The sequence below is a fragment of the Cavia porcellus genome, unplaced genomic scaffold (assembly GCF_034190915.1).
Source record: "Cavia porcellus strain 051 isolate PalLab524CR breed Dunkin Hartley unplaced genomic scaffold, mCavPor4.1 scaffold_18, whole genome shotgun sequence".
Lineage (NCBI taxonomy): Eukaryota > Metazoa > Chordata > Mammalia > Rodentia > Caviidae > Cavia > Cavia porcellus.
The window spans coordinates 36,678,145-36,822,323 of record NW_026947501.1 but is presented as its reverse complement, the minus strand read 5'-3'; the positions used below and the strand labels follow the sequence as shown (position 1 = coordinate 36,822,323).

The following is a 144,179-nucleotide window of genomic DNA, read 5'->3' as shown; positions in this document are numbered from 1 at the left end:
TCCATTAATTTTGGATAGAGCTTCAGAAGGTCTAGGATCTGAGCTGGACAATCCTCATTTATCAGTAGTTCTCACTGAGAACTGTGCTGTACTCTACTATACCCCAGGAAGTGAGTTCCTTGGTACTGGGGTTAATTTTTCCTCTAATGAAATCTTACTTGAGGATTTTAAAAATATATTGATTGTCACAGGAAATTGCCATATGATTGCCTTTATGAATTTGATTTAAAATTAAAAGTGGTTATGCTACTCTTTGCACTGTGTGTAAATAACTTTAGCATTGCTTCCTAAATCACAGCCATTATCAAGGGAAAGAAGTGGCTTAGCCTAAGAGATTGTTTCCAAATCATGCTGGTTTCTGAAAGAAACTTGTGCAACAACCTAAACAAGGTCTTAGAAACATTACATTAGTACCTAAAATACCCCTCCATTAGCTACCTTGTTGTTTGTGTAAACAGTGTAGACCTTGCTCTTACACAAGTGGAGTAACACAAAGCCAAGTTTTTTACTCAGTTTTCTCCTCAGGTCTTCTATTCAAAGCCCTGGAGTTCATATGAACCCTTTTATGTAATGTCTTGTAATTTTGTCCTAACACTCTATGAAAGACAATCAAGGATTTTAATCTTTCTTTTGTAATCCTTACTTCCTGCAGGAGCCACAGACCTATCTTAGGGGGTAAAATACAGCATAGATTAAAAAAAAAATCAAATCCATTCTATTGAAAAAAAACATAAGAAGTGGAGAGGAGCACCACAGAAATTATATATAGACAGAGTCAGTTTTGAGCTATACTCTGAGAATAAAAACCATTTTTGTATGAGACATGGTATTTCAGGGAAGCCACTCTACTCACAAACTGACTCTTGGGAAAAGTCAGTTTTACTGAAATTAACTCCTCCAAAGCCTAAAACATAACTTAACAAAGCCTGACCACATGGGAGTATACAAATAAGATCAAAGCAAATTCTGCAAGGAAGAAATTATGATGGGAGAATCATTATTTCAAAAACAAATTCTTTCAATTAACCTAAAGCAAAACAAACAACTGAAAACATTTTGTACATCATCATAGAAATTAAATTGCCTAATATGAAATATAAATTGCCTAATATGAAAAGAATATGTGTCCCTATATATAAACCCTATGGAATCATGCCAAAGTTTTGTTCAGAAAAATATTTATCACTTTGAATTCATCTACTAGAAAAGAAGAAAAATTAAAAATCAATGAGCTAAGATTTTAAATTGAATAGCTAAAATGGGATAGCAAAATGCACCAAAAGAATGTAGAGGGAAAGTATTGATATAGACATAAACTAAAGCAAATTAATAGGACTACATGCAGAAATCAGTAAGACAGAAAATGAAAAGTAGAGATGCTTAGTCAAAATACAAGTATTTTCTTAGAAATAATCAATAAAAGGATGAAAACCTTATAATGTGATCAAGGCAAAGAGTAAAAAAATTAATGTTAAAATTAAGAACAAAAATGTGGATTTATCTAAGTAAGACACTATAGACATATGAGAAGTTTGGCCTTTGGAATGCAACATGAGTCTTTCCACAGATCCTTTCCCTAATGAAATAAGCAAAGCTGGGGACAATTATATAAAAATTTAAAGTCATTGTAACTAATCCTGTGCATAGGAGCAAATGAAGAAAGATTTCATTCAAGACAATCTAGTGAGGCTTACTAAGTAAGCCTAATGAGAATCTGTGGCCCTTTTGTTACTGACCGCTGCCTCGGGTCATCGTTGCCAAATGACTATGCCCAAAATACAGGGCTTCCTTTTCTCTCAGCTCCTAACATAAGCTTGCCTGTCCCACCAAGAAAGACAGGCCACCAACATTTCTCATTGCCTCCCTGTTCAAATTGAAGAGATTAAAATTATTGGTGAGTGTGAATAAGGGGTCAGAGGTCCCTTTTTCTCGGCACCTTACCTACTGGATATACGCTCTAGGCCAGGAACGGTAGCCAGAGGAGGTGGAGGCCATGAATGCCCTTCCCACAGCACACTCATAGGGTTCCACAGCGAGTGAGACAAGCTTAGCAGAATGGAAGGCCCAGCAGCGGGAGTATTGGCTCATGTTTTCCTGGGAGCAGATGCATCCCACACCACTAGAGAGCTCCAAAGCTCTTCCCCAAAGAGCTTGAACTGACTTCATTTGCATGGATGTGGAGATGTTTAACTCTATGAGTGCTCTCAATAATAATAGCTCCTGTTATTAAAGAATAACATACTGAAATACAGCTCAGGTTCTTCACTGGAAAGAAACAGGAAAAGAGAGAGGCCATATGAACCCACTGATAGAGCAAACCTAAAAGACTGTCTTCAAAGACTCTCTTCTCATTTAATTGAGCTAGATTGTAATACTCAGGGAACTGTCAAAAATAATAGAGCAGTCTTCCCCAAGAAGCTTAAATCATGATACTGCAGCAACACATGCATACTGCTGTTTATAGCAGTGCAACTCATAATAGCTAAATCCTAGAAGGACCATCAAGAGATGCCTGGATATAGAAAGCGTGGTATCTATATATAATGGAATACTGCTTGTTTATAAAGAGGCCGTATTTGAGACAGTATTGGAAAATGGATAGGACGAAAATGTTCAAACTGGGAGGGAAACAAGAGAGAAGGGAGAGGGAAAGGAAAGAAGGGAAAAGAAAAAAAGAGAAAAAATTAGGAAAAAGGATGCAGCTGGAAAATACAATAGTGAGTGAAATAAATCAGACGCACAGCTTAAATACTGTGTGGCATTTCTCATCTGAGGGAGGCAAGGCACAAACAAAGACAATGATATAGGATGGATAGAAAGTGACCCTCTGCAGTAAGGAAATGATCCCAGGGAACCAGAGAAAGGGGTGAGGAGGAGGGAAGGGAAAATAAGAAGAAAAAAGATATGCCATGTACAGGGGTCTAATAACCCAGTTAATGTAGAATTATTTGTCATACATGAGCTCAGATAAATCACACCAAAAGAATGAAAAATGGGCCAGAGGAACTGGAGGCGGGAAGAGGGAGGAAGAGGGAAGGGGATTTAAAAAAGACAGAAACACGCTGTGTAACGTGTATATGTAACCATTCCCCAAGGTGATTGTAAACTACATGAACTGCAAACATAAAAATAAAATGAACAATTAAAAAAAACTGATAGAATAATGAGCTGCTATTTAGCAGAATCTAACAAGGTGGATGTACTACCAAATGAAGACACGACTTGAAAAGCTGATCATGGAAAAACATGGTTTAAGAGACTCTAGGGGAGGCCCTTCTTATCTCAGGCTGACCACCTGCCCTCTATAGAGAAGCACTAGAGCCTTCACCCTGTGGAGGGAATAGATTTCCCTAACAGTCTGTCACGGTAAACAAACAGATAAACAAACAAGAAGCAATGCATTAAAAATACAAAACAAAAAAATGCCTTGAAGTGAGGACAGGGATCAGCAACTAGAATTATTAAAATATATCCCTTAAAAGTCTACTACAACAAAATTATAACATATACAGTGTGATCCATACACAGGAAAAATAAAACAGGTAATGAAAATTACCTGTGGGAGGAACCAGGTATTAAATTTTATAAAAATTTCAAAGTAGGAGTATGAATCAAACTCACACTTATAAATATTGTATTGTCTCCCTAGTGTAAAAAATAATAAAAATAAAAAACGGAAAGAGTAATAAGAGCCAAAATGTACAATAGACATTGTAATAAAGAAAGGGAAATAAAATACTCAAAAGGAAAGAACAACTGGGTAGGGGAAGGAAGAAAAGGAGCAGAGGAAAAGATTATATGTATATCGGTAAACATATATGAATGTATGTATGTATGTTTATGTATGCAAGATAGATAACCATGCTACTAATCTCTGTTAGTTCATCAAAAAGAACAGTTTGTGCTGTCATTGTTTAATTGTGTGATCATTTTTTATGCCTAGATCTTGTAACCTGAACAACTACTTCTAAGATAAAAATATGCAATATATTAACTAGTGTTAATTTCCTACTATTTTTTGAAATTCGGTATCATTTCTATCCTTTTATTCTGTTTTGCTTTTTAAAATAAAAATATTAAAAAATTTCAAAGTAACCTTTATAAATATATTCATCGAACTAGAAGAGATCATGCTTAGAGCAATGAAAGAGGTTGTGGAATCAATTCTCAGCAAGGGAGAATACCAAAAAGATATAAAGATGATAAAAAGAATAAAATTAATGTAGTGGAATAAAATAAAGCATTTGAAATAAACAAAGTGCATATAATTTGCCTTAGTTGCTTTTCTCTTGTTGCTGAGACAAAATATCCAACATCCAAAGTTAAAAAAATGCTGAAAGGTTTATTTAGCTCATTTTGTAGAGATTCCAGCCCATAAATGGTTGGGTCCAAGGCAAAACAGCACATGGCAGAGGGGCAACGATTCATAGCAGTGGAAGACAGGAAAAGCAACAAGATAAAAAAGGAAAGACAGCCTCTTTCTGTCCCTTACATTGAATTCAGTCTACCAGAATTAAGGTGGCACCAACCCAACCAGGGAACTGATCAGAAATCACCCACTTTTAATCCCAACATCCTTAATCCTTGGGTTGCACTAGGAATCAATCACGTAGTCTAGATTCTGCCACCTCCCAAAAAACTCTATGACTGCATGAAGCTTTGGGGGGTGGGTATCTAGAAATAAACCATAACATTCTGCCTCTGGTCCCCAAAGACTCATGCACATCTCTTTATGAAAAATGTGTTTAGTTCATCTCCAAGAGTTGCTAAAGTCCTAAAAGTTTCAGCATTTCTGGAAAGTCCAAGTCAAAAGCCTCCTTTAAGATTTAAGGCAAACTCTTAGCTATGAGCTTCTGTACAAATGAAAAGAAAATTAAATGCTTCAAACATTCAATGGCACAAGATAGATATTTCCATTCCAAAAGTTACAAACAGGAAGATGCAAAGGAATGGGACCAGAGCAAGACCAGAATCCACCAGGGCAAACATTAAGTCCTGTAGTTCCAAGTGTAGCATCTAAGGCATCTGTGGGCAGGATGTGAACTCCATATAGTTTGAGTGGCTTGAATTCTTTGGCACTTCTGGTGGTTATGGCTCCCATAGCTTCTCTCTTGGCTGGTTCTGCTCCCTCTTTGCAGCTTTCCTCAGATGACCCACACTCCTGGCTTCTCCAAATTTCTGGGATTTCTACTGCACCTTCAGCTTCACACTCCCAGCTTCATCCACTGCCCTCTCAGGGGTACACTGCCTGGCCTCCCAGGCCTTCTTCTGAAATCTGAGAAGAAGTCTTCCTCACTCCTTAACTCTTGCATTCTGCAGAAACATATAACAAGTGCTATGTGGATAATGCCAAGTTCTGCTAGCCAGAGCAATAGCCAGGGTTCCCTCTCTCTTGGCTTTAGGGGTCTTGCCTGGATTGTTAAGCACTCTGAATCAAATTCTCGGGATTAAATTCTCCAGGATGCTGCCATTCTAGAACATGAGGCTCTGTGGCTTTCTTTTCCAAGCAGTCTTACACATTTGCAATTTAGTTGTTGCTGCTTCCTGTAATGCCCACAAACAAGTTTTTTCTATTCTCTTGTTCCTTATCAGCAATGTAGATCTCCTCTACTTTTTACAGTCTACACTTTTACCGAATCACCCTTCCTAGACAAACTCACAACATTTCAAATCATTCTGCTTGACTCTTTGTTTTTAATTCTCAACATAAATCTGGCTACCCTCCCAATAGTAGCCATACTATTGCTTCAATATTAAACTGTTTTAAAATACATTCTGCTAGATAAATTAGTCTGATGCCCTTAATTGTAGTCTTAGGCAAAATTTATGGACATGATCAAAATGCAGACAAACTTTCTGTCAACATATAACACACAACATCTGGAGTCCAACAGCCAATGCAGTCCTTTTTCCCAGAAGAAATCTCCTGAACCTTTTCTTTGCCAGCAGGGTTTCTATTGGCCTTCTGGTCTTCTGACATCTAACCAGAATCTCTCATACAGTACAGCCTCAGGCATTTCGGCTTTATTTTTTTGGATGACATCTCCAAACCTTTCCAAACTCTTCCCACAAGCTGTTCCCAAAGGCTCCTAAACCACATGGTCAGGTGGAGTCACAGCAATGACCCCCACTTCCCTGGTACCAAATTCTGTCTTACAGCAAAATCAACAAAAGAGAGAACAAGACAAAACCTTTCTGTCCCTTATACAGCATCCAGTCTACCAGGATTAGGGTGGTGTCAATCCAGTCAGTGGACTGATACAGCAATCACCTGCTCTTAATCCCAGCACTCTAAAACCTAGCATTCCACCACCAACTAATCACACACTCTAGATTAGCCACCCCCCTCAAAGCCCATGACTACATGTAGTTGAGTGGGGAAGTCTAGACACAAACCATAACATAACTATATTGTCGAATATAACCCATTGTCCAAATAATATAATTTATTGGGCAATACCAGCAGAATAGAGTAAGTACATTTGAGTAAAGCAGTAACTCCAGATGGTAGTGCAAACCTGCAGAAACAAACTTATAGAATGAGAATTGTTAAATAATGGTATTTTTGAGAAATGGTACAGAATGTAAAAAAGTAAGTATAGTAAACTCAATAATTATATACTTTTACTCTTTTATTTTCTCAGCTTCTTTAATAGATACAAAGAAATAACTCTAACAATGCATTATTGGGTCATTAACATCTTTAGGTGTAACATGTATAATAATCATAGAACAAAAAAGGATGAAGGGACTATAGCTACATAAGATTAACATTTCTATATTTCATTTGAGTTAAATTAGTGTAAGTCTGAAGTAGATTCTTGAAATGTAGAATGTATATGATAGGCCCTCGAGCAACCACTAACAACATGAATAAAGAAATAATTAAAAAAAAACTCTTCAGAGAATTAAAATGTTCCACTAGAAAATATTCATTTAATGAAAAAGAAATCACTGAGACACTGAGAACAAAAAAGATGTGAGACAAGTGGAAAACAAAAAGCAAAACTGCAAATGTAATTCATCAATCGCAATATGAAATTTGAATAAATTAAAGAATATGAAGAAAACACAGAATTGTCAGAATGGGTAAGCAAGCATGATCTAACTATATTATGTGTGTGAGAGAAACACTTCATATTCAGAGGTGGGTGGGAGAAAACATAACCTGCAAGCTGAAAAAGATCTGTGAAGTATGAATGGAGGTATTAGTATTAGACACAATGGACTTTGTTATGCCTTGTGTCTAGATGTCCCCCAAAGTCTCATGTAGTCATGGAGCTTTTTAAAGACGTGGTTGGAGTGTGTTACTGATTCATAGTGCAAAGCTGGGATATAGGTTACTGGATTAAGGGAGGGTGATTGTTGAATGAGCCCACTGATTGGACTGGCATTTCCCTGGTCCTTGGAGAATGGATACAATATGATAGACAAAAAGAGACTCTCTTTCACCTTTGTTGCTTTGCTACCTTCTGTCCACTATAAATGTTTCTCCTCTTCAATGCCTGTCTGCCACACCACACTGCCTTGGAGTCAGCCAATTATGGACTGAAACCTCTACACACTGTAAGCTGAAATGAACTTTTTCTCCTTTGAGGATTGAATATTTTGTCTCAGCAATGAGTCAAAAGTAACTAAGACAAATTTCAAGGCAAAAAATGTTAATACACACAAAAAGAGATATTTTATTATAAAAAGATCTATCAGAAAGATGAAATAATTAAAAATTTTTATGTATCTAAAACAGAGCTTCAAACTACATGAAATGAACCTGACATAATCAAGAGGAGAAATATTTAACAATAATAACTGGATGGAGACTTCAGTGCTCCACTTTTACAAACTGATAGAGCAATTAAGGAGAAGATCAACGAGGAAATAAATGCTAGTATTTGAATATGTTCCCTCCATAATTTATGTGTTGAAATTTAGTGGCTAATGGGAGCATTTTGAAGAAGTGACGAGGCTTTGACGACTCATCCTATGAGAGGAATAAGGCCCCTAACAAAGCAGCTTCATGCACTGGTCTGCTCTCTTGCCCTTTCCTCTTTCTATTACAACATTCCTTCCTATTAGAGCATTTCATCTCGGCAACTTGAAAGCAGAGATTGATCCTTACTAGATCATGGCTCTAAACTGCCTTGATCTTAGACTTCCCAGTCTTCAAAACTGTGAGAAATATATTTGTTCTTTATAAATCATCTAGTCTCAGATATTTTATTATAGCAACATGTTGTGGTATGCATTTTGGTTGCCTCCCAAAAGGTTTGTGTGTTAGAGGCCTGGTCCTCAGTGTAGTGGCACTGAGAGGTGGTGGAACCTTTAGGAGGTGGGACCTGGTGTGATTGGCTGGTTGGGAGGGGACTGTGGGTAGCACCATTGGAAAGGACTGATGCCCTTCACACAAGAGTGGATTAGGTCATATGAGACTGGATGGGCTACTATTAAGCAGGTTGTTAGAAAATGAGTTTGGCTTTCTCAGTTTACTCTCTTGTTTCCTCTCTTACCATGTAACTCTCTCTCTCTCTCTCTCTCTGTCTCTGTCTCTCTTTCTCTCTCTCTCTCTGTCACAATGCCACTGTATGGTGCTATTACCTGTGAGGACCTCACCACAATCCAATGCTGGCACCATGTTCTTGGACTTCCAGAATGGTGCTCTAAACAAGTCTACTTTTAAGAGTAAGGTTCATGTTATGATTTAGATCTAAAATGGCCCCCAAAGCCTCAGATGTTTGGAGATGACTGGATGACAGGACGTTAGAGCTGACTTGCTGTTATGAAGTAGGGCCCTGTTGGAAGACACAGGATCCTGGAGATGTGACCCGGCAGGGTGTATCTCCCTTTACTCTCAGCTGCCTGGCTGCCATGAAGTGAAGCATTCACCTTTCCTCCGCCCTGGTCCTTCCATTATGCTGCTTTTGCCTGCCAGTGGCTAAACATTGCAAGGACTAAAAGTTCTATGAACTTTTCTTACCTTAATGTGCTGAGGTCGAATATTTTGTCCCAACAACAAGAAAATGACTAAGACAGTAATCATTTTCAGATATTTCATTATAGAACCATAAAACAGACTAAGACAAAGACATGAAAAACCTCATAAGACAAATATACTTCCATCATGCAACACCAGAATATGTGATATGAGACATATATCTTGAGACATTCTGTAGAGAAACTGCTACAAGTTCTTATTTTCTATTACCAAGCACCTTCCTCCATGATCTGGTTTTGTTTCACTGTGGCAAGGGGATGCTGGTGTCATTCACCATTGGATTCAGACCCCCTGTAAATCATTGTTAATTGTGTGCATTGCACAAGTGACTTAATCTCTTTTTTATGCTCATGAATAAAATAAGATTAATCATATACCTGAAACATAAAACATGTAAAACTCCTAGCAAAATGCTTGGTAGCTAGTAATATCCATTATCAAATGATAGTGTAGTAGTTTTTTCCATTCATTATGGTATCAGTAAGAGAGGAGACTTTTCTCAGAGCTTGCTGTTTTGACCTTGAAGGATAGGAAACTTTTCTAGCTCTTGGGTATATGATGTTTAATTTATTTCCTACCAAGAATAGGGAAATTCTCTGTGGACTGAGGCAGTGCCACTAGGATCCTTCTCTGTCCTCTGGATAAGCAGAATTCTCTGCAGCAGGCCCCTCTTGTTGGTTTCAACCAGAGACATAGAACCTGCTGCATCTGTTTGATTTGAGAACACCAGCTGTCAGCTGTGACCAAGGTTCTTGTGGTCACTGCTCAGTCTCAGCTGTCCTTGCACCACTGGGGACAGCTGCTGAGTGGCTGCTCCTTGTGTAGGTAGGTTGGCTTCCATGTGTCCCGTCTGGGTCATGTCCTCCTGTACAATTGCACCCCTACTGAGCAACACTGGTCACCCCAAATCAGGAAACACACCTGTCCGCAGTTGTATGAGTTCTGAGACCCAGGACCTTTTTCTCCCTATTATGAAGTGGGAAATTATTGTGAAAATTACTCTTTTAAACTGGTCTCTGTTTATATAAAGTTGCTGGTTCTCATGAAGATTTCTTCCTGAAGAGTTCACATATGGGTAGTGAATTATTAAATCTCACTCACTCTGTAGCTGACCTTATTCAGGAATTTGAGGGTGGTCTAGAAGACAGTAAGAAAGGACCTCTTTCTGACAAGTGATTACAGAGGAGATCCTGCTTCACTAACCCTCAGTTGCTTATGTGTATTCAGAATGGGTCATTAAAATTAGAATTTTTTAAAGCGATAAAGTGCTTTTCCAGCTTTATCAAACTGGTAGCATAAAATGCTACCCTCCAGGCCAGAGATCAAGTAAGATTCAACATTTCCAGCAATCTGGACCAGCATTTGACTAAATATACGTATGGGTATCTTCTGGCTTTTGTTCTACCCCATCTATAAATTAGAGTACTTCGGTGTCCTAAAGGCAGGGCTGACTAGTTGCCTTCCCAGTTTGGGCACATCGTAAGTAAATTCATTTATCCATCGTTAATAAGTTTTACTCATACTCTGGTGTTTGAAGACTAATGAATCAGGTTCTGCACTTTAACCACGCCCCCAGTAAAAGCAGGACCCAATAGAAATTCTGCCTCCATGGAGATCCTTTCTGAAGTCAAGGAAATGAATTTGATGTTTCTTTTCTGTGCTACTACCCCGCCGGTTAACTTAAACTAAATAAATGTCACTATAGAATTCATAGCTTATTCTGTTACTATTCATTTTCATATGATTTTTCTTCCAGTAGATTGTGAGCTATTCAAGGTCAAGAACTATACTCTGCATCCTCAGAAAGTGCATCACATAAATACAACACCTTTCTGCCAGGAACCATTTTGCATCAATATGATGCCGGTACTAGGATTTTCTTGCTGTATTGAATCTGTTCTCGTGAGATCTATGCTGTCTGAAAATGCCTCAGAGCCATTATTCTGAACCTTACTTCTCCATGTTTGGGACTTAGGAGGGAGTTGGGCAGCTATAAGCAGGTTTGGCAAAGAGAAGGCTGGAGCAAGTACTGCCATCCTGTGCCAGGGCTACCATCAATATTTCATCGCGACACACTCTCCCGCTGAGCATGGACAAAGCCTCTGCATTCTTCTTGAGGGCATGCTCCAGGCAGCCGCTACCTGAAGTTGGGAAGTGGCAGGTGAGATGAAGTCCTGTTGCCCTCCTGGGTACACTGAGCCACACATGTCCTCTAAATCTCTCCTTTTGATTAACCTCTTAATAGTCACTTAAATTTTTGTGATAAACTCCTTTATCCTTAAAAGAGGAGGACTTCAGCAAATGTGAGCACAGTCAGCAGAATCTCTTCCTTCACATGCATTAAAATGTTAATATTGACTCAATGATTATTCAGTGATTTAACTTTGTATTAGGTGAGTTCAATAATCTTGTCTCTGGAAGTATACAAAATTCATTTTCTTTCTTCCAAGCACATCCTGCTGGACTTGCCCATCTCTGGGAGACACTGGCTTTCTGTTGGGAAATCTTATTTTTCCCCCAACTATCTATAAACTCCATGCTTACATCCCAAGCAGGTCCAGGATCTGCTCTTGTACTTTGATTTTGCTCACTGCCCCAGCTCTTCCAGTTCTGAAGGAAGCCTGCTGGCCACGGCTCATTTGACCCCTTGGAGTGCTATGGCTTGTATCTGGATGTTCCCCACTGCCTCTTGTGGTAATAGGTGGGGATTTTTAGAGGTACTTGGATCTAGAATGTGTGATGCTGAGTTTAAGGTTGCAGTGCTGATAGGTAGGGTACAATGCTGGGATTAAGAGTGCCCCATCCTGGGGGCCTCTACCTGGTGGGTAGCCTGGGTGAAATGTAAGGGACAGAAAGAAGACTTGCTGCTTCCTGCAGCCACACTAGGGATTGTTTTTTCTCTGCAAAACTCTTTACCTTGCCACCCTGCCTTGGAGACAGCCAACTATGCACTGAAACCTCTATAAACTGTGAGTTGAAAGAAAACTTTCTTCCTTTAACTTTGGGTGTTGGGTAGTTTGTCTCAGCAATGAGGACAAGTAACTAAGAGAGAAAGTTCCTAGGTTTTTAAAATCTTCTTATTCCCAGTTGTGCTGGGGGTTGTAGTCAGCATTTAGTGGGCTTCCAATTATTGCCTGTGGAATGCAGGCACATGTGCAGAAATTTTCAGCGTGTGAGACTGTCTTTCACATACATTATGTCCCCACAAATCCTCTGAATATTCTTCTAAAGGTCAGCATTTTTCCTACAAGAGGACTCTGAATCTATGAAGGATTAGGTAACTATTTTAGGATGCACATCAAATTAGAGATAGAGCTGCTGTCCCTTGATGGAGGGGAAGGTGGGGATCCTTTCCAGGTTCTAGGTGTCCTGAACAAAGAAATAGACCAGGAACAACAGAAAAGGTAGGGAAGGTGTACGTTTATTAAAGGCAGAAAGGAAGTACTCTCTACAGAGCAAGACTGGTTTGGCGAATAGACTTATAGTGTCCTGTGAATAAGGGAAAAGGATCTTTTATCCAAAATTCTTGGAATTACTCATGCAAGTAAGGCATCAAGACAGTTTTTATAAAAAACTCACTTGTCCTGGTACCAGATTTAAACTGTGCTAGCCAAACACTGGCTTGGGCTCCCACCAGATATAAATAAAGGGATTGAAAAATAGCATTTTTTCCTGATTAGTCCTGCAAACAGGACTAGATTCAAATGAGGGACTGAAAATGCTGCTTTCTGATTGGTTCTGTGCACAATGCTATTGAGCCATGGAGCCATTCTAGGTCCTGTGTTTCGTGCCTGTCCTCTGGGTTTTTATGGTCACTGACACACTCTGTTCAGTTGTCTGAGTTGCCCGAGCCCTAATATCCTACATCATTTGTTCTAGTCCTGATCTTCTACCTCACTGGGATACAAACGTTATTCCTCTAACCCTAAACTATCATTTCTTTCTCCTTTTACCTTAATGCTTTCACAGGACAGGGGCAGAGGTGGTACTCCAACCTGGAGATGAGGAATTTGGACTCACCTCATCTGTGGGGCAGGTTATAGTTTGTGACTCAACACAGAAAAAGAAGTTTTAGGACAAGTCAGTGAGAGGAATAAAGAGGTTTATTAGGCAGAACTAAAGATATACACTCAAAGAAAACAGTGTCAGCCCTCAAGAGAGGTACATTATGGTTTGGAGCTAGGAATATTTATATGGTTTTGGTGATAAAATTGGTTAATCTATAGAAAGTTTGGGCTTGATTTACTATGGGAGAAAAACAATAGGCTGCCCACAAGTATAAAGATTTTATAGGTGAAAAAGTGGCACATTTTATAGGAGAAAGGCACGGTTCCAGTCTATTGTATTTTTTCCTTAAAGAAGGATGTTCTGTTTTACCCCTAAACATTCTTTGAAACCTTGAATCTGTTTCTCTTAAGGTCAGATTTTTGCCCTTTACCTTATTAACTAAGCTAATTAGTAGATTTTCTAATTGCAACCTCTTTAGGGGATGTTGGGTATGATAATCCTGTAAGAAAAGAAGCATAAATAAGCTTAAGGAGTACAAGTATGGTTAACCTTGGGTAACTTTGCATCCTGAATTTGTAGTCTTCTTAAAAGTATTATTTTTAAATTAGGGTTTTACTTTTCTCCTTCCTTCGTACCTTTGTTTTTTCTACCTTACCTCAGTGCTTCATGATGAGAAGCTATTAATGCTTCACTCATAATAATGTTCTGGATTGAGTATTTGTTAACTGGATTATAAACTCCCCAAGATTGGGGTAGATATGTTGCTTTTCTTTATGTGCACCTCTTCTCTCATTACTGTAACAGGTTAACAGCTCTAAAAGTGTGTATTCTGTATTGTCTGACCACTGAACCTCACAAATCAAAATTTAATGTGAGATAAAAAAATTTTTTTACTCCTGCTTTGCCAAAAAACTGATTTGTCTAATGAGGTCATTAAAAAGAAACATGAAATATATTCAATGGAGTCTGGAATTTTCTGCTGTGATAGCAGTATCTGAGCTGCCCGAGCGCATATAAAAAACCATTAAAGAAGCTAGTGTGCTTATTAAATCTTACAAAACTTTTTTCTTTTAGTCATTGTAATTGAAAAGACTTCAGTATAACACTTGCCTGCCAAGAATCACAGATGATCTAGTGGTGGTGCTGAATCTGGCAATAAATCCTGGCATTCAGAGATAGTTCCTGGTTCTGTGAGGGTCTCTTTTCCTCTTCTCTGAATAGGAATTTTTATGCAAAAGAACAGTGGTGGTGTCAGTCAAGTGGGTCTGCTTGAACTGATCTCCATCCTCTGTATTGAAATGAAGCCAGTGAAACCTTTTGGATTACATGACGATTCCCAAGATACCTAATGGTCAACTAATGGTCAACTGGTAACACCCAGATGAATTGAATTAGTGTAGATCTGGGTGTGAAAGGTCCACCTGAGGATTGTTGCCAACAACATAAAGAAGAACTAGAGGGAAGGAAGGTGTGCTGTTGATTCTCCTGGAGAAGCTTGTCGTGCTGGCTTTCCTGATACGAACTCAGCTGTTCTTATCATTGGAGGAGTTTCAGTCCTCACTGTCACTGAGGATGGCTGTGGTTCTTTTTGGTTTGAGCTTCACTGCTTCCTGGCTCCAGTGCAGATCCCTCAGCCTGCTGGCTCAGATCCCTCATTCTGATGGCGCAGAATTTCTAGATTCCACCTCTGACCTTTAGGCCTTTCCAGTGCAGATACTTGATACAGACTTGCATGAGACATTGTCATGGCTCTAGGCCTCCAGTTGGACTCATGGAGGACATTACTGTGGGATTCAGTCCCTCAGTTGGGTTTTGGCTTGATAATATGTAGACAGATCTCCTACATTCTTTTGCATTTGACTCTTTGGGTGAACATTATATAATAATCCTATAAATTATGTGTCCTGTATTAAAGACATTCCCTTGTAAATCCTGACTACAATACCTGATGTCACTGGTTAGTTGGGTTTGGTTGTGATACTGCATTGTTTTGTTCTCCAAACATACAGTTAGAATCACATTCTCATTCAGTGGGAGCTGAAGGCAAAGCCAACCAATGTTTAAGTTTTATAAAATCTTATGCTCACCCAAGATATCCTTTCCTATAACTGCCTTTTTTTAGATTTAGGATTTTTTTATTGATACACAAAAATTATATACATTACGAGATACAATGTGATTATCTGGGTACATAAATACATTGTGTAATGTTCATATCAGGGAATACATATCTGTCTCCTCAAACATTTATCATTTTTGTGGAGAAAACATTTAAAATCTTTTTCCTAGCTTTTTGAAATGTATAGTACATCACCATTATTTATGGTCACCTGGCTGTGCAGTAGGACATGAGAACTTATTTCTCTTATCTAACTGCAACTTAATATTCATTGATCTGCCTTTCTGCATTTCTCTCTCTCCCATCCCTATTCACCATGGCCTCTGGTTAGCATTATTCTACTAAGTCTGCATTTGTCCTTTGAAGAAAGTTAAAGAAGTTTACTTGATGCTATGTTTTATTAACTTTAGTTGAATTAGGTAAGTTTTCATGATCACTTATGATGTAGAAGGTATTAGGCTAGTGATATATTTTCAAGAAGCTTATAATTAAATATGGAGTTAAAAATTATATGCTAAGGTAAATTCTTCCAAAGTTACTAAGTCACAGGGCTACTGAAGTGGAGGGAGAGATAATAGCCAGCTTAGACTACCATAACAGGCTTCTAGAAAATACAGGATTCTGGATTTTGAGTGCAAAGAGTACATCATTAGAGAGGCTAGTAATTAGGGAACAGTGGAGAACAGTTCTCCTGAATCTTTGGGTATGGGCAGAGGAGTAATGAGAAATAATAAAACTGGAAATGTACATGAGGTCATGATCAGTGAAGATGCTGAGACACCTTACATAAGCTGTAGAATTTTGTCCTGGAAGATTTTTAACTAAGGTACTTCTGTTGTTAAGATTCTGGGTGAGATCCTAGATGCTGCTCATAAAGTTGCAACCAGAGACCTACGTCTGAGTAAATTGTGATATGATAAAATAGATTTCATAAACTGAAATACAGGTTTCATTTGTAGGCAACAAATAACTTCAGATTCTATGCTGTAGATTTTCTGTTGGTATCCAGACTCAGCTTCCACCATGTCCATCTTCCTTTGGACCCCAGAAACTGAAGAGTCCTCTGGTCAGAGGGTCAGTCCTCCAGTACACCTAGAGAGGGGTGTGGGAGCGTGGGATAAAGAAGGAAAGACGAACAGACACACTTGCAAAGTTCATGGAGGGCTGAATTGGAGGGAGTATTGGATGACTCAGAGGTGATCTTATGCTGATAAGGTGAGGATCGTGGAAAGAGACAGCAGGTTAATGAAGAATCTGTCCATTTCCCCAGAGGAAACCCTTCTTTTCTTTTTTTTTTTTTTCTTTTTTTAATCGGTACCCGGGATCGAACTCACGACCGCCTGCTTGCAAGGCAGGTGCTTATGCCACTGAGCCCCAAGGAAACCTTTCTTTAATTACTATTTAGTTTTCAAGGAATCAGGATGTCTTCAGCTGATGCAGCTTGCGCTGGAGTCTTGCGGCATCATGGAACCACTGAGGTCTCAGCTGTGACCGCACATAGAGTTGTTTCTGTATACTGTATCTGGCTTACAGCAAGATATTAGGCCTCAGATGAGCCCTACCCACAATTTAATTATGAAATGAGCCCCCTCCCCCAATTACATAAAACAGCTCTTGATATTCTTGTTTTTTTGTTTCTGCTTTGATCAGTGATGGCGCTATCCGGTGCTCTGTATTGTGAGCTAACATTTACTTCCCTGGCTCCCTATATCTTAGGGAATGGCGGAGACTGGCAGTGTCTGGTTCCTGAGCTGCAGGACTTCTGGAATTATGGTGGACTCTTTTCCCTCTGCCCCTTCAGGTCTAGGGTGTAGCCTTGAGAGTGCTACAATTCCCTAATTATTCCTGTAAACTCGTCCTTTAACCCCTGCTTATTCACCCCTTCTGTGTGTTCTAGCTGTAGCTTGGGGCTCTTGTTTTTAACAATAGTTTTTAAGTTGTTATTAAAATGAAAGATTAGAATTGCATATAGGACTCCCAAAGTGATCTAAGCAATCCAGGGAATGGGATTTCACTCTTGTTAGCCTTTAAGCTGGACTTCTATTAATGCATAACTAAGTTTTCTTAGAGGAGATTTTTTTTTTTTGCATAATGCATAATGAATAAAGTGTTATGTCTATAGTTAGCAAACACTGGCTTATAAAAACAGCTTCATTGGCAAAAATTTTTGCAATATAGTTTATTACGATGTTTTCACCAATTTACTACAAAGTCAAGTCTGCCTTGAAAAATTCAAACCGAACACGAATATGTGCTGCGCATGCAAAATACAGTTATTTTACCAAGAGACTCAGGTTGATGGGGCAAGATAGCCAGAGACCCTCGGGATATGGTAATGTGGAGTTTATAGAAGAGTTTGCCTTCATTGTCACCTTTAATTTTTCACATTTATAGAAAAAATGTTTTTTCACCTGCATTGTTTAACTTATATCTTCCTACCTGTATAGACAGAGTGGGGTGTTTTCACTTGAGATTTAAGCTTTGTGTTTCTTTTTTCTCTCTCAATCTTGCCTTTTAAACTCCAAATGAAAGCTCTTCTACTCTCATTAAGGAGAAGTTGAAAACTTTCTTCTTGTATCTGAGGGCAAGAAATATGTCTTACGGTCCTTTTGAAGTCTCCTTTTACTTAGGATGGAATAGAGCATCAGCTGTTACTTCTGGACTGGTGAAAGGATCCCAAAGCAATTTCTTGGTTAAAAACATCTTGTAAATAAGAACTCACATATATATTGAACAGAAATGAAGAATTGCAAGTACTATTTTTTCTAAGATTGGAAATATTTCTGTATGACATTTATTCCATTGCTCATCATTCAGAAAACATTTTAAGACCAAGCCTGGCCTTTATAAATATCACATGCTTACTTCTTCCTTAGCATATTTGAATCTTCTTCATTACAAGTCTTTGTACTTCGTTAAAAGACTTTGTACTGCTGTATTGCCTGATTAGCTCCCATTTCTCTCCCTTTGTATTATGAAGCTTTTAGGAACAGGAATCTTCATGCTTTAACCCTATACCTTCAGTGCTTACATAGATCCTGGCACACAGTAGGTACATGTTTAGAAGCAGTAATAAAGTGAACATGTGCTTCTCTATTTCAGAATTTGAGTTTCCATACATATAAGAATAATTGGAGGAACCTGCAAAATAAATTCAGATTCCTCTGTTTTTCTCTGCTGTGTCCATTCTTCCTAGGAGATTCTGATTGAAGGGTGTAAATGGAATTATGAATTATGTCAGAGGTCAAGGGTAAGAGTCTGTGATTGTTAATCCTGACATGCCAACTTCACTGGACTAAAGAATTTCTAGAAGATTGATAAACACTGCCCTGGCTGCGTCTGTGTGATTCATAATGGGTAGATGTTGGTGGGCTGTGTGTCCCCTAACCTTCTTTTTAGCTTTGCTCCTGGGCGGCCATGAATTAAGTGTCTTTGTTCCACGATGCCCTTCTGGTGTGATGTTCTTTCCTTGAAACCAGCTAACCATGAATTGAATCCTCCCAACCCAAGGTAGATTAAACCTTTCCTCCTTCTAATTTGTGAGTGTCAGGTATTGTATCCAGCAATAGGAAAGCTGACTAATACAGAGTCATTAATCTAATTTCTCCTAGGAGCAGAATGGATAACAATGCATTTTGCCTCTGAGTTCATACACAGCTGCAGTAAATTCTGAGGCTCTCTAGAGGATTTGCCTCATGCTGTTTGGTTCTGTGTCAGTGTTTTGAGACATTTACCCTTCTCAATTTGAAAGCAATTATTTTATGATGACTTGCAGTATAAGTTGCTTGAATGGTTTTTGTATTCAAACACATTTTTAAAAAACTGAAAAGAGATTTTTTTAAAAGAAACTCAAAATTCTTAAAAACTATGGAGACCATCAGAAACTAATAGGTCAGGATCTTTTATTTTTCTGGGCATAGATTAAATTTCTTTCCTTAACTGATTGCTAAGGGATTTGTTTCTGCAAAGACTCCTCTCCTTGCATGGTTGTTATTAATTTTTAAATTTTCTGTTGTTCATTTCAACAGTAAAGATTCTAAAATAACATTTTACATTTTTTAAGTTATAGCCTTCACTTTACCTCCAGATAATTCCTTGTTTTTCTACTTTCCTTTATAGCCAGACTCAGTGACAGCAACACGAACAGAATCTCAGCGTCCATTTGCCCTGGGAGGCAGAAATTGCAGGAAGGAGTTCAGTGTTAAAGCCGGAAATAGAAAAAGCTGAGTTTTGGAAAGGGCTTAAAGAGAGGATGTGTGATTTGCATGGGAGAGCAGAGTAACTGTTCAAAAATACAAATTGGGTATACACAGTGACTGTGAGATGAGAAAGGAGAAGAGTTCTGTTGTTAGATGAGTGTTTTAGTCCATTTTCTGTTGTTAGAATACTCTAGCCTGGGTAATTTACAAAGAAAATAGGTTTATTGTGGTTCACTACTGGCAACTGGGAAGTCCAATAGCATGGTGCTGGGCAAGATGAGGCCCTTGAGCTGCTTCCAGAATGGAAGAAAAGTGGAAGGCTTGGGGGCACATACCGCATCTCAACAATCTAATCCCCTTTAGGGCCTCACCTCCCGATATCACTACAATGACAGTCAAATTTTAGTGGGAGGCTTGTTGGAGACCAATCACATTCAAAGTATTGCAGAGTGAAGAGTACAGGAGAAAAGGGGAAGAAAAACAGTAATCCTGGCTATTTTCCTAGCGTCTTGCCTATGAAAGTAAGGAAAGTGATAGAAACATGCTTGGAGGGATTGGCAGATCTTTTGAAAAATATAAGGGATTGGCTTAGAAAAAGGTTGGAAAATTGGATCATTTGTTGAAAAAGGATGAAGTTAATTAAAGTTAGTTTGTTTGACTGTATGAACTGTATTCTTGTTTTGTATTCATCATACTGGCTTTGTGAGCTGGGGAAGGGGTTACATATATTCCAGATACTTTCTATTTTCCTGTTCCTACAATAACATACAACACCACTAAATACCATGATGCTGTCAAGTTCAGATGGATCATCATGTGAGGCTCTGAGTAAACTGGCTAATTGTCATGATTGATGCAGGGATGTTAGAGACAGGCAATCTTTAAAGTTCAGTGCCACTTGTGGTGCTTAATTGTGATATGCCAACTTGACAGAGGAAGGAATGCCTAAGAGATTAATAAAGCACAGCTCTGGGTATGTTTGTGATTTTTTTCTCAGAGATGATTGGCAGGTAGGCCAGCAAATTGAGGGGCAAAGACTCATCCTGCTTGTGGGCGGTACCAACCAATCCATTTATAGTATGTATGGAATAATAGAGGAAAAGGGGGAAATGTATCCATTTTTGAAGAACTGTCCTTTGCTTGAGTAGGTATGTGCTTTGCTACCTTTGCCTTGGGATCTCAGTTTTCAGTTTCTTCAGCTTTCCAGGGCAGACTCACCCCAGTAACTCTTCAGCGAGCTTGCAGGTCTTCAACCTTGCACTAGTGCTGCACCCTTAATCTCTCTTATTCTGTGACTTCCACCTTGGTGGGCTGAGCAGCTACTGGATCCTCTAGCTCTCCAGTGCATGGGTGGGCTCTGTGGATTCTTCAGCCTCTGATCCTGTAAGCCTGCATAATAAATCCCCTTACCTAATAATACACACCTAATTCTGTTGTTTCTGCTCCTCCAGAGAACCCTAACCAGTTCTGTACCCTATGTGTTCCTCTAACAGCGTGACTGCAGTACAGGACATCTTCCCACTAGAGTGGATGTAATGATGTAGAATGCTTAGTTTTCTATCTTAGTTTTGCAGGATTTTACTTTCATCCTTTTCGTAACCCTGGCTGTGAGAGTCCCACAATTCAGTGCTTAACAGAGTAGCCATAGTGGGTACTCAGTCTGCAGTTCTTGACTATGTAATATCTTTTGGCAATCCTCCTACTCTTAAGTTACGGTTACCTCAGAGAAATGTGAAAAATTTGTAGATTTGATTTTTGGCTTTACCTCTTACTCATTGTTATTGTTACCATACTGACTCTGAGGTTGTTTTCTGTGAAGTGGATTTATTGATCATAATATTTATTTCAGGACATATATATATATATATATATATATATATATATATATTTGCATACTCATTACAGTTCTATGGCTATCTTCTCTGTCACTCTAGAGGAAAAACCACACTTTAGGGATACTTATATGACACTCATGATTCTAAATATTTCCTATAAATTAATTCACTTAAACTTGACAATAATCTCCATGTAGGTAACTATATATCCGAAAAACAGGCACAGAAAAGTTCAGTTTCTTACAAGCTAATAATTGACAAGCTGGACTTTGAAGGCAGGCAGATTTAGTGTAAGTCCATGCTCTCAACCAGTACTTCACTTTGCTAATATAATGAATAAAAGCATATAACATTGTGTCCAGCACAACTTTTCCTTTTTTCAATTGTTACTGTTATTTTAGCCTCAGGTTAAACCTTGTTAAGATTCAAGATTTCCTTAGAAAATTGAAGCAAACAAGACTATCTAAGTTGAGAGTCTGGGTTAGTGTATTACTCATTTTTGTTGCTATAATGTAGTAACTGACACAGGCTAACTTTACACAGGAAATAAATTTATTTACCTTACAGTTTTGAAGGTTCAAAGTACAAGATATGGTAGCTTCATTGCTTTAACCTGTATTGAAGGCCTATTGGGTACATTGCATCACCCAGTGGCAGGCAAGTGGGAAGTGGGAAGATTTTAAGACAGGAAACCAAAAATAAAAAATTAAAAAATGAAAAAGAATAGAGAGCTGGGAATATAGCTCAGTGACACAGCACCTGCCTGGCAAGTGTGAACTCATGAGGTTGATTTTCAGTACCCCCAAGAAAAGAAGAGACAGGACACCAGAGAGCAGCTCAGGGACTGGGTTTGTTCTTACAACAGCTTGTTCTTGTGGAGTTCAGGGCTCCCACTAGAGCGGCCTTAATCTCCTCAGTGTCTCCAGGGTCTACACTTCCCAGCTGGCTCCATCTCTTCAAGAGCACACCACTTGAGTGTAGTCAAACTGAGGACCACACTTTCAACCTGTGAACACTTGGAGGACAAATCACACCGTTGTGTCAGACTTCCCATTGCTGGGATAAAACACCAAACACCTGCAACCCAAAGACGGAGAGGTTTAACTTGACTCATGGTTTCAGGGGTTACAATCTGTAACTGGCTGGATTGAAGGTGGGAGTGTCACGGTGGAGGGGGATGGGGAAGAAAAGCTGCTTGCTTCATGGCACATGTGAAGCAAAGGTGGGGTTTAAGAGCGCTCTAGAGGTACATCCACAGTACCCCAGCTCCACCTTAGTTCCTCCTAGCAGCATATTCAGTTATGAACGTCAGTGGATTAATTCACTGATGAATACAGCACCTCTATGATGCAGTCACCTTTCTGTAAATCTCATAATCCAGCCAAGATGGCAATGAAGCTTGATTGTCACAACATTCAAATCATAGCAAGTAGGGTGATTGTCATTCCAGTGGCACAGGTTGGCAGTAACCTCTGTTTCACTATTACTAAATGTGATTGTGTGGCACACCCCTTAGGGAAAAACCAATTTCCTTGGATTCTTAGTACAGTATTTAGGGTAGCGCATGTGCTTGGCATTTTACTTTCAAAGTGATTATCACACTTGTGTTTATCTGTAAGCCTGCACACAACCCTCAAATCTCACAGAGACTGCACAATGTGGCGAAGGATCAATATCATATTTCACTTTGTCAGCAATGGATGTCTGGATGGCTGAATAGGATGAGAGTGAAATGAGCTATTGGTTTATTGAGCGAGTCCCCTCTGGAGTCATCTGGGGCTTCATCAGATTTTAACTAGAAACTGAATTTTTGTTGACCGTGGACCAAGAATAAGTTGAAAAGTTTCTTGTTTGACAGCTGATAATGTATAGTTTATGGACTTGCTGTAACTAATGAGAAATTTTTGGTTATTATATTTCTCATTTTTGAATTTAAAAATATTTCTCATTTTTTATACTTAAAAAGTTCTTGTTATGGTAATTGGTCAGATGCTTAGAACCTTTTTGTCTTAGTTTTCCACACTTTTCACATGTATTCTGTTTCCTCAAATATTTTTCTCTAGCCTTTTTCTCATTCTTTCCAGCATTTTTGGAAAAAAAATGGTTCTTCATTTTTTGTGCATGGCATTAGAATACAAAGGTCACTTATTCAACAAATATCTACTTTCCACCGGTTTCTGTGGTAGGCAGTGTTGCATGCAACACTGTTTCTATCATCGCAACATTTGCAGAGCAGCAGAAAGAAAAAAACCCTAAATATTCTGGAGCAAACTGTACTCTGGAGAGTGATTGGGTCTTCAGAAGGGGGAGCAAAGAGTGTGGGAGGTTAAGTGGCCCAAATTTAAAATTCATAAGGAAGATATGCAGAGAAGGCATGAGCTGGCCATAAATTGGGTTCCTGTGCTTCCACTATAGCTACTTCTGCTGCTACTGCTGGTGTGTGTGTGCGCGTGTGTGTGTGTGTGTGTGTGTGTGTGTGTGTGTGTGTGTGTGTAATATATAAGGGGAAAACCTGAGGAATTCTTTAAATTAATTAGTATGTCTGAAAACTGAATCATGGTGAAAATTGAGTCTCGGGCAAAGGTTGAGAGGAACTGTTAGGATAACACACATTACATTTCAGTAACAAACACTAACACTAACTCAGGCCTGACCCTAACCCTAACTCTCATGGTTATTTTTCTTGTTCATGTGATTTGTCTTTTGCTTCACATTATCTGTGACCTCTCTGTTCCAGCGTTTCCGGACTTCTGGACCCTTTCTGTTACAGCAGTCACCATCTTGAATGCTACTAGTTTTTGTGTCAATGAGTTTCTTGCACTGGCCATTAAATGCTTAAGATTTACTGACAGGACTGGTTGTGAGCTTAGTGAGTCAAGCTAGTCTGAGAGTTCAATAGCACCACTATAGCACCACTATAGCACCACTCTATATGTCTAAAGATAGAGAGCTGGAGATGTTTGGCATCAGTGACAATTGAAGTCACAAAACTTAAGAGAAAGAAGTTAGATACTAGTGAAAAAGAGTTCAATCTCTTTTCCTGGTGCCAGGAAATAGAAGTGAGCAGTAGCAAAATAAACAGGATATAAAAGCAAGAACTACCAAATTCTAATCTCAAATTGACAGTTTAACCAAAGACAGCACCTTTCTGCTGTGATGATTTGGCCTTGCAGCATGAGACTATCAGCTGAATCTTTGAAAACTGTGAGCCAAAATAACTTCATTTACTTTAGGTTGTAGGTATCAGGTATTTGGCTCTAGGATGGAAAAGCTGACCAATATATTACCTGTATGTATATATAATTATTGTTTATCAATTAAAATAAAATCAGAAAGTGCTCTAAAGAGAACAATGGTATATATAGTGTGTAAGATAGATGACCATATTACTGAATTTCTGTTGGAATACTGAACAGAAGGATTTGCACTGTCAATGTTTGAATGTCTGGCCACTATTTATGATTTGATTTTGTGACTTTGGCAACTGTTTTTTAAGATGACAATGAGTAATGTATCCACTAGTGATTCTATGATGTTAATTTTTTTTGAATTCTGTATTGTTCTACCCTTTTCTTTTCTTCTATTTTCTTCAATTTTATTTTCATTCTTTGAAAGGAAAGAGAACAATATGAAATACAGCAATCATTGTCAAGTTTCTTTCATTCTGTTTTGAAAATCTGTTTTGTTACTGTCTTGAGTTTGTTGTTGTTTATGTCTTTTGCTTTTTGTTTTTCTTTTCTGACTTCTATATTTTTAAAATAAACAAATAAAATCAAACTTTGAAAAGAGGAGAGATGAACATTTGCAACATGTTATGTTTGCTGCCTGCTCTTTGGTGCTTTGACTTTTATCAGAAAGAGATCTATCCTAGACGGACAGAGCCTGGTTCTAGGTCTGGGTGCCTTTTTTGGGTTATAGACTTTCACTGATTTATTACCTCTAGTCCTCTCTTCAAAGTACTGATTTTCAATGTTGAGCTTAATTATGATTCAGTAGGGAAAACTTTGATAAAGCTCCAAGCAAATCACAATCTCTCTGTCTTTTAAATACCTGCATCATTTATTATCTGAAACATTCATCTGGACTGCCTGCTTCTTCTTAGAGATCTTAAAGAAAAGATGAGATTTGGGTTTAGGAAAATTTATTCTGCAAGTGGAATGGAGGCTAATGGTTAGAGATAAGAGCCTTACATTTCTAGATATAGTTAGTTCAGCTATAACGCTTGTTTTGAAAATGCCAATTTGTTCCAAAAAGACTGAAGAATTAAGAAACATTTTGAGCGACTTCCGGGAGAACATGGCGGACAGATAACAGCAACTACCGGAGGCTCTCTGAAAGACTCGGCTCAGAAGCCAGGAATGGTGCGGACTAAGGAGACATAAGCAGGTGGAGATATGCTCTGCTGACTCAGGAACGAACTGGGCTGAGAGAAGCCAACTTGGAATGCAGTCCTGGTGCTAAAACAGGAACAGAAAAGACTCGGTGTGGAGGCTGGACCCCGCACCATTGTAAGCCGTGATTTGGGTTTCCCGCCGCGTGGCGGCTGGCTGCCTCTACAGTGGCTCGGCAAGGAGAGAGACGTGCAGAAGCTCTGAGAACGGCAATCTGCGAACGGCAGGGAGGCGTGCACTGACTTGTGGTGAGGTGAGTGAGAGAAACTGACACTCTACCACAGTTTGACTCCAGCAGAGGACTTTCTGGGCCCGAGCAGTCCTGCGGGAGCAGGGCGCGGTGGCGACTCCAGCCACACATCCCCGGCTCAGGTGGGATTGGTGAAAAGTGCCTGGCCTGTGTGACACTGCCGGCGGACCTGGTAGGCTGTCCCAACCCAGATCCCAGAGCCTGACGGTGGCCGGGAGGGGAGACGCGTAGGCTGCCTGGTCCGTAACTCCCTGGTGCGCAGCGGTGAGCGGGAACACCTAACTGGCGCAATTCGATCAGGCTGTGGCTGACTGGGAGAGAAGCTGGGCCTCTTATATAAGCTTGCATATATAAGGAACAGAGAATAAGAGGCAGCATGGGAAGAGGCAGCAACAAGAAAGGCTCCTTGGCTCCTAATTCTGAGAAACAGGCAATAGCAGACACCGCACCAATACACATAAGGCACCATATAGAGAGCCTCATAGACCAATTCAGGAATGAAGTTATCAACGACCTGAAGCTAGAAGTATGCAGAATAGTTAGAGAAATGCTAAGTATTACCCAAGAAAAAACAGGTGGTGGAATGGAAGAACAGAAAAAAAGGGGAGAATTGTTTGATGGAGAAAACAGAGAAAGCATAGAATACGTGAAGCAGGTTCAAAGGGACTACCAAGATACTAAGAAGTCTATAGAAGACTGGCATAACAGCTTGAAAGAAACTAAGGACAGACTATCTGAACTGGAGGGCAGACTTGTAATATGGGAGAATGAAATGAAAAACTTCTTAAAAATAACAAAGAAACAAACAGCAATAATACAAAGACAAGAAGATGATAAGAGGATCCATAACTTAAGGATTAAGAACATAAAAGAAGAAGTAGGGACACAAACAAGTGAACTACAAAAGCTACTCACAGAAATAATCCAGGAGAATTTTCCTAATTTAGCAAAAGGTAAAGATACTCAGATGTATGAGGCATACAGGACCCCAGCTACCTACAACCCAAACAGAGCAACACCCAGGCATATAATAATAAAAATTCCAGAAATTCAGTACAAGAACAGAATATTAAAAGCTGTAAGAGACAAGAAACAGACCACTTACAAGGGAACACCCATCAGAATTACAGCAGATTTCTCTGCACAAACCATCAAATCACGAAGAGCGTGGGGGGAAATAATTCAAGCTTTGAAAGATAATAATCTCCAGCCAAGATTGAGATATCCTGCACAACTGTCCCTGGAAATTGATGGAAAAACAAGGTGCTTCCAGGATAAAGAGGAACTGGGGGAATTTGCAACCACCAATTCAACTCTACAGAGAGTATTGCAGGATATTCTAAAAAAAGAAAAATACAAAGAATCCAGAAATAATGGCAGAGAGGCCACAACGAATGGAGCAGAGAACAAAATGAAGAAGACAAACTGACAGCTACTGACAGAAAAAGAGCTCAACAGAAATGAGGCAGAGAAGATTGGATGATAGGAACAGCTATTTTGGAGAAAATGACATCTTAATAGGTAATACTGATTTAGTATCATCTTGTTTTGAAGTCTCATCTAGCTTTTGTCCTTCTGTCTCCAATGGTCTAAATAGGCTGTATCTTATTGGATTTTATTATGTACGATAGTATAAGCAAAAACCTTTTAAAGACAAGGAGATTATACAGAAACCATTCTTCATTTTCTGTTAGTCGATTCTAAATACTCTGTAATGCTGTCATTCTCTTGAATGGTTTTACATTGTTTTGATATACTTAATGCTACAGTATACGAAGTTGTACTCAAGGATTTCAAAGAAAGAGACAATATGGTAACTACTTTTAGGTTAGGATTATCTGGTGGTGAAACACTATTCTGCTTAAATGGTTATGTTTTGATCTGCGCTGTTTCGTTGTTATGCCCTCTTTTATCTCAATCTCCACTCCATTATTTACTTTTTTATCTTTATCCTTTTAATTAAAGGGAAAAAATAGCAGGATATATTATAGTAACCCACTTTGACTTTTCATTACCTTGATTTAAAGCCCTGTATTACTCTCACCATCTGGTTTTTAACTGATGTTCCCCTATTCTGTTTTGCTGGATAGTATCAGGTTCGAAAGTTTAGGCATCAGCTGTGAAGATAACGAGACTCATTATGATGCCCATTCTTGTTGACTTTTATCTACTTTTGAAGACCTACAATGTCTCCAATGTTTTGGTTTTGTCGGTTTTATTCTTTACTGTTTTGTTCAATTGTATTATAACTAACGATATAGGCAATTCTATTAGAGATAGCGGGAGGCATTATGGTAACCATTGTTGCTCACCTTATATTATGTTTTTACATTATCTATTATGTCCACCCTTTTGACTTGACCGATTCTGTTCTGTTATGTCACATTTGGTTTTACTCTCTTCCAAAAAAGTAATAAGTACCGTGGGAGCAATGAAACCCAAAATGTGTAATAGTCATGGTACAAAAGAGAGGAAAAGAAAGTGCTCCAAACTATATAACTGCATGTATATTTAAGTGTATAAGATAGAAAATGATATCACAGAGTTTTATTGGATCAATGAACAGAACTGTTTGCAGTATCATTGATGAATGTCCACTTTACAAGCTTTAATTTTGTGACTTGAACAATTATTTCTAAGATGACAATATGTAATCCATTAACTAGTGATTTCCTACTGTTCATTTTTTTTCTGTAAATCTGTATAACTTGTACCCTTTCCCTGCTTTTTTTTTCTTTTCTCCTTAAATAAAATTTTAAAAAAAGGTGAAAAAAAAAAAGAAACATTTTGAGCACAGTGTGAATTTCACATTTGCTTATGAATAACTGGGTCCATAAGAAACACTGAGTGAATGTAGAACCTATCCTCTGCTTCAGTGAGCTGTAGAGAATACACAAAATGAACATATTCATGCCTATCAGCCCCCTCAGTTCACATGCATAGTATGAGCCACATCCACTCTCATCTGGCCTTTCAACATTTGCTTTGACTTCAGGTAACCTCCATCTACCATTTTGTGATGATTTGCAAGCTACACCCCTCCCATCACGCCATGGACACAGGCAGAATCAGGTTGTCATCAAGATAAACAGTCAAAATTACTGCAGTGTTTATGTATTGCTTGGTCATTTAACACATGCAGAAGAGCTTCCATTATTTTATTTTTTTTTATATGTCACTAGCAACCTTCAAAGTTTCGCACCCCTAGAATCACAAATTTGCAGAGCCTGTTGGTTTTGAGAAAAGCGTATACCACAATGTAACAGAGTTGATTGCATTTTTGCAATTTGAGTTTGGGGCTGCCTTAAGATCGCTTAAAAAGAGATGAATGTGGGGCACAACGTTAATTCTGCTCACATCAGCAAAACCAAATTGCATACTAACTAGGAAAGATCTTTATTAAGAAGAGTAAAAGATTTTTTTGGGGAAAAATCAAATCTGTGCATTTGTTCAGTAAATGTATAGAAAGTGATCAATAAATTACATTGTGATATCCACGGTTGCCTTTATAGATATTTTTGTCCTTCTTTCTCATGGCAAGGAGGAGATGACACTCAACTCTCCATATGGCCCCAAATTTCTCTGTGAAGTCTTCTCACCATGAGTTCTGATTATTATTTTTTAATTTATGTCTTTGAGATATAGAATTGAGTTATTTCTTCACACATATTTCATCTACAACAAACTGTAGAATAAGAAATAGTGCTTAGAATCTGACTCTAACATCATAAAGACCATACATGAGAAAGACCATACATGAGAAAGATCTTCTTTAGTTTTGAAATCACACCTAAAATTCACCTTCTACCTTAAATGTTATGACAGGTTAAGTTTAGGTATTAACTTCGTTTTGCATAGCAAATGAAATTGAGTCTGCCTATAAAATAATAGAAAAGTCTAAGAGTAGATGGACTCTGTAAGCCTCAATGAATGTTAAGGCACATAGCAGGTTTCACCTTACATCTGTGTACATTTTGCATGCTATTTCTTTTAATAGACAGGTTCCATTAAAAGGCTTGCAAGCCACATATTTAGCCCATTTCCATGGCTCCAAATGTTTTTAATCTGTTGCTTTTTTGAGAAATAAATTCCTTAATGTGAGAGAACTGAGCTATTTGGCATCCTACCGACTCTGGGTAGAGCACAGTCTTGGCAAATAAGGGGGAGACAGAGTGCTAACCTCTGTTGATTACTCATGATAGACAAGACACTGAACTGTGAATATTTACCATTTTATCTTTTCAATTCATGAAAGTGGCAGTTACCACCCCACTTTATAGTTGAGAAAACTTGAGTTCATTGCTTAACTCCTATGTTTCTAGGTCATATGATTTGACAGTCACTGTGATTTGTTTTTCAAAAGTTTATTTTGACTACTCAAGTTGGAAGAAGCTTCAGGACAAGATCAGCACAGTGCATTGCACTCTGTTGGCTGTCATTAAGCTGAGCTGACGTAGATCAAGACCCACTCACCTCACAGCTGAAGTACATTTGGGTGAGGAGGTCTTAGGATGTTTCCCACTTCTATCACAGACTAATGCAGACTGGGTAATAAACAACACAGGTTTATTTGGCTCATGATTCTGGGATTTTAGCTGGTGAGCCTTCCTGTTGCCTCAGAACACAGCGAAAGACATCATGCAGTAAAAGAAACAGACAAGGGGGAAAGAGCGCAAACTCACTTTTAAAACAAAACTATTGCCAATGTAATCCATTCAAGAAGACAGAGCTGCCTTAGGGATTAAGTTTCCAGCACATGAGTTTTTGGAGCACACCCTTGAACTGGAGATTCTCTATTGAAAAGTCACTTGGCTTTTCAACCTCAAGTCACTGTTTTTCTCACTGTAGTATTATTGCCTCTGGTTTCATCCTCCAGGGGTAACATCTCTGATTACCATTAGTACACATGCTGTTTTTTTTTTTCTTTTCTGAGAGTAGTACCTGACTCACGTTTTCCCTGTGAGTCTGCCTTTAGCTCATATCCATCTACCTAGAGCACTGGGAACTTTCCGTGACTCTCTCTTGCTGGAGACAGAGTATTCAGGGAGCACAGAGAAGCAGGTGTTCAGCTTTAACAAGAGGAGCTGGATTCTGTTTTATGTCTCTACAGTCATTACCTGGAGCATCAGGCTGGGCGCCTATTCACTGAAGTTTCAACTTCAGGGGTTTAGAAAAAAATCATGCTTTATCTATGTATTGGTCAGCTTATTATTGCTGGGAGTAAATATATGACATATGCAACTTAGAGAAGGAAGGGCGTATTTGGTTGGCAGTCTCAGTCTATGGTTGGCTGGCTCCTGGGCAGGACCATTGTGCTGGAAAACTATGGTGGACAGAAGCTACTCGCTTCTCATAGAAAAGCACCAGCAAGAGATGTACCTCCCAGTGACTCCCACCCCTGCCACTAAGAGGACAGTCAGCTTTTCACATCAGTAGACTAGTCTACTGATGAGGTCAGGAACCCTATAATCCAGTCACCTGTCCAATAATCTCTTAATTCACTCAATGTGACAATGAAGACTGACTGGCATAATCTGAAGGTAGGACATTTTGTTATTGTTGTCCTGATAGAATTTGCAAAAATGGTCAAGAAGAAAAATTATCATTTGGCTAAAATTTATACATGCATATGTGTGGAGAGACAGCACGCCTACATGTGTTAGGGGGACCCATGTCTGGAAGTAGGGAGGTGGAGTCACACACATACAGTATGCACTGATTTGCTCATGTCTGGTCAAGAATATTCCCATGAATTATTTGTATAAACTTGCATTTTCTGAAGGGGTTTTATTGGGGGGTATAAAGACTTATGAGAGTAACTGAAGAAGAAATTATTATAGGATAGCAGAACTAAAATGCCCAGTTTAGTTTTTTCTTTCTAATCAGGATCCTGATCATGGGTAAAGGGTAGAGGAAGCTTTTTGTGTGAGTTTTTCCCTTGACTTGAATGTCTGATTATTAGATCCACAAAGCACCATTCATGTTGCCTACTTCATCAGAGCCTTCATGAAGGGCTAACTTCTTTTTCATCTTAATTTTTACAGTTTCATTTTGTGTTAGTCATCTGGGAAGTCATTTGCCATTTCTTCTTATTCGCTAGGAAAATTATTTTCCTATGGTTTTTCTAAATTAGATATATAGCTACCAGTCCACGGGGAATATACACATTGATATAAGTGGAATATTAGACATTAAGAAAGGGGTGACAAATACATGTAGTGCTCACTGGCAAGTACTATTTATTGCAAACTGATTAAGAAACTGCAAGTTGTAAACAGAGTCTCCTTAAAGAAAAACGTCAAAACCTCTCCTTTGTGCCTCTTCTGATACTTTCTTTTGGCTCAAATGTTCTACTATATGAGAGGTAGCTGAATCTGATCAGAATGAAATGCAGGAATCATATTACAGGATGTGTAATCCACCGTATTTTAAAGCACTGTTAGAATCCTTATTTTTCTGTTTCTACGTTGGTCAAAAGCACCATCAGGTCAGTGGATCATCCTAAGATTTCCAGACTAGGCTGTCCTCAGAGTGGCCATGGGTCCTTGTTAGGGGAGACTTCTGGGGAAGTTAACAACAGACATTATTACGGGAAACGACCTCTGGTAAACTCCTAGAGTCATCATTTTCCTAGCTTAAAGAGCTTTCATTGTTTATGAGTCATCTATTCATTTAGAGAACATTTATGAGTGGCTATTTTATGTCAGGAACAGCAGAAAGAAAAGATATCTCAAGGTCTTCACATATATCCAAGCACTATTTACACAGTTACTTTAGAAACTTGAACAGCTGCAGATGAGTTTAAAAAAATGGCTAAATAATAGCAAAACAGGTTACATATTTTAGGGATTGTAAGTGAAAAGATTCATGATGTTACTATGTCTTCCTGCTAGAACCTGAGTAATTGTAACTTCCCAAAATGTATATGTTGAAATCATACCCTCCACCCGCAGTGAATTTAGTTCCAGCGGACTTTGAGAGGGTGGAGCCCTCCTGACCTAAGAAAGGTTCTCTAACAAAGGGAACCTTGGAGATTTTCTTACTCTTCCATCGCTGAAGACAGAGTGGGAAGATGGCTATCCATCTACCAAAAGGAAGCCCTTCCTAGGCACTGAACCTGTTGGCACCTTGGTCTTGGTACTTGTTTGGGTGGACCACAGAAGCATGGCCTTGGGGTCTATGTTTGGTCTTTCATTTTTTCAGCTCTGCCACTCTTGTCCTGCTCTGCTTCTCAGCCTCCATGAACTAAGCAGCTTTGGTCCACTATGCCTTTCTCTCATGATGTGTCTGCCTTGGAACCAGTTAATAATGGACTGAAACAGTAAGCAAATGAAACCCAGTTTTTAAGATGCGGGTGTTTGGTATTGTATCTCAGTGATTAGAAAGCTGACTAAAGAAGGACTTCTAGAATGATCTGAAATGTGTGGAACACTGTACCATTTTCTAGAGTCTGGAGAAGTTGATGAAGCTAATTGTGGAGTTTAGCTAGTCTTAAAGGGGAAAGGAAAGAGGGGCAGGGAAAGAGAGAGAGAGAGAGATAGAGAGAGAGAGAGAGAGAGAGAGAGAGAGAGAGAGAGAGAGAGAGAGCATTATGAGTATACTTAGTGAATTCTATCCTGCTGATAATCCTTAGCATCTCCAATAACTGCAATCTCTAGATTTCTAGATTTTCAAGGAAATCTCTAGATTTCTTTAGATTTTCAAGGAAAGCCTGCTTGGCATGCCAGCAGCAGTCTTGTGGCACTGCATGAGCTTTAGGGGCTGGGAGAGTTTTCCACTAAAGACAGCTGGCTGACAAGAAGCTTGTAAAAGTAGTGGGGTCCTCAGGGAGCTGCCAGCAGTCACTCAGGGTGTTGCTGATGTGTCTGTGCTCCCCACGGCAGGCATTGAGATGACTTTTCTATTTGTCCATAGAGCATAGATATTGCAAGATGCTGAGCTTCTTCCAAATATCACCCAGGACTCCTTAGGAAGGTCCCCAAACTCACCATTTATGTCATTTCCAATAATACTTTCAAGTAACTCTTTAAAAAAATTTATTGGTACATGTTTGCGGTGATGATGTTTACGTTCATTTTTGGGAGGAGGTGCAGGTAGCAAACACAGCTTCTTTTTTAATGTCCTTGGCTTTCCCACTCAAATCCATCCGTGTTTAACTCCCATTTTGCCATTTTCATTGTCATTTTTATTCTTAATTCATATTTTTATGACATATAATGGTTTCATTCACTGTATTTGTTATGGACATGCGCTTTTCGATAACATCTTTGAGTTTGCTGATAGCGGACCAAGACTTGGTTTCTGTAAGTGCCTGGCATATCTAGGATCCACTCAATCCTGGTCACAACCTTGGGTCTCTTTTGGTGCATTATCCTTTGATGGCCTAGAACTTTCTCTTGTGCCTACCCTTTAAATGTTTCTTTCTGCCAAGAGTGCTCTTCCTCTCTGAGCCCAAAGACAGCACTTTTCTGAGAGGTAGGCATGCCCCTGGGTATTCTGGGAGTTGGGGAGCTGTTCTTAAGTGCTCTAGATTCCCTCCTGACCAGGAGGTTTTTCTTACCCTGCCATCCTCTTCTTCCTTTGAGATTTTAATCTTAAGAAAGTGAGGACACCGTTGAATTTCAGCTTTACCCTTGACCTTCTGGATCTGTCTCCTACTTCTCAGTAGTGACACAATCTCCTCTTCCCTGGGCAACTGTGTTTCCAGTCTCCAATCCTTTCTATTCATGGTTCTATTTTTAAATTGAAAGTTTTGCTCTTGACACATAGATGGAAGCTTCTGGAATCTGGAACATTTTTTTTAACCCTCAACACAAGGTTTAGAATCACTGCTTTACTTTAGACTCAAAAAAGCCAATTTGAAACTCATTGTCAAATGGGGATTTCTCTATTTTAGACTATTCCTCCTTCTGATTCAGAGGGTGGTGAGCAATCATAGGGCAATAAAAGTTTAGGGAATGGAGGACATTTTAATTTCATCTCTCAACATGTTATTAGTGAAATTGAATTTATGACATACTTGCATGAAAATTGATTATTTTTCAAATTCCTTAAAGATTTCAAGGATTCTTCTGAACGTTGAGGTATCTGGCTCGTCAAACATGCTAATGCAATATTTCTTAAGCTTGAATAATGTGCCACATGTTTCTGTTACTGTGTTTCCTAAATAGCTACACGTGGATACTGTACTCTTAATTACAAGCTTCTTGTGCTTGTAGCTCTTGATTTTAACAGCACTCTTAAATGGAAAGAATGCATTAGTTATATGAATTCAATTGCCATTCTAATAACATTGAGAAGAATACTATTAATTTAGCATGGTTGATAATGTTTTCCTCAAACTAATCTACTGTTTATAAGGTGGATAAGGCTCCAGAAACATATTTATAATTTCACATGGATGATAATGTTTATCAAAACTATCACTTATAAGGTGATTCCAACACTTACGTCTACTGTTTAGAGTATCTACTGTTCTATGTGAAGATTTAATTATCTCATTCATCTGTGTTTGAGCTGCTGCAAAACACTGGTTTATGAAGTAAAGGCTCTACTGGCTAAAGTATTTCTTTTCCACATTAAAATTGTCATATCAATTTATTGCTAGACACAGCAATGAGGAACTACGCCAATTTTCTTGATGCTCGAGAAAAAGTGTTAATGTGATGAGAGGACTTCTCAGGTGGTCACGAGGTTCCCTTTGTCTTGATATTCACATCCTTGCTTACTCGCAGATTGTATCTGGTGACTTGCTTCTAACTGATAGAACACAGCAAAGATTATGGGATGTTACTTCTGTTATTAGATTACAAAAATCTGTGGCTTCTTTCTTGCTAGTAAACTCTATTGCCTTTTCGGTGTCTTTACTTTGATGGAGCAAGCTGCCAGCTTGGAGAGGTCCGTGTGCTAAGGAATTGAGGAGGCCTCCCGCCAGCTAACATCTGGCAGTTGAGGTCCTCAGAGTCAGCTTAACCGTCACATTCATGCAAAACTTCCCCACAAGGGAGCATAGAAGAAAAAATGGGGTTCTGGTGGCATAAAACCTGGGACTTGGTTCTCACATGTCTCCTATTAGCTATGTGACTCTGAGAAAGTCCCTAAAATATCATCTGAGATATGATGCAGTGATAATCCTGGTCTAATTTTGCCATTCTTGTATTAGTTCATTCATTTGTTAACTAAATATTTTTGGAATGTCTGCAATGTGTACGGCACTGACTTAGGCACTGTATAAGAAAAAAATCCTAAAACCAGAGTTCTTGACATAATAGAACAGGTCAAATAAGATATTTGTTGAAAATAACTAAATGATTTCTAAAGTGCAATAGACATGAAAATGACCATAAATAATAATGGTGATTTTGTTTTAACAATTCAACTTATTTCTTTGGGCAGCTGTTTATCAACCCACCCCTCCTTGTAAGCTTGCTGAATATCCAAGATCCACAATTTTCCCTGTTGAAGCAGAGATCTCATTTTCTGTCAGTCTAGACAAGCCCATTGCAGCTTTTGTATTTACAATTGTCCCTGCAAAGGCTCCCAGGGCCTCCAGGGCCAAGCGTGCTGAGGTTGTTAAAATGTGCCTCCTCTCACTGTCTGTCACACAGGCAAGTGTGTCATTGATGTGTAATTAATGGCTGGGAGCCAGGTCCCAGAATTAACACACACCAATCAAGGACTTGTCAGCCATGAAGGTGTTGATGGGATTTTTGTCCTTTTAGCAATATTTATTATTACAAAATGCTGCACAGTCTAATGGGGAAGGGAAGCACCTTTGTGGCATTGGCGATGTGCTTGTTTACAGCAAGCCACAGGGCCTGCCTCAGCTCCATCCACTGATTAATTCAAGGCTCTGCAGGCGGAAGTGGATGCAGGATCCTGAGGGAACATACCTTCTGTTTAAAATGTGTACGGTGATCGAATTCTTTCTGATTCTGAGCTGCTCTTAGCCTCCACAAGCCCAGGGATTTAAACTTTTTTGCTCAGTCCAGGAATAGGATTTTACTGAGCAGTATTTGGATATTTAACAGTGAGATAGGTTTATTGGCAATAGACCAGGCTGAGGCTCTTGAATTCACAGGTTTTATGTTTAGTTGATGGGGAATGTGATTCTCTGCTGATTGTACAATTAGAGCTAGAAGGAATCTTAGAGTTTTTTGCAGGAATCTGTTCCATGGAGTACATTAAAGTGCTTATCTTTGTTTTCTGGGCTATGATTGGACTCATACAACAGAGGGTCCTAGTGTATAATTCCAACTCTGTGTCTTCAGGAGGAGACAAAGAAGGGTACGAAGTGGGTTCACTGTGCATTGGTGGTCAACTTGGTCTAAATTCAGTGAGACAGAACCACACACAAATTAGATGAAGTCGATTTATTACCTACAGATAGACAGCAAGGAGCAGCAGAAACCTAAGATTCATCATGAGCTCATCTTCCAATGCTCAGGGAAGCAGCTTTAGGGCGATAGAATCTGGACTGCATATGCCCCAACTGCTCCTCAGCTGAAGGACCCAGAAAGCAACCCACCCAGGTTTTCCACCTTGGGAATAATGATGCTTGGTGGACTAAGCTGTTTAAGAACAATTTTGTTTCTAAGGGTGACTGAAACAGAGCTCAGGCTTTCCTGGCCAGTCTTCTATTGCAGAGTGTTAAATTCCTAGTACACTCTACAGTTATTTTTGAGAACTACAAGTGACAAGGAAGAAATGGGTTGGTGCAAGGACTCCCAGAAAATTCTTCCAAGGAGGGTAACAAAAATGTAAGAGGAAAAAATGACATCTGCCTCTTCTCTGAAGACTCAGTGAGAGCCAATGTGTGATGATAATCTGCAGATATGAAGCATCTCTGTGCTGCGTCTATAGGCTGTGATGCACCTCAGTTCACGCCAGCAGACCACATGTGTTGGGTTATATTGGCGCATTGAGAACACTCTCCTTGCATAGCTATGTCTAGGTCCTTGTCACTCATTAAGACATTCATATTTTAAATGTTATGCACAACTTCAACATCTCCATACGAAAACTCTTGTCCTTCTGGTTCTCTTGTTCCATGAAATCTTCATTACAGATTCTGTTCAAATTTATCTCCTAGACCCTCCCTGGTTCTTCCAGTCATCTAGGGCCACTGTGTATGGCTTTTGTCCCTCTCTTGCCACCAGCATGCCGATTTTCCTACTCCTAGGGCACTACGCTAAAACTTTCCAGTGCACTCTTTATTTTGTCTGCTTCTAGACGGCTATGTGTGATAGGCGGGTACCAGCATACGACTGTGCAGGAGTGATTTCCAACTTTAGCTCCATTCTTGGTGCTGCCCTGTGATCCTCTGATGTGGCCCCATCGGTGTGCTTATCTGTTGCTCCAACAGTTCTTCTACAACCCTAGCCACTCCAGATTCCTTTTGCACTAATAGCCTTGCCTCTCATTATTGTAGAGTGCATTGTGGCTCTCAGCCACGGAGTCTACAGCCTTCTCCTTGCCCTTCACTGGCCGCTGCAGGTTAACTCATGCCACTGGGTGTCTTTATTTATTAAAATCTCCTCCAAGTCAGTCCCTGAGGCAAGGATTACAATGCCGCAGAGTATTTGGGAGATGATACCAGGAGGCAATAGGATGTAGACAGAGAAGAAAACTAATGAAGCCTGTTCTCAAGGAAATTTCCTTTTTACTAGAGCTTAATTCTATCAGAAATTCTGGGGCCAGCACAGAACTTGAGCTTCAGTTTTCCGCTGAGTGTTGAAGGATTTTTCATGCATCAACTCTTGTCAGTCTGCAGGTGGGACTTCTCCAGGGATCCTTAGCTCTCCATAACCCCTGGCCTGCTGTAGTTCCTTCTCCTTGATACTCACTGTTGGGACTCACTGTTTAAATTTTTGGAACTTTCAGGTGACATCTACATACTTCTGACATATTCTGCATTCTGTTTCCAATATATTATTAATCTAGAAATATTAGGTCTTTTCTATTAGGTGATAATTATGAAGATACAAGTCAAAATTTTAGATCAAAAGGAATACAGTTCTCTATTAAGTACCTGGCTCTTGCTTTTGAAAGTAATGACTTTCAGGATTTTGTGTGTGTGTGTGTGTGTTTAGATTTACAGACGTCATGGTTTTCAAGACTATCAGTGTTTTTGTGTTTATGTGTATGTGTGTAACTACTTGTATGTATAATGGATTTACAAAAGACTGCCTTTAGCCTGCTCCTGTAATTTAACTTTTTGGAGGTAGTTAATTGTGCATATTATTTTGCTAATATTTAATAAAAGGAGGGAGATAAGTAATAATGATGATTACAGTGAGAACAATGGTAACGATGATGATAAAATAATCCTTGAGATGACAGTAAGTTAGAAAATACTGGGAAATATTATTTCACTATGTTTTTTCAATTTCTTTCAAAAAATTTTATTAGTACATGTGTGCAGTACATAATGATTGCATTTATTGTAAGGAATTGGTATGTGTATAGAGAACATTTCAATTATTTTTTTCACTTCTCCCACCTCCCATGTTTATTTATAAGTTAAAGTTAACTTTCATATATACAGGTTAACAACCAGACTAATAGGTCAAAGAGCACATAAAACATTTAAGACAATGATATGAAACCTAGATATACTTTTGGATACCTTGTCCCTGCTGGGTAACAAAATTTTCTTCTCTCTTTTTTCCCTATTATCTATCTTTTATTTGGCACTGTATCGATATGCTGATTTTTTCATGGAAGAGAAGCCACGTGACATGTAAGCTGCTGTGTCTGATTTATTTCACTTAACTCTCTCCTGCCTGACTGCCAGTGCTGAACACACCACTGATACTGACCTGTGCGGACTCTGAAGCTGATGTCTGCTAAGTGTCCCAGCTGATGCTCAGAACTAATTCAAAGCTATTCCTGTTCTAAGCTCTCCGTGTCTTGTAAGATCTTGGACAATCATGTCTTAAATTTTCTTTCTACATTTTGTTTGCAGCCTGTTTGCCCTAAGATCAGGGACCGTGTACAGTGTATTGCACACCACAACCCCTTTCTGCCCAGCAACTTTCTTTTCCACTGTTGTCTTTTCATTCATGAGATTTTTCTCTAGAGAGTGGTTGGCCCTGCATGCAAGAGACTGCCACCAGCTGCAGGCTCTGCCACCTGCACCTTTCACATGTTTCACATGTTTAAGCAGCTTCCTTTTTTAGCTTTCTATCTTTCCATCCCTCGATCCTCTATTCTGTAGTAAGAATTTGCTCCACCAAATTTCCCCTGCCATTACATTCTCCATTCTTTTGCTTTTCTGTTGGCCACTTTCCTGTGGTTGATAAACTGACTCAAATGCTCCATTTAAAAGCAAAGCTCCCTGCACTCTGCGTCACTTTCAATTTTTCTTGCTCCTTTATAGTGAATTCCCTGAGGGCACAAGCTGCACGTGCTGTCCCCACTTCCACATCATTCCCTCACTCTTCATCGCTCAGCAGTCTGACTTCTGTCCTTCCTCTTGATCGAAGCTGTTTGAACGGGATCGTCAGCAATCTCCTTGAAGCAAAATCTAATGGACTCTTTTCACCCGTATCACATTTGACCTTCCTGTGACACCTGACACTATCAATGGACCTCATGATTTGTGAAGCCTCCTTCTTTTAAATTTCTTTCTCTTTTCTTTGTGTTTCTTTTGCAGTTGCTTGATTATTCTATCCCATTACTTTTTGTGGTTTCTTCTCATTCTAGAAGTCTCCGATGCTTTCTCTTTAGGTTTCTGTTCTTAGGAAGACTTGCCTTCTGGTTCATGTGTCATTCTGTTCTCTTTGGATAGGCTTCAGCTTTTCCCAGGTCATCTTGTTTGACATCCTATATATTGATCATTTCTAAGTGTGTGTGTGTCTGTGTGTGTCTCTGTGTGTGTGTGTGTGCTCACTTTCACTGTCTCAGCTAAGGAATTAACTTGAGTATCCAACTACCACCAGGGTAATACACAGGCAAATCAGGTGCAGCACAACTAAATATGAACTTACTGATTTTGCTGTGTTTCTGGTAAGTCCTCTTTATTACTATTCTTAATGCATCACCAGTCAAGTTCAAAATCTCAGACCAAATAATTTTTTGGTATTTTTTTTAATGAAATGGTATCTGTAAGTAGTACTCAAGCCTGGTCTTTTCAGTCTCTGTGCTATCTTTCCATTACTGTAACGAATGCCTGAAACAATCAACATTTAAAATACATGAGTTCTGTTTGGTTTATGATTTTAAAGGATTTTAGAGGTTTCCAGCTGTGCTTGATTGACCTCACTGCTTTGAGCCTGCGGTGAGGCAGCACATCATGGAATAAGCACATGGCAGAGCAAACCTACTGACTTCCTGGCCAGGGAGAGGAAAAGAGGAAGAGAAGGGACTTGGATCCCTTCAAGGGTACCCTCACCATGACCTAAAGAACTCCCACTTGGCCACACCCCTTACCGCGGTTTCCATATCCTACCGATTGTGGCACTCTGGAGAACAAGCTTTTGACCACTGGGGGACATTCCCCATCCAACTTACCTGTGTATGTCCTTGTCCCTGTGCTTTGTTGTAGATTCCCATCACTTGACACAAAGTGGAGAGATGAATGAGTCAGGCACTTTTTACAGTTTGCACGGTGCTAGTGTAGGATGTATTAATCAAGCAGCACCCACTAAAGTGAGTCCCGTGGTTAATTTTCCATCACTTGTCAGTCTGCTCTAAATCCTTCTCTAGAACAATATTTTGAAAAGCTTAATAAATTATGTATACAAAAGCCTTTCGTGAACTCTAGCACTTACAGAACAAAGAACTAACCTACTTTCTATTAATCTCTGTGTCTCCAGTTGTTAGTGTTATATTGAATAGATGAATGGATGAAATGTGTAACTGTTACAAGCTGACATTTACCTAGTTTTACAGGTCAAAAATCACCATTATTTTACTTAATCCTGAACTTGCTTCATGCAACAGTTCATGTCTTTGGGGTGGTAATACAGTGGTGTTTGATTCTGCTATGGCATATCTATAACATTTGTCAAGACTCAAACTGTTCAGCTTTATGTAAGCTATAGTTTTAGTAATTCTTCTATGAATTCTAATTCACTAGCTGTAACATATGTAGTAAATTAATGTAGGATGTAAATAATGGAATTAACTAAAAGTGTGACAGAAACTTTGAAATTTTAAAACTAACTAACAGCCTGATATCTTATTGAGATAAGCTATGCTCATTCTGCCTGCCATGTAGCCGGACTGATAAACTCAGTCAGCCCCGCCTGACTCACACAGTTACTTTCCACTGATATCTGGCTCAGGTCTGTCTGCTCACACTATGTGTGCTTTCCCTCCTAAAACTATATTCTGTTTTTCTGTCATATTTCAAGGACTTTCTACTCAGCAAGACTCAATCACTAACTTCACCCAATGAAAACTTGCCATCCTTTTAAGTCTCTGTACTTCCTGCTTGCAAAACCTATAAAAGCTAAACCCCAAACTGACAAGGGTCTAGTGATATGGATCTGGTTCCCACCACCCAATAGAGTCATAAAAAGTTGCCTTTCAGCTCCTTAGTGAGAACATTTTTCCATCCAGTTTGATATTGTTTTCCACAACAGAAGGGCAGTTGAAGGAGGTGGGGAATATATGGAAATTTTCTGTATTTTCCATTCATTTCTTCTATACATCTAAAATTGTGCTAGAAAATAGACTCAATCAACAAACAATAAATGTCTTTGGAAGTTAGGACTAGAGAGTTTTGTTACCTATAAATAGAAGAAGTGGTGTGATTTTACATAATTAATAAGAGACAAGATTCAAGTTTTCTTACCATCATGCTTTCCTTTAAACCATATTCTCTGCTGTTTCTTTCCTGCATTAATAAAGCTACATTGTTAGTAAAAAGTGACTTTTTGATCTCCATTGAGCTCTTTGTGCGGGACCCGGTAACCCCTCAGTGACATTCTGCTTTTGGCACGTTTGGAAAGTAAGTCTTAGGCAGAATGGAGTTTATGAGGGACTGCGTGAGAATACCCTTCACAAGACTAATTTAGAGTCTTTATGACTCAGTGGAGGCTGTCAATCCTCAGTTATTTGACATTTAATTCCTGCTGATGTAAATTTTATATGACAAATAGTTTCATTTAATTGTGTCACCTCTGGCTTATATACACCATAAAATGTTTCAATTTTAATAGCTGGAAACAAAAGAGCCCTCCCCGCTTGAGAGAGATAATATCAAGTAGGTTTGCAAGGGCACGGCTGGTTGGGGAAGATGGGCAGCTCTCTGGGGAAAAAAGATCTCTGGGAGGAGGCTGGGCTTGGGGCAGACAGGCATATTCACTGAGCCTCTTCTCAGAGTATCTGCATTAGCCAGAGTGTTGCTTCCTCTCGGGAGGGACCCTGACAGATACACTCTCCTTCCTGGGAGTGAGGGCACACACCTGCACACCTGTGAGCCTTCCTTTATGAAGGATTTCCACAGAGCACGATGCTTACAGTAAGCTGTGCTACGCACTAATAACCACGTGCCAGGAACATTCCCTGACTGTCGGTTTTAGTTTCTCCATTGAAAACTGCTGCATCAGAGATTACAGCAGAAGTCGATCCATTAAATACTGGGCTGTATTTATGTATCTGAAAACTTTGCTAAGCATTTATTTACTATGTGCCAGGCTGTACAGCAGATACTCTGGAAGAGTAACTAAGTCTTGCTCCCAAGAAACTTTCAGTCAAATAGGAAGATTTGATATATCTAAATAAAGAGGAAGCAACAGAAGGCAGAAGTGTTTGCAGTACTTCATGGCTTATTGCAAACTTTCACTGGCTCTTGGAAGACGGCTCTCTGGGTGTGTAGAGAGGTTATTACTTCTCTGCAGTACTGGTGAGAATACTAAGGTCCATGAGGTGAGAACTGATTTTCCACTTCCCACGTTTGATGTGCTTTCTCACCACACTTTTTATGCATCTGTACACACTTGTCATGAAGTCTTGCAGGGTCTCGATAACATCCAACATGTTGCTTTTATAGACAACCCCTGTTGACAAGGCCTTGGTCTTGCTGGTGGGCATTTTTTATATTTCTAAAGAATGATTAATATTGGTTCAGTCTTTATGCTAATATATTAATATTCCAATAACCAAAGGCATACAAATTTTATTAGTATACTTTATCATTAGACCTTTCTCATTTTCAGTTTAAAATTCCTCCTTAGATTAACCTTTGGCTATTTACTAGTTCTATTCTCTGTGTGAAACCTGTGACAGTTGGCCCGTATTTGAGGGTGACTCACCCCTTGTGGCAGTCACTCTGCCTGCCTTATTTTTCACCTTTTTTTCGCACTTCTCTGCCTGGGAGGGTGTCCTGTATGAATCCTATCCTCTGTGGGCTCTTGTGTCCACAGAAGGAGGCATCTTACCGAATTTGGCAGAAGGGGATTGCTGGCAGTGATTTAGAGAGGAAAGAGGGTGAAGGAGAGTGTTAATTCCCAGGCTGTATTTTTTTGAGACCATCATGGGTTCTTGCACTGTTCCTTAATATGGGCTCCGCTCCCTTCTGGCTCTTGTCTTTGTCCCTTCCAGTCTAAAGGCATTAATAACTATTTACATGAAAATGTGCCAATTAACAAGGGAAACCCATTGTTTGAAAACAATCTCCTAATTAAATCCTCCTTTCAAGATCCTGATTTGCGAGTTCCTTTGCTTTCTGCGGAGACACTGTTTTCTGTGGGTATCCTTTGTGTCCACACATCTTCCGGGGTACTTGTCCATACACTACCTCTCCCTGGTTCGTTTTGTTCACCAACAAACCCTGTTCAAAGTACAAACAAGCATAGTGACCTGGTAAGAAAATCCAGGCAGTGAGGGCTGGACCAAAAGTGTGATGTAAATGATGGAGTGTGAGTTAAAGGGGGCAGAGTAGAGCATGGAGGCAAAGGTAACTTTCTGGTTGAAAAGTCTTCTGGTTTTTGCCTTTGAATCACCTGTGGTAACTTTGAGGCATTTTGAGGTACATAGAAAGAATTTTCCTTGGTAAGGTCTGTTTCTAAAGTAATTATTTGCATAAAAGTATTACACAGTGAATATTTAAATTAAAAAATATTAGTACAGTAAAAGAAACGTTGCCGCTAGTCCCCCTCAAAATCCTTCCCTTCACTTTGAACCACTTACCTCCATGGTGTTGCCCCTTTGTGAAGCTGCTCTGGATTTTCTTTCATGAGTGTGTTTATGAGGAGTGGTCAAAACTACAAGGAATGCCACTACTGAAGGTCATTAGGTGGACAATCAGCTGTGACAGCATCACAATGTGTCCTGATCCTCTGTATTCAGTGAATCTGGTACCATCTGACTTATGGCTCCTCCCCAACATCAAAATGACCATGAAAGGGAAATACTTCCAATGGAATCAGCAAGTCAAGGCAGCTGGCAGGTCACAACTAAAGACATTCATGAAAGAGAACTTCTAGAATGCCTTCAGAAGTATCAAGAATGATGGGTTAAGTGTATTTTAAGCAAGGGAGAAATTTTGAGAGGGATTACTAGCAATATGTCTTTTACTGTGGTAATTTTCTTAAAAAATTAAACATTCACTTTATTTTTTGATAATAGCCCACAACAAGCCTGAATAGTGTAGTGGGAAGAGACCTGGGGATACATTATTAGTCTCTCCTTCTAGTTCCATCACTGAGGTTCAGTCGCCCCACCTATAACGTACTGATAATATTTCTATTGGTCTTTGATAAATGTATTTCTATAATTATTCACGATACACTTGCATTTTAGAAATATATTTTCTGTAGAAGTACATAAAATATATATTTCTAGCTTCAGTTTTTTTCCTTAGGGAAATTTTGTTTTCTTTTTCATGCATAAGTAGTACAAATTGATTAGTATTCACACAAATTAAATTCATCTCAAATTACCCATCTGTCAAAGTGTGACTGTCCAAGGTGGGGACAATCAGATTAAGGATTCTAGATTGATCACACTACATTATATCATTAAATGAATTTCTCAGCAAGATGTGAAGTAGCTGAATGTGTATTCCAATTTTGCAAGGTCCTATGTTAGATGCTTCCAAACTAAAATTAAACAGTCCTTGGTCATTGTCTTCAAGGGGACCCAAGTCCAGGAAGGAAGAACAGGTAGGAGGTGACCCATCAAGATCACAGTTCATGTATTGTTATTGTTGGTTTTTCCAGAGTTAATATAGCTCTAGCCCATTGTGTCATAAAATTTTGTTAAGTTTGAATACATTAATTATGAGCAACACCAGACATGACATATGAAAGCATCAAGTGAATTAGAAGTTCAGAGAACAGAGGCTCATTGCAGCCTTAGAGTTTGAGGAGGTGCTGGAAGTTGTTCTAGGCTTTGATAATTGTGTGGATTTGGGTAGACACCAAGGGGCAAGGACCACATCTCAGGGGATTATCTAATTACTTGCTTGGTATAGACTCATAAAATTTATATTATCAAGTGAAATAGGATGAATCTTAATAGAAAATCATTTGCAGACACAAATTTACATAAAATTGATTTTAATGACTCAATTTACATAGACAATCCAGAAGATTATACCATTTTTTTTTTTCAGTTTTTAAAGAGAAAGTCTCACTGTGTAGCTCAAGCTGGCCTGGGACTCACTGGAATACACCCAGGCTTTCCTCAGATTCATGGCAGCAATCCTGTTTCAGCTTCCCAAATGGTGGGATTTATAGGAAAGTACCACCGTGCTGGGCACATGTCACTGTTTTCTTAAAACACAATCAGCAGCATGTTATATAAAAGCATGCTTTTTTACCATAACCGCACTGATGTAGCATGCTATCTTTTAAAAATTTGTTCATCAGAATTATGACAGGTTGCATTATATTATAATTAAAAAATACATTACATGAATGTCATAAGCAAATGTAAGGACAGCGTGAATTTTAAAAACAGAGTCTGAATACACCGGAGCAAAGAGAAGGACTAGGAGGATTAAAGAGGGACAGCGCAGGGGAAAGAGGGGAAAATGCAGGCCAGGTCAGATGGCTGTCTGCGGGGTAGACAGCTGGGAGTTAACAGGCGGTACACAGTGGCGAAGTGCAATTTTCAGGAATCCTGAGTGCAGGGCGTGCTCAGTGGGTGTGTAGTGTCACACTGAGTCCAAACACATTTGCTCTAGGCTATGAGCCAGCAACTCTGAGCAGGAAAGGGCTTGAGGCTGCTGGTCAGAGTCACTGTAGGCAAGGGACACAGAGGCTGGGGAGGGCAAGATCAGGTGCAGCTGTGGACAACTGAGGATGAATTCAGGCATCACAGCACCAGCAAATGGCAGGAGCACATCACAAAAGGTCCTGGCACGTTGGAGAAGAAGGACAAAGGATGAAATGGGAACAGTGGAGCAGAGGAAGCATGGCTTGGAGCAAGAGGCTACCAGGAGGAGTTTGTAACCAGGATGAAGTTGTGTAAGTGTGAGGAAGCCAGTAAATCGCAGAGGCTTAGGAAAGGCCTTGTTCCTCCATTTTATTATTCATTGCTTTTGGACAAGTCACTGTAACATTTGTCTTTGTTTCCTCATGTGCAAAATAGGATGGTTATGGAGTTTTAAGTGAGATGTCATGTTTAATAGGAGCAGAAAATCAGAATCACGGAATAATCAGAAACCACAGAAGGCCTAAAGCTGGGGTTTATAGTTGTCAGGAAAGGTTCACTTGTTCTCCTCAGATAACAAATGTTTATTTGTTCTCCTCCTTAGCCTACACAAGCACACAATATTATCCAGTTTGGTAGATGGGAGTGTAGTGTTATTGTGATTGGAAGCGATCTTTTGCTGTTGTGGTTTTATTGTATTGTTACTTTTGGAGATGGTGCCTGAATGTGGTTGCTACTATCTTTTCAAGAAAAAAAAAAAAGGAGTACACTGTATCTAGGATTGTTGTTTTATTCCTTCCAAAAATTATAGGATGCTCCAGGAGTTGTTCAAAAACTGCTTAAGTGCCCTTCATAGATATCTCATTGAGTTAGCGTCCTCCAAAATCTCCTAAGTCTTGGAAACTAGAGCTGTGGTTCATACAAAGTAACTCTCAGGAGAGAAGCAATTTGAGGAGCAGTGCAGTCATCTAATGTTTGCTGCAGTGTTTGTCTTATTGAGGCAGAGAAAAGTCCAGGTTGACTTTGAACTTAGCCAGAATGAGATTCTTTTTGGTAGGCAGCTGTGGATTCCAGCCTGACTTGTGCTTTTCACGAGGCCCAGGGTCCCTAAATGTCCATTCATAATATTGGTTTAATCTTGACTTTCTGCTCCTTTGTGGGGAGTTTCTGTGGGTGTCATCTGTTTTGATGGGCTTCACTCCATAAGGTGAGCTTATGAGCTTTGCAAAAAAACTCAACTTCTGTTTTAGTACCATTTGGCTCCTCAGCTTGTCATTTCTGTTTATCTGTGACTCATGTGACTTCTGTATCCTTGCTTGGTGTGGCCTGAGGAGAACAAGTGAATATTTCCTGACAAGTGCAAGTGTGGACTTCATGCATTCTGTTGTTTTTCATTATTTTATATTTAATAGCCAAAGCTGTGTGAGATCCCTGTTTTGCAAGATGATTAAGACATAGGCTAGAAAGCTTCAATTTTTTTGCATGCACAGAGATAGAAAGGCCAAAAGAATTGGAGTTCAGATTCAAGGTTTTCACTTAGTTAGAAGATGGAGAAGAACTTTTCAACTTTGGGTTCTGGATAAGGAGCCCTCCAATTTAGATGAAGTGCAGTGGCAGAGTATGTCAAGTCCATCTTTGGCTATATTCATCTTATCAATTAGCCGATAACATTCGCTCTCTTGGAAGCATCTTAGTAGCTAGCACAGGCCATTTCTGACCAAGGGGGCATGGCAAGGTCCTCCTTACAAAGGAACTCGGGAGGTATTGCACCATAAGATAATGCTTCCTTTCACAGGATAGTTACAATTTTTTTTTCCTTTTCTTTACTCAATGAGTTGTTTGCGCGTTTTTCACAAACTGTTAATTGTTTTGTAGATTCAATGGGAACAGGATTGGGAGAGAATGCTTGCCTTTAAATGTTAGAAGTATAATCCATTGGACATTGTATACATATATATTACATAAGACCACTGTTTAAATATCACAGCAAGCTAGACCAACTTGTCTGCAGAGCACATTTTACTCACCCCCATTGCAAGCTTGTTTTCTGACTTTCCCTTTTCTACTTAATCTTACAAATCTAGTTTGCATTTCTCCTCTATTGATTCATCTTATAAGTGTATAATTGAGTGTCTTCAGCTCTAAAAATCTTTTCTTCAGTATGTCCCACTTTGTAGAACCTTTCTTTTTGACCTGTAAGGCTTACGTTTAAACACATCATATGTGGTCAAATAAATGCTAACTAAAAAGAAAACAGAATAATCTTCTCTCAATTTCTGTTGATGTCATTGAAGATGGCAGGCACCATCCACAATGAGCTTTCTGTTTCCTAAAACTTCTGAAACTTTTCTGCGCAGGCTTCTTATCTCAACCTGTCTGTGCAGGTGACTGTTTAGATCCAAGTACAGGAATTTACATTTGTCTTTATTTGTTGAGTTGATGTTATAAGGCTCAGATCATCACCATAGTAATAAAAATAATTTCCTTTTAGCATTTAATTTCTCAATTCATTTGAGGAACAGGTTTGGAGCCTATAAAAATATTGAACAAAGATATAACTGAAGATACCTTTCAGATCAGGAGAGCTGTGCTAATGTCAGTGGCATTGAATCCCAAACCTAGTTCAGGCTTATAGCAATCCAAGAAGCATTGAGCTCGACCCTAGCTCCTGATTTACCTTTCCAACCCCTGCATTTGAGCCCTCACCTCTCTGCCCGGACCACCTCTCCTCTCTCCTCTGACCCTTTGCTCATGTTGAGGCTGGAATGTCTGTTTCTTACGCTGTTTCCTTCTTTCATGAATGGCTACATGACAGAAGCTCACATTAACATCAAACATTCCTTGACTACTCCTTTAGGCTTTTTTAGTATTCTTGGTACTAAAATGATGACTTTTAGAGTTATTAATATTGCCTGAACCTTTAGCATGTACCTGAATGCACAAAACATATTATATACATGATTTAATTTATTTTCATAGAATATTTGTGCATTCATTACTATCACTGCTTCGTTTTATTAGTGGGAAATTTTAGAGAATTTAAGTCATCTGTCAAGCTAATTTAAATGATGATGGCTTGAAGATAGATCTTTTTGATGATAAAACCTGTTCTCTTTTCATTCCCCCACCTTTGGGTGGTAAAGACCATTAGCAAAACCATTTTGCAAAACTGCAAAAGTTGAGGATAGAGACTGGCTTCACATTTCTGTTTCCCCAAATTACACAGATGCCTTAAAACAATGATGATCAAACCCGTATCCTTAACATGCATGTATTGATTGAATGATTAAATTCATGAATGAAACAGATGTTACACAATATCCATTTTCTGCCTGACAATATGCAAATTTTTGGAGGTAAAATAGTTTTCAAGGTAGGACAGTTGGTAACATGCGTTCAGCTGGAGTACTGACAAATGAAATCCAGTGAGCATCATGAAAGTTTCAGAAGGTGCATCTTTCTTGGAAACTTTTGTCAAGTTATCCTAATGAATTTGATACACATTGGAGAGAAAAATCAATTTTCCCTTTGGACGTATTTTTCTCAGCAGTTTGATCTTTTCCTTTCAATCAAGTCAAAAGTACTTTAGACATTTGGGGGGTCTTTGTTCCTAAGTAAAATCCTAAAGTAAAATCAATGAAGTTAATAGGGTGAAATAGGGTGAGTCAATGGAGTAATAATCTTATTAAAAAGGTAGTTTTTCTTGCATATTACCTCCCCTATTTTGACTCTCTGTGTGTAGCTTATTTAAAAGCATTTAAAGTTCACATTGCCAAACTAGACATCTAACATGTTGAAGATGGCATGGGATATGGTGCGCCTAGGATTCTATTGTTGCTCTCTTATCAAGTGCCATGTTAGACTATATTTCTTCAAAATATTTCATTTGCATGGAAATACAGTTATAGCTTAGATCATTCAGATATACAAGGCCTGCCAGTGTTCTGAGTTTTCTAAAGTTATCTTGGAAACCTTTTGTACTCTTCAACTCCAGCTCTTTGACTCAGCTTTGGTCTCAACGACCAAATTCCCTGGAAGGGTTATAAGAAGTGATTTTTACCTTAATTGATTGAAAGTTATGTTAAGGGAAAATAAATATAGTGGCATGAAAGTCACCAGAATGAATATGGGAGTCTAGAATTGGAAATTTGGGGGTTCATAAGACAACCTTTCCCACCTTGGAGGATTGGCCTACGTGAACTTTTCATTAGGAATTTTAAGGATGCTTAGATAAGGTCCATTATAGGGGAGCTATTATGTTCTGATGTGATGGACGAGGGGGACTTCTTGAATTACTTTCCCACTGATGTGTAATAAATTACTATAGATTTTTTTTTTTGGTCCTGGGACTCGAACTTAGGACCTTTCACTTGTTAGGCAAGCATTTTTGGACTATATTCCCAGCCCAAAATTGCTATAGACTTGATGCTTAAAACATCCACTCATTTATTGTTCCACAGTTCTGTAGGTCAGAAGTTGCATGGGCTTGGCTAGGTTCCTTACAGAGGTGTCAGAGGCCAATATCAAGGTGCTGGCTCCAAGAGGCTCTTATCTGGAAGCTCCGGGAAGAATGTGCTTCCAGGCTCTGACAGCTTGTGGTCAGTATCAGCTACTTTCCATTGCAGGTCTAAGGTTCCCACTTCCCTGCTCACAAAGCTTTGGAATTTAGTCAATTGTGATTTATTTTGTAAACAATCAGTTTGTAGTCCACTTAGTTTTCTCCTTTAAGACAACCACAGAACAACTTGATTTATCCTATGTGACTGAGTTCTTCAGGACTGTCCTTTGTAAAGGTTTGCATTTGTGCATGTGAGACAGAACACGAGGGACTAGTGCTTCCTCAGAGACACTTATTTCCCCTGCAGCGTTTCCAAAGGTCTCATAGATATCCATGGCTGAATCACACACCTCGCCGCCACTTGAGAGACATTCGTTGTGGCTATAGGAAGCTTCAGTCACAGGTCTGTCCCAGATGGCTCCATGCTGCAGCCTCTCTGGATGCCTTCCCTGTGCAGTTCTCAATCAGGTATGGGAGAAGCCCCTCCCATATGCATGGCTAAACAGAAAGTCTGACACAGCACGTGCATGAGCTCACTTTATTTCTCACGTTGGTAATCTTCTGTGTCAGTAGTGAGTCACTCTATGCAGTCTAAGCTGCAGTGTAAGCCCTAATAAAATCTCTTCTTCGTGGCATATTTTTGCATATTCATGATTTCTATATTGGGCAACCTGAACTGGTACATGAAAATCTTGGAACACTGAAGGGCTCTGGTGCCAGTAACTGCCAGTAGCCGGGGCAGGTAACACTGAAGTAGGCTGGCAGCTGGAACATGATAGAGAGCAAAAGAAAATTGTCAGGAGAAGCTGCTGTCTGTTGTCACCAGAAGAGTCCCCATGGCCAGCGGAGCTGCTGGCTCTGACTGTCAGGGCAGGGATGGAATTCCACTATTACTAGGGATAGAATTTGACTAATACTAAGAACTGATAACTACTGCCTTCCATAACTCAGGGTTGGTAACACCAAAAGAGTTATGCTTTGCTTATCTGTGATTTTTATCTGAACTAGGTGAAAGAACCCTGAGCCAGTTAGTGTCACATGGATGGACTTGGAGTTCCCTCATGACGTGTTTGAAAGGCTCCTGTGGATGTCTCTGATTTATATTTGGTAATTCCTATCTGTCCCTGAATAATGTCTGACAAATGGCAATTCAGAATTTCTTCTTGGGTATCCAATTTCTCACAACTTCATAAAGGAAGTCTCTCCACTGTAATCAGTGCATTTGTTATAGTAATCTTACTAGAGCCAAATTTGCTTCCCATTGGTCTTTCATGGCATTAAATAGAAAAGATCATTTGGGCAGGTGTTTTCTTTCCTTCTTATTCATCCTCCTCCTTCCTCCTTCTCCTTTTCTTCCTCCTCCTCTCCTCTCCTCTCCTCTCCTGTCCCTACCCCTCCCTCCCCTCCTCTCCTTTCCTCTCCCCTCTTCTCCCCGTCCCTCTCCTCCCCTCCCCTCCCCTCCCCTCTCCTCTCCTCCCCTCTCCTCTCCTCTCCCCTCCTCTGCCCTCCCCATCCCTCTCCTCCCCTCCCCTCTCCTCCCCTCCCCTCTCCTCCCCTCTCCTCTCCTCTTCCCTCCTCTCCCCTCCCCATCCCTCTCCTCCCCTCCCCTCCCCTCTCCTCCCCTCTCCCCTCCTCTCCCCTCCTCTCCCTTCCCCATCCCTCTCCTCCGTTCCCCTTCCCTCTTCTCCCCTCCTCTCCTTTCCCCATCCCTCCCCTCCCCATCTCTCCTCTCCTCCCCTCTCCCCTCCCCTCTCATCTCCTGTTCTTCTCTCCTCTCCTCTCCTCTCCTCTCCTCTTTTCTCTTCCTATCTTCCTTCTTTTGTCCTCCTCCTCCTTCTCTCTTCTCCTTTTCATTCTCCTCCTTCTACATATAGCTTATATTTTGCCATTTTTATTTGCTAGAAAACAGCCTGTTTTTGAAAGCTGAGTTTCAAACCACACCTTCTCTGTCAAACAAAAATAAATGCTGCTGTCTTAGATTTGTTTTCCTTCTCCACAGGTGCATTTGACATTCCGTTAATGCATATTTCAGATCTAATAGTCTGATGCAACGGATGTAGTAGTTGATGCTGATCACATCTAGAAACACATCTAAAAGCCTGCTCATCACACTGGAAAGTGTGCTCTGCTGAGCTGCTTGGACTTTATGTTCACCTTTCAGAACTGGAGTGTGCTGTGGATTGAGAGAAAGGCTACGAGGAACACACTGAGATGATAGGAACAGGGAGGGTCACATGAGGGTCCAACATCTCTACCTGTGCAGCAGAATTTTAGGATGGCAGAAAACCTGGAATCCTCATAGGAAAGAAACATAAACTTACACTTTTGGTAGCATGAAACAAATGATTAGTTGAAGCAGAGGTTAAGGTGATTTGAGGGGCTTTTAGAACCTATTTGCATCACAAACAGGCCTTGAAATGGTGCCAGTAACATGTTGTACACTCTAAACTTCTTGCATTTAGAGTGAATAGCCCACATTTCAGATACATTCAGGACACTGAGAGTTTGGGGTTGACCATGGCAATTGTTGATTGATAGCAAACCTGGGCTTTGAGATATGAGTAAAACTGTCTTTAACACTCTGCATGGCATTATGGATGAAATTCTATAACTTCCACAGGATTTCTGTGAGTTCCTAGGTCTTGTGATTTGGCACCCACACCTGGGCACCACCTACCTTTGATTTCATTTCCTGTGGCTACGGCTGTCCACGCGTTCTGCTCTGTACTTACCTAGCTCTTGCTTTCCCCCCAACATTAAAAACGTGGCACATTTTATGGAAGTAATGATAAAGAGAGAGCTATATTAATAGGCTTCATTGGGATAGTAGCTATCCCTGTTCTTAAATGTCATTCACTTACCTTAATTTCTTACTGGTCACCTTCCTGTGCAGCCAACTTCCTGTCCTATACCTGTGCCGTTTTCCCACTCCATTCTCACCTCTCCTCTCTATTTCTTTCCAAATTCCCCAATTCCTGTTTGTTTGCTTTGTAAAACTATTTGGCCGTCAGTTTGCTTCACTGTCATTTTCTAAGCCATGGCCTCAGAGGAACTGTACTAAATATAGTCCTGGCACCCTTTAGAGGAAACCTAAACACAAGACAATTCCCTATGGGAGTTCTTGGAGTAAAATGATTTTTATACAGTACACATTATTTATTAGCTGGATGGAATTTCTTTCAAAATTGTGTGGCTATGGAGCTACAAGTTGTTGATGAATTGTTCCTCTTAGACTGTGAGCTTTCTTACATGTGAAATCTTCTGTGAGATCTGTGCATATGAAGCCGTTCATCACTCCTAGTGCAGGGGAGATACTTAGAATATTGCTATGCTGTATATCTAGATGTCCCCTTCAGCACTCATGCAAGCACAGGAGGGATTTTTGGAAAGTGAGTGGGTAAAAAAGGAGGAGAGACAGAGGAACAAGGCTGTTCCTTTCCTTTTAAAGGTGGGAGCAAGGGGGAGCACTTTTCATTTCTGTACACCTCCAGTTGGTCTGAACCTGAGATCAAGCCTACATTCCTACAGCCAAAAAGCAGCAGAAGAATGGGCCCTGGAGGGACAAGGGCAGTCCCTCCCACAGCTGCTATGGGTCCAGTCCTTGGAAGGTCTGTGTTTGCTGAACTGACTCCGCCACCCTGACACTCACCCAGAACCAAACAGGTAAACCTCTTTTCTTACATGAGAGCCTTTCAAATATTTGAACACAGTGGCGATGTCCCCCAAGACATTTCCAGGTTAAACATTAGAGCTGACTTGCTGTTAGCGGGCAGTCAGAAAAGGAGGATCACCTGAAAGTTATATCTCTCTTCTGCCTCCTCTCTTCACTTTGTTTTTTCTGGCTCCCGTACATGAGGAGCTATTCCTTTGCCATGCCCCTGTGTCATGCTGTCCTGCTTTGGAACCAGACAGCTATGGACTGAAGTGTGAGCCAAAGGAAATTTCTCCTCTCGGAAGTCGTGGGTGTTGAGTAATTTGTCTGAGCCACAAAGTGATTAACACAAGTGAAAAGTGTTTTGGTCGTGTTCTCTTTGTTGATCTGTGTGGTTGTTATAGGTGCTTATTCACTATATGATAATTAATTGAGTTGTATACTTCTGGTTTGTGTACTCTACAGTGGATGTCTTTTATTTTGATTCTTACACTTTGTAAGAAGTGTACAAGATGTCACAGTCATTAACTAACAGGCTTGAGTGTGGGTACTCTCCGTGAGGAGCTTGCTCCATACGGAGCTGCTCCTCTTGAGGCTGTGGTACACTTCACGTCTTCTCTAGGGATGCGGGACTCTGTGTGACATACCCAGAGTTCCATTGCTTCCCTATGACTCTCCCCTGTATGCAGCCAAACGTGACACATTGATTTTGGTTTCAACACTTGGCAGGATGTGCTGAACAATGAAGATTTCAACTAGGCGTGAGGAGAAAGGTGTGGAAAAGTAACATCTGCATTTTAGTCCTACTTGGGATGACTCCTGCTGTGGCCGTTAGAGGCTGCAGCCGTACCAGGTAGCGATGGGTGATTCCTCATATACTGTTGAGTCCTTATCCAGAGACCAAACTGAGTTGAATCACTTACAGCAGATTTAAATGTGTTTTTAGATGCATCAATGGCCCTCATTCTGTTTCTTGCTGATTTTTGTTCATGTTACTTTGAGTTGTTTTTTGGTTAGTCTCAAGGGTGAGTTGGGAAGAAAACTTAGCTTCCCTGGGATGAGGGGCAAGGGAAGGGAGGAGACAGGATGAGAGAGACAAGCAGGCTGAAGGAAAGTGACTCAGATGCGTAAAGTCATGGTGAAGTTGGACATGGGAAGCACAAAAGCTAGGATTTCTTCACCTGCTAGATGTGTAAAATATAACTGAGCATAATCAGTGACCAGTCCAGGGAACGGCCATGTAGTTCTGAGAGTGTGATATCTGTCCTTATGTAATCAGCTCCTCCTACAAGCAAGCAAGAAGGTTGCTGGAGAGAGCAGAGCTTCAGATCCAGTCCAAACAGAGATCAGCACAGGGCCACCATGGCAAGGTGGAGCAGGGAGCCAGGGAATAAGACTGTGCAGGAGCTGTGGATTCAGGTGAGACCAAGGGGCAAGTGAAGGTCCTCACAAGGGGATATCCAGGGCTAACTTAGCACTTTTAATTCAGGTGTCAACCTGAGGCCTCGTGAACTGGTGCTGACATTCCGTGTCTAAATTAGGGCTTCTGCTAGATCCTGAAGCTCATGCAATCTTGTTCCTGCTGCTAAGCACAGCATGTCTGGCAAGACCAGCCTGCAAGCAAGGCTAGAACCAGGCCTGCTGCTGAGGCGCTGATAGGACCAACTGTAGTGGGAGAAGGCAGCAAAACGTGTCAGACGTGCAAGATGGAGGTGGGAGGGCAGATGAAGCCTGGCCTTTCATCAGCTCTCGGGACTGGGCTCTGCAGGCTTCTCTCTTCCTTCTTTTACTTTAGCTTGTTTTTAAGTGCTTGCTTGTCACCGAGGGACTGAAGTGGTTTGGCCAGTGATGTCTCTTAAGTGCTGGAAATGTAATTCCCCTGCTCATCACACACAGGCCAGTGTCAGACTTCATCCATTGGTCATCTTCCTTTGGCTGCCAATGAAGACCTGCCAAGAAAGACTGAAGTACTGTGAGTGGATTTCTAGAGCGAGTTTTTAGGTTGGTCACTGACCTGCCTCTTAAAGCCTTCCCTGAGCCACACTGCCCATCTCACATGGCTCCTGTGGTGCTCAGGGATTTCCTTTTTTCTTTCCTTTCTCTTCCCACCCCCACTCTATAATCCTTGCTCATACGTTGGAGGAAGTGTATGTTTACTTTAAAGACCAGTGTGTAAACACCTCTTGAAGCCATTCCATGTTAACCTAGTGGGAATTGCCTTTCTCTCTTTCTTTGCAGCACAGATTGATGTTTTATCATAGTGCTGGTTAAAGCTGCTCTAAGACCAACATTTAATGAGTATTTATAATGTTGTGAATGTAACTGTTACAGTATAATTAGCACTACAATGTAGCAAATGTTAGTTACACTGTGTGAAGCTACTGCCTACTCTTCAAAAATTCTCATTTACGCCAGTCAACAATTCTATCAAGTGGATATTAGCCCTATATTACCAATAAGGAGAGGGAGTTTTAGAAATTTAAGTCATTGCAGATATAACATATCAACCAAGATGGCCTTATCTGCCCCACTGGCCTGGGAGGTTACAGAACACAAGAATATGTTTTTATAAGATACATTAGAACCTATTGCATCCCATAGAATGTATAGTATTGCTCTTTTGAGCGACACTCTAGCCTTGTTCCTGAATATGCATACTGTTTATTGGATTGTTTTCTTTGACTTATGTAAATGGTAAACATGCAGACTTAGGAATATGTAATGATAAATGACTCCAATGAAGAAGGCTTGAGTGATTTGCTTGCTCAGATTTAAAATGTATAGCTTAGGTCCCTGTAAATTGCAGGGATGCCTCTAGGGTGTATGAAAATGAGCAAGTATTTTTAGCTGGATACTTATTTATGTAAATAGTTTGAGTCACCCCAAATCAGCATGCCAGCTCCATCTGGAAGCCCTGTCTCCTGCACTCCCATGAAAGGGAAACCATCACAGGCAGTGGAAGTGAATTGCTCTGGGCAGGAACTGAAGCCCACATAAAATTCAGGCTCAGGGTGCCCTGACCTTGTCCTCATACAAGGATCTGAGAAAGTGCAAAGTAAACTGCTTCAAAGCATAGAAGTGGTAGAGGCAAGGGAGGTAAGGGAAAGGTCCTGCTTGCATTGATCTAAAATATGCACTGCCTGGAAATATGCAACATATAATAGAGATTATAAGTGTAACAGAGGCCTTTATAGATCAAACTATATTCAGTAGGTACTTAATAAACATGCAGATTACTGAGTTTATAATCAATTGCTTGCTTTTTGACTTAACATGATCTAAGATTGGACAAACAACTGGCCACTGTTACATATAAAAGACAGCAATGGCTTTTTGCTAGGGTAATGTACAAGAGTGCTAGTCAAATTATATTATAAAGATAGCTTGCATTTATTGAATCCTTGTTGTGTATCAGGCACTGTTTTAAAATGCATTACATGGATCGCCTTACTTTCAACCAGTAAAGGTGAGTTCTCTTCCTCTATTTATATATGAGGAAAAATAAGGGACTGAGAGATACCCCATTTGGACATTTGAGTCCAAAACCAAGATCGTCTTGCCATACCACATGGGTCAGTGCTTCTTAATCCTGGCTGCACGGCAGAAATCTCTGAGGAGATTTTCAAGGTACCTGCGACCAGGCACCTCAGTCCCTCATTCCAATTTAATTGGCTCAAAGTGAGGCATAGGCATCGATCCCTTTCACCGCTCCCCAGGAGATTCTCATGGCAGCCGACTGAGCACTAATAGAGAGAGCAGGCGTCTGGCATCCAGCAAGCTTGTGTTGAATCTCAATCAGAGCGGCCCAACCTTGACAAGAGCAAATGAGTAAATGCACCTGAGTGCATTTCAAAACTAAGTTATTCATGCATAAGGGATTCTCTGAAAGCCGTTTTACCACTGGATATCTGTTAAGCTAATGTGGATTCAGAATTTCCTCTGTTTCCATACCATTGATCACAGTAGCAAATATATGGAAGGGCTAGATGGAAATGTTGGGGGCAGATGACGGGATATCACAAGTGCTCTGCTACAGAGGAGACAAGAAGTCTGTCACTAAAAATGTTTGAATGCCTGGGCACGGTGGTAATAAAATGCAGACTGAGTCTTAGTTGGTTTTATTATTCTTAAAATTCTCCATAAACAATGCAATCTCTCTGCTGATAACTGGGAAAGACCACCCTCATCCTGCTCCTTTGGTAGCTTCTGCTTGTTATGTTATTGCTGTTGCTCTCAAGTATATTGCTGAAATGATAAATGTATATATGAAAGTATAAAAATAAAATCATGTGTGCCTTATGTATATTACACGTGGTAAGGTAATATTTACATATGTATGGTGTATATATTTAGAATTTACTTATATACTTGAGATTTTTGAGGGTGAGATCCCAAGGTTAAAGGGCACAGATATCAAGACATCAGCAACAGCCGCAGGCAACATGGGGCAGAGCAGAGCACGAGCATAGAGTGCAAGAGCCACCTTTATTGTGTAATGCTTGCACAGCTTGTCATCTCATGTTTACATTCTCACATAGTGCCGTCACCAGGATGCAGGTGTCTACCTGTGTTACATCACGGTTACGTAACTGTATCCACTCTGCGACTGCACTAGACAAATGGGGTCACATTCTCGGGTATCCTTAAATGTCCCTGAGCTTTGAAGTCTGCTTCCCCACAAGACCAAGGATTTCTCACTATAGCTTTTTGAGATCATTCTTCAGACTTGCTCAATGAAGTAGTTAAGCCAGAACCTGGCCCTGTGATACTCTGTGTGTGACTCTGATGTTCTCAAGTGCCTGAAATACTGCCTTTATCTAAGGGTGTAAGAAGAGGAATCCAAGTATTTTTCAATGTAACACCCACATTTATTCTCTCTTTGATCCTTTCGCCTTTGTCTTTAAAGTCAGGTGTCTATGAGTAATGCACATAGCTCACTGGGCCCTCATGAGACCCTGTGATCTGGGCACTTTGATGTCCCAGAAGGTCCGGAACTGGACCCCGCTTCAGCACTCACACTTCCTCTGTAACATCTAGCAGTCTCTCACACTGGGCTCCTGCTTCTCATTTTGGAATTGTTTACTGCATCTTCAGGCAGTGCCATGGCTGCATGGTACACGGGGCTAGCGTGATGTGCTCTTCAATCCAGCTCCATCTCTGCAGTGCTTTTCTTCTTGCCATAACTTAAATAAGACACACAGAAAAGGTTTATAGTATTAAAAATTTGCATCTAAATTTAAGGGCTGTGTGTCGTTGGAGAGGTCAGTAAACCTTTTGCCTTGATCCTTTTGTCTGTAAAATGGGGAGATGTTAACACTGAGAAGGAGAGTAGGGTGGAAAATATGATACAAGGTTATTCATTAGTGCTACACTTTCTTGCTGGTGAGGCAGGACATATTTATTCTTCAAGCCTAGAGTTTGGAGATTTGCATCATGTCATCTGTGTTTGGAATTAAAAAGTTAAATGATCATTGTGAAGTACTGAATTATGATCCCCACCCCAAGTAATATGCTGAAGCTGTACCCCCAGTGTGACTGACTGTATCTGGAAATAGGGTCTTTCTTTTTATTTATTTTTGAGACAGGGTCTCACTATGCAGTTCAAGCTGGCCTTGAGCTTACTTTATAGCCCAGGCTGGTCTTGAATTTGCAACTTGCAATCCCTCCCAAGTGCTGGGATTACAGGCATGCGTCACCAAACCTGCCTTAGGGCCTTTAAAGAGGCAATTAAACTATAAGACCATAATGCTGGGGACCTGACTAATGCCTTACTAGAAGAGGAATAGAGAGCAGGGGTGCATGGCCACAAAGGTCAGGAGTGGATTAGTATGACCAGGGCCATCTTCAAACCAAGCAGAGTTGTTGCCCTGATGATACTCTGATCTCGTCACTTTGATTATAGGAAAGTGGGTTGTAGTTGTGAAAACACTACAGTCGTGACAGACCTAGAAAATTGATACAGTCAGCTTTGTGCCCCAGATCTTTAAAGGCGATTGTTTCCAGTGTGATCATTTCATCACAGCTGTGCAGCAGCACCTACCTAAGAAACAGTCAAAGCTGGATATCACTATGTAAAGTAATTCTCATTTCATTATAAGAAAAATAAAAAGATCACCTTAATGTACGCAAAAAGATTTTCATCTTTAATTACCCAAACTGTATCTTTTGATAGAAAAACATGTTAGTTTTCTCTTTACATTACACTTCTGGTCCTTTGTGTCTTTTAAGGAGTATGGTTCTTTAAAAAGGCCTTGACTGTTGTCTCAAATTAGGTTTTTATTATTAAATCTTTCTCTCTGGCAGGATCTTAGGTGGAAGCCTATGCCGTCTCTCCCTTTTAATTGGACTCGGTGTTGAGTGACAGATAAAATTATCTTAAATTAATAACAATGACAATTGCCCTCAGATGACACTTGTACATAAAAGGAAATATTTCTATTAAACAAATGTTATGTCATCAAGAATCCCATTAATACTTCTGCCAGTGATCATAGCTGTATAATTTTTGTCATCACTGTTAATAACCAGCAAAGTTATAATTGCATACGAAGCTTAATTAAAATTTCCATCTTATTAATGAGCACTCATGCTTCAGCTCCCCCATTAAATGATTTGCAAAATTTAGACCATATTTCTTGAGGTGTCAGTTATTAGTAGACATGAGAAGTTATGGACAGACATGAAGCTGGATTACCAAATCTGTGTGCCTCAATCATTAAATATTGAATATTTAGAGAATTGGCCTCATAAATTATTGAATTTAATTCTGGTATTTTAAGTTGATTTTTACAAATTTACATGTCTCACATACAACTTGACATACATAGTAGAAAACATTGCTAATTTCTAGAATAAATAAAGCTTTTACATAGCAAGCAAACCCATCTCCTAAGTAAATCAACATGGTTCACTTTTACAACTTCATCCTTTCCATTTGTACAAACAGGAACATGGATGGACCAGCCTCTCATATTCTCTTCTTCCCTCTTCATTCTGGGCACTCACCTTACATCTGCAACTCTTCCATCAAGATCGGGGTAGGAGCTATGTGACATGTCCTTGCCAATGTCTGTAAGCAGGAGCTATGTGTGTCTTTACAAGTAGACACAGTGAAGAGTGGGAAAGACTTCTCCACAGGCTCCCTTCTGCATCAATTATTAGTATATATGTTTATTGACAAGATAACCTGGAGTTTTACCCATAGAGATGTTATTGAACTGCCTGTATCTGTTAAATTATTTTATTATTATTTTAAGACTATCATTAACTGGGAAGACCAACTGTCAAAATAGTTCTATAGTTACAGCTTAATTAAATGCAAGTGGAGAGACACACACCAGAAACAGTATTTGATGTTCAGGATGAATTTGTGGAAAATATATATATATATATTGGATTTTAAAGAAGAAATAGAAATTTACTGAGAGGAAAATGGTATAAGGATGAGCTAGAAGAAATAATGCCAGGAGGAAAAATCCCGAGGTAAGAAACACTGTGTATGATTCAGTAGCTCAGTATTTTGGCCCTGATAGGAACATGCAAAGTTAATTAAGGAAACATGGAGGAAGGATTTAGATTAAACTGTTTTTATGAGCTGCAACAGCTCATGGTTTTATAACAAACTAGCAGCTTTATGAAAATACTCTCTTGATATTCGTTTTGCTATGGGCTCACAACTTAGTTACTTTTGTCCTGTTGCTGAGACAAAATACCTGACATCCAAAGTTAAAGGAAGAAAGGTGTATTTAGCTTGCCATTTATAGAGGTTTCAATCCACAGTCTGCTGGCTTCAAGATAGGGTGGCACATGGCAAAGAGGCAATCATTTATGGTGGCAGAAGATAGCAAAAGCAACCAAGAGAAAAGGGAGAGAGACTTTCTGTCCCTTATATTGTATACAAGCCACCCACCTTAAGGCAAGTATAGCACTCACATCCATAATCTCAGCATTGGACCATGAATCAATCACAAACTAGACTTCTGAGTCCTATTCTTGAATTGTTAACATAAATCCATAATTTAACAGGTTTATCTTGAAACTATAGCTACTCATATAGTTCTAGGATGTCTGTTTATAGGGCTTTGAATGATCATCTGACATGCTATAATGTCTAACTGGGTTTATACAGCAGGAGTAGAATTCTTTAAGAATTCATGGTCATAGACAACCTATTGTGATTCACGTTTTCAAGGCAAAATTCTGTAAATCACTGAATCAAATAACTGTTCCCTGAGTAGTGAAGTAAACTCATTAGGAGCTCATGAGAAATTAGCTCTCATTCTGAAAAGATGAATTGGCTGACTTCCTAGATATAATTGGACTTTTTTTCATGAACACTTTTGTTTGTGAATAATTTGAGTAAAAAACAAAAGCATTTTATTAAGATTTTGTTTCTGTTGGCAAACTACATTGAGTAACAAACATGACAACACCCATCTTTCCTACACAAAAGCAAATATGGCCAACTTTTCCAAAATCATGAAAAAAAATTAAGCTCATGAATTGAGGTGCCACTGCACTTCTAAAGATAATAGGCACCCTAGTGGTGAGCAACTCTTAGGTCTTTTTTTTGTGTGTGTGTGTGGAGGGGTACTGGGGATCGAACTCATGACCTTGTGCTTGCCAGACAGGTGCTTATGCCACTGAACGAAATCCCCAGCCAACTCTTAGATCTTTTTGTTAGAGTTTCATTTATATGAGGAAAAGTATAATAAATAACTTTCTTATTTGCCCAGTTTCAGGAGGAGTAAATTATCCTGTGTTTAAATAGCAAAGAAATGGAAGTTGACACATGACTGTAGTCCCAGCACTCTGGAAGGCTGAGGCCAGAGGATTGCAAATTTGAGCCCAACCTGGACAATTTAGAGATTTAATGTGACCTTACCTTAAAAATAAAAAAAGAGATGGCAATATTGCCCAGTGTGAAGGGTGTGGGCTTATCCCTCAATACCTCAAAAAAAAAAAAAAAAAAAAAAAAAAGATAAAAGATCCCTAAAATATCACCACAGAAGCAAATTTTGGGGATATTTTGCATTAGTCTTTTAGCAATGGTTACAGGCAGGAGTGATGTATCATCTTTTAGTTCTCCTCCCATTACTCATCTATGTCTACACCTGCATCTATATATCGAACCTATATCCATCTATATCTAACTTAAAATCTAGTTAATTGAAACTAATAAGAAAAATACCTATAACATCATTACCCATATGCATAATAGATGTAAAGAATTCCCCATAACAAAAATAATGACAATACAATAAAACTCAGAGTTGGAAAAGAAGAATGTCAGCTAAGGAAAATCATGACCTACTGAATATAATATTTTTTTATTTTAAAGAGAATAAAACCAAGAAAAATAAAACAGAGCAATGTCAATCCTAACAAACCAGTGTAAGTGACACAGAACTTCTAAACAATATGAAGTCAGTAATGGTTACTGTAATGCCTCTTGTCTTCAAAATAGCTGCAGGTACCTTCAGACATAGTAAAAATCAAAACAGAACAGAATAGAACCAATAAAAACAAAACAAATGTAATAAGAGACTTCGAAACAAGACAACAGTAAATCCAAAATGGCTTCCATAATATATCTTGCTATCTTTGAAATAGCTGCTCATGCCATTGGGTGTAACAAAATCAAACAAGACAAAACAGAATAAAACCCAACTCAACAAAAATGACACAAGACTTCAGAATAAGATAACAGGGAATTAAAAATGGCTAACCCCTTCAGAAGGAGATCCCCATAGATGCCACACTGCGTACCATGATCCTTTGAATAGATGATCAGACTACCAGCCCTAGACTTGCAATGTTGTGAAATACCAAACACCACAAGCATCAAATTGTGTTACACCTCAATACCTATCATTGCAGCCTGTGTTTCTCCAGATCAGCTGGTAGCTTATAGGGGTGGGGAGGTTGGTATTTCTTGTTCCCTGGAAGGGGCGGGGGTCTGGCTGTTCCTCTGTCAGTGGCTGCCCATGCATGGTGCTGGTCTTAAGGGAGGGCTTGCTTCTTGTTGGCTTGTTGTTTTCTTCCCCTGCAGTCCATGAGTGGTGCTGACTCACAGGAGAAGGCTAGGGTTTTGCTGTCCTCTCAGCGACAGTGGCCCACTCATGGTGCTGGTTTGCAGGGAGAGTTTCCTGAATACAATATTAACGAAGCATTGACAATCTTGCCTTATTGTATTACTGAAGATCTACATGTGTATATGGACATTAGTTTGGTTTTCCATAGGACTGCCAAGAAACGCCAAGAATTGCAGTGCAGAGAGACCCAGAGGAATACTGAATCGCAGCACCTAGTAAAGTCTTGTGATACTCATGCTCTCATTTGGATTTCTGTTAATCTCTGATGATTACCTAGGTGGCCAATAGTATTGGTCATCTTTACAGTGCAAACATGCACCTACTCTGATTACAATCATTCATTTCCACAATGAAGAATGTTTGCATCTAGGAGGAAGATGCCATGGGCTTTGTTTATAAGAAGTGCCTGATACTTGCTGGCACTTCAAGTCTTTGTGGAAATTTTACTGAGCAAGGGCTCACTGAAGATTAAACATTCTGGATGGGAATCAATTTCATGTAAAATACATCTTGATCTCTCAATACGTCACTTCATTTTAGGTTTTGAGAATCTGGAGACTAAGAAATAACTTACAAATTATGATTTTAAAAACAACTTTATTAAGGTATCATTGATAAACTACTGTATATATTGAAAGCATATAATCTGATGAGTTTGGTCTTATGAAAATCCATAAAGTACCACCACCACAATCAAGGTAATGAACATATCCATCATCTTCCAAGATTACCTTCTCTCTCTCTCTCTCTCTCTCTCTTTGTATAAGAACCATTAACATGAGATCTATCCTCTGAAAAATTTGAACATACAAAATGTTGTATTGTTAAGTGTAGTACTATATAAATAACTTCCACCCATCAACTGAGGAATGGATAAAAAGATGTATTTTTATACAATACTCTGCTATAAAGAAGGATTGCATTGAGGCTTTTACAGGTAAATGGATGTTAATTGAGACCATATTCATAAGTGAAATAAATCAGACTCCCATGTGTAAATATTGTATTGTATCTTAGGTGTAAGAAACTGAAAGAGTAAATAAGATCTAAAATCTGCAATAAATTTTGTGAAAGGGTAAAAAGCTACTCAAAGTGGGGAAATATCTTGGATAGGGAAAAGGAGAAGAGAAGGAAAGGAAAAGAAAAAAGATATAAATTTTTATATGTATACATGGTAGCTAGGATGATTATACTATTAATTATTGGTTCTTGGAAGAGAACAGTTAATACTTACATAATTAGATAAACTTTGCATGTCTATATCTAGTCTATATTGTTATTGTTTTGGATTTTTTTGTTGTTTGTTTGTCTCTTTTGCTTTTTGTTTTTCTTGCTGTGCTCCCCCTTTAAAATAAAATAAAAAATTCTATAAAATTAATTCATCTAGTATAACTTAAATTTTATATTCATTGAACAACTGACTACTAATATAGCTATCACCCGAGACAGAGAGAGGAAGAGACTATATTACTAGTTGCTCACCAAATATCAGGGATTTTGAAAGATATTTTACATATGTTATTGTGTCCAGACTCTTAACTAGTTTGTGAGGTATGTGCTGCTTAGCCTAATTTATAGATCATGAAGCAGAGGCTCAGAAAATTTGATGATGTTGTTTATGCAGCCAATTAAAGCTGGATGTGAAATTTGAAGCAGCATCCTTTAGTTTCAAAAACTTGCTGTATGCACATAGCTGTTGCCCAATAAAGTTGCAGACATCCTTCAGCAACATTTAGAACACACACTTTCCAAACACTTCTTCCATCAGTCTGGGGGACTTGCCCCTAATCTTGCCTTTGATCTGGGGCTACAGCAGACATAGCAGCTGATCAACGGTGAATGGCCTTAATTCAGGTTTAGCACATAGATATTTAGAAATAGAATTTCTAATTTCAGGTTCTCCACATGACTATGTGAGGAAAATCTTTTTTTTATTTCTTTCATTCTTCATCTTTTATATCAAAGGAATAGAGACCTTAGTAAGTGCCATCAACTAATCCTTTGAAAAGAAAACCAATGAGAGGAGCATTTAACTTCTTGGGGAGGTGATGAAATTTCAAAGCCAGCAACATCACATTTTATCTCCCCTAATCCCACAAGCCGATCCCACCCAGGAACCCACTGGAGAATTCTAATGCTTTTGAGAAAGAACAGGTGATGAATAAGTTATAATACTGGGGAAAGTCTTTAGTCAATTCCCTTGGAGTGTGATACTCCAGAGGCAAGTCTATAGAGAAGACAGGTGAAAATAAACATCTTCCTCTTATGAGCATAGAACTAGGAGCCCTGGCAAATTTATGTGTGTTTCTGTAATTACATATGTTCATACATATGTAATTAATTTATGTGTGTTTCTGTAATTACATATGTTCATACATATTCATTCACATGCTCCTAATTTTAGAGAACAATGAAGTGAATAAATTGATTAGTGATTTGATTGTATTTGATACAGCTGGTTCTCTAAGTGCCTTATAAAGGTCCCGGTGTAAATTTCCACTCATAGAATTCAGCTGCAGACTTGGTGAGCATTGGATTTCCTGATGTTGGAGTGATTGAGTCATTGATTGATTGATTCATTCATTCATTTGTTCACTCATTCCAGTATTTTGTTTATTCACTCAATAACACGCCCTCTTACCTCCAGGCTCTGTGTCAGGTAAAGCTGACACCTGATTTAATAAGCAATTGAATCTGGAACTTTTATCCTTGGTGTAATAGTGTGGTCATAAAGGCACTGATGATAGGACAATGTGGCCAAGTAGGGAAGGTAACCAACACAGATTTGAGCTTCTGGAACCATTTCCTAGTGGTGGAGAAATGTGAGATGGTTTTTGAAGCAGGGTTAAGAGTTATCTGAATATTAAATCATGGAAGGCATTCCCAGTGGGAATGCCAGGAGCAGTCTTCTGTTACAAGGGAAGAAGTTGTAGTTTATTTTTCCTAAAAACTAGGGTAAGCATGGGAACATAAGGTAAACCTGATTGTCACACACTAGATTGTCATCTCGCCGGAGTCCTCGGGCTCTATGGAGGGCAGGTTGGATTTGGCATAGGCTACAGGCATGTCATTGAGAAGGCTGTTGGAAGAAATCACAAAAGGAATGATTCAACTCAGAGCTGAGTTCACAGCAACAGAGGCTGTGATAGGAGGATAAATCTTGACCGCTATGAAACAGGAGCAAATGTACCAATTGTGGATATGATGATAAATAGGAGGAAAAGAAGGGAAAGCAGGCTCACCCAGTTAATTGGAAGACTGGAGTGCTATTCAAGGGCAATGACAAGAAAAATTTGAGGACGAATATGTGTTAAATTAGTTTATGGATATGTTTGTGGAGTCACAGAATTTGTGTTGAGCCAAAGTTTAGCCACATAATCAAACTACCAAAAAATCAGTACATACCAATAAAACATATTCTTCATTCTGGCTTCTGACCTCTACTCCTTTGGACATACCCTTGACTTCCTTGTAATATTTTATCCTCCTCTTCTGTCTTCTTTTTGCCTAAGTCAACCTTTTGCTTCTCTTTCAAGGGTCATCTTCAGTGTGTATGTCTCTGTGATGACCTCTATCCTCTCGTCTTTTCCTTCTATGGAAAACGTCATGCTCACCCCCATTGCCCTGGAAGAGGTTAGTACTGCCTCTGCCTCAGTCCTCATCACAATCCACTGTCATCCTATGTGCAAATGTCTGCCCTGCTAACGTTGTGGCAGCTCCCTGGCAAGAGGCAATTGTTTCATTTGCCTTTGCAACTTTCAGCACATAACAGCAATTGGCACATAAAGGAGCCCCAGTAAATACTTACCGGATTATATTGTTTCTCAGTCAACTCTCCTCTTTCCTGAGTCCCTTTTTCTTAACTGGCATTCTATTTTCACATAAAAGGGACCATAGTTTCCCAAGTGAGGCCATGGGGAATTATATGTTGACTTTACTTATGTATCTGGTGGCTCTACCTCTGGGAAATGGTGGATCATGGTGACACAGAGCTCAATCCTGTGGGGGAGGGGGCCCTAAGAGAAAGTGCAGGACAGAGCATTCCTGTTTCCCTTTCTCTGGTGCTCTGTGCTTTGTAGACACATGTAGTGACAGACCTTTTCGAAGCAGAGGAAGCCAGACAGTTCATGACCACTGTGCAAGGCATCTCTCTGAACCTGACCCTGAGACACACAGAGTCAGTACCTGAATTTATAGCTCAGGTGATTAACTTCCCCTTGTAGAATTTTGGGGGAAGCTTTAGTGAACTGTCAGTTGGATGTCTCAGTCTTTCCCAGCTTCACCTGGATATCCATGAGCTTCTCCTACAGAGGAGCCTATTAAGACCCAGAATCACAGCGAAACCATAGGACTGAAATGTTAGCAACAACTTGCTTGGTTGAAGCAAGCTGCACCTGCACCAAGTGTAGGCTTGGATACTCCGGGTCGAATGGCTACAGACTTGTGGGTGAGGAGTATTGGGCTGATAACAGCAGGACCTGACCTTGTCCAACACCCAGTCAGACCCAGGCAGTGAGTTTGCCCAGCCAATCATTCTTGTAATTGGGTTTAGATTTTATGGAGGATTAGACTATTAGACACAGTTCTGCCTGCCAGCTTCCCATAAAGGACCTGCAAATTTGAGGCTTTAGTTTTGAGCCCAATCTATTTTCTGAGTGGCTTCAAACTGTGTATCTTTTACTTTAAACTCATGACTAAGCTTTGCTTTTCATACTCTATTACATTATTCTGGGCTCTATTCAATGACCTCATTTCCCTCACTGTGATAACTGCTTCAGTCTGCTTGCTATTTTTCTGCTTTTGCCTGGATGGTACTAAGACTGTCGCTTTTTCTGACTGTTTGTAAAAATTAACAATGCTCTGTGAACTCTAATCTTGGCTCAGTGTGACCTCTTACTGTCTTCCTGTTCCTAAAATGTCTTACCGTCCCTTAATCACACCTTGGACAGGGCGGTCCCAGGGCCTTGCCAGAGTACACATGTCTGTATTTACAGGAGAATGATCTCTGCTTGTGTTCTCTTTGCTACAGCAGTCAGGCAGAGCAGCCAAGGTCAACTGGTCTTTTTGCGTTAGATAGACAATGACCACTATTACTTACTGATTCATTTATTATCCTGGAGTTTGTGGAATGAAAGTATAAAGACAGGGCAGAGGAATTTGTGCTGGAAGAGAGCCAGGGAAGCTAGGTCTGTCACTTGCTCCTTCCGGAACCAGGCTGGGTGGAAGCCAGGCCACTTAGTTTAGGGGAGAAGTAGAAAGCACCTAAATGACAGGCACAGGTTCTGGAAATGCAGTGCCAAGACCAGCAGCCCAGGATTCACAAAAGAAAAGATGCATGAGGAGGATAGGAAATGGAGAAACCAATGGAGCCTGTGATAACATAGAGGAGAAGGTATTCAGAGGGACAGACACGTGGATTGGCTTTCTGGAGATATATTTGCTGAGGTCATGCTGAAAATCAGAGCATCACAGATTCTCAGAAAGCCTGCTTTAGAGAAGCACACACAGGACAATGGGTAAGTGGGAAGGACGGTAGATAGTGGGTCATGCTTTTCCACACTGATAACTGACACCATGAAGCAGGTTGGCCCTGTATTGCAGGGGCTTCGTATTTTTTCCAAGAAAAGCAAGCAATGCAAAATTCATGCACATTACTTTCATGATTTTTAACTACTCTGAGACAATTAAAATTGTTCCCAAACCCAGCCAAATGCAAATGCATCTGTGGCTGGACATAGCCTCTAATCTAAAGAAGTCCTGTATTTTAAAGATGATAATAACTAAGCCTATTGAAGAACCAAGTGAAATAATTAGTTCAAGGTCCACTAGTTAATTCATGGAAGGGTAAGTACTTAATAGCTGTGTAACCTCCAACTTCAATCCAGCATCAGCACCTTATAGGGATGTGAGAAACATCTGGTGTTTCATATTTTATCCATCTAAAGGGTTTGGGATGAAATAGGGCACAGATCCTTCACTTCCTCTTTATTTCTTGTTTGCTTGCTTTCTCTGTGAGTCTGACCCCAGTTCACTGGCGTGAGAGACCTGGATTGCATTTTAGTTCAGGCTTAGCTACAAATATATAACCTCAGAGAAATCCCTTCTCTTTTGTAGAGAGGCCACAGTGACTCCATTTTGTCCTGGACACATCTGGTTGACAGTGGTATGGGAAAAAGTGCAGGCCTTGAAACATCACCCCCACCCCAAAGTAAAACATGAGGTCCTGTAAGGATAAGAAGCAAACAAGTTATATAATCTGAGCTTGCGCAATTTGAGTTTCTTTGTTCTTTATCTCAATGAAAGCTGCTTGCTTAGGCTGGCCGGGTGGCAGCCATTTTGCTGACCCTTAGTGTGTGCGACCCTTTATTTTCTCTCTTCTTGCAGAACTCCAACACTCTTTGGACCTCATTGTCTTCATGGTGATTCTATCAGCCTAATTAACGTCCAGCTTTCTGACAGGACAAAGCCTAATGAAACCAAACTTCTTTTGAATATCTTTCTAAGCCTTCATTTCACGACCCTTGATTACCACTTTTGTTGTATCTCTTCTATTCCCATTCCCCAAGCATCCACACCCTTGTTCTGAGTTCCTGGGCTCCTCATGCTGTTTCTCAAAGCTAAGGTTCTCTTGGCGTGGAACATTGGTATCCCTTTCTATTCCCTGTTTTAAGATTCATTTTACCATGACGATTCACCTACCCAGGGAGAGAACTAAGGTGACTGACTATTGGAAATGAGTAAATGAATTTCTCATTTGACAGAGTAAGTTGAAGAATATTAGAAAAATTTTACAAATCATAATGTAACTGAATAAAATGTCCAGCTACAAAATCAATGCAGAAATAGCCAATGGTTTTTCTCTAGAGCAGCCACAACCAGATAGGAAAAAATATATATTCCTGTACATCACTCTCCTACAATGCTCTTAAAAAGAAATATATGACTTAGGCAAGAAAAACTGTAAACTTTTACCATGGTGCATAAAAGGAAAGGAGGACAAATGCTCATGTGAGAGAAACCATTTTGTAATTGATGTTTCCCAAATTAATCTATAAATTTAGTGGATGACTTCCAATTCAGTGCACTAACAGAATGCTAGTAAAAAGTCTCAACCACATATTAGAGCTGATGTAGGGGCTCTTATAAAATGGTTTCCAACTTCATGCAGAGGAGTAAAGTGCTATCTTCCAAATACATTCAGAATTCAGTAACCTCCTTAATCTTCCTCTAACCTAAGACATCAAGATTCCTTACACGGATCACTGAACTTGTCTAACGATGAGCCTTGTACTTCAATCCTTATTCTCTTTAGTGTGTTCTCAGTGTAGCCTCTAGAGTAGTCCTGCTAGAAGGGTGAGTTAAAATTATGTCACCTTCCTGATTAAAATCTTTCCATAGCTTTCTACCTTTTACAGAACAAAACCAAAATTATCTCAATAGTTTGCAGCAATGTGTGTGGTGTGACTCCTCTTGTGGAGCTTCTTCATCACTGCCATACTCCTCCTGTGCACACTTGGCCTGGGAACACTGTTTTCCTGGGTGTTTTTCATAGGCAGCATGTACATTCCGATTAGCACTGCTGTTTCTGCTGCCTGGAATGTTTGCTCATCAGATATCTATGTGGTTCACTCTCGCACATGTTTCGATGTTTATCTGACACGACATAATCTTGGGAAGACCTTTCCTCTAAATCCTGTTTAGTAGTCTAAGCCTCTTCCCTCACATACTGGCCCCTATTTTCCTTTGCAGTAATCATCATACCTTCAGTCTAATGTATTAGATTATTTAGTAAGCTCATAAAGGGTTTTTTTGTCATTTTGTGTTAATGCTAAATTCTCAGCACATGTGCTTGGCTAATGAAAAGGTACTCAGCAGTCCATCAATGGGTGAGTAATCATGTCCTTTAAGCAAAGTCACCTGAATAGACACAGAAAAACTTTGACAAAATCCAGTACTTTTTCACAAAAAACTACTCAGAAACATTGGGGATAGAAAATATCCTCATTATGATTAAAAATTACCTACCATGGGGCTGGGGATTTAGCTCAGCGGCATAAGCACCTGCCTTGCAAGCAGGCGGTCTTAAGTTTGATCCCCCTTACCGATAAAAATGAAAAAGACAAAAAAAATTACCTACCAAAACCCACTACCACTTATACCCTCCTTACTTATGAAACAATGGATAAATTTCCCCTACAATAAAAAGCAAGACAAAGATGAAACCCATGTCTTTTCAATGTAATGTTGTACTAGAGGTTCAACAAAAGAATTGGGGAAAAGAAATTAGTCATATGGATAGGAAGGGAAGAAGTAAAATTATGCCCATGTGTATTTGTTGATGATAAAATGGATGATAACAATGAAAATATTGTTGATGCTAATGTTAACAGTAATGCTCTTTGTTCACGTAATACTGTTACCTTTCCAAAGTGTTTCCTTATTGCTTGATTCTTACACCCTTTCTAAATGAAATGTAAATAGGACAAAGAGGTAAAATGAGTATTTTCGGTTCAAAGAATTGCCAGTGGTAAAATTGTAGTATTAGTATTAGAACTATCTTTTATGATCATTCTAAATGCAGCGACAGACCGTTAACAGAAATCATAGGTGGAAACTCTTTCCTCCTCCTGACCACACACAATCACTTCCCTCTAATTCCTTTTGACCCAGGGCAAAGCCTGTGCTCTGGAGAACACACCTTGGAGGTTCTTGCTGTATCTGATGCTTACCATAGGAACACTAGATCCTGGAAGTGGATTTGTCAAACGACGCTAATAAGTGCGGCAAATAATTTGGCCAGTATCTGTCCTCAAACTGTCCCTCTAAGCCGTGCTAGACAAATGTAATCTCATAAATTTAATATTTTTTGATCATTATAACATCAAAAAAGGCTGTTTCTTTAGTCACAGGCAAAAAGAATCTGAGGAGACCTATTGATTCCTCTCTCTGTGCTTGGTGAGGTGACTTCACCTGCTCTGGTGAGGTCATCCCTGCCCTGGGCCTGGAGTGTGACAGCTTTCCCACTGAGTTCACTGTCACTTCTTTTTTTTTAGTCACTGAATCTCACCTACCACTGTTCAGCATTGTAAAGTCAGAGCATTTCGCCATGCATTAGGGAAAGGCAGCCTTCATGAGACTTCTTCAGCCCTGTGTTCTTGCTTAGCCATTTTGACTTTTAGGAACACTGTCCCTTCCTGTCTTTTGTAAAAGCAACTTCATGACATTGCCTCCACTTTCCATTTAATTCTCTCAGCTGAGCACTTGGATCATTTCTGACTCACTCTCCACGAGATAAGAAGGTTTCTTGACTTTTCCACAATGAGCATTCCCATCCACTGCTTCCTGCTAGCATCTTAGTGACCATGATATTATTGGTATCACTGGAATAAATAGGAAAGTCAGTGTGTAGGGTAGGATTTACAATGGCTCAGTGCCCACATTCAGGTCCAAGAAGGCCATGTCCTCCAACCCAGTATGCCTCCTGGGGAATCTATGAGTTTTCAGGGCTTCTCTTAACAGGTTTATTCACTGGGGTTCAAAAGTTTTTCTTTAAAATTCACATTAACCTAAAACCTTACAATGGCATAGAAGTAATATTTGAGTGAGTTTTGAACTGAAAGTCTTGTGAGAAGCCATGTGAGGACACCACACACACACACACACACACACACACACACACACACACACAAGAACGTGATTTTGGAGACAGAGACTGGAGGGAAACATTGGCAAGCAAAGGAGTGCTGAGGATGGCCAGCCCCCTCCAGCAGCTAGAAAAAGGCAAGGAAAAAGTCTTCTCTAAAAGCTTTCACAGGCGTGTGGCCTGGCTGACACCTTGATGGCAGACTTTGACTTCCTGAACTGTGGGAGGAGAATAAGTTTGTCTTGCTTTAAGCCATACAGTTGAAAGAAAGTTGCTACAAAATCCCTAGAAAACTCACATAGTCTCTTGTCCTCTGAGGGTTCCCACTGCTCAGGATAGAATTGAGAGCTTTCTTCCCAGTGTTCTGTCCTGATTATTTTCCATCTGCTTCCAGTGGTTCTCTGGATTTCTGTGTCCTTCTCCTTTCCCTGAGATGTGACATGTATGAGTGCCATTTCCCCATTTCCTGGCTTTCGAGCTGCCATCGGGTTGGTCAGTGAAGGCCTGGGAGGATGTCTGAGGAGGAGAAGAGACAGACGCTCGGGGATTCACTCCTCTAGCTCCCTTCTTGCTGCAATGAAGTCTTGACAATGGCTCGCTCCTTCTACAGCTACAGCTTTCCCCCCATTCACCTTTCCTCCGTGGCTCCAGCTCTCAATGGCACCCTAGTTTCCTTCCATTGATTCTTTATTCCTAGGCAGTAACTGTTGCTAGTCTTAGAACTCAGCATCTCCTGTAGATGTCCACCACCTGGTGGAGTGTGTGAATAACAGGATGCCCTCTGCTCTCTGTCCAGTGCTTGGAGGATTCTAGAGCATTTTTCTATGCTTATGTCTGTTTCTTCTAAACTCTGGGTTCATAAACAAAGACAATAAGTGAATAATCTCAGCATTTTTCACATTGTAATACTAGTTGCTCAGTAAATGAATCAGCAAATGAATATATGAGGATGAAGGTCCTTGCACATTTCGAATATACTTGGCTTAGAAATTCATCTCCTTGGGCTCCTGGCAATGGCAGGGTGGGATTTGGAGTCGCATGGTGAAGTGGATTGTCTAAACAACACACACTAAATATTACAGCCTGTTACACTTACAGAATATGATGCATATGTTGTAAAATTTGACCTTCATCCCCTCCTTGTGAGAGAGAAGGAAAACTCAGAGATTGCTTTAGCTCCCCAGAACAGATACCAGGTCCTTTGAAGGGAGCTACTATTAATACTCCTTCTTCCGTTCGCCTTTTATTCATTTTCTATTCCCTTAGCTGAGAGATGAAAAATAAATAAGTAGGGGATGTGAGTGAGAGGGTTGGGAATTGGGGAGAAGAGCTTTCTGGGCAGAGGGAAGAGCTCATTCTAAAAATCAAAACAGAGATTAGCACATTTGAGAAGACGAAACAGCCTGGTGAGGATGCAGTTTGTGAGTGCAGGGCAACGTCAAGGCCCTGGGAGTTGTGCAGCCTCCACTCTTTCCTGTAGGCTCACAGCTCCAGCGTGAAATGCACACGGATTATTTTCCTTTCTGCCTGGCTTCGGTGCAACAGATTGTTTAATGGAATTTTGGAGAGTGAGGAGGAGCTTCAAATCCTTAATTATGGAACATTAGTTTTTATTAGGCAGTTGACCCTTTGGGTATTTAGAAATAAAATGAAGGTTCTACATTGAAAATATAAGAAAATTAGTTGTAGTTGAGTGCCTTTTTCATAACTAATTTTAATAAACAGAATGGAACTAATATTCTAAATGAAAAAGTTGCTGCATCATGTCAGGAATCAGTTGTCTTCAAAAAAGACAACAAAAATAGGTGACTAAAATAAGAAGTGGCTAAAATGTGTGGTGAGTGCTTACATAAAATATTTATTACAATAAAAGTCACATTGCCATTAACCTCTTCAAAATACCGTACTCCCTTTAGTTATAACACCCCTGTCCCATCATTTCCGAAGCAGTTCTGGAAGTCCTGTTTCCTGAGTAGTAAGTGGTACTGCTGGGTGCCATCTGGCAGAAAGACAGGCTGGTAAAAACGTTATGCTGTGTCCTCATCTGCCTTATTCACTGGATCTAAGTACCACCCTCATAGTCCAGAGCCTGCTGAAATTGTTCAGTCTACTCCCAACTTGCTCTGTCTTGTGCATTCTTTTCCAGGAAAGAGCCAATAAACACACTGGGTCATGTCTGCTCCTCTTTCTTTTCTGCTTCCTCCCAATCCTGTGCTTTTCCATGTGGTGCTCATGGCCTGGGGCACTTCCTGTTTCTGGGGATTTGGGGATCTAAGTTTCTTCCAAAAATTTCAGTGTCTGTGTATCTTACACATGGTTAAAATGCATTCTGGGTCCAATTCTAGAACAATAGGTAAGGGGGCGCTCTTGGACTGTAACAAGAGCTTGAGATATAGAAAAGGGGTCCTGGGGTATAAACCACATGTGTGTGTGTGTGTGTGTGTGTGTGTGTGTGTGTGTGTGTGTGTGTGACTCACCTGCTGGCAAACCACAGCCAGTCAAAGGGGAATGTGGATAATGAATACCCAACCTTCTCCTGCTTTCTAACCTCTTGGCTGGGCCTCTTGTAGACAAGGACCAACTGAGAGCAAGGGAAAAAGCAATGTGAACAATAACTCCACCAGGTGCAGAGCAGGACACAGAGAGCGGAGAGCTGGTGCGTGAGTAAAAATGCTGGCAGTGGTCGGTGCCACAGCAGCAAGAGGATTTGACTTAGCACAGATTTGGCACCTAGAAATGCGTGGAGAAGAATGAAAGTGGTTGCCCATTTAGATGGTCCCGAGAGCTCTCTAGACCTCTATTGAGAAGCTAAAATGTTGCAGAAAAAACCATGGGCTGTCCAATTGGAATTTCCAGCTTTCATGTTTCCGACCCAATTTTATTCCTTTCTAGAACACAGCCCAATGCTGTGACTCTTTCAGAAACTTGCGAGGTTCTCAGTTACCTTTATTTTCAGTATTTCCAGGAAGTTTGTCTCTATAGACATATTTTCACACTTACACAAAAATGATAAAATTAAAATCATAAATCAGAAGCATATGCAACAGAACTCAATAAGTGTGAGATACAAATTCTAAGGAAAAATGAAACCTCAGTTCATGTTTCATTTTAAGTTCATTCATAGAATATATAAAATAATAGTGTATAGCCAATTCCTACAGGCACAGAGCACTGACGCTGCGTGTCTATAGCTCCAGTCGCTCTGGAGGTAGAGTGGAAGGATTACTTGAGTCCAGGAGTTCAAGACTAGCTTTAGGAGTGGAAGTGTTGTTACCTTTAGAACCAGGATCCCTGAGACTTCCCGTCTGGTCTGGATCTGCACTGAATCCTTGCATCTGATTTTTCTTCATTGTCCCAATTATTTTCCATGTCCTTGCTCACTGAGTTAACCTTTATTCTGCAAGCATATTAAAGTGATTAAAATTTCAGAATTCTGAACCTTCGAACCCCTTGGGCCCACCATCCTTACTCTCTGACCTCTTGTTTCCAGTCTCTTCCTGAAAAGCTGCTCTGGTGGCTTGGCTCAGATGTCACCTCATCTGTGACCCCCTGCTCCTTCTTATCACAGATGCACCCCTTCCTCTTCCTCTCTGTAGCACTTTGCCTGAACACCTCTTACAGCATGTGCAGACCAGCGTGGTTTCATCAGGTTTACTATACAATTAGTATAAACTCTGTATATCATTTCAAGTAGTATTTGTAAAAAAACTTTTACAAAGTGTTTTACAGCAGTCTTAATTTACTTTTATGTAAATTTTATTTTAATAAACTATTGTACAGAAGTTTTAATTTCACAGAAAAATGTCATTCAAACTTTTGCTTTTGTAATTTACTCATATCTCTTTCTCACATGTACATATATGTGAATACTTATTATTCTATGTGAAAATATACTGTATTGTTTATCTATTCACAAGCAGTAGAACTCTTCCTGCCAACTCTTCACTATCACAGACATGGATTGTGTATCTAGAATATCATTGCCCGCTCTAAAGGATAAAATTAGAGTTTACCAGTGCAGCAGTACTTACTGATAAACTGACTTGCTATGACATAAGACATGTGCCCCAACTTTATCAGGTATCGGTGACTTATTCTGCAATAAAATGATCTATACTTTTTTCTACGAGTAGAATGACATTAGCCATCGTGGAACACTACGTAGCAGGGAGTGCAGGTGAGAGCTGCTGACAGGCGATGAGCTCACGGCACAGCCCTCCTCTCGTCCTCCTCGATCCCCAGGGAGCTCCTCGAGTGTCATCCTGTGTTTCAATGTCCAGCAATCTTACGGCTCCCAAGCTCAGACATTTTCTTCTTTCTGCCTCTATTTTTCCTAATGGCTTCCCTCTCCCACACATGTTTGACTAATGTGAAGTTTCTAGTCTGCTTCTGTTTTATTTTGTCTCATACGTAATGTGCTTCTCATCAGGTTGAATTCCATAGCTGTGTGGCCAGTTGTAGTGCTACACTGGAAATCTGTGGTTAACTTGGCATTGACTGTAGGTAGAGATGGAGTCCATGGATTTTTGCAGGACCATTAAATCAACAAAGCTCTCTAGATGTATATGCTATGGAGTATACAATTTTGTTCTCAGAATATTAAAATGCAGTCAGTACTCAGAGTCAGGGTTGGTCCCCACTTCCTTTCACCACCTCCTTCACTTAATGGTTATCTCAGGACTTCTAGGGAAACTTTTGTCTTTGTTCTATTTGGTCTCCACCTTGACTGTGCACTGGAATTACTATGGGAAATTTAAAAAATATGTTTGTAGGTGTCTCACTGCTCAAGATTCTGATTTAATTGGTTTGGTTAACAGGCTGGTATTGGAAGTTTTCAAAGATGCCTGTATGATTCAAATGATAGTGAGATAATCACTTCTTTAGATTTTGAACTTTTACATTCTTTGAATTGTTGCTATAGTCTTAACTCTCCCACAATATAGTATAAAAGATTTCTCTTATTTCTTAAAATGAAGAAATGAAGCTCTGTATTTTCACAATGGGCTCTACTTTCTCCAACCAAATGGCATATAGGTCTTTGAATTCTCTTAAGAATCAATCCTACTGGGTATGGCGGCACATGCCTGGGATCCCACCCTCAAGAGGCTGAGGCAGGAGGGTCATTGTGAGTTTGAGGTCAACCTGGGCTACATAAGTGAGCTCAAGGCCAGCCTGAATTGCACTACACAGTGAGACTCTGTCTCAAAACAAAAACAAAAACGAAAACAAAAACAAAAACAAAAACAGAAACTAAGAGTCAATTCTGCTTCTGTGTGTATAGTGGATACTTACTAAATACTCAGGGGAACAGAGTTCTGGGATTACAGGGTCCTTTAAACAGAGTGTAGTCTTTTCTTTCTCCTAGACTCCTAGATCCAGACTCTAGAGGTAGCAGCAGACCAGAAGGTCAAGAAGAGAAATTGGTTTTGAGAATGTCAACATGAAAAATGAGAAAACTACTTTTAACAGTTGGAAACCTATTTAAACTCTTAATCCTCTTATTAAACCTGTTAGAAGACAGCCCTGAGAAACTGATGCTGGAGTTGCTTGCATTTACCATCCAGATGCACAGAATAAATAATGAAGTTCAATCAGCTGGAGGAGTCGTGGAGCCTGAACACCTGATGAGAGCCCTTTATTCATTCTTTCCTTTGGGAAAACTAATTACAGCAAATGATTTCATCAAGCTGCCCTGGAGAGCAGTTGTGCTTGGTGGTGCCACTCTTGGAGAGAGGCCATTTGCTTAGTGAAAGGATTTAACCTTAATTCTACTACACTCAGGTGACTGAAAGCAATTGTGTGTGTGTGTGTGTGTGTGTGTGTGTGTGTGATAAAGGCTTTCATAAATCAGTTTTCAGGAGAAGAAAAACATTACTATTTGGAGAACGTGGACCCAATGCTCAAAAGCATCTCTTTAAACATAATTTTATATGTATTTGACATTAGTTTGGCATTAAATGTCACACTAATTCTGGAAAACAAGAAACTGTACACCTCATACAGATAAATAATCTGAGTCTTAAAGGTGTTAGTTGCTCCAAGTTTCACAGCTGTTCAGTGTTAGAACTGTCTTAAGAATTTGGGTAAAATTGCTTTTAGGCACCTCCCTTCTCTCAGGGAGAGAAAGACACTTACACACATGCACACATATATGTGCACATACATATGCACACATGCCTAAAACTCTAATTTTTCTTGGGAATAAATACACAGATAAACTTATTCTTTTAAAACACATGAAAATAGTGAATGGGTTAAAGCTAAGACAATGAATGAACTAAGTACCCTCTTGAAGTAAGAATGAGGGAAGCGCTTTTGTGACCAAGCTGGACTGAGACACTCTGGTGGAAAGAGACCTCATCGACTGGGTGTTAACTAGACCATGCGTTTGCTACTACATTTGATTTTTAAAGTAACTATTCTGTAACTCCAGCCCATGTTAGAGACTACCTCAGTGTCTCTAACATCTTTTCACTGTCATTGGACTTTTATTTTGCACCTGGACTGAGCATCAGGGTTCACGTCAGGACTCTTGATGCCATTTGCTTGTCTCTCTTTATCCTTGGGCTGGAGCATCTTCCTTTAATCCCACTATCTCCCAGGGTTACTCATGTGCTTCAAACCACCATTGGCTCCTTTCATACGCAGCTTGCGTGACTGGGGCCCAAGTCTCTTCTCTGCATTCCCGAGGTGTCTCTTCCTCCTCCTTCACCCCCTCCCAGGTGCTGTTGCATCTCGTCTCTCAGATTCACTCTATGTCTCTGTTCCCCTTCCTTTCTCTTCCCTCTTTCCTCCAGAATGCTTCCGTTTTCCTCCGCAGAAAAAAATCTCATAGTTTCGAATTCCTCTGAGGCACAAGGGATTGCTTGTTAACCCTTCCTTCCATGAGCTATAATTCTGTCTTCTGTCGATTCCAATGTTCCCATGTGGGTTCTTGGCACATTTCCAGTGTGCCAGTCAGAAAATATTCAATAAACTTCAAATACAGATTAGGAGAAAGAGGGAAGGGTGAGCTGAAGTGTATGGTAAAACTGCTATTTTCAGTTTTCTTTCTTTTAATTTAGGGTGAAAAATATCACATGAAGAATGCAGTAATTATACGTGGGATAATTTTTATTTTGCCAGTCACTGTTTCAAAAAATGCTTCACTTCAAGGAGAGCCAATCAGTATAGAGGTAGACCACAGAATGTACTAATCTGTTTATGCATCTGGTCAGTTCTGCATGCTTTGCCGTCCAGATCACGAGACCAAATGCCCTTGCACCATTTCTTAAATAATTCATCATTTCGGCTCTGATTTGAAATAGCCCCTTTATCACACCCTGGCATCTCCCTTGGTCTAGAGTGTTATCTTTCTGGGTTAGCTCTCTGACAGCTTTCCAACCTGTCTTAATGGAGAAAAATTTCTAATTTTTAATTAAAAAATATTCTTGGCTGTATTCATCCAACATTTTTTCCAGGAAAAACGTAAATTTACTTGAACAAATTATAAGATTTTATTGGGATTTTAATTGGAATTTTATTAAAGTGGAGTTAATTTGACGCAGAACTGTTACCATTACAATAATCTCATTCAAAAACAATATAATTCATTGTTTATTCAAGATTTCCTGTGGACTTTCTGGTCCAAAAGCTCTTGACTTCTTCTTTCATGAAATAGAGGTAATAGGATCCTTCAGTTATGCTGAAGATTCAGTAAGATGTTTCCTGTAGAGTTCTTAATGTTCCCCACATGTAGTAAGCAATCAGTGCGATTAATACTGTGAGCTCTGATACTGATGATGATGGAAATGGAGATGATGCTTGTCTTAGGCTGCTTTAACAAAATCAAACAGACTAGATGGCTTGTCATCTGTTGAAATTTATCTTCATGTCTCTGGAGGCTGGAAGTCTAAGTTCAAGTGATTAGCCTGATCGGAGTCCAGAGAGCACTCTTGTTAAGGCTGAGGACTGCTGACTTTCACATGGTAGAAAAAGAAAAGCTAGCTATTCTCTTATAAGGATAATAATGGCATACTAGAAGCTTTGCTTATAAGCTAATTACGTCTCAAAAGCTCTACTTCCAGTGATCATACTACTGGGGTGAGGGTTTCAACACAGGAATTGTAGGAGTACCCTAAAATAAAGCATCAAATGCATCCTCCTTCAGCTTCATCTTGGGAGATAAAGGGCCAGGGGTGAATAATATCCTTTATTTCTCTTAAATTCCTGGAAATATTGAATAGATTATTTTGGAAGTCAAACTGAGGCTTTTTAATTTTTTTTTTTGCATAAAATCAGTGCTAGATTGACTATTGTGGCCACCTAGCAGGAAATGAAACAGAATTTGTTAGGATCCAACGGCCATTCTGCATAGGCTGTCTGCCTGCAGATAATGGGTTTCACCGGAATAGGAGATCTAGCATTTTTTACTGTCATTTTGAATATTCGTGTGTTTTTTCATTGTGTTTGATTGACATGATGTAGCTTTGTCTATTTTGGGGGATTTTATTTTCAAATAACCAGTTGCTTCATTTATTTATGCACTGTATTTTTCTAGGCTCTATATTTTTATTTCTGTTTATTTTCTCTTTTTAGTCTCTCTGTTTTGATCATTCTATATCTCTCTTGCTTTCTTTAAGATTTTTCTAACTTGAAGGGCTGGAGATTTAGCTCAGCAGCATAAGTGCCTGCCTCGTAAGCACTAGGTTGTGAGTTCAATCCCCAGTACCAAAAGAAAAAAAAAAGATTTTTTAAACTTGAGTTCCAGGCATAATTTATTTTCTGATTTCTGAGTTATTAATGAAATCATTTTTTCTGATATTGCCTCTGAACATGGCTTTTACTACATTCTTATTGAAATTGATCTATCTACTTATCTATCTATCTATAACATATTTTAAAAAAATCTGTAATTTCATTGATAATTTCTTTTCACCAAACAGGAGTTTTTACTTAAGATAATAAGGTTATTGTTTTATTATGACTTATTTTCTTTTAATATCAGTGTAGTCATTTATTTATTTTTTTTATTGAGTTGTAGACAGCAACCCTGGCTCATGCATTTCTGATTGGGACAGTTTACTAAGCTTTCCTTAGTGACTGATTATATGAGACATTTTTGTAACTGCTCCACAAAGTTTTCAATAAAACATTTATTTCTCTCAAAGGCATTTGCAATTGTTCCCTTTCCAACGCCACTTAAGTCCAGTTTATTACTAAGCCATATCTAATCTAGCAAAAAAAAAGTTCACAACACCATCTGTCTCCATGTGCTTTGCCCCACCTTCCTTTAAGCAACCATCATCTCTCTTCTGGTCCATTGGAACCGGCCCTTCATTCCTAATCTTTCCAGTGCCTTCTCCACCTGTCAGCCAGGAGGTTTAAAGAAATCAACTGTTTATCTTCCTCAATCTGTTGAAAGTTCTCCATTGGTTTCTGTTCTCAAGATAGAACCAAGAACTAAACACGCTGTGAAGTTGAGTCCCTGTGTTGCCCCCTCACTTGACCACAGACCCTCTTTCCATCTAATAAGAATGATGTAGCACAGAGGGAGCATTTACCATCGCAGATTCATGACATATCCTTCTGCTAGAATGCTCTCTGCTGTATTTCCTGGCTGGCTCCCTTAGCCGCCATAGGCTTCTCTCTTCCGAGATCTCTTTCCATCCATCCAGTCAATAGGACATCCTTACAGTCCCCCTCCATATTCACTTTTCTTGTACTTCATGTTGCTCCCACTTAATTTTACAAATTAAAAACTATATTTTCCATCCTGCCAAAAGCTGTATGAGAATAAAATCTTTATTTATGATCTATAGAAAACCTATCACACATTTGCACATTTTTGATGTGTTCTGTCAGAAATATGTTGAATGGAACAGTGGCTTGTGCAGAATATGGAACGTTTCCAATACTTAACTTTATTATTTTTAGTTTTCAGAACATATTTATTCTTCTTCATCAGCCAAGTGTGGAGCAACAAGTATTAAAGTTCTCACTGCAATTATGTTTCTGTCAATGTCTTCTCGTATTTCTATTATATTTTGCTTTATGAATGCCTACATTATGTTGTTCTGAGCATAAGTGTTATTTGACTATTGTAGTTTCATATGATGATTTAGGATTGTTTTTTGTGTTAACTAATACAATCCAATCTGAGCTTGTAATCACAGCAGATCATGAGAAAAGAGGTGTAAAAGATTTCAGGGGAGTCTTAGAGAACCCAGGAGCAGGAAAGCTTAGTACAGCCCAGGATGTCCCAATCTGTGAATGTGTGTATTTATTTTTGTTCACCTTTGATTGGTTTTGATGCTATGAAGGCCTAGGTCTTGCTCAGAAGCAATGTCATGGGTTTTCCTATTCACCATGAAATGGCTTGGACTTTTCCCACGTTGTAATTAGAAGCCTGGTGAGTGTGGCCACTGGGGGAAGGACCCAGTTTCCATGCTGTCTTGCCTGTTCCCAGTGAAACAGTCTCTCTGTGGCATCACATTCTATATTTGGTCTTCGGTCTGGATAGATGTCCAGATTTGCTGAGCCAAGGGCAAACTGAGCCTGGCACAAAGTCCTCCTTCCTGCTATTTCTGTTTTCAGTGACTGTAGAAAGTCCTCTTTCTGAAAGATACTGTCTCTCTTTCCCAAAGCTGTGAACTACAGCAACAAGACAGAAACCAAAACACTTGGCCCTCGTCCGTTCCACAATCAACCCTCACCTCGACTCAGCCACGCCAATGGGACTGGGCAGGCAGTGCTAAGAGCAGGTTTCTCCTTCTACTGCCAGTCAAGGCTGTACCACTGCCAGTCAAGGCTGTGCCACTGCCAGTCAAGGCTGTGCCTCTGCCAGCCTCTGGCTTTCTGTTCAAATTAGCACCAATTCAGTGCAGGCTTTCCTGACACTGCAGCTCCATTCAGGTGTACCTTTACCAAGAATAACAAGGGGCTCTGAGAAAGTTATCCACACGTATTCACTATTTTCTCATCTTGTCAAATAAAAGACAAACCCAAACTTAAGGAGGGGAGACTATATGCAGAAGGATTATTGAAATAAGGGAAGTTTATTGCAGTAGAAACATTTGATCTTATATTTGTAAGATATGCGAGGGTGATGCATCAAGAATTTTTATTTTCAGAAAGGAATAAGAAAGCCTGGAAAGACAGGGGATAAAGTAGGAAGGACAGGGAGTATAATCAGACAGTAACTCAGGAGGTTTTACCTATAGATATTTTATCTTTCCTGCTCCTCCAAAACACCTTATAGAGAAGATGCATATAGTGCACCTTGGTTTATGAACTTAATTATTTCCACAGTTCTGGTCACAAACTGAACTGGACGAGAACCAAATCAAATTCAATAATTATGTTCAATGTTGACTTTATGGCTCAGGCTAAGAATGATCCAAAAACCTGAGAGATAAGAGGAGATAATCTGAACTACAGTGCAAGCATTTTGTTTCAAATTACTGAGGGAATGAGTTTAGTTAACCGTCTAAGAGGCAGAGAATCTAGGGAAGATGTGTTTGTTTTTGTCATGGAGGAACAAAGGGTGCATGCACGAGTCTTTTCTTAGCCCTTGAAAAAAGATATTTCTTTGGAGCATTCTAGAACACAAGAGTGTAGGAGTTCTTATCTTTACTGTTTTCCAGGCTCCCAAACTCAGACATCTTGTCATTGATATCTTTCTTCCACTCTGACCTGGCTTCTGCCCTGCAGGTAGCTCCTGTGTAAACATCATCCATGTTTCTAGGTTTGGCAAAGTCAGGGGACCCTTCTCAGTCCTAATATCCCCCAGACCTTGCAGCAAACATTCATTTCAGCTGGTCACTTCCTCCTCCTTGGAATACTCTCTGCTCTTGGCCTTCCTGAAGCCACACTCTCTCGTGCTTTCTCCTGTCCTATAGAAGTGACTTTCCATCTCCTTTATTGTTTCTTGCCCCGTTGATTACCATGGCATTTTGTGAGCCTCCGATTGGAAGTCTCTTCTCATTCTTCACACTTTCTGGAAGTGATGTCATTCATTTCTGTAACCTGTAAATGTTGTATCTTTGGGAACCTCCAATTTGTGTCTCAATTGCACACCTGTTTCCTGAACTACAGACATGTATCTGGTATTTGAAGTCTCTCTATGTAAAAGGAATGTCAAATTTGAAATACTACAAATGAATTTTTATTTCCCTGCAGGTCTTTGAACTTGTCCTGCTTATCCACTAGTTAGCTGTGCAATCTGTAAATGCCCCTCACCATTTTCCTGTAGCCATTCCACTGCCAAACATTGTTTACAGATATCAGTACATTTGCAAATCTCCAAATAGAGAAACTCATAGATATGCATCACACATTTATTTCCACTGTCACATTCATAGTTCAAATCACCATTATCTACCATGTAAAAACTATTGCTATTGCTTCTGACTTCCCTAATCTGTCTTCCTGCCCAGTCAGTGTGACCACACTGTAATATATCTTTTAAAATCCTCCATTCAAAGCATATTAGTGGTTTCCTTCAGCTAGAAGCCATGATCTTTGGCAGAGTTTTTTCAACCTTAGCATTATTGACATTTTGGGCTGGATAATTCTTCATTGCAGGCTGACTGTACATTATAAAGTTTAGCAGCATCCCTGGCCTGGTCCACTGGATGTCAGTACATCTCTGGTTCCTTCCTCATGGAATGTTTTATCATTACATTTCACAGCTTTTTCTCCTGTCGGAATTCTGCTCAACATCCATCACACATTTCAGCTCCTTCATGGATCTTTTCTAAGATTTCCCAATCTACCTAAAACTATCTCCCAGAAAAATAAATCACTCCCTTCTCCTCCTATAAACTTCTGTCTATACTGAACTACAGCACTGACAAAATTGCATTTGTCACAATTAATTACTTTCATATACAGTTCGCTCTTCCTATCTGATACAGGTTCAGTCATCCTCAGATGGAAAATATTTGAAGAAATTTGCATCAGTATTAAATATGTGTAGACTTGGTTTCTTGTCATTATCGCTTACAGTAGAACATCTATTTGCATAGCATCTATATTGTATGAGGTATTATCAGTAATTTAGAGATGATTTAAAATGATACACAATACATTATGACATTCTTTTATTATTTTATTATAAAATTTTTTCATAAAATAAAATGCACAGGAGGTTGTCTGTCTGTAGGTTAAATGCCAACACTGTGCCATTTTACATGAGATTCAAATATGCATTGGTTTTGTACCTATAGCCGGGGCCAGTGGGGAGTCTCTGGAATCAACCCTCCATGGAAAATCAGGGACAATCATGTAGTTTGCATCTTCTTTTGAGTGCAATTCTCAGCGCAATGCCTGGAGCATTTGAAGCATGATAACCTTAATCAGTCAGATAATTCGATCATGTTCCTACAAAAAAGTTACATTTTCCATGTCAGTCTTGCCATTGTTTCTCTTCTCACCAGAGATGCACTTATGCTGTGTTGCCTTTTAAGCCAACTTCTTTCCCCAAGAGGCCTTTCTATTTGTGCCACCATTTAATTGACTATTTTCACAAACACATGTCAGTGAGCAGTTTTTCCCTTTCCAACACAGTCCTCATAGCCACTTTTCTAACCGTTCTGCAAAGTGGGGAAATCTACCAGAAAGTGGTTCAAGGTCACTTGCTCGTCTGAGACAGAGCGAGCACCCAAACACAGCCTGCGGAGCTCCCTACTCTGACTTTCTAACAGATGGTCTTTTGGAAAGGACAACTGAGACCAAAATAGACCTGTAATGGCTTATTAAGAGGCACTTACAGAGGGAGAAAACACATTTCACAATGTCCAATAATGATATAAATGCAATGCCTCGTAGTTGTCTGAAAGTTTTTGGAAAACATTTATTCATATGATTGTCACATAAAATGCTTCTTATCACCTACATTTCCTCATGATTCCGTAGAAATATATGTGCTGCTGTGACAATTCTAGTTTTGGGAACACTTCTCTGATTTTCAAAATTCTTCTTTTTCCTGATATGCAGACACCAAACACATCACTCAGTGCTCTTCTCCAGACCACAGCCAAGTAGGAATATTTGTCCAAATTTAAATGTAAAAAAGTTCCAAAAGGATTCTGATATATATTGGCTCCGTGAAAAATGCACATAATTTGAAGAAATTAATGGATATATTTCTCTTTTTTAGTTACTTGCATTATTTTTAAAATGGAGTTTAGAATAGAATGAGGAATATCTCAAACCAGATGTTAGAAAATAGAAAAAAGATAGAAAGGAGAAGTTAAAATCCCAAATACCCCATTTATAGTATTGTCTGGGTCTCGGTCTCCCCAGAAGTATTTCCTTGAAGAAAATAAGCGAGGAAACAGAACAACACTGTTTCCTATGAAATGTAGGAATGTTGGTTCAATCAGACACCTATTCCAACCAGTTGATAAACTTCTACTGTGGTATTTGTAAACAAGTATTTTTTAAGAGCATCTTGAAGCCTGCAGCCAGAATTTTATATTTGTTAAATTATCACATATAAATGAGAAATGAATATTAGAAAGCACTCCATTATTTTGATACATTATCTGTACACATTTAACTTTCTCTTTATCATAACTTTAAAAGAAATATTGTTACTTGCCAGTGGCTAGAGTTTACCATGTTTTATTGCTAGTGTTATTCTCCACATCTGCATGTGTAATTAAAGAGATGAAAAAATAGGTTATAGGCCTTCACTTCTGAGAAAGATCGAGAGAGGAATTACTTTTTGAATTGATGAGATGATATTTGCTAATGGTTTAGAAAATCAAATAAGATTGGAAATTATAAACTATAAACTTTATTCTAGTGTTGGCTTACTAAATTGTTATAAGGAAATATGTGTTCAACCAATAATTTTATGACTGTCTGAACTCATAGAAACTTTAATGCAGAACCAAGTAAATAGTTTAACTACACAGCCATACACTTGGGCATGAACACACACACACACACACACACACACACACACACACTGAAGAAATACAGGCTACCAGTTAAAGATTTAGAGATCACTGAAAGAATCTACAAAGAAATAAGAAGCCTTTTCCAAGGCCACAAAATATCTCCATTGATTTCTCATCTTGTTGTTCCTCTAACACTAGGATTTCACTTACCTCATTAGACTTGTGGTGACTGACAGAGGATCATGTAAAGGTGGAGGGGTCCTTGGCCTGAGAGGTCTTAAGATAAAAGTGAACTTTCTACATCCTGCCAAGGGCCCAGCCAATGCTTCTGGGATTTCAATGAAATGACCCTCACAGTGGTCTGTCTGGACAGGGTCTGAAGCAGGAGGTAGATTAAAAAAAATCCAGAACTCTGCTAGGTACTGAATGGACCTAAGTCATCACTATCCTATCTTCCAGGGGAGATTCTAAGAACCAACAAGGTCACCATTTTAGACAGCCTTTTTTTTTTTTTTTCTGGACAAGCCTTCTACTAACCCAAGGATGATACTCCTGCTTAAAAGTGAGCATTTGTGGCAGTCTTTCTCTCCCGAGTAACCAGGGACACAGCCTCAGAATTTTTCATGAAGCTCACTTCTATTTGAGTCCCTGGGTCCCCTGACTTCCCTTCATCATCCACAGCATTGTGTGGAATAGTCACAAGATTTTCCAGGCTATAGTCTATCATTTCCCAAAGGCTATCTAATCTTGTGTCTTATTTATGTACCTTATCTGTTCCTATGTTCCAACAGAACATAAGAATATTGGTGTTAGAGAAAGATATTGGTGCTAGAAAAGGTGCTGAACTAACACAAATAGTGGAATTGTAATTGTACAAGATAATGTTCACCAAGTGTTCCTTAAAGGCAGAAAATTCTGAGATGTCTCTGCTCTGCTTCCAGTGTTGATGGTTTAAGACCTACTGTGTCTATAAAATTCATTCAGTGTTAATGCATGTAGTATGACTAGGTCTTGTGTTGGAAACTAAGGTAAAAATATAGAAAAGTTAGCATAATCCTGATTTCAAGAAACTTATGACTTCATTAGAGAAAATAAATACAAATACATTTTTAAGGAAATAATTAACAGAATAAAATAAGTAGCATAATAAAATATTAGTTCTAAACTAATATTTTAGAGAATATAAAGCAATGCTATTCTGTTCTTTGCTATCAAATATAACTATATTCAAAATTGTCAAGGGGTCAGTGAGATGAATATTTCCAAATATACTTTGGATTATATGTCTTCACAAATATTGTAGGAGACAGTTTGTCAGTATTCATTGGATACTTCAGTTTGATTTATCTCATTGGACCCAATAGTGCCACTTCTCTGACTCTAACCGGAGGAAATCAAAGACATAATTCAAAGGGTATTTATGAGCCTGTTTAATGTTAAATCATTTGTAATATTTTCCATGTGCTTAGACAAAAGACAAGAAAGAAAGAAATCAAATTGTTAGCAATACTTGTTTCTGCTTTAAAAAGTTTTATATTGATTAAAATATCCCCAATTTTTGTAGACAGCAGTAAGAAAAGATAACAATGAATATAATTTTAAGACAATCTTACTGGAGAAACCAGATATCCAAATCTAAAGCTGTATGTTTAGACATCTGGAAATTGCTTGGTGGTGTCCAATTTTAGCCAGTTAGTAGTGTCTCCTCCAATCGTTTGCATAAGAGTGAGAAGAGGAGGAGATTGTGTCCGTAAGCCCAGGTGCAGGTAAAGGAGCTAAGGAATTGAGCTACTTCAAGGAGAAAGCATGGCATAGGCAGCTAAGGCACATCACCCCCAATGGCACGGAATGCACTTTGATCTGCTCCTTTTTCCGAGTCACCCGAGCTGACAGCCTACACAGGGCAGAGGGACGCTGTATTCTGAGTGTGTCTGTCACACCACAGCTGCTCTTGCCATCTGTTCTGCCTTTGATTCATATTGTTTGTCATTTCCCTTGTGCCTTTTTTGTAGGCTGCTGTCCAGTGCTCATTTTTTAAGTGACTTCTCTGAGACCAAGGGATTGCTAGTCATAACAGCATGATTTCAATTCTATTTTACCTGAAGGGCTTTTGTTTCAGAAAAAGAAATCCAAGCGATACATCAGCAACCCATGTGGGGCACTGAAAGTTCAGTTCCAGAAGTTAATCAAGCTTTTGTGATCCTTCTGCTCTGACGACCTATTTAAGTAACTTGGAGATGCTAGAGGGGATATACTTCAGTGTAAGGGATAGAGACATGGGTTAGTTTGTACGCAGGCCTCTTGGTACACAGCTAGGAATGGGCTATTTTCTGGCGAATCACTCACCCCCCTCTTGTGCCTCTCAGCCTAATGATTTATTTGGTTGAAGGCTTTTGTCTATGTCTGAGGTCTGTCTTTTTCACAACAAAAGTTTTTGATAAAACAATCTCATTCCTTCTTTTGTTTGTTGAAATCCTCCTGCACTTCCTTTGAGGCTAGCACAGCATTGGACTGGATGCCCAGGGAACAGGAAAAGGCTTTTCTCTTTTGGAGTAGTAAATAGAGCCTGACAAAATTCGTTTCTCTGGCAGGGCAAACATGCACAGCGAGGGAGTTCAGTCGCAATCTCACTAATCCACTAGCTGCAAAAACCTCATGGAAGAAAAGTGCTAAGAAAGTTAGTATAGTAGGAGGGAGAGTAAGTGGGAAGGAATAAATGAACTCAGACAAAAACTGTGGGATCCTAGAGTAGAAAACTCTAATAGATTGGGACAGCATTTACTACAGAAAAGCAAATGAACTGGCTATCTTCCTGCCTTTAGATCACCCAAAAGGTGGTTTATTTATTTATTTGTTGTTTGTATTTCCTAATAATCTCATTTGGAAGTTAATTGAGACATGCCCAATAATCATCATCATTGGGCCAATCCTGCTTTTCCATGTCCAATCCAACTTGTGCCATGCAAGACCACCATGGTGTGTCCTGGGCAGGATCTAATTCTTGCTATGCAAGGCCAGTTCTTCCTCTTTGCGAATAGCAACATCTGAACCATTGGCTGACATTTGGTGTGTTTTATTGTACCCAGCATTTTTCATGTTTTCTTTCTTTCTTTCTTTCTTTCTTTCTTTCTTTCTTTCTTTCTTTCTTTCTTTCTTTTTTTCTTTCTTTCTTTCTTTCTTTTAATTTTACACTAAAGTTTTACAACAAACCTGATTGGCTACAGTTTAATTATTCTCATGTAAAAGGTAAGACAATTCCTACTAGAGAGCTAATAAAATTGTCAGAGACTATTAACCAAAGCAGTACAAGGCATTTTAATCCAGGTTAGTCTAACCGAAGAGCCATATTACAAAGTAATTTTTGTAAGTTGAGGATGACCAACCTACAGAATATTTCTAGTTCACTCTCCTTTGAATAAGCTATGAAGATTGTATTTCTTGGCTCTTCTGTGGTGTGGTAAGGCCCCCCAACTAGCTTAGCCCATGAACATGGGGAATGGGAGAAGGTTGCTGATTTAAGTCTCCAAATTTCTCCCATGTGGGTGAGAGCTGGCATCACTTAAGATGGTAGCTGCTCAGTTAGCCTGGGGTTCTGAGTGTCTGTAAAGAAAAGAGTCCCCAGTGGCCTGTGAAGGTCACACAGTATAAGCAAGAAACAAATGTCTTGACTTTTAATCCACTGAGATTGCAGGTGAGGTCGCCAACCTGGACAGCACAAACTCTAATTTGTCGCACTCCCAGACAAGCTCTGTGAGTGGTCTACTCTCTCATTTGTTTCATGGGCATTAAAATAAATTAGTAAGTGAGTTCACTTATGATTTGCCTCCTGGGCTTTTATTAAGACCATAAATAGATAATTTGAAAATGACTAGGCCCACATCATGAAATGAATTTTATATATTTATTGGACAGCTAAACTATTTATTGCAAGTGTCCCTGGGAAATTCAGTGGTTGTAATGAAAATGTCTCTTTGATTGGATTGAGACAGAGGTGAGAAAATTCTTTTTCTGTTTGAATTTTTTGGTAATTAAAGAAACCACCACAGAGGGTTGGGTTTATCCTAAGGACTCTCCTTAGGGAGATATTTGTTAAATGCCCAAGAATGTTTCAGGGCACAATTCCCAAACTAGATAGCCTCAGAATCAATGGGGCAACTTTTATAGATCCACATGCCTGGACTCTGCTTCTAGAGATCCTGTCATAATATTTGGGGAGAAAGTGGGAAGCTGTATTTGAAAGAATGAAAACTAAAGCCTCTGCAAAGTTCTGCAAATCCTCCTTGGATACTGCTGAGCACATCCAATGTGGCTGTTGTTAAAATTTCCCTTGGTTTCCTCTTCTTTGACACACACACACACACACACACACGCACGCACGCACGCACGCACACACGCACTCAGTGAGACCCTTGGATGAGTTGTAGATAGGGCTTTGTCTTAAGGTTTTCACCTTAGGACTTTCTTGGGGGTCAGGCAGGCGAGCCTGAGAAATCTGGGTGAGAAATAAAGAATAGAAAATATTGTTAGTTCCACTTATCTGCTGCATAATAGAGAGGCCCACTGAGTAAAGATTGCTCAGATTCCTCACAGAGATTTTTATTTTCACACTGTCAAAACATGCAAACACAGTCTATGCATATTAAGCAGCAGATTGAATCAAACCAGGAACTTACTGTTTTGAAAGGAGGAGGAATCTATTTCATGCATTTACAATTTGTTTTCTTTTTTCACTGAGACAAAGTAGAAGTGGAGTTTGTAACACCATCCGGAAAGTATTTTTCCTAGCAGAACCCATGCACTTCTGTACAGCTTCCAAATTCTACCCCCAGGTAACATACACAAACACAGATCTCCTCTCTCCCTCTCCTTTTCTCATTGTTCAAATATCTTTGCCATTACAGTACTTGATTCTTTGATTCCTATCTGAAGATTCTTGGAATCAGCGTCCATACCAGGGTTTTACTCCAGCATATCTTGAGTCTACCATCATAACTTGAAATTCTTTTTTTCTTTGCTTAAGATTCCAAGCCTTAGTTATTTACCCACTAATATATAGAGAACATACCATGACTCATCTAGAATTAAATGATGATCAATGACAAATACAGTGTGAATTCTTCTGCTTATCTTCTCTTTCTTTAGGAATTCTCAATCTAAGGAAAAGTAGTAGGGATTACTGTTATAATCTTGCAACCACGTTGTGTATATTTCTTAGTTTAGAAAGACCATAGAAGTGTAGAATATGGAGGATGAGCTTCATTTTTAAACACTTTTATTAATACATATTTTCAGAATGAGTTTCGCATGACCATCTTTAGTTGCCAAGCCAGATTACCTGGTTGTATTGTCTCACTATCATACTCAAATGTTTTCTAGTCTGTTTCACATTGTTCTGGGTATAGAATTTACTTCTTTTCCTTAATTTTCACAAAACTTAACAATAAAAATAATTAAAAAAGTACACAATAGTTGTGTATGGAAAAATTTGCTAAAGATTTAAAGGGAGTGGAAAGATTGCAATAAAAGAAAGATAAATAATAATCCCTGAAAGTTCAGGTCTGTCTCATCATTCTAGTTGCAGTCCAGATGAGTTTCCAGCTCTTCCTTTCCTCCCCCTCCTCGTTTTTGGCACTCTCCCATGTGTTGTTGTCCATAAAACAGTTAACCTATTACATTTGTATGTTCCTCTGTAGAATTATAAACCATAATACTGCACAAAGAAAACTTGAAGCTATATGGGTCAACATGAATCTCAGAAAGAGAAGCCTGCTGCTCTGAATGGGGAATATGTACTAACAAGACAGAAGTAAGAACTGATTGATTAAATAGAAAAGAAATAATTCAAAATATTACATCACATGGATATTAACTTCAGTCCCTCAACACATGATATCATAGTAGCAATTTTAAGAAACCACTCTAAACCTTAACATACAGTTTCCTATCTGACATCGACTTTTTGTAGAACCCTGATTTTTGAACAATGAACTTGATGAAGTTTTTGTCATGATGAGGTTTCCCTTTTAGCTTATGTCTTAAATGTTGGGCTTGGTTACCTTGGCTTTCTTACAGTGGAAAGGAGAGAGAAATTTGGACTTTAAAGGATCTGAAATAGCTATTGAGTTAATCAGAAAGGGCCACATCCATCATGATATTCACAGGTGTGACTGTCCCAGAAGGTGGCTGGGCTTGGCCATAGTTATACTGAATAAATTACAGAAACTAAGCTTCAGATAGCTGGCAGTATAGATCTATTCAGGTAAGAAAAAACAAAACAAAATGCCAAACAACTATTACTTTGAGTCAATAAATGGAATCCCGCCTGATTTTGCCATTCTGAGGAGCCTGGGAGGAGATAAGCTATGGACATCTTAGCCACATCTTATTTTCTGCATAGGTCTTTCTACCATACATTAAGAAGTAAAGTAAAAAAGGAGGCAGAAGTCCAGCAATGTGTGTGCAAAGTGAAATCTGTGATTCTGCAGTTACAGGTGCCCCACACTTTGCCCCTGTGCACACATGTGCGTCCTGGTACATCACTTGTGCAGTTCACACTGATGGAGCCGGGAGATTCAAAGCATGTATCCCAAGAACGGAGCTAGCTGAACTGACTGAGCCGCAAGGGCACCAGGCTAACAGGCAAAGTTCATGGGGCTCCTGGGGCACGCAGCTGGGGGAGGCAAAAGATGATGACAACCTGTGGTTAGCTGAGGAGACTTGCTGGGTATCCTCTCCGTCATCTGTTTATTTGTTTGCTTTTCTTTTTGTGCTACACCAGAATTCTGTGTACCTGCAGATTTTCCTTGGCAAGATGATCATATTACTTTTACACACTTCCATTTTGGATCTGGAAGCACAATTTGCCCATGTCTATATCCTATTAGGTTGTTCTACAAATTCTTTAGCATGTAATCTGCAAACTTCTTTTAGATCCTTGTAATTTGAGTCATGCTATTCCATCTTTCTGGAATTCTCTCCCTCCTACTGCTCTTCTTTTCAGAACTCTTAGCCACTTTTCAGAGCTCACATCAAGTGTAAGCATTTGTGAGAAGGCTGGTCACAGACTCCTCAGATTTGGGGAACTGCTCCTTTTTGTCCTTGAATGCCCTGTGAACAGCTGTCGCTGGCTATGGAGAACATTGTTAGAAATGTTCCTATTACATTCTTGTTTCTTCTTTTGTAGGAGTTGTTCATTTTGATACCCACAGGTCTAAGGTAGGGCACTGGGCAGACAAAGTTTTCAGTCAATATTTGTTGAATTAAATGAGCTACCTAATTATAAAGGACATATTTTGTTGAAAAATAAGAATGAGAACGTTTCGATGTCTGCAAACACAGTTCTTTAAAAATAATAATTCTTTCTGATTTTAATGAAATGATCATATTCATTAAAAATTAAACAGGAAGAAAGTAGCAAAATGAAAAAAATCAGCATATTTGCATGATCCAAGAAACAAACAATTAAGGTTAATATTAAAAAAAATAACTAAGGTTAATATTAAAGGAAGTTTACTCTGATATCTTCCTATGCTTCTACCTGCATAGGTGAAAACAATTCTATAAAAAGTTGATCATGATATGTTGTATTAAGTAATACAAGTTAATGTAATTTAAAATATAATTTTACTTGAGTTTTTCAAAATGAAATAGTAAAATGAAACAAAATGCTGAGTTTTGGATAAGCATTTCTTTACCACAAAAATATTGATCCCTAAAAGCCCCTTGTAAATTGAAGAGAAATATTTTAAGCTCCGAAGCATTGTGCTTTTTCTCACAGATTTCTATCTTATATAGTAAAAGCTCCCTGCTATGACAGAAAAGGAGAACCGTTTTTGGACACAGTGCCTATCTTTTCTTTCACCATCTCAGGTATTGTTAGTCATATTTTAATTTTAATTTTGTTTTGTTTTTTTTATTTAAGAGGAAAAAGAGAAAAACACAAAACAAAACAAAGCAGTGTAAGGTTACACATAATACAGAACTACAAAAAAAAACCATAACAGTAAGAAATCACCTGTTAATAGATTACATATTATCATCTTGGAAATAGTTGCTCAAATCACAGTATCAAAGAATACAAAGTAGACATTCAAACAGAGAGACTGCAAACAGCTGTGTTCAATGATCCAAAAACATTAATATAGTCAGCTATTTAACACCCCTAAACACACTTGCTGTTATATCCGTTAGAGCTCTTTTTTTTTCTCCCTCTCTTTTTTACAACAAAATTTACACATTTTGGATTTTATTACTCCTTAGTTCTTATTACTTTTTTGGGGGGGGAGAGAATAAAGTCAAATATGGCAAAACAAAGCTGTCAGTCAAAACCAAGGATAGACATAGCACATGATGTAGAACAGAGTACAAGGTTATTAACAATGGTTATCAACATTGTCTCTTGTTTCCTTAAAAGGAATTGTCTATCTCATTAGATATTATAAAGTTGGACAAAACAATTTTCACTTATTAATTAGAAAGGCTTTATTCTGGGCTTTTTGATATGGAAATATTTGAAGCTATAGTATATGAAGTTTTATCCAAATATTTTAAGGAAAAAGACAGACACTATGGTAACTACTATTCTTTAAAAAAATTATTTAGCTATTTCTTATGTTTATTTTAATTAAGGGAAAAATTAAAAAAATTAAGATATATAATAGTAACTTTTTTTGATTTCCTATTAACTTGTTTTGAAGTCCTGTAATACTCCCACGATCTTGTTTTGACTGATTAGACTCTGTTCCATTCTGTATGATAGTATCAAGTTTGAGGGTATAGGCAACTACTTTGAAGGCAATAAGATTCACTAAGATGCCCATTCTGGTTTGACTATTGTCTCCTTTGGAAGTCCTGTAATGTTCACAATGCCTAAGTTTTATTGGTCTTGTTCTTCACTGTTTTGTTAATTTTAATTTTGTTAAACATTGCAACATTTCTAAACTTTATATTTTTTACTTGATTAAGTAAACAACTGAATCAAAAAGTGTTCTGATATCAATGGTTCTACAGTAGTTTTTTAAACATATTTTTTCAACCTAGAGATTCAGTTCTTTTTATCAGAGGAAAAAATTTCCTATTGTTTTTCTCAATAATCTTGGTTGTATTTGATGAAGTCTTTGTCTCTAGACCCATATTTTACTGGGATTGCTTTTGTTCTCCCTAATACTTCTCATTTTTATCACCTCTATTCTTCTTCTCCATAGTCACTGTGTGGAACTACATCGATCTATCCAGAAATGTCCTTCTGGAAAGCAGACATCTGTCTGTGTCTATAGAAGTTCTGTGGCAATATCTGAGTACCACATAACCTTGGGTGGGGTGAGACAATGTGTGACAATTACAGAAAAAGAGAACATAGGTGACTATGATGTTAACCACGCTAACTAGCTGTTTTCAGATCACAGATTCAAGTGGGAAGCCCAGGAAGGCTGACTGGGTTATTTAACCTCTTGGGTCCTCTATTTCCTTGCTGGTAATGTGAAGGTAATAAAATATGTTCATTGTTGTGTTTTCAGGTCAAACTAATAAAATATGATGTGAATTATACGTCATAGATCCTTAATATATATTAAAAATGCAAAACAATTTGAGTTAAGCTTAAATTGAAAAATTTGCATGTACGAGGCAGTAGCTTGGGTTTCCAAAAATGGACCTTATTTCTTCAATTTTTATATTTGCTTAAAACTTAAGAGAGCCCAGTGAAAAGTGGTAAAAATTGGTTAGCGTGCATAGTTAATTTCAGGGTGAGCAAAATAAGGTGGTGGTATCTAGATAATGCATCCATAAAGAAGAAGAAGAATAGATCTTAAGAATGTTCAAAATCATCCCAGTTAAGTGAAAAAATAGATGTAAAAATGTTTCATAAGATGTGAAATTAAAAAAAAAACATAAATAGTTGCATTAAATATCTTTTTTGGGAAATGTCATAATTAGTGAATGTGAAAGAACTTTAAGTTTCTGTGATTTAACCTTGTGTAATTCACTCTTGGCATTAATAACAGTCACATTGAATGTCTATATGCGTGTTTAGCCTTTCTCTACCCCATTTTCTCTTTGGGGAGTATTAGAAAATTAATTCTAACTTCCTAGGACCATTAAAGTAGCACAGCATTAAATAGCATTCATCACTACTCCCTGGTAGGTTATCTGTGGGTCCTAATCCTTACCTCTTCCTTTCTTTTCTGTATGAATTTGTATTTCAGCCTTCCATGGGTGAGCTCACAACCCGAGCATGGGCATTCACCCTGCTCTAATAGAAAATGAGACATAAGAAAAGGCTGGCAATGCACTCCTGGGGTTGGTTTTACCTTCTAGTGACCTGCCATCACCAGAGGCAGAACTTCCCTCCAAAGACTGCTGGTTTTTTTGCTATGAGGACCCAGGGCGAAAACTCGAGTCCAACACACTGTCAAGAATCAAATTCTGAACTGAACACACTTAAATTGAATTTGAATTGTCCACTAGCAAGGAAAAATGCAACTTACTGAATTCCCAGGAGGTTTGTCACATACTGCCTTTGTTACTATAGAGAATCCATATTCTAACCCATGTCATATGCTCAATATTAGTTTATATGATTATACAATTATTAATGATACTGTTCCAGTCATTTGTGAAAAAGAACATGATACTGAGCTAGAGACACAATAGCAAAGCTAGAGCGTATAAAGTCAAAGTGGTTAGGCAGAAAAGTAGGAGATGTGATCAGGGTTTTACAATCATATTGCCTTTTATGGCATTTCCAATGATCCCAAAGAAAGGGAAACTCAGATTTTCATGTTTCTCCTGTTCTCAGAAATAATTTGCAAGTTATCTCACTAGAATCCCACAAAACCAGTATTAAAATTAAAATAAATAATGAAACAAAATCAGCAATTTTTCTTGCTCTCTCGTAGCCGAACTAAAATGCAAAAAAAGTGCTGTTAGATAATTTTGCTAATCATTGCAAACAAATGCCATGTTTGAAGCTTTGTAGGGTAATATAAATTTTGTCCTGGTTTTGTTCTTTTGATGACTAGGAGTAATCAGTGCCAAGAAGCTGGTATTAGAGAGATCTGGGCCCTGCTATTCATCAAGTCTGAGTTCAAATTCTATCTCCTCCGTTTCCTAGGTAGAAAGCTTAGGCCAGAGAAATGTGCCCTCGGAGTCTCATTTCAATTATAACTTCTTAAGTGGATGTGTGAACTAAATGCGGTTACAGCAGGACCTCACGCAATGCCTAGTTTCTTCTGATGGATAGAAAATGGTCTAAGGGCGGGTAATAAAGCAAGGTTATTAATATGCTCCATAAATAGTAGGACACTAGTTTGGTCCTCCTCAGCACGGGCTGAGAATGCAGTGTGTGCATCACCCATGCAGATCCAAAATACAACCCATAATCTTCTCGACCAACCCTTGTTTTCCTAATTGGTGTTTTACATTAAATCCATTTGCTTCCAATTTTATGTGAAGCTACGTCAGCTCAGAGTTTAAACATTGCAGCTTCTCTGTGCCAATGCAGTTTGATGTCCTGTTGTCTTCTATCTTGAAAATTCTCCAGAATGTACGGCGCTCCACAGGTGGCTCTCTCTGCAGTCAGCTACTTTATTTTTACAGCTTTCTGCCCTCAAGCATTTCTTTGTTTCAGAGAAACTAGATTTTAAAAAATGGACTCGTGCCCAGAGAGTTTACACATCTTCATAAAAAGTATCATGTACTAAGTAATGAGTGTGTGAGTGCCAAGCGCTGTAAGTAATTACATAGCAACCTGCTCCCTAATGAGTCAAGAGTATTTTTATTCCATTTAAATGCATTAAAACACCAATTTCCTGGTCTTTCAAAGGTAAGTAAAAATTGCAACCATTTATTTTTATTGTTATTTAAATCTGCCACTTGACATGTGTTTAAAAAAATAAAAGAACACGTTTTGGGTCACTTTTAAAAGGAGACCCATCCATCATTTGGCTTATTTAATATGGGGGAGGATTACTGAAATATATGATTTTGAAAATAGAATTTTGGCATGAGGCTGTGTTAAACATGGACTGAAGGATGCACTAATAGTGAGCTCAAGTATTTTGAATTTTTTTCTTGGATACCACTCAACCACATCTTTTCAGTTTTAGAATTCAACAATAGTAAGAATATGTGATGTTTTCTAGTGCCAAACGGAATGGTATTTCACTGGAGTGATTAAAGGAGAAATTTATAAGAAATTAGCAGATACAAAGACACTATAGGTATATTCCTTGTATTTCATTCAAAATTATTCTCCTTCCAGGCTATTAATAATAATTAGCTAATTTTTTCCTCATGTTCCAAGGGAGAACCAGACCACCCCTTCCTCTGTGGTTTCTACATATTTCTTACACTCCCTTAAATTAGGAAAATTGTTCAAGAATACTAGCTAGACATTAAGTAGTGGACTACCTCTATAAAGATACTCAAAAGCAGCATTTTGTAGTTCTTTCAAGGGTTCCTTCTTTATGCATTTAAATGAGATGATAAACTTGTATCTGTCAGAACTCTTAAAACTAATGAATAAAGTGAACCGGGCTCTTCTGTCCACTGCTGTCCTACTGTCTGAGTGGCTACATTAATTCAATTGAGCTCAATTCTCCTGTCTTCAGGTTACAGATTTCCCTTCTTATGAGCTACTTGCCATATTTGCTAGCAATCCTTGTAATGTTAGTCCTTTTACCTCTGCTCCTCTTACCCTACCCCTGACCCCTACCTGCCATTCTTTTCTTCGAAATCCTTCCCATTTGCAACAGTATTAAGAAGTGGGAGTTTGGTCTTGGTCCTCACAATTAGATTAACAACCTTAACTCAGCAGTAACTTCCTGATGAAGCAATGCATTCTCAAGTTTTCTGTTTTGCACATGTTCATTTTCACCATCTGCAGCCAGGGGCGCCCACCAATGCCAGAGCCACACTTAATGCGTTCTCACCCTGCACAACCAAAGAAACTTCTGGTATGTGTGATGCAATGAAAAAACAAAACAAAAAATACAAATACCCCCCCAAAACCCCAAAACTTCTGGTATTTATAAATAATCCAGTCTGTGATATTTTGTTCTGAGAGCAGAAGATAGTCTCAGGAAATCCGTAAACAAGGAATCATGCTACGAATTTAATGGAAAACACTATAAAGCACAGAGGACAAGTGTTAGTGTCTGTAGGGCAAATGGATATTTACAGTGCTGCTCACATGACTGCAGATCACTAGCCTTATTTTCTTAGGTTTAATCCATTTCTTCCCTTTCTAGGCTTGGAGGAGACAGCTTTTGCAGGGAGACTTCTTTGTCCAAGCTCCCACAGTTTCTGGGTTCCCAGAGATACCCCTATTGTGAGAGTTTGGGTGTATTTCAATATCCTGGCTGGGTACATCCCTATGTTCATTCTTCTCCAGAGCTGGCTTAGAGATAGGTCATAGAGAGTCAGATGCATATCAGCAGAAGAGTCTTTTCTGCAGCTAAAACTTAGGATCTTTTTTTTTTCTTAATCGGTTTCTTTTCTAGGATGCTTCCTATGATAAATACCCCAGAAAGTAGTCCTGTACTCAGTTGCACCACAATCACCCAACAATTTCTTTAGAAAATACCATTTCCTCAACCCATCCCTGTAAATCTACAGAATTAGAATTTTAGGGAGTGGACCGGGTTTGGAAAGAGTTAAATGCTCTTTAGGTGATTTCTGTACACATTAGAATGTGTGGTCTGCCACAATAAATGGCACCATTAACCACCCAATTGTTCATGGCCAACCCTGGCAGTCAGTATCCACTTTATGTCTCTCACCCTCCCCGCATTTAATCAATAACCTAATCTACAAATTTGCTCTTAGAGATGTCATGATCGTAAGAGATACAGTCTGAGAAAGTGATTTATAATCTGATTAGGTAGGACACTGAAGCATTAAATTAATTAATTCCTATGTGCAATTTACACTCTTCCTACAAAAACCTAAAGATAAATACTCTTCAGGGAATAAGATGCTGAGTGGCTGAATAGGTTACTAAATCAAAGTACAAGGGGTCTTATTCTCCAGCATCCTTCATCCCTTCTAGGATTCTCCCCTTGCCTGTCATCTCCTGCTGGCTTTCTAAATCTCAAAACAGATACTATAACTTTCCTTAATTCCCATTTTGGATTAAAAGGCACTGTGTATTTTTATTCTAGTCCACTAAAGAGCACACAATTAAATCATGTGTTCTGATTTTAGGTGACAAAAGCTAATTTTCCAGGAACTTAAAATAGTCCTGAACATTTTATTCTTGTATAAAGTATGTGAAGAGGTACTCCAGGCTGGTTTTTCTTGTAATTGTGTGCATTTGCTTGAATTATTTCTTGATAGACTCCTTTCATAATGACTGTTATTATGGCTAATGCTTCAGAATATATTACTTGGTTTCTCTAGTATTTGTTTCATTACCTTGCTTTTGCTTTGATACTATGTTTTGCTTTCTTCTAAATTGCCAACATTCATTTGTAACTTCTGAAAGTTAATTTTTTTTCTGGTTGTAATGCAATTATAATGAACAGATAGAGGTCGAAAACAAAAGTATAAAGAAGAAAATAAATTATGATTCTACAGAATGTGTATCTTTGTGTAACATTGGGCTTAAAGAGGACTTTAGGAAACTCTCAGATTGACTTAGCTGACAGTTAGATACCTTTTAGGAAATGGACCAATAACTTTACTAAACACAGGCCTTGTGCCACACATATATTTTGAGAGCTAATCCTTTAGGTGTGACTAATCCCACATACAGGTGCTGTAATGGTTGATCGACTATGTCAATTTGAGAAGTTTAGAAACTTAATTAAGTTGGTTCACCCATTCTCGTTCCTAAGGGTAGAGGACCTAGAAACAAAGGGGAAATGAAGAAGCAGGGTCTTGCTCCTGTTCTTTGGAGGATGTCTGGTCTTTGCTTTCAGTTTGGATGTTATCTCCTGGCTTCTAGCACAGACACTTTTTGGCTTCCACCATGGATCCTTCAGCTTTCCAGCATATACTGTTCAGTCTTCTGCTGCAGACCTGTTGGCCTCTTGATACAAACTTGCATGCAACACTGCAGTGAATTCTAGATGCTGGACTGAATCCTTTGGTTTACACCATGCAGACACCCTCTGCATGCTTCCTTATCTGGCCCTGTGGTTGATCATTGTAAGCCAGTCTTATAATGTCTTACACACTTGTGTATCTTGTGTTACGTCTGTTTTTCTGTAAAACGCCAACTGATGCAGGTGCCATAGAATTCTTTATGGAGTGGCAAAGTGTACAACCTTGAATTTAATTCAGTTTAATTTCATCTTTTGAATTGTTTTGGCAAAAGTCACTGTGGATGATCTTCTATAACCCAATTTTCTCTTTGAACAGATATTTATTGAGTAGTATTCCATCTGTTTAAGTAGCACTGATTATTTTAAGAGAGCATCCTAAAAAGCCTAGTGTATTGATGTAATAAGACCTCTTTGAATCTGATGGAAGTCGGGCTCCTCTTGAAGTATTTTCTGCCTTGGGGGTTCTGGGTGTCCCATTTTCAGGCAGATCTTTAAGGCTGAGTGAACAGTTATGTGGAATTACTATAAGGACTAGACCTGGTATGGCTTGTATCATATATGCTCACATTTTTGAGGCCAAACCTAGTCAATAACCCCCAATCAGACTGCAGAAAACAGAGCGATAGAGAGAATGGAACAAGGATTTTATAGAAATGTCTCTTTTGTTCCACACTCACTGAAGTTAAACTTTAGTATTTTCCCACAAAAAATCATAACATCCTCTCCAGTCCAGTCAAGATACAGCTACACAGTGTTATGTGCAGCCCTTTCCATCACACTGGACTGCCTTTGTTTGGGTTAATGTTGTAAAGAGTAAAGAGACAGCTAGTTATCTGTCTCCCTGTACCACTATGACACAGTGGACACTTTGTAGCAAGAATCACAGGAAAAAAAGGCAAGGAATGGGAACATACTACTGTCCCTGGTCTGCATTCATCTAAAATCCCACTGAATGTATGCAAAGAAGGCTTCCTGTGCAGGGAATACAGAAGGAAAAATCACCCTAATTATTACAGAAAGACGTTATTTCTGAGAATGATTTTCAATAAGCAGTAGAAGTAAAATTTAAAAGACATGAAAAATAAGCTCAAACAAAAGATATTTTTATAAAGTATCTGAAACAATGTCTGTCACATAATAAGCATTCATTTAACAGAAGCTAACAAGATCAGTTGTGTACTCTTGGCTGTAGATAATTAAAAAAGTAACTCAGTACAGCTTTACAAATGAGGAGATGTATTATCTCATAAATTCTCACATCTAGATGCAGTGTAGACTTTAATGCAGAGTTACTTAATGGGCCCATATTTTTTCATTAATTGGTTGGAGGGCATTTCCTAGGGAAGTTGCTAGTGTGTTAGGGATAACACATTTTCTTAGTCACATATTGTGGAGAAAAACAGGAAGCTTTGCCTTCACTTTAGGATGAACTCTTTCTTTTTAACCTGATTGGACCAAGTTAGGTCATATGACCATCAGAACCAGTAATAACCTCTTGGAAAGTGTCATGTATTCATTGGCTTAAACTTAGGTTCTACCCTGGGAACTGCCAAAGGGGTTTCACATTCTGCAAGGTACGCGGGCCATGTGAGGGAGGGTGGGTACCTGAAAAAGGCAGGAGTTGAGTCTGCCTGCCAAGTGTCTTTCATTTGCTGTGTGTTACATATTGTGCCAGCTGGTGGATATTTTAAGATACATATGATACAAGAAAACAATCTTTTCCATGTGTTCTCTTCTGAGTAAGGCTCAGAATGCTCTGGGGAATGTGAAAGACAGATACTAATCTAGAGAAAGTGAGTCAGGAAGGGCTCAGCAGAGACAGGATAGTGACCACACTGGGGTAGGGTATGAACAGGGGAGATAAAAATCCCAGGCAGAAGTGACAGCATCTGGAAAATTCTAGCGATGGGCAAGCACAGTTCAAGATAGCGAAAAAGAAATTGTCTTAGACCTGCACTGTGTGACATGGTGTGCATAGCCACATAGGACCATGAAACACTTAAAAAGTAGGTTAAAGACACAGGTTGATTTGTTCATGTTTCTATTGGTTAAATAAAACATTTTATTAAAATGCGTTTTGCTTATTTGCTTTTCAATTTCATGCTTTACCCCTTCTGGCTAGTGCTGGCTGAGACAGACTGATACGGGAAGAGTGTGGAAAGAGATGAGCTTGGGCGGAAGGATGGGCCAAGGCCGGTGGGTTCTTAGCAGGCTACAGAGCTCCAGTATCATCAGCTTAGCTCTGGGGAGTCATTGGAGCCCTGATGCGCATTTCAGCAAGTTCACTAACTGCTTTTCCAGAATGGATTAAAGAGGGTGAAACATTGGCTCAGAGCCCAGCAGACACTTGGCGTACTTCAGGCAAGAAAGGACAAGGCTTGAAAAAGTAGCAGTGACACTGATGAATAAACAGATTCAGGAGATAATAGAGATAGAACCAACAGATTTTTTTGATGGATTAGATACTTAGGCATGAAGGAGCATCTAGTGGGTCTTGTGGATTTCTAGCTCAGATACTTGTGACCCTAGGTTTATTGAATATGGGAAATATACAAGCAGGAAAAAGGACAAAAGTTGAGGTAAAATGCCTTGTGGAGAGGCACAAAACAAAACACAAACTCGGAATGGAGTTTAGAGATATTGTATCTTCTGTACCTGAACCTACAATATTGCTTCTTTGGGATATTTTCAAAATGAGTCATAGGATCAGTGGGGCTGTTCTTGGTATCTGTAATTTTACTTGTTTGTTTTGCTGTGTTTTCTAAGTTATTATCTTTCTGGGACTAAGCATGTGTTTGTTCCCAGATTTATTCTAATAATTTAGCTTATGGTCTGAATTTTATTAGTGAAAAAGAATCCAAGTGTTTAAGAATTTCTCAATGTGTCTCATCATCATTATTATTAGTGGGTAGGTGATTTTAGCTTTTCTTGCTAAATCTATGCCTTTCTGCATGGTCACATCACAACATCTGGGCTATCACAATTTTCATTTGTGAGGTTTGAGATAAAAGATGTAAAATTCAAATGTGTGTTTTTCTTGATATTGAGCTCCATGATCGATGGTGATGTTTACTATATATGCATGCATAAATACTGTTTCATTTCCCTAGGCAGATAGTGAAAGACAAGCGAGATTTCTTTGTCTTGCTTGGTGTTTGGACTGATAGGTGCCATCATGTGAGAGCTGCATCAGGAAACAGGCTTCTGGCTGACGGAGACAGCTTCGAGTGTGTGGCTGTCTGATACAGAGAAGCCATTTCCTAAGTTACTTATATCAGGACTTTGTTATTGTTAAGACTCGGGTTGACAAACCCATCAGAGCAGTGATGAAAAATAGAATTTCTTCTTTCAATGTGTTAGCCTCTGCCTTGAGGCAGTTCGCTAATATGTACACTTTTGTCAGGGATTCTCAGAGCTACATAGATGGTTTGAATGATGACGGACTTTGAATGTGCCCGCCTTTTTGGTCACTAATCTAAATCCAGAAAATTATATATATATATATATATATATATATTCTAAAAGGAGTTGATTTTCTCCTCCCACATACGTACTGATACTCTTATAAATAATCAAGGTATCATATGCCACCCACTTTGTCTGAAATGTATTTTTTGATCCTTAAAACAGCTCTCCCAATTATGTACCATTATCCCCACATTATTAGGTTTTCAGATTTTGAGTGTAAGTAATTGGATTTAATGAGAGCTTTAGTTCATAACATACTTTCTGCACTGATAAATGAAACTTTCTTTTTCTTATTTGTTTGTTTTTAATATGTATTATTAAAAACATACCATTCACAATGACAGCAGATTTTGATGGTAATTTATATGTTTATTCCACCTTCATCTTCTCTCATTTTTTTTTATTACAGAAAACCTCTATTTTGATTCTAAAATAAAAAACAAGTCTGCATCTCCATCTGTTTGATAAATGCCTTTGTGATAATTAGGTATCTAAACACATCCCTACACATATACACACCTGCACATACACTTAGGTGTTTGCCTCAGGCATACTCACAAATTGACTCAACATAGATCATAAACCTAAATATAAGATTTAACAGGAAGATATAAGGTAAAACTTTTTGATCTTGGTTAGGCAAAATGTCCTTAACCAACACCAAAAAGCACAGCTGTTAATAAAAAATTGATAAATTGGAATTCAGCAGCATAAAGAAAATTTGTGCACTTCAAAAAACTCTTAGAAGTCATAGAGAAAATGTTTGCGTATTATAAAAGTATCAAAGAACCTGCATATATATGTGACTTTAAAATTCAGTAATAGGAAAAATAGCACCATTAAAAACTGCCTGAGAGACTTAAAAGATAGTTCAGCAAAAACTGAACTAATAAGCACATGAAAAGATGCTAAAAATCACTAGTCATTAGAGAAATGCAGTTGATGATTGAATCAAATAGAATTTACGTACAATGGAAAAGCTATATAAAACTATATAAAAGTCAGATAATACCAATTATTGGTAATAATGTAGGAAAACTGAGCCTTATAAACCAATGATGGGGTTATAAAGTAATGAAATCACAGAGGAAGAAAATTAGCAGTGAGCTACAGAGTGAAATACGAACTTATTATATAATCCAGTAATTCTATTAGTAGGAATATCCTGAAGAGAAAACAAAACATAGATATACATAAAAACATACCCGCATGTTTATAGCGGAATTATTCATAGAAGCCATCTGTGCATATGAAATAATATAGGCTTATGTTTGTTTCCCTTAATCTAGGTTTATGTTTATTTTCCTTAATACTTTAGATTTCCTTACTGAGATCTCACCTCCACTATTGTTGCTTTAAAAGGTTTGTGGACACTGTATTGTTCCCTCTGTATGTAATACCCTTTCTTTTCAGAGTTTTCAGTTTATCTTAGATTTTCTGAAGTTTTCTTATGAAATATTCTTATCTTCTCTTGTGTTTGACAACATGTAACGTTTTCCAGTCAGAGTTTTGTCTTTCTTTTCTTCCTTTGTTCTCTAATACTTCCAATACTTATTTTGTGTCATTTAAAAACATTAATATTGTGTTTGTTGTGCTTACTATATTATTGTTTCCATTTTCTTTAATAACTCTATCTCTCATGACATTTGTCACCTAGTCTGGAATTTGCTTTGAAATGATAGTCCTCATTTATCCTCAAGGTCTTTGCTAAGATGAAGAAAACATTTTTCTATTCATATCAGTAACAGTGTGTTCACGAGAGAACAGGGAAAAGCTCTAATGTAAAAAACTACAGAAAACTGGATTACTATACACAAAACCACTCCTCGAACAATTATTTCATCATCATCTGCTTCCTGTTACCTTCCCTAGATTATAACTCATCATGTGGTTGAGGGCGAAGAGATGGGGTTCAACATCTGGGGTCCACAATCTGTACCTACTTCTCTCAGGTCATTTTCTAAGAGCTTCTGCAGAACTGCACACCTGTTCCAATGTTTAAGACCTGGAGAAGCACCTGCAATTTCAAGGAAAGGGACAGGCTCTAAGTGTTTTCCCTTTCTCCCTCCTGGCATCACTGACTGGCTATGGTCCACTTTATGACCCTCATCCGCTTGCCGCCTAAGGCTACAAGTAGCCTTCTCTCTTTCTAAGTATTTCCCACAGTTGTCGCTAAGTCTGCAAAAGTTTCTTTCAATAGTTCTCTCACTCACCATTAATCATAGAAGAAAGACCCGGAAGATCATACTGGTTTTCTTTCTTGTTGGGAATCAGAATCAACTGGTGATTGTTGATTAGTATCATCAAGATGAAGGTCAGAGGTTGAGTTAAGTTAAATAAAGTATTCAAGAACCCATCACCAGAATTCACATCCACCTCTCTGGGTCTGAATATCTCTATTTTCTCCAATGGTTTGATCTGTCCCTGGGAGAGTTTACGTGCCGTGAATCCACATTTCACTGGTTGGTTGGCAACCACACTTTTCCTTTACATTCCTATCCTGAGCTGATGAAAACGCAGGTGGTGTGGGTGAAGGGTTGTCTTCAGGGGGATAAACTCCCTGAAACTCCTCAAATGAGCAGCTGCCACAATAAGCAGCAACATGGCCTCCTCTGTGTTTTTCCGCAGAACAAATCCTCTGTTGGTTTCTTTGACCTTGAAACCTTTGTGCCACTGCTTTGCACAATTAGCAGAATCTAAATGTGTATTCAGGTCACATCTGTGCTGAATTGTTTTATTTATGTTGATTGATTGTGGATTATGACACAGCGTCCCTGCTTATCCAGAGTAACTGGACTGAGGATTTTTAAGGACAGTGAACCATCTGCAGGAAGGTCAAGAAGATGGAAGATGGTGATACTGCAACTTGATAATGTAAACTCCAAGCAGGAATTTTTATTAAACCATAAAGAACATCTGTACCATCTTAAGACTGTGAAAGCTGAGGCTTATTAGACACTGGCTGCATAATGAATTTTGTATATAGTCATCGTAAAACTTTTTTGCTGGCTCTGGTTCCTGAAGAGGGCTATTTAGTATATTCCTGCCCTGGGAAGTGTTTCAGTGTTTCTCTCCATTACTGACAGTGATCAACAGTAATATGTGAATAACTTCAGAGCGTTTTGGTCCTAACCTGATGTAGCAATAGAAAATTCTTTTCTTTTTATTGGTATATTTTTGCGATACATAATTACCTTCATTTAGGGGAATTGGTACATGTATATTATGAAGGAATATGCTCATAAAATTTTTAAAAGTACCAGTTTTTTGAACTACTGTATCTTACTTTAAAAACTAAAAGAGTTATGTGTGGGCTAACCTTATAGTTTGTGACTTACTCCAATTCCCAGTGAGATTCTCTGCATTCTAGAGACATGAGCAGTGCATAGTTTTGTAGAACTGTGTGTTTTTAGTGCCTGGCAGCAAGACATGTCTTCATGGTCCTGTAGTTTCATGTTCTCCTTAACATAGCAATAAGCAGCTCTGCTTTGGAGGTGATGGGCTAAACTCTAAAGATTGGGCCTTGCTCTCTAAACCCAGGGACTCATTGAAGGTATCGGGTACCAGGACACAATGACAGTGCAGAAGATGCTGGTGAGACTCTCACCAAGTGAAGCGCTGAGTCTGACCTTGCTGGTGAGAACAGCAAAGGCCTTGGCCAAGTCACTGACTCTGTAAGCACCAATGTCATCCACCCAGTCACCATCTTAAAGAAAATAGGCCATTTTTCAAAACTGCCTTCTTCAAAACATTTATGATAGTGGGTTGTTTTATTGCTTATTCAGATATAAACAACTGCATCAGCATCAGCAACAACAAAAACAAAAATAATCTTCTTTGGCTCCTTATTCAGGGCTTCGGGAAGCTTTGACAAGGTCAGAGAGCCCATATCATGTGGACTCTTTCTAAATTAAGGACAAGTAGAGGCAAGAGCAGAAAATCCTCTCAGGAAGTAATGAGTTTCTTTTTCTAGGAACTGTTGTTTTTTTCTCTAATATTTATTCCCCAATTATTCTAATTTTTATTAAAAGAACCATGACTTACATTTAAATATCTGGTTATAACTCCAGATAAAACATATTGATCTCAACGTGTTATCCAGTGATTTGTTTAGAATAGGCTTGAAAACTGATTCTGGAATAAAATTTTGCTTAAATCCTTCTCATCTTAAGCAAGAGACTCCAAAAAACAGTGTTCCCTTTCCGGCTTTAGTTTTGTCTTGAGTGGATGTCATATTTTTTTCAGCCATCGTGCAGATGGTAGAGAGAAGAGACAGAAAGTAACTAGGATGAAAAGTAATTTTGATGATACCCTTGAGTTACAGAATAAAACCACCCTATGTCAGTTTATCTTCTTTGTTAAAAAATGGGCTTTATCTTTCAGAGTAGTTTTGAATACAGCAAAACTGAGCACAGAGGATAAGGAATTGCCTTGTACTTGCTACCTCCAGCCTGTGCACATAGCCTCTCTTCTCAACATGCTGCACCAGACTGCTGTGTTTGCTACAATCAATGAACCTCCAGTCAAGCATCATTGCCACCCAAAGCTCCATGGCTTACACTGGGGTTATTCCATTAAGGTTCACTCTTGGTATTGTACATTCTATATAGTGATGAGATCCACTAATATGCTATCATCTAGGGGTTCAGGTGCAGTTCCAGGTCGGGTATTAATTACTTGCATAATTTAAGGCAGAGCTTTGCTTTTCTAGAACAAACAGGGCATGCTTACCATGGTGGGAACTAACACCAGCTTCCCCAAACTCATTTTGCTTAGATCTCCATGTACTAATCAGCACATGGCCTTTGCTCTCACAGGGGAAGATGACTTGGGTACTTTTTAAATTGATCTAATCAGACTGAAGAGGGGGAGTGTGAATGCTTGACCAGGAGACTCTCTCTAGCTATGTATGGACAAACCGATATGAGTTTCTGTTCAGCCTTGGTAGTCTTCTCATGGCTCTGAGGAGAACAGTCATATGGTAAAGTCCCTACTGAGGACAGAAGATGACAAAGAACTGCTTTCACTATGGGCTGATCATGCCATGTGTGGAGTTGATTCTACTCTGCAACTTCTGTAAAAATTATAGAATAAATTTATGGTTGAAGTCATTTGGAGTCTCAACTTTGTCCTTTTCAGTTCATATTATCCTAGTGGATACCAAGAATTCTGTAGAGCAAATGAGAAACTGCAACTTAAAATATTGACATTATATACACTTGAAATATTACACTATGTGCATTTCAAATATTGGGTTTTTTTTCCATTGTATTAAGATATTTCATATGGACCACTGGGAAGAAGAAGGGAACTCTCCATAGGTCTTAAATTTCATACTGGGGGAAAAAATCAATGAGATATTGTTAATTCCACCTTATAGATGAAGAAGTGGAGTCTCACAGAAGTAAAGGATCCAAAGATACCTGAGTGATACATGTCGGTTAGGATATCCAACTGTTTTCAGTCAGTGTTCTTTGCATGATGAGTTGCTTTATGGTTTGTTGTTTTGGCAACAATAGTGTAAAAATGATATTTGAACTAAGTAAGATTCATTCAAAAGTATAATAGCACGACTAGTGATAGAGGTGCAAGAACCCCTCTGATATTTGGGACCAAAAATGATGCTGGTACACCCAGAGCTTAGGGCTGGGATGAAGAGGGAAAGCTTCAGGAGCTGGAGGGGAAAAAGTGAGCCGAGTGGATGGGAGGAGCTGCCAGGTGGGCAATGGAAGAAGAGATGAGGGGACAGTAAAAGCTTTTGAATTAAAGCCTGACGGAAAAGAGGTGATATTTAGTTCTTTGTTTGATTGTTTGTTTGTTTTTAAAGGAAAGGCAAACACAAAAGCTATTGTTAGGAGTCAGAGTAGAAGAAAGTCAGGTGTCTCTCTCTGTTCATATTTCTTTTTCGTTTCTCCCTTTGAAATGTATACCACATTCTACCTCTGACTTCACTTCCATTTCTTCCCTGCTGTACTAATATTACCAGTGGTGTAAATCTTCTATCACTGTCTAATATCTATCTATCTATCTATCATCTAATGGACAAATAAAAATGTGTGTTTATGGCGCCCACCATGACGTTTGCAGTATGGGTCCCCCAGGGTGTGACAACGTGGAGCTAGAACATGCGTTACCTCACATACTCATCTGCTGTTATAATGGCATTACTGCCTTAAGCAGGAGAGCTTCTTAAATTGATTCCAAATGAAATTCTGTATTCTTTGATGGACATCTTGAACCCACTGCCACCCACCCCTAGGTGCCACCATTCTACTCACTAGTCCTGAGTTTGACTTTTTTCTGATTTTATATATCAGTAAAGTTATGTGATAGTTTTCTTTTGGTATCTGGTTTATTTCACTTACCATCTAAGTCATATTTTTAAGTGCAATCATTACTACAAACATGTACTAAAAGAAGACATGAAGAACAATGTATGTTGGGAGGATGAGGATTAAAAAGGACTCCTCTGTCCTTGGGTGGGAAGGTTAGCTAGGGTAACCACTATGGAAATCAGTATGGACATTGTTAAAAATACTAAAAGTAGATCTAACTTTTGACCCACCTATTCTAAAAAGAGTTAAAGACATCTTATCATAGTGATACATGTGTACCTATATACATAGCAGCATAACTCATAATACCTAAGCTGTACAAATAGGCTAGATCCCCGTCAATAGATAAATATATAAAGAAAATGTGGTGTCTACACAGCATAGAATATCATTCAGTCATAAAGAAGGATGAAATCACATCGTCTGGGAGAAAATAAAATGTAATCTTAAAGTTGTTTTGGTTTGCATTTCTGTGATGGGTGAGGATGTTGAACACTTTTTTCATAGTCATTGGCTATTTTTTTATTTTAAAAAACAAAACAAAAAAGGATTGAAATGATACAGAATTTCAAAAAAAAGAAAGGAAAAAAGTGGGGAATTAACACTAATATATTGCATATTGTTATCTCAGAACTAGTTCAGGTTACAAAATCTAGATACAAAAATGATTAATCAAATAATGACAGCACAAATTGTTCTTTTTGATGAACTAAGACAGATTTAGTAACATAGTTATATATCTAACTTACAGACAGGGATAATTTGACTTCCATTCCTATTCATATTCCTTTTGTTCTTCTTGTCTGGTTAGGCTGGATAAAGTTTCAATAACTTTATTGAACAAGAAAGGTAAGAAAGGATGTCTTTATCTCTTCCTGATTTTACAGGAAATACTATCAGCTTACCCCATTTAGTATGATGCTGGTGGTAGGTTTTTCATACATTGTTTTTATCAGTTTGAAATAAGATCCTCCTGTGCTTACTTTCATTAGGGTTTTATTGTGAAGAGATGTTGAATTTCATCAAAGACTTGTTTGCGTCTCTTAAGATGACCATGTGATTTTTATCCTTGATTCTCTTTATGTAAATTTTAGAATTATTGATTTATTTATGATAAACCATTATTGTATCCTTAGGATGAAACTGACTTGGACATGGAGTATATCTTTTAAATAAATTGCAGAGTTTGGTTTGCAAGAAACTTATTAAGGATGTTTGCATCTTTGTAAAAGTTGTTGGCCTTTCCTTTCTGTTGAGTTCTTATTCAGTTTTGTATCATGGTAACACCAGGGTCGTAGGATGAGCTTGGAAGCATTTCTTCCCTTTCTATTGCATGAAAAATTTTAAGGAGCACTGGCATTAGTTTTTCTCTAAACAGCTGATAAAATTTGTTGAAAGATCAAATAGGCCCTGGGCTTTTTGTAGATGATACAGTTTTTATTGATTCATCAAATTTATTGCTTGTTATTGAACTGTTTAGATTTTTATTTCATTTCAGTTTCAGTAGGTCATATGTGTCTAGGATTTTACCTGTTTCTTCAAGAATCTCCAATTTATTGGAGTGCCAGTTTTCAAAAATAGCTTCTACAAATTCTCTGATTTCAGTGGAGATGCTAATGATTTTGTTATTTGAAGGTCTAATTTTATAAATTTGGGTCTTTTCTCTTTCTTTTGGTAAGTATGGATAAGGTTTATTAATTTTGTTTATCTTTAATGAATCAATGTGTTCACTGATTATTTATTTTCAATAATTTCTGCTCTGATCTTTATTATTTCTTTCCTTCTACTGGTTTTGGAATTGGTTTGCTCTTGTTTTTCTAGGTCCTCAAGATGCATCATTAGGTTATTCTTTGGGATCACTTTCTCCTTCTAATGTAGGCCCTCAAAAGCTATACACTTTTCTTTTAAAACTGCTTTTATTGTGTCCCATTGGTTCTGATTTGTTGTATTTTCACTATCATTTGATGCTAAGAATTTTAAAATTTATTTTCTAATTTTTTACAGAGAACCATTTATCATTAAGAGTGAATTATTCAAACTCTGTATGTTTTTGTCTTTTCTATGCTTTCTTTTGCTGTTGATTTTTAGCTTCATTGCATTGTGATCTGACAAGATGCATGAGTTTAGTTCTTCTGTATGTATTGCAGTTTGCTTTGTTGTCTAAAATATGATCTGTTTTGGGGAAAGTTCTGTGGACTGCTGAAAAGAATATGTATTCTGCCGATGTTAATCAAAATGGTCTTTAGATACCAGTTAAATTGAAATCATCTATAGTACATTTTAACTGTAATGTTTATATATTGACTTTTTTGTCTAGTTTATTTGTCTTTTTGTGAAAATGAGATAGATACGTATATCTGCTATGATTTTCCTTTTGTGTCAAGTGGTGTTTGTCTTATGAAATTGTCCTGTGCCTGTAGATTTATTCTTGTTATTTTTACCAACATGTAGTGACATTCCTTGTCTCCTCTGACCAGTTTTGATTTGGAGTCACCTTTATTAGACATAAGTACGGCTTTTTTCAGATGCAAGTACATCTACTCCTGACTGTGTTTGGTCTCCAGCTCAATCTCTCACTTGCTGTCTATATGTGTTTTTGCAAATGAACTGTGTCTCTTCAGGCAACACAGAGGTGAATGTTGTTTTCTAATCTGATCTGCTAGTCTGTGTCTTTTAATTGGAAAGGAAAAGCCATTTATTGTGCCATTATTGAAAAGTTCACTCTCATATCTGTCTTTTAGTTGTTTTTCCGGGGTTTGATTCATTTCTATTTCTTATTTATTAAATAATTCTCCAGTGAGGTTTATTCTTTCCTTTGGTCTCAAAATTATCATTGTCCTCACTATCTTTACTGAGGATTCCCTGCAGTATTTTCTACAATGCTGTCTTATTTCCTTAGCTTATCCTTACCATGGCAAGTCTTTATTTCTTCTTTGGTTTTGAAGGATAGTCTTTCAGATCATAATAATCTAAATGGGCAATTATTTTTTTTTCAGGCCTTGAAAACGTCATTCCAAATTCACTCTTCCCTGGTCTATATGGTTTCTGTTAAGAAACTGCTCTTACCCTGGTGTTTGGGCACTCCTTTCTAACAGCTTTTAGTAACCTCTATTCATATTGAGTTTATGGAATTTTAATCATGATGGGAGGTTTGTTTTGGTGATGTCTATGTCTAGGTTTGGGTTCTAAATGCCTCTTTTTCCTGAACATCTATCTTATTCTTCAGATTTGTGAAATTTTTGGTAACAATTTCAGTAATAAGATTTTTTATGCCATTAGCTTGCACTTTCACTCTCTCTTTACTGCTGATGATTCTTAAGTTTGTTCTTTATGACACTTTGGATAATCTTTATTTTTTGTTCTTTTTTTATAGTACCAAATGAATATTCTGGTACATTCATTTTGTCTTTAAGTCTTGATATCCTTGCTTCTGATTTATCTTGCCCACTTTCAGGACTTCCAACTGAAATTTTCATTTGAGTTATTGAAGTTTTTGCTTCTAGGATTTTTGCTTGGTTCTGTTTCAGAACTTTTATCTTAGTTACTTTTTATTTGTCGCTGGGGCAAAATACCTGATGCCCAAAGTTCGGAAATGTTTATTTTTTATAATTTTTGGAGGTTTTAGTCCATATTTAGTTGGCTCCAAGGCAGTGTGGCATGGCAGAGCAACAGTTTATAGTGGCTGCAAACAGCAAGGTAAAAACCAGCAAGAGGGGGCTGGGGATTTAGCTCAGCGGCATAAGCGCCTGTCTTGCAAGCAGGCAGTCGTGAGTTCGATCCCTGGTACTGATAAAAAAAAAAAAAAAAAAAAAAAAAAAAAAAAGGAAAAAGACAAAAACCAGCAAGAGGGTGAGACACGCCTTCTTCCTGCCATTATATCACATTTTGGCTCCATCCCTAGGCCAGTAGAACACTCACACCCCCAATCTAAGCCCTAGGCGATGAACCAATCACAAATACATAACACAAAGGCATGAGGTTTGGGGGCCACCAACATAAACTATGACAACTTCAATCTCTTTATTAAAGTACTATTTCATATTCTCTGTCCTCAGTTTGTTATTTATTTTTATGTTCTTCAAACTCTTTGATAATTTTATAACATTTAAAAATTCTTTGTTTTGGATTTCATCTACTTCATTTTTGGTGAGATTAGCTTTTGGGAAATTGCAAATTTTTGGGTGCATCTTGTCTTGTTTCATGACTCTTACAAATTTTTTAAAACAACAAAAATGATGGAACAGAATTTCAAAACGACATAATAGAGGATTAATAATGGTTAACATATTGTATGTTGTTATCTTCAAGATAGTCCCTCAGATTACAAGATTTAGGCATGAAAAAATGATCAAGCAGTGAAAACACAAACTGTTCTTTTCTATGAACTCACAGATATTGTGTTTTTGTGTTGAAGTTACAGAGTGTTGGTATGAGAAGTTCTTTAATTACTGTGGTGCTCTCTCTGGTAAGTGCCCCTTGGCTTTAGGTGTAATCGAGAGAAACTACTTCTTCGACCTAATCAGAGCACTAGGTTCCATCCGTGTCACTACAGTGTGAGGAGAGGACAATGATCAGTTACATCAGCATCCAAAAGATCCACCATAGGTCAACGTTTCATTTAAAACTTCTTTAAGCATTTCTCTACTCTTTCACTAACTCATGCAGATAAAGGGATTGTGACAATATTGGATAGGCTAGGAAGAAGGAAAAGAAGAAATTAAGAAAAAATTTTAAAAATGGGGAAAAGAGAAAGGGAAATGATATCTACATACCGAAAAGAAAAGGGGGGAAAGGTTTGAAGGGAAGGGAAAAATAAAAATATAACAGAAAAGTAAGACAAGTTATAGGGAGAGTGAATTCAGTTAAACACAAAATTGGAAGACCCAAGTGTTGACCTTGATGCGAGGAGAACCTGGCATACAAAGTAAGATCGTCTAGAACAACAGAAATCCCTAACACTCATGAGTTACCCATGCACGTATGCCTTCCACACGCACTGAAAGAGAAAGAAAAGACAAACAAGTTTTAGTAATAATATTTATATACCAGAAAAGAAGGCAGAGGAGGGATTTGAGAGGGTATGGGAGAAGAAAAAAGCAAGAAAACAAAGAAGGAATATAAATAGAAAGTGAGAGATGATCTAGGGAGACTGAGTTTAATTAATGAACCAGCAAAAGCATAAATTGAACAAGCCCTATGTGACCACACTTGCATGAGAGTCTATATGTAATAAGGCATTACAGGAACAAAGGCAGTAACTAGTACTGTTACACACACACACACACACACACACACACACACACACACGTCCCTCTGCATGTTAAAAAAAGGAACAAGGTTGCAGTGGTCTTATACCGCAGTTAATTCTTAAATTCTTTCTGATAAAAAGGAGATAAGGCATGAAAATCATTTCACAAGGCATGAAATTCCTTCTACACTTGGCAACGAGGGCTTCCGAAAACCCCAGTTATCTGCTGAGTCTGGAGCATGGGCCATGGCTCTGTGAATTTCCTGACTGTGCTTTTGGAGATGTGGTTGGCCAGGGTCTGTGCACCGCTGGATGCTTCTCAGCAAATTGGAGGGGGCACTGGCATGCAGAACCTGTCTTGGTACAAGGAGCCAAGGTGACCAGCTTTCTCTGGTCTCTGCAGCAGGGATCCCAGACTCAAACTCCCAGATATGCAACTATATGGCTGAATCCACTGCTGACCCTTATCTGGAAACTGCCTCTGTTGGCGCTGTTTGCCTGACTGAGGTTCCCTTGGCCCACGGTTTGGTTTCCTGCAAGCTACTGACGGAAGTTTTCTCCTGATCTCCTGACTGCGGTTCCACTGTGTCTGTCTGCTTCTTCCTGGGCCCACATGAACTAGTGAGGCACCTCCTCTGCTGATGCGACCGCAGATCTGCTAACATGGCTCCCTTCTCCCTTTGATCATATCTTGCTTCCCCCTCCATTCCAGCCTCCAGAAATTCTTAAGCTTCTGAAAGTTGTTATTCTAGTCTGTTTATTTTAGCATGTTTGCTACTTATGTTTGTGTGTCTATGTAAGTGAATGTTGAAGACAGTTGGTGATAGCAAATTAGAAGGTCCAGTTGGCAGATACAAAATTCTAAATGAGCCATAATTAGTGTCTCTAAATATACATTTTTTCTTCCATTGAATGTCATGTGATGAGAGTGGCATAGTTCCTTCGTGGGGAAGTATTTCAGGATGGGATTTTGAAAACATTAATAATCAGGAACTTATCTTTCTAATAGATGGGTCAGCCAAATGTTTATTGAAGCTTGTCACAGTCAAGATCATTGTGTTCTGGTTTATAGGGAGTAAAAAATAACCATTATGAGGGAATTAACACGGCAAAATATAAATTTTGCAAGTAATTAGGCAGCTGTATATTTATCAGTACAGAATGTATTTTAATTTTTAATCAGGGCTTTTGTTCCAACTGACAAAATAATGGCTTGTTTGCAATCTTCCACTGAAGCAGACTTCCCAAAACGGGAATTGGTGCATGAGTGGCCCCTTTGAGTCTCATTTGCCATGAAGTCTGATGTATCATGTAATTCCCTCAGTGAGAGGTCCCAAGGATATATGTGATGTTTCAAATTGGCTGTAATTTTCTCACATATGATTCACAAGGTAAATAAAAACGATCTGTTTTAGCAGTGCCTCCCAATTTACTGGGAAATGAAAAAGAAATATTATTACAAATGTATTGGAATTACTCGATGAGAAGCCCCAAAATGTTTTTTATGGGCCTAGAATGCAGATTAAATCTCCAGAGAAACCTCAAATTTGAAGAACTCCAATATAGATTATTGTTCTGTTGCTCCTAGCAGAAATCTTCCCATCTATCTCCACCTCAGTCTTGAAAAATATGCACATAATTTAGATGCAAAAGATATTGGGATTTCAGAAACACACCTTTGCATCCCTAGCAATCATTTCTTAAGGAAAGATTATTTGCTAACGTGAATAGATATAGAGGTGTCTGTGGAGTCTTTAATAAAACACCAGGGGGAGCTTCAGAATTTAATCAGAAACTTCAAATCTGTACTCTGACTCTTGGTTTACTAGCTGTGTGGCTCGAGCAAGTGATTTCGCCTGCCTGTACTTTACTTTCTTCATTTATACAAATGGGATTGTTTTAACTGACCAATAATTTTGTTTGATTATTGTGGTGATTTTACAATACATGGCAAGAGAAAACATATGATTTAAAGAAAGCTATTTGACTTCTGACTTTAATACTGTGTCATTGAGCAAATAACTTCCATCTTTAGTTTCAGTTTATTTCTGTGAACAGAAATGAACATTTCAAATCATTCTTGTGAGAATTTTCCATAATTCAGTTAGAATTTCTTGAACTACTTAGGAATATAATAACTTTTGTTGGGTGAGTAAATACAGTTAAGACCCTTTCTATTTATTTTTTATTTTTTCCTTGTTAGCAAACTTTTTATCTAAATCTCCTATGATCCAAGCTTTATAAAAATCCAGAAACAGGGTCTTCTTCCAAGGTCTTAGGTACTCAAAGCTTGAGAAGGATAATTTAAAAATAAGTAAACCAAACAGTCCTTTTTGTGGATTAAAAACTAGTAGTCAACTTAACACCAGCTGAACTGAGTCAGCATGGTGCTGAGTGGAAATGGCCCACCTGAGGAAAGTTGCCAGTATAAAAGGGATGTGGAGAGGACATGTGTAGCATTGTGGGTTATCCTAAGTGTTGTTGTTTGGAGCCGTTGGTTCTCTTGGAGGAGCTTGCTATGCTGGCTTTCCTGATATGAATTCAGCTATTCTCATCAGAGCAGCTCAGGACCTTATTGCTGACAGTAGCTGGGGTTCACTCTGGGGGAGCTCTTGTCCTTATGTTGAGCATCACTTCCTGGCTCCGGAGGGTAGGATGTGTGCTGTTTAACTTATAGAAATTCGTCATGCTGGCTTTCTTATATGTATTTGGCTGTTCTCATTGTTGGAGGAGCTTGGGACCTCATTGTTGCTGAGGACAGCTGTGGTGCTTTTCAAGGGAGCCCTGGTCCTTACATTGAATGTTGCTTCTTGGCTCCAGTGCAGAATCCTCAACCTACTGGTACAGATCCTTTATCCTGCTGGCATAGACTTTCTAGCTTCCACTGCTGACCTTGGGGCCTTCCCAGTGTAGACTCATAAAACAGACTCATATGAGTCCTTGTTGTGGGCTCTAAGCCTCTAATCGAACTTGTGGGAGACACTGTCATGAGTGCTAGCTCTTCAGCTGGATTTAAGCAGGACATTGCTGTGGGATCCAGGCCCTAGGCTGGATTTTCTAGGTCTTTAGTGTTGTGGACAGATTTCCTGCACTTTCTTGTACTTAACTCTGGGTGACCATCATAAAATAATATTTGAAACTATATGTGTCCTGGATGTGATTTGTCTCCTTGCAACCCCTCACTACAACAGACCTATAGTGGGTCCTTTATAAAAAAGCTCTAAAGATCTCAATTATTATAGCTATTAATATTTGCCCCAAACCCAGACAATGTAAAGTTATCTCTATTCTACTAAGGAGGGGGTAAGGGAAGGTCTGACTTCATGCCACTATTTTAGAGCCTCACCTTTTTGTCATTGGCCAGAGGTCAGGGTTCTCTGGCAGCGTGTCATCTTTCAAAGAGGTCTTGTTGACATACACTGGGAAGGTGTCCAGTAAATGTGTGAAGTGAGAACTCTGAGTCACCTCGGGAACTCCACATAGACCTGGATCTTGGCCTTAAGTAGAACTTGGACCTTGAAGTTGCTTGTGGTGGAGGGAATATGCAACAAGCCTTTGTGGGTGACCATCAGAACGTTCTCTGCTGTGTGAGGTCACAGTTCACAGGCACTGAACTAGGCTATGTGGACATCTGGGGCAGGGATCACTCTGCCAGCAACAATGCCCAGTTTTGCACAGACTTAGGTCTCTCAGTCCAATTCCCTCACAAGCCTCAGCAGGTGCTAGACACCCCTTTTGTGCTTATCCCTGGCCGTGCCTGAGGACCAAAGAGCAGCTCCACATAGACAAACCTAAGGCAAACATGCCATATGTGAGACCCACTTCCACATTGGCTAGAGAGCTCCTGCCTAGCTTCCTGGAGTCTAGGTCCAGCCAGTGATCCTCAGGGGGTAAGGGACGGGGGTAGTGCAGCATGCTGCTAAAGAGATTAAAGGTGGAGTTTTGGGCTCCTCTGTCCACAGCAGCTAGCCACTCACAGTGCCTCCTCTTCCCAGGGCAGGTGGGCCAGTGGCACAGGGATACTGGTTAGGTCGGTGGTCTTGTCTCTCCTGACGTAGGTGTTGGTGCAGATATGGTACATGCTGAGTCAGTCAAGTAGCAGCTCTGTGACAACCAACAAGTACTTTTCCATTTTCTCTGCAGAGGTTGGGCACGTGACCAGTGCTGAGACATCGGTGTTCATCAAAGCAGGGTGCCTGTCCGCAGGTCTGTCCATCAACAGATCTCCCTCAAGAGTGAACTACATTTTAAAAAACACTGAACACCTTTTGTGAATACTGGTTTCAAGCAAAGGTGCAGACCCCAGATAATGCCTTGACGGAAGGGGACATTAACAATGACAGAGGCAGGAGATCCTTAGATCTTTCTTTTCTTATGAATTCACATAAACACCACTAAGGTATAAACTTCAATACAGGTTGACTTGGAAAACCAGCAGAAGGCTTTGTTCCTAAGGGCTTAGAGATGATATTTCATCCATGAAGCCCAAGATAGAAGCCCACAGGGTAGATGGAAACCCTATGGAGAAAGCAGCTGCCTGTCAAGTGGATCCATGAGAACACATCTTCTTTATTGGAAATCAAGTCCAGGTGGGAGGTAGTCATTGGCATTCTGGTGTCCTAGGTCCAGTTCTTTTATTTCTCCTCATCCAGGTTCCCTCCTTAGTAGACATGAGTGATCCATTCTTGGGCAGGCTCTTTATAGAACAGTAATACTTATACCAGTAGTAATTATCTGCGATGAACTAGTCTTCCTGAGAAGGGTTAAGCTCTCTGTGCTTCTGGAGATGCAGATGTCAAAGGAGATCTGTTGATACCAGCCATCAGTTCACCACCTCAGGAGTCATACCGCCTGGTCAGTCTGCATCCAAGTCATGTTCTTGTCACTATGTCATGGACTATAATATGATAGAAACTTTCTGTCTTAGTTACTTTTTACTCGTTGCTTAGACAAAATATCTGAAGCCCAAAGTTGGGAAAGGAAAAGTTTATTTCTTACAGTTTTTGGAGGTTTCAGTCCACACTTAGTTGGCTCCAAGACAGGCGGGCATGCCTGGGCCGCAATTCATGGCGGCTGCCAACAGCAACCAGGAACCAGCAAAGAGCAAGACACACCATCTTCCTGCCATTCCATCACATCCTGGCTCCACCCCTATGTGGGTGGAGCAATGACACCATCAATCCAAGCACTAGACAATGAACCAATCACAAATACACAATGCAAACTCATGAGGCCTGGGAGCCACAGACATAAACCATGACACTGTCATACAGCCAGGCATCTGCCATGGACAGCTGTATGGCTCCAGGCTAGGCACATTTGCTCTCTGGGCTTCCATTTCCACATCTGTAAAAGGACACTAGATGATGAGTAGGACCTCCACGTGCCTATCCACTGTATTTATCCTGTGCCATGTGACTGGGTACATGGGAATCTTAATATCTTCACAGATGATTGATAAGTATATGATCTTATGGACACTTGAAAGATAATCTTCCTTTAGACCCCAGACAGGCTAATTTTTGTACTAAATTTCACTTTGTAGTGAATAATAGTAAGATTTTCTTTCTACAAGAACTAGAACACAAGTTTCCACTCAACCTGCTGCCTTTCATCATGCATAGTCCCAACCCTGCTGTTTTTGAGGGTGTACAGTGCATTTCCCCCACACCTTGTAAAGGGGAGCTGAAGGAAACAGTGCAGTGTCGTGAGCATTTCAACAGGCTGGGAAGTCAAGGACACAGGTATTCCAGTGCTAGGTTTGTCATTTAGTGTATATGTGGCTGCATTATGCCTTATTTTCTCAGCTGAAAAATAACCATCCTGCCTACTGTCTTCAAAAACAATTGATTTTTAAAAAAATTCTTTATTCTCCATGGAAAATTAAAAGGAAGTCATTTCCTAGTATGAAGAAGACAGATATGGAAGGTGGTTGGTTTTAACTTCCTTCTGTTTCAGCTCCAGTAAGTATCTGTTTTGTTTTTGAACTGTCTTCTGCAGGAATGCCTCATTTGCAGAGAGCTCTAAATGGGACAAACTGGAGCAAGTATGCCACCTGCTCATGTGACAGTACCTTATGCATCTTCATTGGCTGTCCACGTGTCCATTAGACCAAGAGGAGCCATGAAGCAGAGAACAATCACTTTCTTCCCTCAGCAGACCACATGTTAACTGAATAGGATTTACTTATGCTTTGTAAGCAATGTTATGCTGTGAAGCAGTGTTGGTGGTTGTGGATACAAGAAAGAATATTAAGATACAACCATCTCAAAAATCTTGAGAGATGAGCCTTTAACTAGAAAATTCACATTGGCCAGAGCAGATAAGTGAGGTAGAAGTTGAGGGGAGATAACAGGTTTTGAGCAGGCGTTGGTAAACTATCTTCAGTGAAGTGGATGAGAAATATTTTAGTTTGCTGGAACTGTGTCTTTGACAACTACTCAACTTTACTCACCTTAGACATCTGCCAAAGAGCAAACATATGAATGGGCCTGGTTATGTGCCAATAAAATTTTATTTATTTATGATCATAATAATTTGAATTTTATATTATCCATTTTCTAAAAAAAATAGAAATATAAAAGTAATTCTTAACTCCCTGGTAGTACAAAATTAAGGACAGGTGACAGTTTTTGCTTACTTAATCTAGAGCTGTATCTGCAGAGTTACAAATTATAGAGAACCGAGCAAGGGAAATTATAAAAATTGTAAGAAACAGTCTTTAGACTTTTCCAAGCTCTCTGGGTATCAGATCAGTGTGTCCTGCTTCACCCAGAAAATGGGGGTGTGCTTTTCTTGAAGGTACTGGCTGATCCTTAAGTGCAGCCTGGGGCCATTAGGATTTGTAGAAAAGATAAAGAAAGTAAGGACTATTTACAGACAGATTTTGGTTCCACAAGCTGTGATCTACTTTTTGCTATTGCTTATATATATTTGCACTCAAAGTTATTTGTCATCCCTTTTCTTCTGGCTTTGACCCATCTCCTTTCATAAAATATTCTCCTATTCCTGTTGTCCTCCTGAAGGAATGGATTTAGCCTTCTGAAATCCTTTTTGCTCTACAAGGAGATTTGGTGTAAAGTGAGTGAACCCTTATGTGTCACACAAGGAAGTTTACTTGCTAAAATAAACTGACCTCCTGACGGTCTTGCTCAGAATGAGCACCATACAGCAAGTTTTCGGGAGTGCATAGACACTGAGTATCTACAAATGTCTTCTATTAATTAATCCCACTCTGGAAACCTGTACTTTTCTTCCTTATTTGCATAAAACACCTGAAAATGAGCATCACTGAGAACAGTGTCAAGCCTGGATAACTACAAGTTTCATCAGGTACTAACTGAATGACCTTCAACACATTTTCTGAATTTTGTCTGGTAAGCATTTTCCAAATAGATTTGATAATATATTTTTATCTATTATCTAATGTTGGAGGCATTTTTAAAAATACATGAAAACAAATGTATTAGACAGGTTTAACTCCTTTGTATATTCGTGTATGTATGCTTCAAATTCTTTGAAAATTTTATGGTGTCTTTAAAAAATATTTATGTAGATATACACATACACTGCAGGAGTATAGAAAGATAAGATATTCATAAATATGACTTCAGATTTCAAGAAGTTATCTTTGAGCAAGGACAGTGTGATATAAGATAAAGATCATTGAATTTAGGACATCAGACATGGAAATCAGACATGCATTGTAGGCTTGTGTCCATTCCTAATTGGTTACAAGGACAAGAAATTTGCCTAGTATCTCTGAAACACTATTTTGTCAAGTTTAAAAATGGGGATACTAACCCCTGCTGTCATCATACAATTATTTTAAGAACCGACTGAAATTATGAAAAGTGTTTTATAAAAAGTAAAGTGCTATGCAAATGTAAGTCTTGCCTCATTAATATCATTTTCTTTCCTGAGGCGCCCTTACTCTGCTCAGTGATTCTAGGGATAAATAATTTAGAAACAAGTAGCAGAAATCATCAGCTAAAATAATGAACTTTTGGAAACTTTTATTGACAAGTGAAATATACTTACTGAATTTTTCCATATAAATCTAGGAGAGCCAATGCCTTTTATTCAAAGTGCCTTTTATTTGATTCAAAAAGAACCCTCAAAGTTCAGGGAATGGATGTTCACTAAATTCTCAAATAAGTTCCTTCCATCATAGTCCACAATTATACATTTATTTGTTTTTTTAAAAATTTATTGCAACAGACTATTGGGTCATCGAAGCACCAGGACTCTGATGCTCCCCTTTGATTTTGAGAAAGGAGAACAATGTCTTTGCCAGAGTCCTGAGGGGAAGTGAATTCTTTCCCAGCTTCTATAGAAGGTCAGACAACTGGCCAGTTTTACCAGAGTAGTCAAGCAGTTAGTTGAACTAATTGCTTCCCTGAAATGACTTTCCCTGACTGAATATACTAGGTGTTTGAGTCCAGAGGGCTAATTTCATATTACTTGCTTGACCAAGTAACATACAAACCCTCAGGCAGTATAGTTTAAAACAAAACAAAGATAATTAGAAAGTGGCTATAGGAACTGTTTTCATATATTGAGCACCTCTTTTGTTCTGGTATGCTTTCTCTCATGGGATCGAAAGATTCTTATTCTGAGTATATGATCCCTACAGAGGATTAAATCAAGCCATTTATAGGAAGAAGAATTTCTTTCTTTGTCAGTGAAAGAACTTTCATTATAGTTTCTGCCTACTCATCACGAGAAAATAAACGTAAGTTGAGATAAACAAAAACTACTAAATGATAAAAAGAAAAGGGCTCCTGCTTTTTTATGGGTGTGGTTTGGTGAGCAATGCTGTGCTTTTTTTGACATGATTTGATTGAAATTGTACCACACATAAGGCAACACATGGTACAAGATACTTCTGGGTAACAGAAGTTGGGCAGACAATAATATTTAAAAGGCGAAATCTAGATGAAAGAGCTGGAGAACCACAGCAAACTACCACTAGGACATGTGACAATTTATCTTTATGTTCATATGTTTAACTCTTTGATTGTCTTCCAATTGTATTTGTTACTTCTGTGTGTGGAGCCCAATTCTATTCTCTCCATTCCAAACCTATAAATCCAAATACCTAGTTTTATATCTGCAGGAAAATATCAATGGCATATCTAAGTCAAAAAGCTCAAAACTTAAGTTCTTCTCCTCCTAAAACTAATATTTTGGAATCTTCTTCCAGAGTGATTGACAATACTATTCAAAGAGAAACAAATAGGAACAAGAAGCCAATTTGACCTTCCTGGGACCAACGCAAGCCATGTGGGTCCTAGGAGGAGAACAGCCAGCTTCACCCTTCCCATGAGTCAGCAGAAGCCATGCTGGGCTTGAGAAGGGTAACAAGGAGAAATTAACAAGAAGCCAGTTTGCCATTCTCGGCACCGTGCTCAAGCCATGCAGATCCCAGAGGGAGAACGAGTCAAATTCACCCTTACCTTGAGTTGGTTAGAGCATGTTGAGCCTGGGAAGAGTAACAAGAACCACGAGAAGCCAACGTGCCCTTCCCATAGACTGACTGGTGTGTAAAGTAAGAGACAAAAACACCCTCCCCCTCCCATAAGCAGATGGCTGACTTGGAGGACACGTTGACTTGATAGCATCTGAAGTACAGAAACAACTTAATGCTTCTGTTGTTTGGCTGACTTTGCAGGCCTGAGCCTGGTGGTACAGCCCTCTACTGAGAGGATAACAGGGTGCCGTGTAGCAACTATGGGAGGTTTCCTTGTCTTGTTTTTGAAATCCAATTATTGTTCTCACTGTTTTGTTTTGTTCTATTTTATTGTTTTGTTTTACTTAATGTCCTGTTTTGATTGATTTCATTCTGTGTTATTTAGTTTGATTTTGTTATATCTGATGGTCTAGCTATAATTTTGAAGATAACAGAAGGCGTTATGGTAGCCAATGCTGATTTCCTGTTTTGAAATCTTATATCACTTTCATTGTTTTATTTTGATTGGTTTTATTCTATGTTTTTTTTCTTTTGATTGATTTTATTCTGCTTAGTTTTGTTTGATTTTATGTCTGATGATATGGACAGCTATTTTAAAGAAAACGAGACATGATGGTAGCCATTGTCAATTTCTTATTATTTTGTTTTGAAACCCTGTATCACTTTCCCTGTTCTGTTCTGGTTGGCTTTATTCTGTTTTGTTTTGTTTGGTTTTATTCTTTTCAAAATAAAAATTAACAAAAGGCAGCAAATCACAAACATGGATGATTTTTGAAATTTCATTTCTCTATAAATGTCAAAGCTAACTCATTTCTTTGTTTTTCATCCAGCAGTTTATCAGCATTTACATGCACTATTATCCTCTAAATGCTTAGTAAAACATGGTATAAACAACCCACCAACCAATCAACAACCAAACAAACAAATCTTCCTTGGAAACTGGGGCCCTGTTTTGAGGAAGGAAAGATAGGTTACAAAGTAAACAGATACACAATGTGAAAAGTATTGGAAAAACCCAGCCATACCATAAGATTTGGAAAGAGGGAGGCTAATTTACATGTCATCAGTTGACATGTCTTTTCAGGGATTTGATTTGTGAGCTGAGAAGATGCTGGCAAGAAGTGAAGAGCACTGCAGGTAGAGGAAAGAGGAAGTACAGGGGGCTAGGAGCAAGATAAGGCTTGATGTGTCCAAGGAATGCAAAACAGACCACCCTGGCTGGACAAAGAGGAAAAGCAGAAGTGACGATAAACATAAGATAGATCATGTCACCAATCAACAAAGGCATCTGGATTGGTTTGGAGCCTGGAGAGAAACTTTGGAAATTTGTCATTGTTTTTTAAAAATGATCATTATCACTGTACAGAGAAAGGGACTTGAAAGGTATAGAAACAAGTACCATTTAATTATTTGTTGAAGTAACTCAAGGGAGCAATAATGGCAGCTTAGACTTGGATATCTGTAGTTAAGGTGAGGAAAAATAATGAAATATTTTGGAGCTAGAGAAAAATAAGTAGGAAATATGTTGAATGTAAGAAATAATAAAGAAGAGCAATCAAAGATGGACTCATGTTTTTGGCTTGTAATGCTAGATAGAAAGGTGGAACTCCTTGTGGATGTGGGGCAGACACAGGTTTTAGTGATAACAAGTGAGCTGATGGTAATTTTGGATGGTTGGACATTCTTGTAAGACACTGAAGAAACTAACCGTAATGGAGGGATCTTAAGAAGAGCCCTAGGAAGTATACTATGTTTGGAAAAGAATGAGATCCACTAGGAAAGAGTGGGACTAGAGAGTTTAGCCAAGAACAAAAGCTTGGTGCAGTTCAACATTTTCAGAGGTAAGGTTGGGCATCATGTTGTATCAGTTTAGTATCCTAAATATTTCTCTGTCTCTACTGAAACTAACATCCTCATCCAAACTATCACTGTCTTTCTCATGAGCCACTGAAATTACTTTTTTTTTTGCCTTAAAACAATACAAATTTATTAACTTACAGCCCCAAATGTTACAAGTCTAAAATAGATCTTATGAGGTTGAAGTCAAGGTGTTGAAAGAACTGAATTTCTTCTAAAAAATGTACAGAAAAATGTATTTCCATGTCTTTCCCACAGCATAGAGACTGTCCTATTCCTTGACTTTTGATTCACTATCTCTCTGACTTCTGTTGCTGCTATCACATCCCTTTCTGCAACTGTGATACTCTCGCCTGTTTCACTTAGTTTAAAAAAATGGTTTTTCCATTAGCTTCTTAATTGGCTGCCCAATACTTTCAATTAGATTTGCATAGTCCAGAGAGAGTGATCTTGATGTGCTTAAATTATGTCATGCTGTCATTTCAATCACTTCCATGGGATCTCACCATGCTTAGAGTAATAACCAAAAGTTGATTTTGATAGCATAGCTCTATGTGGTCCTCTCCACTCTCACTATGCCACTCATTCCATCTTATTTTTGTGGTCTAATTATCCTGACATTTTTATCAGGTTCACCACATGTATCATATTTCCTCCAGGGCATCATTTCTAGGCACATGCTAGCTCTTCTACTTGGAAAGTTATCTATCTTCTTTTGGTCCAAGTAATTCCAACCAATATTTTGGATTTCAACTAAAATATCACTCCTACTGAAAAGCCTTGTTGACACATCCATATTACATTCATGTTTCATTTGTAAATTGTAGAAAACCCAGTATGAAATGATTTATAGAATAGGAATTTGTTGGCTATTGCAATATGACCTCTAGAGTTGGTTTCAGAAATGGTTAAAGAAAGATTTCATTTATGTCTTCTGAACTAAGTGTCTCTGTGTTTCGGTGATGTTGTGTTTAATGTCATCTGAACTATTAAAATGGTTCTTCTACATTGCAAGGTGGCAATAATAATTGCAACTATCACATTTTTCTACCTTGCAGGAGAGACTGTCTCCTAAGAGTCTACGGTAATGCCACTGCTCATTTTGAGTTAAATGCAATGCCTTTAGAGCAATAGTTTCCAACCTTCTTGGCATCAGGAACCAGTTTCATGGAAGGCAGTGTTTCCATGGACCAAGAGGGTAGCAGTTTGGGGATGCTTCAAACATATTTCATTTATTGTATACTACTTTTATTATCATTATTATTACATTGTAATATATAATGAAATAATTCCAATTTAAGTAGGACTATTGGTATTTTCTTTCAAAGCTTTTCTTTCTTTTGCTTTCAGTCTTAAGCATCTTATACTATCTTATCCTTGGGTCTTTCCTTCTTTTGGCTAGAATTACGTAGTGGACTTATCCATAACTGATTATTAGCAGAAAGTTTGCTATGGTTGGTGGCCAATGAACAAGGCTTGAAAGATTGTTTCAGACCTCAAAAATGCAACCTGTCCTCTTATTGTTGTTCTCTTTGGGCTACTTTCTATTTCTAATCACTGTGATAAGGAGAAAGTTGTGTGTTGTTAATGAAAATAATACATGTTTTGCAGTCATAACTTTTGTATAAATACCCTCTCAAGCAATGATTTTTAAATTGAATGGGAAAAATTTTGAATCTCATCCTCAGGTTGTGCATCTAAAAATCTGAAAGAACTTAGCAGGGATTATGTCCAGTTTTTGAGAATAGGATCCTTAAATTATGCAGCATAAACTACAGGAAAGTTTATCACGTGGAAAAATATTCTCAGATAGGAAGTTCAAAGTTATTGTATGGCTTCACAAAGGTGTCAGAGATTCAGTACAGTTTCAGCTTATGCTCTGACATGCTGACAGTACATCTACATTCTAGCCCGCAGTATGAAAGGAAGAGTACTGAGCAAAACTATCAAAGAGCACACTAGCTTTGTTTGGATGCAGTTTTAGAAAACTGTAACATAACATTTCTACCAACTTTTAGTTAGCCAGAAATTAGTCACATAATCACCTTAGTTTCAAAGAAAATTGGGAAATCCTATGAGCCTACTAAAACTAAAACTTCATTATTAAAAGCAATAGTAGCAACAAAAAAACTCAAAAATGTTAATAAAATGTGTATTTTATAATGTCCATTAAATTATTTTCTTTGTAATCCACTCTTATTTGCTCCCTTTGATATACTTTTATCAAATGGATTCCAGTGTTATTTTGTATTAAATCTTTAAAGATTCTGGATATTCACATTCTTTGTCAGATAGTTGCTATAATAGTTCATATCTAAGCAACGAATGCAAATAAATAGTTAAGTAATTGTTAGAAAAGACTGAAATTTGGTTCAGAAAGTATTTCAGGCTTCCTAAACTGTGAGAAGAAACCAAAGTTGTAGAGACAGTTGTAAGAATTCCAAAGCACAGTGCTGAAGATTAGCAGTAGTACTGACCATAGCTATATTGTACCTGTTTGATATCTTTTATCTAGACTCCTCTCACCCTGACTTCACAGAGATTCTGTATTTACTTTCCCATTGTTAGACACAATTATTGACACTCACATTTTAAAAGAGGTGAAGTTTCATTTGGCTCACATTTTAAGGAGATTCTGTTCATGATCAACGGGGTCCAAGGCTAAAATATACAGGCAAAAGTGCATGGTGAGGCAAAGTTTCTTAGTTTATGGTGGCCTGGATACTAAGCAGGGGAGCACTACAAAGAGGAAGGGGTGAGGGACCAGACATAGATCCCAAGGCCATGCCTCCAGACCTATTTAGAAACACCCAGAAATGAGCTTCACCAACCCCCAAGGGGATAAAAAAAAATCAAGTTGACATTACACCCTAAAGGCCATAGTTATCCTTTAATAGATGTTCCTTCCACCGAGTCCTGAGTGCTCTCACTCACACTTTCTACCAAAACCTTCTCTTCTTTAGTTTATGAACACTAAGTAGATGAATGATGAGGACAGGATAAAGCAACTGGATTTTTGATGAATCAAGCTTTGAGCATCAGTGCAAAGTCAAATATGTAGAATTCTACAAGAGTAGGGCAGAGAAGGAATTGTCAGTGCAAATAGTTCTGAAACTTATTCTTTCTATATTAAAGCCAAACTTATGAAGCTGTCAGAGAACTTCTTTTCCCTGAGTCTGAGTTGCTGAATGAATTAAATAAAGAAGCTGGACTCAGTACTGCCAATTTCGTGCTGCAAGGGACATGCTTTGTATGGTATTCTATGTATTATCTGCATGTGCCAGTTACATAAAATGAAAGGAAATGGATGGTATTGCTAACAACGGGCAAGATAAGGATCCTAGATAATATCTAATCTTTTTCAGTCCTAAGCATTCTGACTCTCAGAAACTATATAATTGCCTTTGAACTTTTCTGGATGCCCCTGAAAGCATGTTTTTGGGCAACAGGATGATACAGAGGATACCCCAATATGGTCTGTGTCATGCTTGGTCTTCTGTACACAAGTTCTGACTACTTCATTTCAAGAAAGTACAACATCAATGAAATAGATGAGACTAGAATTGCTCCTGAGTTACTTTTATGCTTGCTTTAATTTACACAAAAATATCAAATCTATAAAAGTGCTTTATGTATGCTTAATTATGAATTATTTACAGCCTTCTTCATTTTGGTTTTGATGATGAATCTCCTGGTTTATGCACTACAGATAATATAAATCATTTTTAGTAGACTCAAAAGAGGACATTCCCCTTCTACACAAAATGAAGATCTGTGTGAAGATTAGCAACATGAGTTTGGAATGTATTCTTCATTTTTCCTCCATGTGTTTTTCTTTCAATTTGGTAAATTAATGTACTCTGAAAGAAATAGTTTTTGTTTGCAGAGAAAGTGCTGTAACTTTTATTTAGCTGAACAAAATGGTGGGGGTTTATGAGCAACACTGGGGTCGTGGTTTATTTGAGATAAAAACGTTATTAACCATGTGGTATGCATCATAATTATTACCCTGGGTTGTGAATAGATGATTCATGATTCCTGAGCAATAAGTAAATGTTTAAACAGAGTTTAATTTTGTAATAAAATAAAAATTTTAACACAGTTTATCTAACTTTTTATGGAACACATAATCTATATTGTGGTACACAGCAAACAGGCATAAATTGTAAACAGTTTAATTTAAGGTTCCTGTTTAAAATTACTTTTACAGAGACTATATTTTCATTTTCTTCATATCTTGAATCTATAACTACAGCAGTTGGGAATCAGGAAATGCATTGAGAATTGGGTATTTACAACTATTTAAATGCAGAATGTATTATTCTCTAATTCTCTAGATCATTAGATGGCAGAAGAAAGAATAGGATTTTCATGTTCCAGAGGCAGGAGTAAATTGCTCAGAATTTTGTTTAATACAAAGTTCATAGAGGTGTGAATCTGAAGATTTAATATGTCTATTAACACATGAAATCTAAACATAAAACTGTAATAATTACATTTATTACTCTCTCTGCTAAATATCTAAATCAGGATTATTTGGTTAATTTTATACTTGCTTATAAGATCTGGGTTGGACTAGAAAGAAGAAACCTTGCATAATGGATGGACTTTTTGTGATAAAAATGTTTACTGCCTCCTCCCAATGACAAGAGTATACTTCCCTGTCTCGGTGAGATAGGCTTTAGCCTTGTGACTTGGTCAGTCCAAGAAGTATGAGTGAAAATGATGTCTACCACTTTGAAGCAAAGCATTTGGGGCTCACAGTGAGGATCTACCATGTTCTTCTTCCCTTTCACCTGAGCACTGGAATGTTCTAGAACTACTCCAATCTTGGTGCTGGAATGAAGATAATTGGAATAGAACCATGGAAAACCTTCATGGATTTGCGTATGAGCAAGAAATAGGCCTTTGTTATATAAGTCCCTGAGCTTAGGTTTGGGCTCCTACAGAGTAGCTGAGCCTAAACTTAGAGACATATCAGCTAATATGAGCAAAGGTACTTCATATTCCATATAGGTATGAATGTTGTCAAATTTAGAAGCTATTATATAAGCAATGGGGATTTATGATATATACTATTAAAGTATGAGTTCGAGATCAAGCTCTACAAATACAAGTGGATAAACAGAAAAACATCACAGGGTAAGTAACTATTCTAAAATGCTAGAGAAATTGTAAAATAATGTAAATAACAAAATGTGATGATTTTATGGAAACCATTCTTTATTTGATGGACACTTAGGTCACTCCTCCATTCATGACACTGTAAAAAGTCTTTTGAATAGTGTTATCTTCTTTGTGGTCAAAGTATTATTCCCCAGGATATAAACTTCCACAGGGAGGGAGCTGCGGTACTAAATATTTGAGAAAAGCTGCAAACTGTAACTGCCTTTGGGCAAATCAAATGATATATTAGGAAAGTGTTTGTGATGTTCTATAGGAGATATCTGTTTTACGTGTCCATCAGGTATATAATGTAATATATATGATATACTATATATATACTGAATTGCCACTTTTTATTTTTTAATTTATTAGCACACATGTGTAGTTCATAATGTTTACATTCCTTGGGGGAAATTGGTACCTGTACTTGTTCTACTTTTTCCCCTCAGTGTTTCTGAACTTTATTTGAACATGGTGTGGGAGACATGACTAGTCAAAGAGTAGTAAAGCATAATCTAGTCGACCCCTTACTACTGTGTTTTAATGAGAAATGAAAGCAACGTATGAACGTTCCACGTGGAGGCACAGGGATAGATGGAGGTGATGGGGGAGTTGCTGAACAGCCAGTTTCAAAACTCCAATTCAGAACGCTGGTGCCGTGTGGGTGAAGTGATCACTCTGGAATCCTGATGCAGTAGCAAGGACATTCCTTCTCACAGTCCATTTTGTCCTTGGTTCCTTCCATTTTATTTCATCCTAAACATTTTCATTATTTGATCTCTCCAAGGCCATTGCTTAATTTCCTCCTCAAAATCTTCTGTGGCATTTCATTCCCTTCAGGATGATAACCATGTAATTGATTTGTAAGAAGTTTGTATTATCATAATAATGATCTCTACTTGGGTGACTTTTATTACATTGTCATTGAGTTCTTCCTTTATTCATTTAACAAGCATTAACCAAACGTCTTCTCTGTGTCTCATATGATGCTAAGCAGTGGGTTTTGTAGTGGAAAGAATTTGGAGTTAGATATCAGAACGTTGCATTCATATTCCATTTGTTATTGTATAGCAATTGAGTGACCAAATCTGAAAAGTTCAAATTATATTTGCATCATACAGATTTGATAAGAGTAGTGAGCTTGGAAAAGCTTCACTAGATTAGCAGGTCAAAGTAGATAGTCAAACAATGTTAAATGACTGAACATACATCTAATAAAGGATGCACAAAAGAGTAGATTTAGTTCTTGATATTTGAGGTAGTTAAAGACAATCTAAGAAGAATTAATATAAATGGAAAAGCAAACACAGAAACAAATAACACAAGGAAGAATTCAGACTGTATTTAAAAGCAAGGATCTGCCTTTTTGTGATTCTAGTTTGTCACTGCGTGCCAGGATGTGCCTTGTGTAACTGGGCATCAGGGTTAAAATCCAGTGTCATTTCTTGTGAACTGTGTATAAATTGGTAGAATTCCATGAATTCCTTCAATTTCTTCCTTTTTTTTGGTAAAATGATTCAGATAAAAATCATATAAAGTTATGAGATTAATCTATGAGTCTTTATAGGAGAAATATCTTCAATGTGAGTAATTAAATAAGCATAAATGTGAAATGTTTGAGATAAGCAGATTGTATCCCAAATCCAAGAAGAGGAGGAGAGGAGCAGGAAGCGTGCGTCGAAAGAGGGACACACTCCTGCCTGTTGGGGCCTCCACTGGGAAGTGGTGGGAGCAATAGCTGCTTCAGGCCATACACTAGAGGGCACATTGCAGGTAGAAGGTAAGAACGCCAGATTGAGGAGTTTAGACTGATTATGTTAAACTAGCGTGAAAAGGTCTAGTGCCTGTGGGCCACCTGGCTACTGAAAATAATGTAGGTGGACTGAGTCTAGCAAGCAAATCTTGTGGTGTGGGCCATTGGAACAAATGAGAGACTTATACCCATCTGCCTTGTGCAGGGAGGCAGACAGGGTCACACAGGTGCATGCAACAGTGCAGAGCCTTGGTTGCCGTGTGCAGAGTTGCACATGGAAAATCCCCACCAGGAATCCAGGGCAGAGGCTACCATGAGAGCGGGAGCAGCCTTTTATCTTTGGTGCAAGGCCTGGCAGAATTTGACCAAAAAAGGACTAAAATGACCAAGGCCTTTGTAGTTCTCTATCTGACTTGATACTCAAGCAGCAGGGGATACTTGATTATTGCCTATTGCTGAAGTAAAGTGCAAAGTTCTCCTTAAGGTTTCTCTTCAGATTACAGAAATAATGATTTAGTATAAAAATAAAATTCTGAAAAAAGTCATTAAAAAGTCTCAATTTCTTAGTGCTAATACGATTCTTTCCATCCTGTTTCTCTCATTTGTCTTTTACTACTTGTCTTTTTCAATCTTTAGTATTATGGGACAAAAGCGAGCAAACAAACAAAACAACAAGACAAAACCAAAAAACTTCTTTGACAGATTAATCGCATTTTAGCCAACCCACGTCCATGTTTTGATGATAACAGCTTCTCTATATCCTGACTCACATTACCCGAGGCCCTTCACGTCTCTCAGAATAAGCAAGTTTAATTTTAATTAACCAGGGTGGCCTGTGGGACAGTATTGTCAATATCTCCTCATTTGTCTCATTTTCTGTTTAAAAATTAGATTTGTGTTCTACCAGCAAGTGGAATACCTTGTTTGCTTTAATTTTATTTGTTGTAATGTTTAAAAGAAAGATCATCTGCTCCATGTCTCAGGTATATTACTTAAAATATTTTCTAATTTCTGTGATTAATATAACTCTGCTCTTGAAATTTAGTTATTTCCAGACTAAACCAATTATCTCTAATATTAGGATAGTAACATTTACACAAGATTAAATACTCTGCAGCTGACATTTCATTGCAGACCTGGTAATTTTGTATGTGAGTTGTGAAAGCTGTGTGCTATATTGAAAACTTGCTGGAACATATTTTTGTTAAGTGAGGTAGTGTTGCAGGCAGCTGAGTTAGTTAGAAATATTATAGGCAGTCAGACAAGGCTAGGCCCTCGAGGAACCTGGCGCAGAGAATCATATAGCTGGTGACCTTGGAGGGGCCACATACCTCTTGCTGTGGGCCAGACCTCAAGTCAGAAGGCAAAACAAATGCAACCGCATCCTTAAATATAATCCTTAAGGATTAAATCTGGATACTTTGAGAAGTCAGAAGTCACCATATCAATCCCCTATATGAGGAGTCACTGCTCTCTAAGAATGCCCACTTCCTATGTGACTTGCTTTCCCATTTGCCCCCAATTTAAAAATTTTACCTAAACTATTGATCTTATTAGCTAACTATAGTTATGTCCCACAGTGAAACCATGGTTTTACTCTATAAAAGTCCCTGAAAAAGGCAGAGTCTTGGGCAACCCACCAGGGACCCCCTTCTGTTTCTCTTCAGACAGAAGCTTTCTTTCCCTCAATAAATATATTCTACTCTTCATCTCCGATGTTCCTAAAATTCATTCTTCAGTTTTAGAGGACACGAACTCACAGACACTGTAGATTGGGAGTGTCATTCCCCTATGTCAGTAAGATGACATGTATGTGAGTGGTTAGTTATTTTTTCCCCTGAGATAAGGGGCTTATCAATGGTTCTTACTGCTATGTAATGAGAAATGTTCACTTTAAATGAGAGTAGTTTATTATAAGTCAACAATATCATATATACAGTAAAAATTTCAGGTTATTAGAAGTTCTGTATTCTCCTGTACATAAGGTATATCTATTAGTTTGAGATTCTAGATTCTGTAGGTGTGCCTAGGTATCCAGTTCCTATTTTTTTCCTATATAATTTATGCACTGCCTTACTAAATAATAAGCAATTTAAACATATAAATATCTTTTAAATAAGTAGTACTTTTGATACTGTGATGCTGTGCCTGCCTTGATGAATTACAAAAAGTTTCCTGTGTTTCTTTTCCTATTTGTTTATTGCTTGTATTCCTTAACATTAGGTGATCTATTCTGCACCAAAAATTTGTTTTTGACTACAGAAGGGAAGGGTGATGCTGTCAGGTGATCTGGTGCTGAAGGGAATGATACAGGGGAAAGAAACTCCCAATCTGCTAGATGTCCAGTAAGAGTTTGTGTTCTCTAAAATTGAACAACAAATTTTAGGAACAACAGACATTAAGAGCAGAATATATTTATTAAGAGCAAGAAAAGCTTTTGTCTGATAGAGAAAAGGTGTCCAGAGTGGGTTGCCAAAGACCCCGTCTTTTCTGGGGATTTCATAGGGCAAATCCCAAGGTGAGGCAGGTCCAATGTGGGGAAAAATGGGAAATTGCAAGGTGATCATGAGGTGGGCCAGAACTATGGTCAGCCAATAAGATTACAAGTATAATTGCTCAGGTAAAATTGATTAAATTGAGATCAAATGGGGAAGCAAGTCGGGTGACAAGTGGGCATGAATATAGAACAGGCCTTTTCCTATAGAGAGTGGAGTTAGCGGCTCCTTTTGGTTTCTTCAAGGTGATAGATTTAGCATATAAACCCCTGATGTCTTTCCTTAGGAAGTATGTGGCTTCATTTGTTTGATCTTTTGTGTGGAGATCTGGCCCACAGCAGGAGGTGTCTGTCTTTCCCACAATCACATCTAGTCCTCTGCAGTGGCTCCTTCTAGCACCCAGCCCTATCTGAGTGCCTATAATATTCTACATAACTCAGCTGCCTGTAACAGGAGGATTTAGGCCCCCTTGGTGGTACATGCTACTTTTAACATTCTGTGGGCTCTCAGCCTTCCAAGGACAGCAGCAGTATTGTAAAGTCACCGCATCTCTCCCAGGAAATCAGATTTATTTATTTTGAGGATGAATGGGAGTAAAGAGGCTCATATTAGTGGAATTTTATAGAATGAATAAGTCCAGATTCAGAATCTGAATAGATCATTGTCTTCTGAAACACTAAGTCCATTGTTCCCTGGCCAATGATGTTCATTTCATTGGCAATTAGATAGGACTACCTGTCAGTTGCTTGAGAAGACTTTTCCTCATTGTTTGGAGCTATTTTCTTCTAAAACTCACTATGTTATTTTAAAGAGAACTTCTGTATGTATCTGCTTAAAATGTCACTTTACCAGTGTCTTTTATTGTCAAAGAGTGTAATTATAATTTACTTATGCTTAAGTAAAAGTTTTTTTCAAAAAGCAAAAAACAAGAAAAAACCTCATTTGGGTATTCTTTAAATAGTATTTTATTCACATTTGTTCAAAGTTTTATGCAAATGGACTAGTGATCTAAGCATCATTACCATCTAAAACACCTTTGCTTTATTAGCAGTCTCAGTCTCACTCTCTGTTTATATATATATATCTACACATATATAATCAGAGTTATATGTATGGTGTGTGTGTGTCTTTTCAGTTTTTATGTGTTGATCAAGTGTAAAGTCAAAGTTGCTGCTGAAGCCTAGAGGCCTATTATGTTATACACGTACAGAGAACTGTGGACAGATATAGATTCCATTTTTATGGTGAAATCAATATTAATTTTCATTTGCCTCAAGTTTTTTGGATTGTGCAAAGTAGAAAGAAAAAAAAAAACTATGCACTTAGAGTTTTCCAGATCTTTTGCTAAGGGATTTTTGCACAGTGATGAATTTAATATTGAAGTAATTCTGTAAGGTACAAACTATTGATATCTTTATAGGTAAACAAATTAAAGTTTAGAAAGAATAAGAAAGTTCATTCAAAATAATAAAGAACTATAGGGAGAAAACTAAGGTTGGATATTCCAGGCTAATTTGACTCCTATAACCAAGGTCTTTTGCCAAATACCTCTACTGCAAACACTTGTAATTCCCATCCCTTGAATAAATGGACTGGACAGTTTACTTACTGGAGAATAGCTCCAAAAGAAATGAATTTGTCAGATCCATAATTTGCTGCCTTGTTATAACTTGGCCTCAAGTAGCAAGTATAAATGCTACTGCACAAACATCCAATCCCTCTTTACTGGGTGTGAATGCTTCTCCAAGTCAAGACAAAGTTTGTCACATTCCTACATTAAGTTCATTAGATTGATGATTAAACCTTCAGACACACTTTATTGATTTGTCTATTCCCCTTTGATCCTTAGATCCAAGAATCTAGGCTTTCTTATCACACTGGTCAAAAATGATTTTCAAAACAGTTGGTGTACTTCTTAGTTAAGGTCAGAATGTTCTCCACATTCTCCATTACTTATCAGAGGATAGAAATGCATTCTATTCTATTCCAATCTATTCCATTCCAGCCCATCCCATTCCATTCCATTCCATTCTATTCATTTCCATAAATTTTAAATGCCCAATTTAAAAATTCCTCATGTAACATTTCTCAATGTACTTCATTTAATTTTGCGAATCATAGTCACTATTAGGGAGCCCTGCATTGAATCCCCAATGTCCCGGAGAGTGTTACAGCACACAGTGAAAAGAAAGAGTGAGAGACACAAAGGCAATGCAGTGGGAAAGGGGAGTGGCCAGTTGTTCACAGGGAACAAAAGGGATGAGGCAGCAGAATCTCTGTACTTACTGATTACATCTGTGTTGAGGACAATGATTAGTGAGAAGAACAAAGCTCCTTACAAGGATGAGACAAGTGACATTAAGGAGAGTGTAGTTTCCTCAGGGGAACTATTTACCACTGCTACTGTGTTGCATTAAAGGTCTTAGCATCCTCAGCAGATTTTATCTTGCCCAGTGAGTGCCACGATATCACCACCTGTAGTGCTTTAGCTGTGATCAGGAGAAAGCAGGGGATTTCTGTGTCCCATCTGGCTCAAAGGGCAGGTTAAGGAAGCCTTTGCCATCATCTGAACTCCATTTATAATCTGTGGCCCCCAACAACTCTCTTAGTTGCTTTACCTTGCTTGGACAAAATATCTAACAATATAAAGTGAAGGGAGGAAAGGGTTTATTCAGCTCATGGTTTGCAGGTTTCAGTCTATAGTTGACTAGCTCCAAGCCAGGGTAGCATGGTAGAGGGGCATCAACAAGGAGAAATGATCCATGGCAGAGCAGGCAGGAGGCAGCAAAGAACAAACCTTCCTTTCCTTTTTACCCCATCCAGGCTATAAACCTGGGTGGTACCACTCACACTCAGAATGGACCTTCCCATTATCCAAATCCAGAACTATGCTAAACCAATTAGTGTGTTAATCATCATCGCACACCCTGAGTCTCAGTATCATGTGCCCTAGAACCAGCCACCTCTGAAAAGCCCCCATCTATGAGTGCATGAAGCTTTGTGGGGTGGTATAGTTAGGTACAAGCCATAATAGTTACCAGGGTGCTGGGTTTGCTCTTCTTTCTGGTGGAGTTCTCCAGAGTCCAAATGCTGTCTCTTTCTTGCTGCTTCAGACACTTCCATGTTGTTGGTTTTACTGATTACTTCATCTTCCAAAGGTGTGTGTGCATTTATGCAGTGGGTTGTTCTGGTCTTGGGGTTCCCATCCATCTTATACTCTTCCAGCCAGCCCCGCCATTTGGGGAGGTAATGAGGGAGGCCCAGATCATGAAATCACTTTTTCTAGCCAGTCCCCACCATCAGGGCTGTAATGGAGAGGTGAAGAGTGCAAACTCACTCTCTTCTGGCTGACCCCATCATCAGTGATTAAATCTCAAGCTTTCATTATTAAGTTGCCAAACAAACCATTTTATATATTGAGAATTCTGATATCATGCCAGAAAAAATTTATTTTCTACATTACATTTTTCAAGGTTTCCTGGTAAGGAAGTGAAAAAAGAATGACTTTAATTATGCAGTTTGTATATCCACCAATCTTTAAAATGATGTGTGATTTTAATTGCACAAGAGATACAATGTAATTATGGCTTCTTTGGAGGGAAAT

General features: G+C 38.7%; 1 long non-coding RNA gene across 1 annotated transcript; it reads left to right on the top strand.

Moving 5' to 3' along the window:
* The first annotated feature begins 46,999 nt into the window (after positions 1-46,999).
* Positions 47,000-130,063, top strand: LOC134471498 (uncharacterized). The gene is made up of 3 exons (XR_010040947.1): positions 47,000-47,216; positions 125,833-127,208; positions 129,038-130,063. It is a non-coding gene; the product is annotated as an uncharacterized LOC134471498 (long non-coding RNA).
* Positions 130,064-144,179: the final 14,116 nt, after the last annotated feature.